Source organism: Sesamum indicum, linkage group LG9 (genome assembly GCF_026168435.1).
Source record: "Sesamum indicum cultivar Baizhima isolate 11 linkage group LG9, ASM2616843v1, whole genome shotgun sequence".
Taxonomy (NCBI): Eukaryota; Viridiplantae; Streptophyta; class Magnoliopsida; order Lamiales; family Pedaliaceae; genus Sesamum; species Sesamum indicum.
In genome coordinates, this window is record NC_142665.1 from 4947363 (window position 1) to 5089546 (window position 142184).

Consider the following 142184-nt stretch of genomic DNA (forward strand, 5'->3'; position numbering starts at 1 on the left):
ATCGTATATGAGTAATTTGCTATTTGTGTGAAACTTTAATACAAAATTCGAGAAATAGTTTAGCCTTTGATATTCGTCGTCCTATCAATAAATTTTGTATTGTGGCAATAAGATTTAAAAATTTGACATGTTACTGTAAATGCAATTGATTGCCGTTTTAAATTTTTTGAAGACAAATAAATTTATCAAGTTTTTTAACTAACTATTATGTAGTTCGGAACTAAAATAATATCTTTTATTTATGTAGTACCTATTATGTTATAAATTTTTGTTTTATTATTACAATGTAATAATCTTATTGAAATAATATAAATTGCGTGCAATGCAAGTGCATCGCACATGATTCTTACTAGTGTTTGATATATTAACATACAGTAAGTTATGATTCAATATTTAATGAATATGTAATCTTATATAAGAAAGTTATATTTGCACGAGAAATTCAGTAAAGAATTCAACAAATAATTTGGTCTTTGATTTTTGTCGAATTGCTAATATCACAATACGATTAAGAAATGATGTTTTACAACCGATGCAATTGATATTATTTTTTTTTTTAAAAAAAAAAAGTTAATTTGTGAAGTTGTGAATGATTCCATCATAATTACATTCAAAAAGCACAAGTAAAGTCAGAAGACAAAATATGATATGTAAAAGCAAAGGTAATTTATAAAGTTAAAGACAAAATACATCTCACATTTATGTTTATTATTTAAAAAATATATAATCGTATACGAAAAATCATTATATATATAATATTTAATGAATACATAATCGTATATGAGTAATTTGCTATATGCACGAAACTTCAATACAAAATCAAGAATCAAATTAGTCTTTGATATTTGTCGTTTTGTTGATAGATTTTGTATATGAAAAATTATTATATATGAGAATCAAATTAATCAAGAATCAAATTAATCGTATACGAAAAATCATTATATATCTAATATTTAATGAATACATAATCGTATATGAGTAATTTGCTATATGCACGAGACTTCAATACAAAATCAAGAATCAAATTAGTCTTTGATATTTGTCGTTTTGTTGATAGATTTTGTGTTATGACACCACAATTTAAAAAATATCGCATGTTACAATAAATGCAAATGATTTGTCCTTTTAATTTTTTCAAAAAGAAAAATAAATTTATTAAGTATTGAATGATTGATGTTGTAATTACATTTAGAAAAACAAAAACAGAGTGTTTCTTTACTTGTTTCCTTAAATCTCATAAAGACTTTATATTCTTCACTATTTTTGCACTTTTGTCTATTTCTTATTTCATTCATTGGTAAGTCAAATTATAAAACCTACAAACTTTTATATTTCATTTATCAAATCTAGTTCTTGGTAATAATACTATATTAATCACCCCCCTCTCCCTCTCTCTGTGTCTCTCTCTGTCTCTCTCTCTCTCACGGTGAAAAATTCAGAACCCATGTAAGTATAGTCTTTCTAGCCTCCACTAATGTCCATGCCCTCTCATTTCTCTTTGCACATTGTTTTAAACAGAACACTAATCCCAAAAAGTACATGTCTTGTTCAGATTTCTCGTAAATTCCCTTTAAAGCATCTGTGCTTCTGCTCCTTTGTCATAGCCTCTTTCGATTTGCATGCTACACAAACACTAAAAACACACACACACACACACACAGAAACTATTGACACTCTCTAGCTAATCACCTGTATATGCAGGCCTGTGTATATTTGTGTTCTTGCATGTTCTGTGTTTTCACAGCTTGTTCATGATCTTTTTATGTCCATGGTCTCCAATCTTGGTTTATCACAAATGGGTGTGAGTTATATTTTAATTCTGACAAGGTTGTGTTGATTTCTGTCTGTTGTTGAAATTAGTGTGATTTTCTAGGTTTTGATTCAATTGGGTGTTTCTTTATTCTGGAGTGATGGGACCTGTGAGTGGGAATAGAAAGAAGAGGAAAGTGGAGAAGAAAGCAGAAGAGAAGTCCTTGGTTTCTGGGTCTTCACAGGAAGTCTCTGCTGAATGGTGGGACGTTTTGTCAAAGAAATTTTCTGGTAATGTTAAAAATTCTATCTTTTTCGAATTCTTCAGCAGTACACTGTGTGTTTGCAATGTTTAAAGTGTAATCTTTATCATACGTTGAATATTCTCTTTTGGTACTGTTGATCACTTTAAGCTTTGCTGGGAGTAATTCATCATCTGCCCTTGATGGATATTGAGAATTTATTTTACCTAATTTAATTTTTCGGCCGGCATTTGGTTGTTGTTATTGTTGACAATTTGGCAATTGTAAATTAATGTGTTGAAGTAGGATCCCTAATTAATTCATATCCCCCCCAACTGTTGAGTTACGACTAATGTCCGCGTATTCTTTTTCATGATGACAGTAGAACATACGGTGAGCAGTTCTAGTTTATTGTTTGATTAACTCATGACTTGAGAAGGGAATTTGCGTGTGTCGATTGTGTTCTGCGTTGAAGCATCTCGAACAAGTAATAGGCGCATTATAGAAAAGCTCTTTCGTTTCTATCTCTAGTTTGCTGATTTTGTGCTGATGATCTGCAATTGTTATGTAGATTCGATTTCCTTTATGTGATATTTTGTTCAACGAATAAGCAAATTCTGTGGGCGGATATGGAACTCAATTGATGGCTGTTTCACGGAAAAGTTTTCACTTATGGTTTTCAGGGAAACAGAGTGTTTCAGGAACCCCTTTTGTTTAGCGATACTTATTCACATATTTATATGAAGATATATATTGCTAAAGGTATATTATGTAAGTGGGTCGTTCTGATTAAAGCTATACTACAGAAACTGCATTGCCACTTATCCAGTTGTTTAAGGCTTTAAGCTATCTGAAAGTGTTGAGAACATTTTGCTACTGCTGAATGTTGAAATCATCAAACAATTCATTTCTCTCACGCTAGGATACAGCTTTGGAGAGTAGTCTATTTACGGAGAATGCAAGCTCATATGCTGGTACTACTGAATCAAGATTGAGTGGTTTCAGAAGGTCATAGAGTAGGCTGTGAATGGTCTTTCTTTATGCTAACATTTGAGCGCTGTTTGTCTTAAAGTTTTCATAGAGGTGTTTGATAATTTTACAAACATCATTTCAGAAAGACTATTACAGTCTTCAAATTGGCACTTCATGTTTGAGTAAATCCACAATTGTCGCTGCAATCAGCATTAAGCAAAGGAAAATTTATTAGTTGCATATACTTTGGCCCTTTGTGATAAAGGAGTTTTAAGTATATGGGAAAGATATAAAATGGATAATCAGAAAAAACAAATTACCAGAATTAATGGATTTCTGCATGATTCATTTCTAGTCATTAACTTTAAATGTGCTGTGAATCTTTATTCTTGGAGAACTTTTGTTCAATACCATTCCTTGATGAAGTAACAATTCATGTGGTCTTAGAATATGATTGATTCTTGGCCTTATCATAAGTGGAGAGTATCCATGTCCTGAAAACTCGCTTGCAAAAGATGAATACATATATTTATCATTCTCCATCTATTGCTAAGACCATAATTGAGAAGTCTATACTCCAGGATTTCCAGGCACGTAAACAGCAGTTAAAATATTCGGTTCGGACAACTGAAGGAAAGGTGAAGCAACTCTTAAGTTAGAACAAATTGTCCCTGAGCCACTGAGCCTCACTAGTGTTGACCCAGACTCAAAGTAGGAAGTGTTGAGATAAATTCATGTACCATGACTGACTCTCATTGACGTCTATCTAAGTGTTGCATGGATAAGGAAGATTCATGAAAGAATTTCATGCTGTGTTTCTGTATCAGGTGAAGGGTTGGCTTCACATACTGTAATCAATACCAGGGGAAATCACTATTTTAGAAAGGACTATTAAGAACTTCTGGTCATAATTATATCCCTTGAAAGTAAGGAAGAATCAAGTAGTCATCACTTGAAAATCAAGGTGTAAAAGTATACCATAATACGTGGAAGAAAATGAGATTAGAACTGCGGAACTTTTCGATTAAGATGGGAAAGCAAAATGGTATTACTAGGTCCATTCTGCAGGATTAAATTTCATTTTTGTTGTTAAAGTTAAAACGTTGACTGTTTGACAGAGGCTTTTCACTATGCTGCACTGCAACTTGTTGAGCATTCTTTTAACTTTGTTATTAGCGCTTTTTTATCTTTAATACTCAAAGACCTTATAAAGCAGGACATCCGTCGTCGTCCCAGGGACTGGATGAGTTCAAATCAACTTTCAGAATGTCCAGGAAGACTTTTGACTACATATGTTCACTAGCAAAGGAGCACATGATGGCTAAAACACATTTTGCCTTCACAAACGGCAAGCCAATGTCGTTACACGACCAGGTGGCCTTAGCACTAAGAAGACTCGGGTCAGGCAATTCATTAATTTCTATCGGAGACTCATTTGGAACACACCATTCGACTGTCTCGCAAGTGACATGGCGCTTTGTGGAGGCCATTGAAGAAAACGGGCTTCACCACCTCCGATGGCCTTCCACTGAGCAGGAAATGACCGAGATAAAGAGCAAGTTTGAGAAAATCAGAGGTCTTCCGAATTGTTGTGGCGCAATCGACACAACCCATATAACAATGCTGTTAACTTCATCTGATCAAGATGCCGACAGTTGGCTCGACCACAAGGAGAACCACAGCATGATCCTCCAGGTGATTGTTGACCCTGATCTGAGGTTCCGGGACGTAGTCGCTGGATATCCAGGAAAGATGAACGATTCTTCCGTTCTCCAGAGTTCAACTTTCTTCAAACTATGTCAGAAAGGGGAGAAGCTGAATGGGAACAAGGCATGCTTATCAGAAGAAACGGAGTTAAGGGAGTACATAGTCGGTGATTCAGGCTTCCCATTATTGCCTTGGCTTGTGACTCCATACCAAGGGAAGGAACTTTCGGAGGCAAAAGTTGAGTTCAATAAGAGGCTGCTTGCAACTCATTATGTGGCTCAGAAGGCGTTGGCGAGGCTGAAGGAGGTGTGGAGGATGATCAGAGGGGATATGTGGAGACCCGACAAGCACAAGTTGCCAAGGTTTATTCTCGTTTGCTGCATTCTCCACAACATTGTCATACACATGGAGGGCGAAGATCTTGAAGAGCTGCCCTCGTCTCTCCAACATGATCCGGGATACAGGCAAGAAGTTTGTGAATCAGTCGACAAGGGGGGCTCGATCTTGAGGGACAAACTTTCGACATACTTTTCTGGGAGATAACATTGCGATTGCCAGAACAAAATCTTGCATGTCATCATGAGAGAATAACTAGAGGAACTGCAAAGAGAAATTTAAGTATTAGAATGAAGACAACAAATTGCTCTATGTTATGGACATTTGTATATTTAGATTTATATTTCATGTCATACAGCAGCAAAGGATACAAACAACTAAGATTACTTAAAGGGCCTGAGGTAATGTCTTGAGCTATATAAGAAATGGATTATTTCATTTTCGCTTGGTGTGATTCCTTCCTTACTTTCTAACCTCAATTCAAATTCACCCTATCTTTTCAATCAGATTTAAAGGGTGTCTGATAACCTCAATTCAAATTCACCCTATCTGTTCAATCAGATTTAAAGGGTGTCTGATTTATAAAATATTTTAAAAGTTTAAAAATATCAAAATTGACTAGAAAAGTCAATAACTTATTGGAATTTTGATCATGTAACAAATATTTTTATATGGGGATAAAAAAAATATCAATTGTATGAAGTGTAAAATTGAATAGTAACAAAATTGTGAGAGTGTTTTTGTCTTTTAAAAGATTAAAATGAAAAATCTAAAAAGAATTATTAAATAAATGGATGGAGCTTGCTTTATTTACTTCTTTTTGTTGAGCATCAAACTGAAAATTGCAAAAGTTGCCCCCATGCAGGATCGAACTACAGACCTTCAGTTTACAAGACTGACGCTCTACCACTGAGCTATAGGGGCTATTTTTGATATTACAATTGTTTATAAATATATTAAAAATGAACAACTTGTTCCCTAAAATTTTAGCAAATAGACAATTCAGCCCCCTATGTTTTTCAATTGTACTGGACACAACTCTTAATTGATATTTTCATGTGTGTAATGTCTGTTTTGACCCCCTTTACGAATATAAAAGAATAATTACTGAAAACCTTCTTCATTTGCAGACAAACGATCAATTTTCAGATATAATTTTGTCCAAATAAAAGAGTTATTAGACTAAAATTAAAAAAAATGTACAGTGAACTTTTTATTTAAAAATTCAAGAACGAAGGGCCCTTTTTTGCTTATTCAAAGAGTTCTTTTTGCCCTTAATAGTTTTCTAGGCAGAGTAGGGATCACAAAAGAATAGATCAAGAGAAGAATTAGGATCTTTTTGTAAAGCATTTTTGCCTACAATCTGTTCAAGCACCTCCCGCAGTTGCTAAGAGAAAAATATAGGAAATACTTCCAAATTAAAATATAGAAGAATATCTATATTTATATACATAAAAAGTGTGAATTTTACTAGTGTTTGTTCTTATATTATAAAAAAAGACATCCTTGTTTACATAATGTTTAATTAATAATAAATAAGACATAATAATTGAAGAACAAAATTGTATCAGAAAAGGAAGCTATTTACTAGTTGGATATGATTGGAACATAAATAAATAAAATGTAATTAACCCATTCTTGGAGACTGATATTTGTAGTGTGAATCCATACATAAGTCAACATAAATTCCCATGACTTCGCCTCCCAACTCAGTTGTTGAATGCACAAAACTCGAATGCAACTTCTTGGAAACAACACAAGAAGCTATGAGGGTGCGTATGCCATTCCATACAAGTGACAAAATTTTTGAACTTCCCACCCCACACTACCTACATTCACACCAAGTCAAAGAAGAAGTGTGGAAGGTTTGTGTCCCACTCCACGAGGAATTTTATTATTTAGTGAAGGAAGGATATATCTCCAAATGAGAGAAAATTCAAGGAACAATTGTGCACATGCATGCAAGTGCAAACTCCAAAATGTGTAAGGACAAGAATTCAACCAGAAAGGGAGCATTCTTGTGAATTTCTAGCTATAGCCCTTCACTTTTTCTACTTTCCAATGTACTCTATGCCGGCCTTGCCCCGACATGTGAGAATTACTATGTGACTTATGTTTCTCATGCATCTACATTTCATTTTTCCTCCCATGTAATTTTAGTGCCTTAATTACTACACCTTTTTCATGTTGTCTATGTATTAAATTTGAGTTAGCAGGAAGTTATTTATAACGTTTTACATAAATTGACTAATTTAAATAGCTCAAAAGTATAAATTACAACTTAATAGTATTGTTTCAACTTATTTTCAATAAAAAAATATTTAAAAATGAACTCTCACAAAAGCCCTTGTGGTATACCTTTTTGACTTGATATTAGAGTCTATATTGAGTTAATTGCTCAAGAAATAGGTAGGTGATATATCTACATTATGGGCTCTAGTTATATAAGTATCATTGGTCTCTACCTTAACATAAATACTACGAAATTCCCTTATAAAAATGAGTAAGATACCCTTATGGAATATAAAGTCAACCATTCTTCTCGCATCAAAATAAATTAAAGACAAACACAATCCACTTTTAGAAAATGGAAAAGTTAGCATGATCAACCAGCTTGGATTTGGTAGAAATTTGATTTTGAATTCTTAACCACCTTAAACAAAGTTAACATGATCTATCATTATCTAATATATTTATTTAGTTTTTCTTGTTTCTACTGGGCTCATTATGAGAATAAATGACTATCAATATGATAGTTAATGATTGAATTACCTATCATTAATTGAATACTATAAGTTCAACTTTGCTTAAATATTTTTCATCCATATATAGTGAAATTGCGTCGAAAACAACTGAATCTAACTCAAATAACTCGATATTATTTTTCGACTGACTGAATTGAATTTGACCTAGACCTTAATTTCATACGGAAAAAAAAATATTGTACAACATTAGTTGAGCTTTAACAATTAAAAGCCGATCAAGTATCAGATTATTTTCCTCCTATTTAATTCAATCAAATGGAGTTCGAAATCAACGTATTTTCATAGCATAATACACGTAGATGAAAGGGTGTGGACAAATAAAGTAGCTAGTACTAAGAATCAAAAGCCATGTGACACACTGTGTGCAAGTCAGGAATGAAGTAAGCACAACTGTTACTATTACTATTACTATCTGCCCAAATGATAAACAGTAGTAGTATCTCACACTCGCGTACAAACCATGTCGGAAACACACACTCACCTATCACCGTTGTACGAAGTGGACCTCTTCAACGTCGGAAATTCCTCTTTCTTTGTCTCCACTAAGCTCCCGCTGAAGTACTCTTTCTCCTCCACTCTCACTCCGCCGCGGGGCACCCTCATCTTGTACTGCGATATCAGTCCCAAGCCCCCCTGTCCGGCGCCGCAGTCCTTGAACGACATCGACCCGCATGAGAGTAACTGCATCAGAACTGACGATTTGCCTGCCCTTTGAATCTGCTGCCTACTCGCCGTTGATTCTTCCTTGGCGTTCTCCGGGTGGAGCATCAGCCGCCCGTCGGCTTTCATTAAAGTTTCAAGAGTCTCCGGGCTCGAGTCGGATGGTGGTGGGGAGATCTCGATCTCGTCGCGCTGCGGTTCCTTTTCACACGGTTCTTTGCTCTTCTCTTCAACTATTTCGGGTGGTGGGCGGCGGCGGCGGCGACGGCTTTCTCCAGTTTGAGTGGAGGCGTCAGCGGCGGCGGATCTGCAGGAGGACTCTGCCTTGTAGACACTGTACTCCTGGAGGTTGAAGTCGATGGAGCTGCAGGACTGGTTCCGCCGCCGTCTGTCGGATGTCTGGGGGTAATCCAGATCCCCGGCGGTGATTTGGGTCTCCGGCGGCGGCAGAGCCCGTGGCTGCTGCCTCTGTAGAGAAGTAACTGTTTCCAAAAACGTGTTCTCCAGAAGCTCTGATCCTTTGAGAACGTACTCATGGCCGTGCGCCGGGTAGATGAAATCATTCTCCGACAAATCATGCCATACAAATCCATTCTTGTAGCTCCTGGACCACCATATCCCCAAATCAGAGTCTCTCAAACCAAAATTTCAAAAAAATCAAAAACCCAAAAAAATCAAGAAATTTCTTTAAAAAAAAAAAAAGTCATACCGTTTGCAAGACCAGGAATACATGGCCGCCATGCCTTTCCCACGAAGAACATTCAACCGGTTAATCACATCTGCACACAAAATCGCAACTCAGATCCCGAAAGAAGACTCTCAATGGATGTGCAGATTTGGGTTCAGTAATTTACCTCCGAGAAAGAGGCCATGAGTAGAAGAGAGAGGAACCTCCATGAAATGGGGATGCTCAAGCTGCCCATTTCTGGAGAGATAATACACAACAGGCACTCTGCGATCAGCCTTCAACTTGCCGTTTGCTGGTTCAATCCAGACTTTCGTTCTCTCAGGGCTAATTTCCCTTTGTTGATCTCTCCAACCCTTTGTCAGCTGAAGCTCCGACATTTTTCCTGACCTGGAGCCAGAAACCGCCATGGCAGAGTGATGGGAGTCAAATGAAGTCCATTTAAACGGAAATGGTGAGGAGTTTTGGAGAGAGAGGAGGAATGGGGTTTATAAACAAGGGGTTTGGCGGTTAGGTGAGGGCACGGTGGGTATGGGTGTGAAAAGGGGAGGCGGGGTGTGGAGGGGAACATTCAAAAATGGATGCGGGAGACAACAGCTAACAAACAAACAAATGTAAATATATCTGCCGCTAACTTTTTTGGTTTTAGAATTCACTACGGTTTTCTTTTTTCTTTTTTTTTTTTTTTGGGGGGGGGGGTCAGAAAATAAAACATTTATTAGTTATTAATGATGTTATATCATTTATGTAATAAAATCTTATCTTATAATGCTCTATGGAACAAGAGCAACTATGAAACCAGATAGTTTGTCGTCAAATATTTTTTTTCTTTTCTTTTTAATTTTCATCACGTATATTTTCGTTTCACTCCAAAGAAAACTAATCTTATTTAGAAAGACTCCACGTTGAAGATGAAACTAATCTTGTCTTAGAAGAACGGGAGCTACAGAATTAAACTCCTCCCACACTGGAGGCAAAATTAATCTTGTCCGCACCGAAAGGAAAAGATTTATTAAACTTTAAAATTTCAAACACTTATTCTAATTGTTTTTATATTTTTCTGCTCCATATTAATTGTTAAGTGCTTCAATGTGATCATCAACAAATATATGATTACGGAAAAATATTAATTTTACTATCAATAAATGAATTAATTATCACCAGAAAAAGAGAATTATCAATAAAAGAAATCAATTGATAATTACTTTTACTAACTATTTGTAGTAAGTGGAAATATTCATATGTTGCTGCAATAACGAGTTTTATAGTTTTTAACAACGGTATTTAATTTTATAGAAATTTTCACCAGTAAGAATTAGAGAAAAAGAAAGTTGTGCATAAAAATATCACTAAAAATAATTACAAACATATATGTTGTACTCATTTAACAATAAATAATTATCATCACTACATTTGTGTTGTCACTGTACATTTATCACTAATTATTTATATTAATAATTTTATTTATAATTCTTATCATTAATAATTATAATACGATAAAAATTAAAATAATCATCAAATGATGCGATGTACCGAAAAGGTGGTAGTACTTATATCAATACGGATCAGTAAATACTCAAATGTCGGATGGAGCTTAACAGAAGTATTACATTCATTGAGTTATAATATTACAAATTTACAACTTTTGCAGCTTCAATAAGATCCCTCAACAAAAAATGTTGATTTAAGTATATTTAGGATGACTGCGACCAAGAGTGCAATCTTATACTGGTGCTGGAATCTCTTCATTCTAATTTGATGTGACATCTGATACGATCAGAAATTCATTGCGTGAAATGTTGTCCGTTGCGATTTTATATAAGTCTTACGATTTTGTCCTAAAAATGCATCTCGTTAGGAAAAGAAGGCTTTAGTATTTATAAGTCTCAAACTTTTCGTCTGTAACCAATGTAGTATGCTTGTCTACATAATCAGCCCCCCAGTTGAAAGACTTGAGATGGGCGTATGGCCTTATTTCTATAGACTATGTCAAATGTCAAGACATGTATGTGATCATTGACCCATTTATATGAGGTATTACTCATTCTGACTTTATATGAGTTTCGCGATTGTCTTGAGAAGACATCTCGCAAGAACAATGAAACATTGGTGTTTATAAGCTGCTTAAATTACTCATTTACAAGTAATATGAATTTCTCACAAATATTTCTTTTAACATTTAAAATTTTTCAAGAGAGTAAATTATATTTAACCCCCCGACTCAAATAAAAATGAAGTAAAGTAAAGTACGTCGATACTTTCTCAAATTGGATTTAGTTACATAAACATTCATTGTCAAATTATAAGAACATTCCTTGAGGAAATGTTGATGTAGTAGTATACTTTAAAAAGTATTTGTGTAAAAAAAATTCATAAGGAAGTGACAATGTAAATTGCAATTATAATTTTAAGGACTGTGCTTGTAATTTTATCGTAGAATTAGAAATGTTCGTGTAATTAAACTTAACTGTAAGGGATGTGGACATAATTTTATTACCTAACTTGATACCGTGACTAAATAAAAATATGAGAGATTTTAACCCAAATCGAATTTAATCAAAACTAATTATATGACAAGTGTAATACATTTATATGATAATTGATATATAATTCAATAAAAATGATCAATACATAAAAATATGATATACTTGTCAGTAATTAATTTGATTTGAACCCATCTAATTTAAGTAAGATTTTTTAATAAAGACAGGTATCCACAAGTATCTTTAGTCAAAGTAGCATACACTAATTTATACACCCTAGGCCTAATCTTTATACCTATATATGTTTGGTAAAATTAAGTCACTCCTTTCTCAAACAATTTTCCAAAAGTTCAAAACCCGTCAAAGAGTTGACTCTCTCACTCTCAGTCTCACCTAACTTTGAAATTCGGGGACGCCGATAATTGCGTTGTCGAAACGTATTATTAAATTCCCATCTATTTCGGGGGGGTGTGGGGCCCTATCATAGCATATAGCACCCCTTGGCGTTGACCACATCTCACCGCCCATACCTCAATCAGAGTGGGCGGTTCAGATCATGAGAATGTGTACGCTGTACTGGAACCCGCATGTTGATGGTATTCTTTGGTGGTATTCACGGCTTTGATCATCTCACCCTCGCCCCTCCCTGGAGATCATCATTATTCGGTGCATTCAATGTCAACACCCCCCCCCCCACCCCCACCCCCACCCCCACCCCCAGCAGATATACTGAATTTCATTTTATGGTGCCTAAATTTAATTTGATTATTAATTTAATGAATTTTAATTAAATCATATATAAATCGGACTTGGATAATTCATTTAAGTATATTTTATTATTTTGTTCTAATAGCATCGAGTTCAAGCCAAACACGAGAGTTTAATCAACAAAATATTTTGTTTAAAATTTTGATTTTGTTAAGATTAACATTTTCATTGGATTGCTAATTAGGTCTAACTCAATTGGTGAAATTGAGGTCCCACGATTTTAAAGGGCATGAATTCGAACTCCACCAGGTGCATGGAATGTTGTCTGCTATATAGCAGGAGTTGGTCTACTCCGTAATAGGATTTATTATCTACTGTAATAGTATTAAACAATATATGATTATTGTAATGGTTTTGACAAAAGAGAAAATAGGTTTGAGTTTGAGTTTGAGTTTGAACAAATATTTTATGAATCGATTTTAATCGATTGTCAATAATTTGACTTCAACTCTACTTAATTTTGAGATAAATAATTTTGATATTATTTGAATAAAGTGGTCTTGCATCACCTAATACATATTAATAAAACAAAGAAATTTAGCAAATAGTCCTAAATTACTCATCCCATGCTGAACAAGATCTTTAGAAAGTTTAATGTCAGAACTATTACAACAGTAAGTCGCACTTTCTTTTGTTTTTCCATCCCATATTTTACTAATTATGGTACCATTAAGAACAGGGATAATTATATTTAAAACCTTTATTTATTATTTATTTATACAAATGAATTATTTATTTAGTTAGGAGTAATTTGTATAATGATGTTGATATTTTTAAGGATATATATGTAATTTTTCAAAAAATATGGATGATTTGTGTTAATAATATCGATATTTTTAATAAGTGTATATATAATTTTTAAGAAATAGAGGTAATTTTATAAATAAATTATAGATCAAAAAATGTAAACGCAATTATACCATAAGAATAAATGTAAAATGAAAGTGGTGCGCATAGGTATTTTTTTCTTGTCCTGGTGGGTATAAGTCATTTTGCTGAAAGGGTTTCGGATATGCAAGATCAAAATAGTTCACTCGACCCAAACTTGATTGGGTTTGGATTGGACCCGCCCATTAAAAACCGAAATTGGGTAGAACCAAGAGAAGATATCCTACCTATGGATATGGGCCTGTTAACTACGCATTGGGCCTCATTGGGTAAGTGACGATCTTCTGGGTCTGAATCGGCTCCAAATCCTTTTCATTGACGGGTTTAAATTATCAAAAGAGAAGCAGAGAATCTGACCCGAATCTCCATTTTCATTCTGGATCCTGAAACTGGGTTGCATTTGACAGAAGCTTCAAAAGTCCGGTGATGGTAATATGGGTTGGAACTCAACCCATTTAATTTTGGATGGGATTGAGTTGGGTTTAAAATGTTGCAGTTTTGGTTCAATATGAGTTGTGTTTAATTGAATTTGAATATATTACGGGTCTAATATGAGTTCTAATGGGTACCTAATGAGTTTTCTTTTAATTATTTTTAATTTTTTATTAGTCGATGAAGTGTTGTTTTTAATAATATTATACAATTGATGGCAAATATTAGCATAGTTATGAGTTCAATAAAAGAGTTGTACAGTTAATTAACTCCATCTAGACCATAGGTCTCGGACGATTTCTAACAGGTCTTAAATGAGTCTCATTATTTATTTTCTATTAATCAATCAAAAATAATAAAATTTTTAATATTAATAAAAAATATTATTTTTAATAATATCATGCAATTGGACTATGCCCATCATCATAGATTCACTTTTTTTAAATTATATAAATATAATATTTTCTAAATAACTATATTTTCATTCGACTTAATATAAAAACATGGCATGCCTCTGATTTCTTTGTAACTGGTAAATTCTTGTTTCTCAAGAGTGTTCATTATGTAAATGTCAATCGAATCGAGATTTCGATAGGTAAAATATCAATACAATATTTTGAGAAAAGCAATTATTAGAAGCTATAATTAATTATATTTGATATCATAACGGCACATAATTTATTAAAAATTAGTAAAAAAAATTTAATTGCAATTCAAATTCTATCACAAAAATAATACCTTATTATTTTGAACTCAACCAAATCAGGATCAACCCATATTGGACCCACACGTTTGAACACCAATTAAATTTAATTCATTGTAAAATCAATCCACCTGAATCTGATCAAAACCTACCTATTTGCCACCTGTATGCAAAACCGTACACCTAAAAGTTCAGGCCCAATATCAACAAGTTTAGAGCCTATTCACTTTATTCAATACATCAATCCTATTGTACACATCAAGTGCCACCTCACCCTAAAAGTATACCGATAGGGATGCACATGTTAGTTGGATTTGGTTGGATAAATATTATAGGTAAATAATTCCTTGATGTTAGACTATTATGTTGCTAATTTTGCAGGATATCTTCCTACTGACGTGGGACCAGATGATATGGTGAACAAGGGGATAACATTATCCCACAAACATATTTAAAGATTTTGGGAATATCTCAACCTCTTCTAATCGATTCCCAAATCTCCCAAATCTCTCAAATCCTGCTCCTATAAATTGGGGGTTTAGGTAAGCCAATAAGGTAATATTTTCACTCATCAAGTTTGCACAAATTCTAACTATTTTCTACTCTCCATACATGAGTTTCAATACTCTTCTTCACATTTTCAGCACTCCACACTTGAATTACACATTTAGTGTGTTTGGTTGGGGTAAAAAGTGAAAGTATAAGAGAAGTGGAAGTAAAATTGAATGTATAAGAGATAATTTCGTGTTTGGTTTGAGGGAAGAGATGGAAGTAAAGTAAAACTCGATGTATATGAAACTTCTCCAGGAGTCCAATTTTGTTTTCGTTCAAAATTGGGAAAATTGGAAGTATAAGGTTAAAAAGACCAATAAGTATAGTTTTATTTTTATTTATCATATTACCTATATATATATAATATTTATCTTCAATTCTTTTATCCTCACCCTTGATAATACTGTACATAATTCTCAAAGAAAAGATAACAAAATTGTTGAAAAGCTACTGCATCCAAGTCAACAATTAGGTAAACAATCTTGTTAGTAATTTTTATTTATTTAAACTAAATAGTTTAGAATAAATGAAAAATACACATTTTGATGAATATTTTTATTAATAAAAAGTGTTCTATTATTATTTGATAAATATTTTTATTAATAAGATTTTTAAATTTTTTATATATTAAAATTATATTAGTATAATATTAATTAATTTATTTTCTGATATAAAATAAATAGAAAGGTTATTCAGTAAAATTATAATAATTAGTCTTTTCTTCTCAATGTATTTTCCTCGTATCAAACAAGGGAAAGTATTTGAGATTTACTCTTCTTACAATCATACCAAATATCTTAAAGAAAAACTATTATTCTTTATCTCCCCCTTCCCCTCCCCCTTTCCACTTATGTTTTCCTGTCATTTGAACCAATAAGTCATATGTTTTGTCTTGCGTTCCTTACTTACTCTGTTTATCTTTATTATTGATTTAGCATCAAAGTGCTAATCCCTATTTTGCAGGATAACCCTCTAACAGTCTTTGTACTTCAAGAAGATGCTTCCATTGGTGTGATGCTACTGAACTCTAGTACGCATCCGTATAATAATAAAAAGTATTTTGTTTTTAAAAAAGATTACTATAAAGGGTAAATTTTTTAAGAAATAATTTCACCTTACTTTATATTTTTTTAAAATTACCAATAATGTGAATACATGAAGGAACATACGAATGACAATCATCCATCGTCTTTTAATTTCTCATACACCAATACGCTATGCAAATATAATCCATTTTCTTTCTTTATTTCATTCCTAAACTCGATATTTCATCAGACGCAAAAACTTATACAAACTCCCCGCAATCTTTACTTATTAATGGTTTTGAATTAGAATTGCTTCTATCAATTTGATTACATATCATGATCACTTCTTCTTTCCATATAAGATAAAATATCACAACTACTTATTATCTCAAACAATTAGTGCTCACTTTGTGATTCAAAAATAAATAAATAAAAGTGAGTCATTTTCCTGCCCCCAATAACAAAATAAAATAGAGAAAGAAGTTATTATAAGAAGGCAAATGAAAAAAAGATGATATATAGGGTACTTAATTGGGAACAATATAATATCTTATCTTGTTGCAAATATCATCACATCATCATCATATATATATTACTAATTATCGCACTTAACTGGATGAAGAATTAAAGGGTTATTAGTGGATGCCATTTGGACTTCACTTCATTTGCTTATTGACCACTAGGACATGACTAACATTTCATATTTATGAATCTTTGACAGGTCATTTTGAAATTTAATACCACGTTGTTAGGACATAATTTCAGGATCATTTGGACGATTTGTTGTAGAGCTTATAACCAAAACTAGCCATTTGAAGTAATTAATTACTGTATTATTTACCATGATAAGAAGAGCGTTGAGAGTGAAGTCAGTATTGTGGTGAAGTGCTTTTCCAAGAAACAATAATTAAAAAATAATGCTATATATGATTGTTGGATTTTATAGAATTTGTCTCAATATTTTATTCGAATTCAATAATTGTGGATCCGAAGTTATTTTTTTAATCAAGAATAAAACTTGTAGCTGATAATATTTTTATAATGTTTTATAGACTTCGACCTGATGTAAGTAGTTGATGGATGATCTTGTAATTCTTGAAAAACTATCTCAATAGGAATAGATCTTGAGTAACTGTAAGTATAAGAGTAAATTTCATTTGTACTTTATAATTGCCTCGAAAAATAAAAATAAAAATAGATTATGATCAGGGTCAATGGGTTTCGGCCAGTGTCGTTTCAATCCACATACTCCGGTACCAGGTCAGGAATTTTCTATACCACAAATGTCAGTATTCTGTGGGTTGTTTAGTATAGTCACTTCAACGATCAAGTCAGTTGATGGTATCAAATATCTAATAAAAGATGAAATAGTTTATAAATAAGGGTTGAATATGTCATACCTAATGACTAGTGTGAATAGAGTATTTATAGTCTTGGACAAGTGTACGGTTGATATCCTGCACATTTAGGATGATGTCACGTGTTCCATAATCCACAGCTCTCAATCCGAGTTATTCGGGTGGTCTATGGGTCGTTTTGAGCCGACCATTTATAAAATGTGCAGATCCTCTACTGATACCGGACCTAAATTTTTAATAAAGGGAGTGCAATCATTAGTTTAAATACACACTTTAATTTGCGGTAAGTGGTAAGTATGAATATATTGATTAAGCATAACAAAAGATTAATCATGATTGTAGGGTCCATTTTCATCCTAAATTTAGTACCGCACTTCATAAACAACGATAAACTTTTGCAGTGCAGATTACATAATTATGTGTTCGGGATTGAAAGTGAGCTATGCATGTTTGCCATTCTTCCCACTGATCCCTCAAACTTTGTCCATATCCAAACTCTTAGGAATGATACGTCTAAATCTTCGATCCCCCCAAACGACCTCAGATAACTCTGAGAACGACAACTTTGTCCTAATCTCCACTCTACCTACAAATTCTGTCCAACAATTTCCACCATGTTTATTCACGAAGCAAATATATGCATACGAGTGATCATACAAAATGCGAGAATAAAGGCCTAGAGGGTATATGAATTACACGCCCTTTACGAATGATTTTTCGTTAATTCGAGGGTTTAGCGTCAGCAATTACAAATCACAATTTGATATTTCCTGTTAAATATTGCTGTCTTAAAATATTCTTGAATTTGACGGACTTTTGTAGAGCAAATCCCTTGAAACCTTCTTTCCTAGCTTTAATTTTCAATCTCTGTTGTGTATCAAATGAACTCCAGTAGGGATTTCTTTACATAAGTGTTTGAAAAGAATCATATAATGGACATTTTCAGTATTATTTCTTACAATTTGATTTAATGAGATATATAATACATCAAATATGTATCTTCATATGATTGGCTCATGTAACACGTTAATGTCTGTAATTTTATAAAGGGATTAGTATAAATATTTGACCGACTACAGATCAACATGGCACAAATTGCTTGCGTCCCTGCAGCATGCTTAGATTAGTCAAAATACCTCAATTTAACACTTGTTGACACTGGATTTGATGATAAAATATATATTAAAATATCAATTAAACTTAACTTTTCATATAATGTAATTCTAATATAAATGTAGAAAAGAATGTAATAATTAATAGGGTTAATTATATATAAGCCACCATTAAAAATACAAAATTATACTTTCCCACCAGAAAAAATTGAAATTATACTTACACTCCTTTCGAAAATTCTCCATTTATACGTAACCTGTTTTCATTAGGATTTGGATGAAAAATATTAACGTTAACAAAAAAAAAAAAATACATAATTTTTTATTTTGCTTTTTGTGCTAACATATTTTCTTTCAAATCCTAACAAAAATAAGTCAGGTGTAAACAATGAATTTTTTGAGGGGAATATAAGTGTAATTTTAAAATCATTTTGAGGAAAATCATAATTTCATATTTTTTAAAGAAGTCTAAGAATACAATATTTCACCATTGTCATCATTGATTTACAAATAAAAATTTATTTATCTACAATGTTTATATTTTATTTATTTTTTTATTTTTTGTAGAGGCATGAACGACAAAATAATGAAACAAGAAGATACAAATGGTACTCAATTATCACCTCGACAAATTTACCTTTTCGCCATACATCTACCACCTCGTCATATAAATATATAGATATACTCGAACTACGTATATATGTATTACTTGTGTAATTTTTATATATATTGTTTGAAAATAAAAATATCAATTATGAATATATAATAAAATCAGGAATAAATACAATTACTCCCTTTATTAATGAAAAGGTGTAAAAAAGTTCTGATGATTTTTTTTATACTTTAATAAAAACTTTTTTGCATTAATCTATTAACATAGAAGTAAATTGCATTTAACCCAATAAAATCAACATGGTATAAAGTCATTATACATTGGTATTTTTATATTAAGAACATACAAAACTTTGGTATGTACCTATCTCATCTTAACATTAATTTGAATTTAAAAATTGATGTATAAGGACAGTGAATGTTTTGAGTGGAGTGGCCATGAAATGGTGGCTAACACGTCATTTTGGTCACTCTCTTTCAAATCCCACTTTCACCACCACAATCCCCAAACCAAGAACCCCCCCCCCCCCTCCCCCCAATATATACATATAGTTTTAATTCTCTAGAATGATCCAATATCTTTAATGTGTTTTAATTAGTAAACCTAATATAAATATGGATTTGTGTAAGAATTTTTTTTAGAAAGAGTTTGTAAGAAAGTGTATATTACTTTTTTCCTAACTAAAAAAAGTACGACACGATCCTTAAATTTGTGAAAAAGAAATTTTACTGTCTCTTGCTTTAGATGGGATCATATTCCATTTTTTTTCCTAAAAATTTAGGGTGATGATCGCATTGCTGAATCTTTTTTCAGAGGTGTTTTTTATCGATTAATATTTTTAGAGTTTGAAAAAATGATGGCTCAAATTAATGCATTCAAACTCCTGAACAAAATTGTAGGTGCATATATACTATGAACTACTTATCACTAGAAAAGTAAGTAAAAGGAGTAGTATAGCAGAAAATAGTATAAACCTTACTCCTTTTTTACTCTTTTCTCAGACATCTAATGTTAATTTTCTCTTATTATGGAAAGCTGAATGTTGATTGGAACTATAACTAATATATATATATATATATATATATATATATATATATATACCTAATGTTGTTAAGTCATAGCAGAACGAATATGATGATGCAACACCCCACTATATTTATTTATATGTATATATATATAGTGGTTTCATTTTCGAATGATTGTATAAGTGCATTCTAGAGGCTGCTACTTAATATGGGTGGTGCACACTGCCCATACCTACTGTGCAGTCTCCGATGATTGATCCATGTGATTAATGAATTTCAACTCCTCATTTGATTAATGTTTGACCATCTCGTAAAGATAATATTTTGATCTGGATCAAAATTGGTTTGAGTCTCTGGGAGATCGGGTCGAGTTGGGAGCTCCCCTATTAAAATTTTCTAATTATGTTTAAACTAGTGAAGGTTTAGAGATGGTCACAAGCGAATTAGTGTAGTTAATCTTATTGAAATTATAGTAAATGTAACGTACCATAAATGTGTGTGAAAATTGTATTTATAGGCCCAAGTATCTGTACATAGTTGGTCTGCGTGGCAACATAACGAGATGTTGTCGAAGGATCCATTGTCCAAATTTGGGGTTTTCAATGTGGGTCGGGTTGCAGGAAAAAGTGAGTGGATGCTCGGGGCTTTATTTATTTTCGTCCTTTTTGACGGGCATTCTTGTCCATTTAATTTATTAGGGTAGTATACCATAATGATTAAAGAGAATATTTAGGAACTTGGCATATTAATATGAAAGAATTAAGGAGTAGATCTCTAAATTTTGTAATTTATTAACATCTTACTTGCATTTCATGTCTCCTAACTTAAGTTATTTGGCGATTTTATTTTTTAATTTTATATGGTAGCATTTTGGTCTTACATCTTTAAAAATTTTACAATTTCACCCTTTTTTTTATTGGAGTTGACCTCCATTGCAGAAAATGGTTAACTCCGATGAAAGAAATAATTGAAATTATAAAATTAAAAAGATGTAACACCAAAATATTATTTTAAAAAGTTAAAGGACGAAAACGTTAAATAACCTAAGTTATTGGGCCAAAAATGCATTTAGCTGTCCATCGCCAAAGTTTGTGATTGGGTTCGTATTTTGTAGCAAAGTGTGTCAAATTTCATTTATAACGAGACTTTTTTCCTCACAAAATGTAAGTTATAAGTGGTTGAGACAAATTTAGCAATGACATAGTTATCACCAAAATGGTTTCACCCGCTTGGGTGGCCGTCGCTAATTAGCGACAGTATACCCTAGACTAGATTTTGGTATTTTTCACCAACAATTTTGCGACCAAATATTTGTGACAACAGTATTCGTCACAAATGTGCAATGAAAGCTAAGATGAATTTTGATGGTTCGAGTTATCTTGTAATAGTTTATTTACTATTATAATAACGTATGGACAAAAGGTTGGAATAACATTTGTGACAAATTACAACGGTATTTTCAATGGAATTTTGAGCAATTACAAGTTATCACCAAAAACTTAAATTAAAATTATGAGTCTTTTCAAAATCAATTACAAATCTCTTGCGTTTTTTTCTTATGCATTACTTAATATTTTATTTTTCAAAAATTAATGAGTAGTGCAAGCTATTTAGTTTGTTAACTAATTAAAATTAATCAAATAACTGTCAACCAACCGTTTTGTGTCCAAGAATTTCCAGTTAATAAGTTAACTTGAGTCTTTTCAAATTTTATAGCACAGACAAAAAAAAAATAATTTTTTGATATAGTTAATTATTATATTTAAAAATATTATGACGATTTCAAATTAATCATGGCTCAGTAATGATCATTAGCTGTTGTTTCTGTAAATGAAGCCAAACATTAGTTATAGCTAAATATTATAGCAAATATTGATTAATTATAGAAAAATATAAGTGTAATCGTTGTTAATAATATTGATTTACGATAATTTTTAAATTATGGTAATTTATATTATAACGAAAAGTCAATTTTTGGTAGTGTAATAAAACTTTATTTTCAAGTTTTATATTATAGCGAAAGATGACCGAACGATTACTATAAATAATATTAAATTTTTTAATATTATTTATAATTTTTTTAAAAAAGTAAATTAATTTTCTTAATTTTTTAAAAAATATTTCTTAACTTTCTTTTAAGAATTTATTTTATTTCTTAATTTTTTTAATTATTTATAATTAAATTTTAAATATATTTTTTTAAGTGACTACCTGCAGTGGTAATGACGCCTTCCTGCAGATGAAAGCGTGTCGCCTCATCCTCATCTCTGGGCAATGGCGATCGCCTATCACAATGGAGAGTGACCGTAACCCATCACAGTTGAGGGTGGCCGTCATCCATTGCAGTGGCAATCGAACCTCTAAACGACACTGTTGTCCAAATCTATTACCGATCTGGATGACAAGACACCATCACCCCCCTCTGCAGGGGGGTAGGTGAAGGAGGGGAGGGGGAGCAAGGATGACGTATATATTTTTTTATAAATTATATATATATATATTAATAAAAGTATAATTATATCCAAAATCTCTTCTAATTTATGTGTAAAGTTATGTAGGATTAAACAACGAAAAAAAAATATTCAGTTGGCATGTCATGTCATTTTTGGGCCAAAAATTAAAACTTCAATCATCGAAGGACTAAATTTTAGCATTTTTTAAATTAAAAGGACTTAATAATAAAAGTCATAGTTACAAAATTAAAATTAATATTAAATATATTTAACTAACTAAGAAAATAAATTTTCCCTAATTTAGCTAGTATTGTTGGACAGCCACCTTTTATGATATGTGGCGTGAGGCTGTTTCATGTGTGTGTATTGCTTATTAATTTCTTTCATGATAAAATATGCTTGTGATTATCACTTTCTTGTTTTGGTTAGCATTCAATTTCAGTTTTGTAAAGTAGACCACAAGAAGTAACAATAAGAAGTTTCATTTTTATGAAGTTTCATTTGGGTGTTAATCAAATGAAATTTTGAGTTGTTGAATCGATATACAATAATAGAATATATATATATATATATATAAAGAAATTTGAATTAACTAATATTATATTGTAATAACTTTAAAAAAAAAATAGTATGAGTATTATAAGTAGTTTGATTGGGACTAAATAGTACAAGCTCAACAAAAATTGAATTAGTCTTTCAAAATTAATAAAATCCCATATCAAGGCAAGAATTTGTATCTTTTTATTTGAATGGCGTATGAGCGTTCAACCCAATAACTCTTACGGACAATCATTGATTCGTAGGGCATCAAAGGCAGCCATGGTGACACATGGCTCTATATGGTCTTTGACAGATTGCCAGCTTAGTGCTAAACATTTATTTCGACCCCAACATTTCTCACAAACGAATTCTAATTTAGGTATTGAAAAAATTAATTTAAAATTATCTCAACAAGCCTTATAATTGTGTTGTGGGTCACCCATCTTTCAGACTGAAAATTTCAGTTATCACTCTTTATTTAACTGGATTATAAATCGCAATTCCAACTCGGATCAGAATCTTATTTACCAACTTTTGAAATCAAATTGGATTCTATTTTGAAATTCTAGCCTCTAACTAGAGATGGGCTCTACGTACACTTGATAATATTGTACGGATGTGAAAAAAAATGGGCAGTTACAAAAAATAGAGTGAATTGTAAAAGTTGTGCTAGTTATGAAAGTTACATCAAAATATCAGCCACTTATTCTAAACCCAACAAAAAGAAAATGAAATAATAAAAATTGCACTCTATAATGGGTTGCATCATTCAGCCATATTCTGCTATCAATCATCAATTGGTCAAGTCGCAGGGTGAGGGTCCTTTTCTCATATACACCACTGATCAAATCCAACTTTAATTTTTATTAATGCAAAGAGATCACTCATAGAAATCCTTAGTATATATATCAGCAGCCCACCCTTGAGATTCTCCGTGTAGCGCAGAGAGAGAGAGAGAGAGAATATATGATGGAGAAGGAAGGAGTAAGAAAAGGGCCATGGACTGAACAAGAAGATGTTCAGCTGGTACTATACGTGAACTTGTTCGGCGACCGGCGATGGGATTTCATAGCAAAAGTTTCAGGTTTGCCGGTTGGCGGGAGACAGAATATATAGGTATGCTTGTTTTGGGCATGGGCATCGCACTCACCACGACCCCAAATGAATTTAACCATCCCAATGAATTGTTGTTGTAGGCTTGAAAAGAACAGGCAAGAGTTGCAGGCTGCGTTGGGTTAACTACCTCCACCCTGGCCTCAAAAGGGGTAAGATGACCCCTCATGAGGAGCGCCTTGTTCTCGAGCTTCACTCCAAATATGGAAACAGGTTCACTTTCATCATCCCTCCCTGCCTATTCTTCTCATTCACACACACACACATCACACGCTAAACCTAAGTTGATTGCAAACAATGAATTTTGCGCTGATTCCTATGCTTGGAAACCTCTTTTTCCATGCGGAGTTGTGTCTTTTAGGAAAATATCATTCGGGAAGCGGCCGACAACCCCTTTCTTGATCTTTGGATGTCATTGATGCATGATTGCTTTAATTATAGCTGTATTTTCTCTTGACTGATGTGTTAATCATATGTTATTGATCATGTTTGTTTGTACTAAAATTTTCTACACGATATATTAACTTGTAGATGGTCAAGAATTGCCCGGAAATTACCCGGTCGAACCGATAACGAGATCAAGAACTACTGGAGGACTCACATGAGGAAAATGGCTCAGGAGAGGAAGAAGGGCGCTGCATCTCCATCGGTATCGGCTTCCTCATTGTCTTCCAACTCTTCATCCTCATCAATCTCAAATAGCCCTACGGCAGAACTGATCAGTACTCCGGCCCTGCAGGCTAAGGAGCACAGTTTTTACGACACAGGTGGGATGGAATTGATGGCTGCAGCGCCTGGAGAAAAGAAGATTACTAGCTCGAAAGCCGAAGAAAGCCCCAAGGTGTATTCCATGGAAGACATATGGGAAGACTTTGAGTTTTCACAAGAAAATTGCAACCAGCTGATGACCTGCCAAGCAGTGGCCTCTCCCATATGGGATTACTGCCCCACAGATCACTCCCTGCAGCTGTGGTCCATGGACGAAGAAGAAAGCAGGTTGCCGATGCAGCCAATTGGTGATGATCACTTTCATTCTTTCCCTTATTACATGACTGGCTAAATTAACATGAAAAAAGTTCAATTTTTATTTCAAAGAGAATTTGGTTATATATATATAGTTGAAAGTTAGTGCTACTTCTAAGTAATTAACTCTGTGTATAGTTTTAATCTTCGGATTCAGCAGTTGTTAATGTTTTGTCAGCACTCTTGTCTTTCAAGTCGTGACTGTAATCAATCATCTAATGTGTGAATGTACTTTAGTAGTTTGTTTCCTGCTCATTTACTCTCCTTTGTCCGGATTACATAATTAATATTATCTTCTCTTTCTTTCAAATAAACAAAGAGTGGGTTTTGATTGTTTTTATTTATGGAGTGGGCAGAAAATTCCAAATCGCATCATGTCAAAATCATCAACCATGAAAATTATGTAATCTTGTGATCAATAGTGGAAATTTGTATTCTGCTGCTCTACATATGCATAAAATAATTATAGGATAAATTACATCTATATTTTTTTATTATGTCTATATATATATATATATATATATGTTAATTACAAATTACAAATGCATCTATTGATACTCTGTAAGGTATATATTACATCGGTATTTTTTTAAAAGATATACTTAAAATTAATTTTATAAAGAATAGAGACTGTTTATATAATCAAACCTAATTTTGGAATCGATAAATGGAATTTACCCTAAATTTTAAAGTGAATTTACCAAGAAAGTATTGAAAATTTTGGTGTGAGGAATCGGACATGGAAATAGGTGCACAAATATAATAGTCCCAGAATCCAGTATATATATGGGACCTTGAAAGAATGATGGGTGGGTATGAAATATGAATATATGTATAGTGTGTGCTGTGACGCAGAAGTCTCTCATCCAATTATTTAGATATGGTCCAAACACATAAAGCTTGATATTTAGGGTTTTGGTGGTATCTTTAGAAAGTGGGGTTTTTTATCATGTTGATTATTAAAGGGTACCACTTGCCTATTTGATGGGTCGTAAATCCTCAATTGCCCGCTCCCATATAATTGTCGAAAATTAATTAGCAGTTGCAGTACTTAATTTTTCATTTTTCTTATAATTAGCATTAATTATTTAGTTCATTTTAAACCTTTTTTGGGTGGCTTTGGTAATTGTTATAGTTCATTTTTACTTTGAGGTATGAGTCGGGATATCCCACTTAATTATTTTTAATTTTTTGTTTACTTTGTTTTGAATTTGAATTGACACGATATTAGTAGCTAAAATAGCTAATTATGATTGAATTATAATTCTATAGTTATTGATCCACTTAAATTCCATCATGTCAAATAAAAGAGGCCACAGTCCTATGACTATAAGTATTTGGCGATTTGATCATTTAAACTTATTACTAGATATTTAATCTATTAATTTTTTAATTTTTACGCAATTGAGGATACTTGTTGTCGAAAATTCAAAAATCAGTTAAAAAGTCCTACATGCATGTGTGATTCTTTGGCTAATTTTAAAATTTTCGACAATAATCTTATCCTCGAAAAGTAAAAATTACTGAACTACAGTATTATCATTTATGGATTAAAATGGTCAAAATTAAAATAAGTATATTTATAGAATCAAAATTACAAGTACTGATACTAGAATGGAAGGATCACTGGCACTCCATTAGAACAATGAACTACACTATTATCATTTTATGCACCTATCTTCCCCATTCCATCCAACAATGAAGCTATCTTTCTTTACCAAAACCATTAGAACAAATAAAAATTTCAGGCAAATGTGGAATTCGTATGCATTAAGTTATTAAAAGCAGTGCACTCAATTTTAAAATAAAGAAGTTGTCCAATTCTTTTTATTGATAATTGGACTGCATTGGCACCACGTGTGTTGAGGGATCATCACAGAATTGATGTATTATATTAAAATCCTATCTTTTGGTAAAGTTAGCTTTCCATCGTGGTAAATTAACCTGATAACTATGGGTCAGTGAAGCATAATAGATATGGCAGCCTAGTTGTCGATATGCATCAGGGCTAGTTTATTCATTGTGATAATGATCATGGCTGAATATACATAATTAAACACGAAATAATGCATTTTTCCATTTATTATAATAACTTTGGGGTTGAAACTTTCCATACAAAGCCAATTGATGACATGGCAGTTCAATATATACATTTTTTAAAAAAATAACTTAATTAAAAAAGAGTATTTCACTTAATGTATCTGAACTGTCGAATTGATTTTACAACCCATTGTACAGTATTTGTGAGAACCACTCCTATTTATCACTGGTTGCTAGATTTGTGAATATTAATATTGGGTACAATTTGTTGTAGAGATGTTATGATGAAGTGTCTTAATTAGTGAGTTATTGCCTCGTGATTACACTATTCCCTCAGTTACTACAACATAAGAATATTGATAAATAATTAGGTATATCATTTGTGAAGATTAATGCATAATGATTGTATGTTGTAATAGAAGGGAATTGTCGTATCCAAGTCGAGCAAGTTTGGTGATGGTTCAAGGTACAAGCCACCAAGTGCAGGAAACCACCGGGGCAAGACTTGGATAAGTCAACTATAAACGATGAAGTGTCTGTACAAATAATGTCATTATGATGGAGTTGGTAAAAAACTCTTCTTCCTGAACCAACTAAATTGAGACGCAGAATGAGGCTCTAATCTCATCCTGAAAATGAAACCCTTTTTGCATCCACCTACTGGTGTTAGCCACAATCCTTCCCGTCTTGGGTGGCGCACTAATTGGTATGCTTATCCACCAGCTTTTGAAAATTTTCCTTAAAGAAAAAAGAAGACATAATTAGAAAGAAATTATAACATTGAAAGAAACATAATAATCTATTTCAAGACAGCCTTCTTTATCCAAGAATAGCCATAGACCTGCACCAAGTTGGATGGCCTGTCCAGCTGATCCTCCTACCCAACTATCTCATTGGAAAGTCATGTTGGCTTCTTCTTTTTCGAGCTGTAGCCTAATCCACCTGGCCGGCAGCAGGGCTCATTTGAGCTGGAGGCATGTCCCATCTGTAAAACTTCTTCAAGAAAGGAAATACACTGTCATTAGTACGATACATAAAAGAAAATAAATATTTACATAACTAATAAACAGTGCATAAAGTAGTAGTACCCAGATTTCAACGAACAGGAAATACCTATGCGCAATCCGAATTGTGCTGTAAAAGAGCTTTGCCTCTATGAAAAGACCCCTAGTAACTCCGCCAAGAGGTGGTGGAAGGGAAATATCAAATCGAAGCTTCCACCACTCTGGAATCTTCAGACTGAAGCGGTGGAACACTGCGTCCCCGACCACGAATTTATCCCCAGCCTGTGGCGGTGTTATCGATCCACGTACTGTATTTACAAGTAATAAATCAATTAAAAAATTAGGTAAAATGCAGACATCCTCCCACTATTTGGGCTATAATACATGAGTATTTTGAAAAATTATCCGACCTGGTGTAGGAAACTAACACTCCTCGAACACGTGATAGATAAGTGGATCGTGTGTCCGAAAATAAAAATAAAAAAGAAATGAAAAAGAACACATAAGTCCAACACGTTTTGGACATATTTTGAATCTTTTTTTATAATTTCAAAAAATTCTAAGCTATTTTTTGTGTTAATCACTCATCTCAACTAAAAATTTTGAGAAGAAATTACTAAAATTTTTGGAGATGGTCCTGATAGTTCAATTAATTTGAATATTAAATATTTTTTATTGCATACTCTTTAAAATAAATTGATTATATATATATATATATTTGAAGCCACATTTTGGTTAAAAATATAGATGTAAGACATGCATATTTTATATTTTATCCTGATATTGTTCATATTGTATATTTTAATTTTATGAGAAATTAAGAATATATAATAAAAATATACATTATATAGACGTATCAGTGCCATATCGTGTTCTAAATTTTTTATGTTGCGATATCCGTTTTGTATCATGTTCATATCACCGTGTACACTGTCCATGCACTATAGGTGTGGGGTCATTTGTCCCCTAACCTTTTTTCTTTATATTTTTCCATCCAACCTTTTGATTTTGCTATACTTTGTATTTTTGGGAAATAATAATGGAATATTCTATCCGCGTGTGTACAGGCATCTAAAAGCAATTTTGAATTCGGTAAAATTGTAAGGGTTATATGCAGATAGTCCCCCAATGTATGGGATCATTTGCATATTGCCCCCAAACCTTTTTACACCAAAAAAAAAAGAAAAAAGAAATTAAAAAATTAGAAAAAGATATGGAGAAAAATTCTGAAAAATAGAAAAAATAGAAGAAATTTTTCAAAAAATTTAATGCTTGATCTGCAGATGAACCATTTCACATTACAAGCCTAATGTTGGCTCACACTAAAATACACACTTATCCTTAATGGTAGTGCCGACAGAAATACACGAATTTTTTTCCCGTTATCTTTTTGGTTTGATTTTTCCCTTTTTGTGCAATAGTAGTGTATTTAGTTTTGTTGTGAAGTTACACTCTTTCATGATTTTTTTCATTTCGGTTGTTGAAGTTCAACTTTTTATTTGTATCCATGAGTTTTTCTTATTTTCGCATTTGTGTTTTTCTCAATCTTTGCAACGTTCTGTTGGTTTTGTATTTGTCTTGAAATTTTTTGTTTGTGAATTGAAATCTAAAATTTTTTTGTTCGGTTTAGGGGTCCATACACATACCTGATATTGTAGAAAGTTCATGGTTCTTTTTTATTTGATTTTATCTTGTAATATAAAGTTGATTATCTGCAAATAATGTATTGAATTTTTCTTCATTTTTTGGATTTTTTTCCATTTTACCTATCTTTTTTATTTATTTTATTTTTATTAAAAAGTTGGGGGACAAAGTGCAAATGATTCCATACGTTAGGGGACTGTCTGTATTTAACCTTTACAATTTTACTGAATTCAAAATCGCCCTCAAGTACGTGTACACACAGGGATGGAGTATATCATCATTATTTCTTGAAAATATAAAGTGCAAAAAAATTTAAAAGGTTAAATATAAAAATATTTAAAGAAAATTAGAAAGCAAAGTACATATATTCCACTGCATTGGGGGTTGTCTACATTTTACCCTATGTTTAGCACAATCTTCATTACTACTTACCATTTCCCACATCGATCACATATCTTCTGAGATCCGATGGCCACAAGAACTAAACATTTTGAGTCAACATTTCTTTTTAGGCCACTTTGAACAAAGTGGAGTGGTCTGAGTAAGGTCTTCCACAACCGGATGGTCATCATCTTTCTTAGGCCACGAGTCTCGGAATCCTAAGGAGACCTAAGAAACCTCATATCATGAGTAATGATTATCATATAAGATATTGTGTTAGAAGCTAAAATCTTTTTTCTTTTTTTAAATGAAAATTATTTTTAAAAACTATTTTATATATCAAATGGAGGTACGATAACTAGTTGACATAATGTATAAAATGTGTTAGATACAAGATTGATATATATAATAATTATATTTTATATCACATGTTTGTTTTAAAAATTGAGTAATTTATAGCTATCGATCTCGAGTTTTGACATAATTTTGAATATCCCATAATTTTATAAAAAACTACAAATATTCTCTTCAAATAAAAAATAAATATGTAGCCGGATCATACATTGTAAAGTGAAAATTATTACTTTATTCTTGTTAATTCTTTAAAAAATACAAAAAGTTTTGAGGTAGGTAACGTAGATAATCCGTACGGCCTATTAGTCCATAAAATTATTTTAAAAAGTTTTAAAAATATACATATAATTATAATTTATAATCCAAAGATGAAAACCTATCGTAGACTAACAGAATTAGCTCGTTGTGAGACGGACTTTAAGATGAAGGAATTATTTGAATTTTTTTAAATAATAAATAAATATTTTTAATTATATTAAATTTCAGGATATATAATTATAGTTTTCCCTTAAAGATAAGGAAAGTGGTGAGGGAAAGAAAATATTTTGAGGGTTTCTTTGTTGAACTCACCAACAAATTAAAATATGTTAGGAGATTAATTCTTGGAAAAAATTTGTGATATGCAATCACTGCCGTGGATTGTGTGATTGTTAAAAGCATTGATTATGACTCCTTGACCCTGACCGCATGATCATTTCCACCCACCACCAGAACTCCTTAATCCCACAGCTAAAATTGGCTGAGAGTATATGTACTTCAATTATTCAAATCCTCATCAACATCCATATTTAAACTAATTAGAGCTGGTTTATGCTTAATTATGAGTACTTAAAAGGGAACAAGCTGACATTTAATACGAAAAGTCAACAACTGTTTTCATAAAACCAAGACAACTGATGACATACATAGATCATAACAGGAGAAAAGCCAGTGGCCTTAACCACTTTCACAAAATGAAAACAAACACCAATCAAACACAAAGAAACACCTTAGTAATCTGTTACAGGGAGCTGCTCATGTCCACTCTGGTTGATGAACAGAATCTCATACACAAGAGCGGCAATTCCGGCGCCCACGAAGGGGCCGAGCCAGTAGACCCAGTGGTTGTCCCATGTCCAGCTGACGACGGCTGGGCCAAAAGAGACGGCCGGGTTCATGGATGCACCGTCGAAGGCTCCACCGGCCAAGATGTTGGCGCCCACTATGAAGCCGATGGCAATGGGGGCAATGATCCCTATGTCGCCTTTCTTGGGGTCAACTGCTGTGGCGTACACTGTGTAGACTAGGCCAAAGGTCATCACTATTTCAAAGACGAGGGCGTTTGTAACTGTAACTCCTGATGAAAGTGCGAATGCTGATGTTTCCTGTAGATATAGTTAAGTACTGTGCTTCATCATACTTGAATCTTGATCGCCATCCCTATTTACATACATATTATGATTGAATAATTACTTACCAATCCACCAGTGGCAAACTTGAGAAGCAAACATGCAACCACAGATCCAAGCAACTGAGCAATCCAATAGAGAATGCTCCTGAACAGTGTGATGTGACCACCCACAAAGGCACCGAATGTGACAGCCGGGTTTACGTGCCCACCGGAGATGTTGGCGCCAACCGAGACGGCCACAAAGAGGGCGAAAGCATGGGCTATTGATGCCGCAATAAGGCCAGCAGGTGTGCTTGCTCCACCGTTTGTTAGCTTAGCTGTTGAGAAAAACGACGATTAAATTCCCAGTAATGAGTTTCATATTACGATTAAGTACCCAAAAAGTTCCCTATAAAAACGGTAACGGGCAAAAAAGTCCTTAAATAAGAAAAGGGTCAATTTCGACCCCTTGATGCATGAAACAGTGACCTTTTGTCTAAAAAGATTACGGGGTCACGTTATTTAGTAATGCAATTAATTAATCCTTCCTATTATACATTGTGCATAGTAATTGATATCCATTAGCTTACCAAAAGCCATGCCGGAGCCTTCACCCGCGAAAACGAAAATGAGCATTGAAATGAACTCAGCCAAGGCGGCTTTGACCGCCTCCGGCTGGCTGGCCTCGGCCGGTGATCCCACAGCTATTCTTGCAATCGGCATCTTCCCTTATCTACCGTTGTATGTGAAATACGAGTTCTAGAACTTTAAGAGCGCAAGAGAAATGTCTTTTGCCCTCTTGAATCTGTGTTTCTATATGTCATACTACCTTACTATAGGGCAGCTCTATTTATACAGAGGGACTAATGCAAGAACACTTATTGATCAAGCCACTTTATGATTGGCCAGGAGGGGTGCCTCCAATTTGATGTCGTGGCGCCACGTGGCATTGTTTTTTCTTTTTTCTGCCTGGCCAACCAATTATCACTCACGATGTGATGATGGAATTCCAACATTAGCCGACCATGAGTTGGTAATGGGGTCCACCAAAAATGATTGTTCGTATAATGTTTGAAATTCGAACCGGCCATTCGGTGTAGTGATAGGGATTAGTTGTGGTTGTATTACGTATTCTAACCGTCTAAATAACAATTAATACCAAAAACATAAATACTATTAATAATAATAAAATAATATCAATAATTACCAAAAAGTTCATATGAAATACCATCTAATTAATTATTATGAGTATGTGATATTCAACAACCAAAACTCTTCGAGGGTGTTTGGGTGGTTTTATAATTTTTTTTTAAAAAATAAAAAGTATTTTAAAACTTATAAAATTTTATAAAAACCAAAAAATTATAAGTTATTTTAAAAGAAAAGTAATAAGTTCTTCACTTATTTTCAAAACTTTAACAAACTAATTAATTTAATATTATTTGAATTAATTATAAATTCATCATTAATACTTCAATAATTGTATTTGTGGAGAGAGGTGGAGATATATATCAATGGCTCCATTTCTTTTTCAATAAAAAGTAAAGAGGTATTGGGGTGGTTGAGTGTATTAATTTATATTTATGATCTCCAAATTAAATTTTTATATAATTAGTTCAATTTTTATGAAAATTCTTTATACTAATTCACATATATGTAATTATGTGCTCAATTGTTCGAGTATAAATGAACTCTTGAAAAAGACTAATCGAATCCACACATTTCATATTTGAGTCGGTATCCACGCAAATCAAATCCAATAATGTATTTGATTTACGCAATTGTTTAATTAAAATTAAAATAACAGTTTACAACAAATCAATAAGTATTTATTATAAATCTTTTATGATCGTTATTATTTTTTCGAGTTTCACATCAACTTAATTTTATTAACTCAAACATCGACGGACTAAAACAAGAAATTTTTTCATGATGTCCTTAATGAACTTATGAACTTAGGTGATTTATGAGTGATTTTGGATTTAAATCCGAACATAGAGGAACCTAATACATAAATTATATCGGAAGTCAGCTCAATATGTAATTCATGTCATTCGTACCTACAGTAATAGTAAGAATAAATTACAAAATTTAATCAAATTTAATTCATTTTAAAATTTAATATATTTATAAATATCTTGTATTATTTAAAAAATTACAAATATTTGACAGAGATTAATCAAATTCAAATTGTTTCAAAAAGTTTCTTCGTCTCTCATTTGGGGCCCACCAACACATATACAGACAGTGCCACCAAAACTTGGTCGGTTTGCTCTGACGCCATAGAGATTTAAAATAAGTTTCCACAAAGTTTTGGGTAAACCACAACCACATCATTTTTTCCTAAACAAAATAAAAGACAGAAAGGAGCAATGTTTTATTAATTAGCCACTAATGATAAATATATACAATTAATTAAACAGCAATCATTCTTCTGCTCCAATCATAATTCACATTTTATTTTTTAAAAAACGAATTAAAGAAATGCTCCTCAATGACCTGTTTGTAGCATTAATATACATTTCACATTAATTTAATTACGCTTAATTAGACTCCTTTTACAAATATTAAATTATACTTTTTTATAAAATTTGCACCCTGTTCCAAAATTTTCCATCTACAATTCTACTCTTTCATTAAAGTTTATAAAAAATGCTGACGTCAATGAAAAAGTTACATGAACTTTCGATTATATCCCTCATTGCATTCAGTATAATTTATTGACAAATTACGATAATTATGATAATATTTTTTATATTTGTAAAGGGTAAATATAATATACTAAAGGCAAAATGATGTAACAGTAATAAAATATTATTTCTCAATTGTTTGTCATTTGGTAAAAAATAGTTGTTAGATGAATAAAATATTTTCAACAATTTATATGGAATGTTGAAAGATGTGTGAAATATAGTTTATGTATTTATTTTATTTTTTTTAGTTGAGATCAATATATTTCGTCAAAATTCTAATAGAAGCGGCATAGATATAAACGGAGAACTCTGGAGAGGATGCAAATGTAATTTAAAAGTTGTTTGGAGAAAGTATAATTTTTCATTTTTAAGGTGGTCTAAGTATAATTAACAATCATTTTAATAATTATCTTTCTGTAAGTCAATTTTTATTATTAAAAAATTCTAAAAGAAATAGTGTGAAAAATAATCATAATGTTTGGTTTCAATTTTGCTTTATTTTTGAGATGGGCCAAAACATGGACATGTTTGCCTTGATTTATTTTGAAAGTTTTGATATGTTTTGAAATAGTGCCTTATTTGTTTTTTGTCAAAATAAGTCTACACTAATTATAGGCCTTACAACTAAAAAAATTATATACATACTCATATATATAAATATATGTAAAAGAGAATTTAACAATAAACAGTAGTTTTTATCTCCTAATAAACAACATCAAACATATCATATTTATTTTATATTATCTCCAAAAATAAATCCAAACATACACGCTATCTCTAATACATACTTATTTTATCTTTATTTTTTTTCTCTTTATCTCCACAAAACACATCAAAATAAGTTAAAAATGAAACCAAACATAGTGAATATTTTCTTCAGTTTTTATGTTGGTAGTATCTAAATTTTTAATTTTGAAACAACTAATTTTCTAACATAATACAAAAATTAGGACAAACCTAACAAGTAGGTACTGACTTATTAGACAACTCTAGCTAGATAAAAGTTTGTTGTAATTATAGAAATTAAATGGATCTCTTCATTTGTTGTCTCTAACATTAGCATATTTAATTATTTATTAAATGATTGTCTTTCAATAATTCTCTTCTTATCTCATAATTATATATAGTTTCTAGTTTAATTATATAGCAGAGGCAATAATGATAGGAACAGATTAAACTATTTCTCGTACTTTCTTTTAAATTGTGTCGTATGATAAAAATAAATCAATTTTACATATTTTTTTTGTTTGTTATGATGAAAATAAAATACATTATCGGACTGCTGGTGGGGGGGGATTTGGGGATTATAATATTATATATATAATTATAAATATTTAATATTATATATATGAATGTTAAAATATTATATATAAAATAATATTTTATTCTTAAAAATTATAAAAAAATCACAAGAATGGCATTGGCATGTGTCACGTGTGCATTACATCACTCCTTTTAGGAGATGTTTTTTTTGTTTTATTTTATAAAATACAGAAATAATTTGATTAGAAAAAAAAAAATTGTACATTTCCTAAATTACAAGAGGGCAAATTTGGGGATAGATCACCCAAAAATGTATTATGGGTTCTGAAAGAATCACAGTCCAACATTAATCAAACGCATTATGGGCTTTAAGCAGAAGAAAGAACATACATAGTTCCATTAAGATAGGCCCATTATATCTTTCATAGTTCCTCTTCAAGATATTCAGTGGATCGAGTTTAATTGAATCAATAAAATTGAACTGGTTTGACCCCCGATCATTTGGGATAGGGCGATCCCAAGTATTAAAACTCGAATCCAGATCAGTCTAGTTCAATGGCCCAAGACCAAGTGTTGAGTCATTTTTGTTTATTAAAATAATGCATGGCATATAAGTTTTATTTTATCCTTCTAAATTGGCTGTTCTAATAGTTCTTTTATACTTTTAAAACTCCAAAAACTATTATCTTTATTATGCTACTTCTGAATTTTCAGTATTTCGATTCTTTACTACTCTTTGTTTATTTTTTTCAAAGTTTTTTTTTTAAGTCCATTTTGAATTTCTTATCATATAAGTTTATTATCGTAAGCTTATTAATTAAATTATTATTTAAATTCATTATATAATCTTAACTATTATTCTTTTAGCTATATATTTTTATGTGATTTATTTATTATCTATTTTATTTTGTAATACAACTATAAATTTAAGTAATTATTAAAAAAAAAACTCATGTTTATAAAAATAAATTAAATACGTAGGCACCAAGCCTGATCCGGGCCTCAACCGAGTGGTCCATGTGCTGGATTTGAATTTAGAAATTAACCTAATTGGGGCTCATTTAAAGACTCAGGGTTAGCCTTAAGCAGTAGTGGGCCGATCTTGGATAAGCTTTTTTAAATTGATCCGTGTCAATCCTTAATTGGCCCAGCCCACCGTGCACCTTGATTTCATCCCCAATTCACATGCCTCTTGTGTCAATAATATCTAGAAGAGTTAAATACACTTTACATCCCTGAATTATGCATACTCTTGAAATATAAAACGTAACAAAATAGTCCTCATAATATCCACTATTTTTTTATAACAAAAATACCCTTAATTATTTATACTCCTAAAATATCTGTATTACAATCATTCTCTTAAATATAATCTGAGTTATTATAAATTTTTTTATTTAAAATAAACACTACTCAAAATTTATAATTTTTATACTGAATATAGAATCTGTATAAACTCCATAAATTTACAATTCTTATATTTTTTTCACAACTAATAAAAAAATTTACATAATTTTTGCCTGTGTTGTTATATATATTGACTTTTTTAAAAAAATAAATTATTAATATAAATTTACAATATTACATCGAACATATATACTATAAAATATGTAAGTCTATAATATAATTCATATATATTATTCTACATCTCTTTAAGCAATACATTTTTATTATGTGGACATGTAATTGAATAAAAATTTATAAGTTATGTAACATATTTTTTCTATAATATTATATGCATTATGTATTGACACATATTTACATGTACTTTTTAACATAATTTATTTACTTTGTAATATATATTTGTATATATTGATCTTATAAATATTTTTTGTGTTCCATAATTTATAAAAAAAATTTACAAATTACAAACATTATTTTTAGAATTAACTTATTTTTCTAACTTATTTCTAGATGATAATTAACCTTTTCTATTTTTGATCATTTCTTCATTTACAAAATGAATATTAGTAACAGATTTCTAATATATAACTCCTGCTATTTTATTTTATCCAAATACTTAGATCCAGCTTATTGAATTATAAACTTTTGATTGAATTATTTGTCTAATTTCTAATATCCACTGCATTGAATAATACAGTTTACAACCACATGAATTTTCTGCATCATCATATATATTTGATTTTGGTCAAAACCTTTGAAGGATTCCCATTTTCCCTATTTTTGTGTTTAAGTTAGTTCATGTATTATCACTATAGCTTTTAGCATCATTAATTGGGCGGTTTAGTTCTTATCACACAAAGAGAGAAGAGAGAGTACTGTTGTTTTCATACAAGAAAAAGGTTGCATATTTGACCACACCATATGCTCTCTTTTCTCGGAAAATTATTAAAATAATGTAAAGAAAAACATATTTACAAAATTGGCTTAAACTTTTAAAAAATTTTAACCTACGCCAATTTTGTTAAAAATAAAATAAAAATTTTATATTATTTTAATAATTTTCCCCTCTTTTCTGCTCTTGTTGCCTACTCCACCACCCTACATCAAATCAAATTACCCCCTGGCAGAACATTGTCACAAACTCGCCATGCAAACATCTGAATTTCCCCTAGAGCCACATTTTTCCACAGAAAAATCCAATTGGACTTGAGGAAGTCGATTGGGATAGATGCATCCACTTCTAAACGAGTAGGAGCCTATTTTGGTGTAGTGCCAACTAAGAGTATCGGGAATAGGGTTGTGGCCGAGAGGAGTACAGAGGATCATGTCTTGATCCTCAAACATGAAGACATGATCAACAATATATTTCAATCCCACCCTTGTGTGCTCCGATCAATAAATATTGTCACAGTACATTAACCTCTTCGATCAAATTCCTATAACACTAGTGTGATCTACTGGAAAGTGGACGATCTCAGCATCCATGTATCTCCCCAAACCCTAACTTTAACGCCATGGCCAATACAAGCCTGATACAGTGACAACTCTGGAACCTCATACCGATCTCCAGGTGAGTGAGTGTTGGTTCATAGTCATATATGCTTCCAACGGGGAGGAGTGAGTGAAATATTTTGCTTTGATTACTATAGATAAAAGGTATCGAATTTAATAAAAAAACTTCAAATACATGTATAATTATAATATTAAAGTATAAAACAAATGTATTATAAACGATCTTTTATTCCCAAATACTCATACGAGAGCATCGTGCAGCATGTGCAGCCTACCAATGTAGTTCTAAATCAGGTCATGAGCGCAAGCTCATGTGCCACTCGACACGGCCAAGACGGCGTATGCACGCAAGGAAGCTGATAAGTGATCCTTGTCAACCTCAAAAATGCATACACGTGTCATCTCACCACCGGTTGCCACATGATTGATAACTACTTACCATGTGCCGCCGCGCAACAGAACAAGATTATGTATGTGCTTTTTTCTCCACTCCCTCTTGTGCCCGATTCATTTATGAATATGACATGCTAAACGACAATTAGGGTGGTAACTAATCGTATTTTTTCTGATTAAGATGGATTAGCGAATTATGGCTTATTTCCACGTGGGAAATATTCATGGCTGCATGTTGATGAGCCCTCAAAATTGACATAATAATTATTATGATGGTGGTTTGTAATATTGCAACATCAAATTTAAAATATTCATTATATAAATTAATTATTTATTTATTTTAAATGATTCAAGTTATTTTTTAATCGTTAATATACTATTATATTTATATTCTACTTTCACTCAAATTAATTATTTGATCTATTTTTAATAATATATATATACTAATTTATTTTTAAAATATACGTCGTATCTATTTAATTATATATGTACAATTATTGCGTGTCAGTATAACTAATAAATTGTAAATAAAAGCAATTGAATTGCAGGGAATACCTCTGTCGTAGCCGTAGATGTATGCTTTATTTACTCGAGATCATAAATTGACGAACAAAAAATATATTAAGAACTTCTTTTTAAAAAAATAAGGAGTTTCTAATGGAAAAAATGCATGCCACCCTCCTGTGATATATGAAATGTGCAAAATACCCTCCTACGAAAAAAATTTATCAAATTACCCCCCTGTGTTTTAAGAAAAAGTAATTTACCCCTCTAGTCTTGAAAGTAGCCTACACGCGCTTTAGGTGCAATTTTAATTAATTTTTAAGAATAAATGTTATTTTATATTTAAATATAATATATAATAATAATATTATATATTTATAATAATATATTTTTATTTTAAAAAATGAAATAAAATGAAAAACACCATACCCCCTCCCCCGCCCTTTCTTTCCTGTCGCCAGCCCCCCACCAATCGCCCGCCCCAGCCTGCCCCACTTCCCCGTCACTAGCCCGGCGCCCCCAACCTTCCCCCACTTCTCCTTGATCACCTCCCCATTGCTGTGTTTGAAATTATTGATATATTTAATCAGCAGTCAATATTTAAATATATTAAAAAAATATAATAATTATTATAAAAGAAAATTATTGCCCTTAACTTTTTTTGGAAAAAAAAAAAGTTATATATGAGGTATGAAATTAAACAATTTGGGGCTGATAAGGATACAATTATTGTGCATCAAATTTGTAAAGGTATTAGAGAGAAAAATGATTACCAAAATAAAGAAGAAAATGAGTAGGTTGACGGGTAAAGTCGTTAGTAGATAGGAACTTTAAGGAGGGGAAAAGGCGAAATGGTCTCTGCTTTTGCAGACAACTGTTTGGGTGCGCCAAAGGGATCTTTATTCAATGTTTAACTCTTTAAAATTAGCCATGCAATATGGCCTATAGCCCTATCCTATTTAATAGGTTGTATTCAAACTTAAGATGTATTTGGTTAGGCATTAGCCACTTGCTTTTCCCTTTTCACCTAGTTGCAATTAAATGCTACCAAATAGGTGGTAAGTATGTTAGTAATTTTTATGAATGGGGCAAAATTTGAGACCATATAATTTCTTTGAATAGGAAAAATAAAATTCTAATCGTAAATTTCTTTTGTAGCGTCTGCAATTTTATGGTGTCATATGAAAAGTAGTTGTCTTGGATCAGACAATTCCAACTGCCCTCACATGCTTCACTTAGTCATTCTTTGCCTTAGCTTGCAGTTAATCATCAAGCCTTGATTATGTTGGTAGTATGCCAGTACCTACCAATAGCAGGCCTATATCATTAGGTCATTCTACATGCATCGTCTAACGTCCTATTGAGAAATCGCATGAATATTGTCCACACACACAACACTAATGCGTCTTACAAAGTGTCTAGCTTCACCAACGTGCGTGCATCATGTGCAGTCATTTGCCATTTTCCCACACTACCTTGCACACATTTCATTATGCTATCGAGGCATAAGCCAACAATGGCCTCATAATGCCAAGACCAACTAACTACACCCTATCTTGCACCAAAGAATGTTAACCTATCATGTATCAAAATCCATGCACTATCATTCAATATTTTTTAAGTGTTCGACGTTCTTGAATCAATATGTTATTTGTTGCTTCGTAGCTCGTGTTATGGTACCAACACCTCTTTCCAACATAGTGTCATACACCATATTGACACTCTTTGTGGTTTTAGCTATGGTCATATATCATATTGACGCCTGTTAATGTCCTGTCAAGAAATCTTGCACATCAAATGTTGCCAAAGCGAACAACACCAACTCTTCTGGTTCACAAGTGTCCATCTTCTTCCATGTGCGTGCATCATATGCAGGCGTTTATTGTTTCCCCTAATACCCAACATACTTTATCTCATGCTGCCTTGCATCAACCAACAATGACCATATGATGCCAAAATTCACTAACACCACCCTTTATTGTGCCAAAAGCCTGCACGTCCACCTACCATGCGACCAAGCTATGAACCGTCACCAGATATTTTTTGACATACCAAAATTTCTGTATCAGTGTGCCATGTGTTGCAACACTATATTGTACTGTATTTGTACTTATTATTGAGTTTAGTGTCAACCTTACTGATGGGGGATTAAGAGAATTATCATTAAAATAACAAAAATACCCTCAAAATAGGCATTTATTTGCAGGAATAACCTGAAGATCCACACCTTCTCATTTCGGGTCGAGTCACGGGTCCCGACCTGGATCCGCGACATACCCAAAGGACCCTTTGTTGGAGACTGTTGATCTATATGACGTCACATGAGCTAGGATCATGACACGTGACATAATGTAAATGGACCTTTCGTACAGGCAAGTGGACCCATTCAAACATTATAAACACCCCATGTTCAGTTTATTTATGGGAAGTCATATTTTACACCAAAAATCCATATTATATCCATTTGGGTTCACTTTGAGTTCGCATTTAGATTATTTTTTCTATCTCGAACACTTTTACTGACTTAGGCATCAGAGAGTGTTAGCTGGAGACCTCCCAGCAAGCCTAACGATCTGCCCTCTTTTCTCAGGTCACGAACCTTTCCGAAAACGTGAGATAGCTGACGAACTGTGATCCGGATCACCTGTCATGGTAGACATACCGAAAGGGGCAAAACCTCAAGGACTGAAAAATTGCCGATTAAACTTTATTTCATGAATAAGATGAATTATTGTCTAATGTTTTTAACAAATCATAAAATATTCAAATTATCTTAAGTATTATCTAAATTATGGACGGATATTTCATCGCAATTTCAACAAATAAAGCCCATGTACATGTGTGTGTACACCCGTCAGATTGTTTCCGAGGCATCGCAGAACCTTGTGGAACATACGATTTCCAATAACTGATTATGCATTATCATGTTCGGTATGGAAATAAATAACTTTTATGATAAAAAGGAAAAAAAATCTATTTAGAATTAACTCATTCCTCTAGGAATTAAGAATACTAAATAAAAGAGAATAATGAAAAAAAATTAAGTGATTATGTTAAAATTATCACCAGTTATCTATTAAATAAAAATATATATTATATATGTTAAAATTTTATGTATAAGTTACCATAACTAATAATTAGTTTACGATAAAATTAAAATATTATATATTATTTTATACGTATATATTATTTCATAAACAACTTTAGTAATATTATTTAATATTTTAGGACTGACATTAACTATTTAAAAAACTTTTATGTTGGGAAACCTAGGAACTGAGGAATAACGCGTACTAGGTGTACATGTGCGTGTGTGTTTGTATATACAAGAATTAAGATGTATATATATACATATATATATATATAGAGAGAGAGAGAGAGGGAGAGAGACGCTAGATACATTGTACATTAGCTTATGTGTTATTTATTGTAAACCTATCGGGTTTGTCCTCATTTGGATATAGTGTATAGGCAGCTTAATTTGTCTTTTTCTTCTAAAGAATTTAATAATTATATTTATATACATTGAAAATTTGAAATAATTATTGCACTACCTAAGTTGTATGGAGCAAATATGCTACACCCACGACCCAACTAATGATTCATACTTCAAGATTATGACATAATTGCAAGAACAAAATAAATATTATTAATGTTGTCCCTCCACCACAATAAATATTTTGAATATAGTTAAAACTAATATGAAAATTGTTGTATAATTGTCCCAATATTTAATTTTTATATTAATATTACTTCGTTATAATAAATAATATAAAATAATTTTTAATTTTAAATTATTTATTTATAATATAAAAAATAATCTATTTATAGTGCCACAATATCCTCACAGTGTTATATTTGGAGAAATGTTGAAATGTACTTAGGTTAATAACTAAGGCATAGAGGCTCATCAGGCTTTATTAATATAATTTGAATTTTATTATTGAAATGGCTTCATCTTCATTATTTGGAGGGATTAAAACGTGAGGGGGTGTTCGGAATAGTAGCCGCTCAAAATAAGCATTTCTTCGTATATTTGTTCAAAATAAGTTGATAAAAATATATTTGATTCATATCTTTTATTTTTTAAGCTGTTTAAATTAAATTAGTTTAAGTAAAAAATTATAAAAGTATCTTTTCTATCAACTTTTGCCGCTTATTGATAAAAATTATTCTCAAACAATTCTACTATCAATGTTATTCCAATTTTTTGCTTTTTTCTTTTTTCCGAACGCTCAGGACTTTGACTACTACTTAATTTATAATTTTTTCAATATATTCTCATAACAAAAAATAAAAATTATTGTAAATATCAATTAAAACAATATATATATATATAGATATCTATGTGTGATATTCACACATATTGACGGTACATTTATCATCGCCTTGATCATAAATATTATATATAATTAGTGGGGACTTTAAAAATCTAAGGAAGCGTCTTGTCGGGGGATAAATTAATTATAAATAAAATAATACAGTTTATCCCTTTGGCATACCTCATCCATGTTATGGTGTTGTATTGTCAGACTGGCCTCCTTTTTCAATTATTTCTTTGCTTTCGGATTCGGAGTTTCTTTTGGCTTCGGGATCAGAACACTAAATTCATAGATCACAACACTACATTTATCTCCAATCATTATATTCATATGCTTCATATCATGTTACTTTTTCTCCAGGTTTCTATCTAAAATATTTCAATACTTAAATGATTTTAAATAAAAAAGAATTTTAAAAATGTAAAATAGTTTTTTCAATAAATAATGCATTTTTACTCCAAAGAGTATTAATAGGGTGTAATGTTCGACGTGTTTGTACGAATCCAAATATCGTAATCTCCACATTTTTAGGTGTTAAATGATCTATAATTGTGATTTTTGGTTATCGAATCGGAACAAATCTTGTGCGACCCAATATGAATAAAAGTGTATAGATTTTAGTCTTATTTTGACATTTGAGATCCCATAAACATACCCTTTAAACACTTTTCTTATCATATTCCCATCACTAATAATATCAAAATTTATAAGGATATAAAAATCAATTTCCAATAATGAAAATTCATCATATATATGTACCCCGCCGTATCACATATAAAAATTTTCTTTCTTATTTTTTTTTTAAAATACAGTGATGTCTCTAAAGTACAACATTTGACACACAATACAATAATATTTTTAAATCAATCAACGATTTCAGATGGAACAAAGAAACAACATACACATACTATTATAAAAACAAACTAACACTTACATGCGTAGAATTGGAACTCAACCCTATGTAAATACTATAAAAATCATTTTAAACATAGATCATTTTTCATTTGAAAAGACGAGACATTCACTCCAAAAATCAAGAAATACTCTCGAAGATCATCGGACTTGTCCAGAACAAAAGAACTAAAACTAGAAAATTAAGTAAAATTCATGCAATAATGAGAAAATCAAGCGTTTGGAAATTAGATTTTAGGTTAACGATTTGATCATTTGAAGTTTACTAGTGCATGCGGCTCAGTTAAATGTGCATGTATAGTTTATTTAAAAGTTAAAAAAAGTTATTACAATAAAATTTAATTGAATAAAGTAAAAAGGATTAAAAAGAATATGACAAATTATTGAGAGAATTATAAAAGTTAGATAAGCAATAGGATTGGTAGAAGTTGAGAAGAGGGTGACAAGAAGTTAAATAAGGGCGAAAATTGGTGAAATAATTTTAAAAACTAAATAAAAAAGAACAACAACAAGAGAAATAAAAAAAATATGAAATAATATTATAAAAAAATAACAGACAAAAAAAAAATAAAACCCACAACAAAAAATATATATTTTTCAATTATAAAATAGTATAGATAATAATTCGAATACGAGGTGCTAGATACAAAACAAGGGGCGGACACGGGATGCCCTTAACTTTAATAATTAATTAGTATCGTCATAATATAAAAAGATGTGATTAGTGCGTTATTAATAGTGATTAGTGAGAAGTAGAAGTTGTCAATGTCTTCATGTAGTTTTCATTAGCTATGTATATAATGCATATCATCATAATAAAAAGCTGTAAAACCTTGTGATTTTGACATTAATTAAACTATAGAAAAACAGTGAAAATGTTGTTGCCATTATATGACAACAATATTAAGTAATAATTATAAAACTATCATTAAATATATATATTAATATTATGAAAATAATTACAAGAATAAACAAAGTTCTTGTGGCGTAATGCATATAACTAATGACAATTAATATAACCTTTTGTCGGTAATAATCCATTTTTTTGTAACGAACGATACGAAAAGATTGACATGAAATGGACCCAAAAAAAAGGAAGCGAAAGTGGTAATAATGAAAAATAGTATGTTTTCACCACTGAAAAAGGAGGGAAAAAAGAACAGTAAAAAGTTTGAAAAAAGAAGAAGATGAAGTGTAATTAAAAGCAGCAATTAATATTTATGAAAAGAATGTGTTATTTGACTTACCTTTTTAAACTAACAAAACCGCGTGATCAACAACTTGCTTTCACATTTTGATTTGAGAGGCGCAAACAAGAAATCATCATTGTCCATGGAAAAATAATTAAGGAAAATCTGTCTTCATTTAGCCATTCACTATGATTGAGAAGCAACTGCAAAAAAGATAGAAGAAGCGATGGATTTTATTTTTTTTTTGGAAAAACATATTTAATTTGTAATTTAACACTTCATTTTTTACCATTGTTTATAATAAATAGTAAAATAAAATTCAGTGTACTTTCCACGACTCTAATTTGAAAAAAATTGAAATTTATTAATATTTTGCATAACATAATTCAAAATAAAAGGTGAAAGATTTGAATTTTTTTCCACTATGAAATTAAACAAATAAATGGAAAATTCTCAAATATATTTGCTTTGGAGTGAGAATGAGGCCATTATTTTGCAGCTCATTTATTTTAAATTAAATATAGTAAGAGAAGACTTTTGTTCATTTGGAAGTTTTGTAGATTCCATAACACTTACTATCTTTTTTTGTGTCTCTCTCTCTCTCTCTCTCTCTCTCCTTAATAAAAAAGAAAATGATTCTCAATGTGAACCCAATTGGCTGTTTTATTCAATAGGCTTGCTTGTCTTTTTTTAACCTTTCCACTCTATATATCCATCAAAGTCTCCTTTCTCTAAACTCCCTTTTCCCCCAAGATTTTTCTTCCTTTGCCAAATCTTATCACTTCATTTTCAGACAAAAGTTCAAGATTTGAGACAGAGATATGGCTTCATTGTGGGGTTATGCAGAGGTGTGGACTTCATACTTTATCATTTCTTGTTATTTCTCTCATTTTTCAAGTTTGTTTTTCTCATTCAAACACCACATTTTTGTTCTACCAATTGCTGATCATTTGCGTGAAATGTCTCACGATCTGATGATCATAAAGCCCATCATGTGGAATCAGGAGAAATTCTAGCACATACAGGTTTTAGTCGAACCTGAATTAATCATACAACAAGTGTAATATATTGCCGTGTAATTGGTGTATAGTTCTAAAGGAGTGACCAATCAGTATAGTTCTAAAGGAGTGACCAATCATACGCTAAGTGTATTCATTTGCTATGTAATTTGGTTTGGATAAAAAATTTCATGGAATCAGTGTTTGTTTCACCTTTTGTTCTTGTGTCTGTAAATTGTAAAGATACTTAGATTGCTTATTATCTCACGAGATTTGTTACTGATGTTGTTTGTGATGTTGATCAGCATCAGGACATGGAGCAACTGGGGCAGAAGCTGCTGTGCACCACGCTTGAGCTTGAGAAGTTAAAAGTCGAAGCCATGGAGGAAATGAGGAAGAACAAGGAGTACGTGAAGCAGCTAATCCATCTCCTCAAATTCGCCATCCAAGAAAGAGATGAAGCAAGAAACCAACTCCAGAAGCTACTCAACACGGCCACGTCGTTAACGAATACGATGGTCCCTCGTTTTCAGGCCGATAGCCCTCTGCCCAGACCAGCAAGAGCAAATTCAAGCATAACTGAGTCCAACAGCCTCTCAGAAACGCACAATTACCACTCGCATGGCTCGCCTCCCGTTGAGTCCCTATTCGATGCCGTCTCTTCTCCACCTGAAATATTCTCAAGCATGGAGTTGGTGCCCAGGATCGATCAGGGTTCGTTGGTTATCGATAGTCTTGTAAAGGGGAGAGCTCTGCCTCAGAAAGGGAAGTTTCTGGAGGCTGTTCTTGAAGCCGGGCCGCTGCTTCAGACGCTTCTTGTGGCTGGGCCACTCCCAAGGTGGCGTAATCCGCCCCGGCTTCAGCCATTTCAGATACCTCCGGTTTCGATCAAAGGTGGCGATGCTGATTTTTTTGCTGATAAGAAACCTGTGGCAGACGGAGGGCAATGGGCTTCAAGACAGTTGAATTTGCAGCCTTATGCTCTTACGTCATGTGGATCTTCCTCAGGGCACTTAACGAATTTTGCTAGTGTTGGTTCTGGAACTTGTCTGAGCAATGCCCCGATAATTAGTAGCAACGATTGTTTTCATTTGGCGAAGAGGCAGAAGTTCTGTTGAAATTAGAACTAAGTTGTTCCGATTTTTTGTACAAATAGAAGATCGATTAAGTGATGTAAATGGCACAGAATGATTTTAGTTTCCGAGTGAACTTCTCAGCTCTTTTAAGTAAATACTTATCAAATTCATCTCAGTTCTGTTTTCGCTCTTGTTTAATGTTTCTTGATGCTCTGCTTCTCTTGAAGCAAAAACAACATTTGGGTTATCCCTGTGAAAATACTAAGACAGAAAATGCTAAAAAGAAATAGCAACATCCTAAACTTAATAAAGAAACTCATTGCCACTTTGCATTGAGTCTCTTGTTTTATTTAACTTTAAGAGGGGTTTTTGGTTATTACTGTTTTGACAGCGGACAAAGAGGCGTCTAAACAAGCACATTGAAAATTCTGGTGGACTAGATTCTTGCATTACGCACACACTTCACATACTCAGCCGAAGAAGGTTTGCCAAACTGCTGTCATGTGTTTCCTGTACTCAGATACTTGTTGGTTTCCTTTAATATAACTAAAAATTATGAAATAACAAATTATAATAAACAAACATAAAAGTGAGAAAAATACCTACAAATCTTATAAAGTGCAAATCCATGACCTTGATTTAAGTCATGAGACCTGATCCTTAACAATTAAACTAAGAGACCGTTGGTATACTTTTATAATACTAATTAAGGGGTTCCGTATCAGTTGCAGTTAAATTTTTCATTATTGAAAGATTTTCGTACCATAAAATGTTGCTATTAGGAGGTGTTACTTTAATTATTCAGATAGTAGGAAATATTTTTTATATTCTATTAATGTATATATTTGAAAGGGGTATTTTTGATCAAATTGAAGTACTTTTACTCATTTTTAATTTTTTATTATAATAAATATTGCTTTAAAATTGAAAAGTTAATAATTGATTATTTCAATACATAATTTTAGTTAATTTATATCATCAATATTAATTATTCAGCTCATCAAATTTAGTAGTGATTAATATAAATGTTAATCGGCCTCTCCAAAAAAATAAAAATATAATTGTTAATGGTGTTTGAAAAAATATGCTGCCCAATACTTCTTATGTCACTTTAGTTGCCCAAAAGAACAGCCGACGGTGCTGATCAAATCAATTGAGAGAGAGAGAGAGAGAGAGAGAATCTGTTTCTTCTTAGAAATTCCGTGGCTAAGGCGAAGTGTTTTAAATCAAGAAAAGGAAGGGATTGAAAACTGTTAGCACTCTTGAGGAAAAAGGCGCTGCTTCACCGGCTATTGCTCGCGTGTTTACTTCTGCTCTTCTTGGTGCTTTTGGCCTCCCCTACTCCTGCTCCTGTACGTAGATATTCATACTTTTTTACGTAATGTTGAGTGTGTGTGTGTGTGCGTTTCTCATCATTATCATTGTTTTTTTGGTTGTTGAAATGAATGTTTTGTTGGTTAATTTCTGTAATTGTTGTGCAATTGGTGATTTATGATTTATCTTTTTGGTTTTTGGTGAAGATTTGAGTGAATTATCTACGAAGAGAAAATTCAAGGATATTCGTTGAAACTAACCCATTGTAGTATCTTTTTTATAGGTTAATGGTATAATTTTATGTTTAGCCAATGCTCATACAATTCAAGCTTGAAACTAAATACTATGAATGGGATAAAAGTATCTACTACTATCAAGTAGCTTATCTAACATCATTCCATTGTAACCATTAGCAAAGAGACAAACAAGAGATGTTTCAGTTATTGCTACTATTGTTTGGAGGAACTTTTGGAGTTTTTCTTTAACTCAATGGATTTTTGCTGTTTGCAGTTTCAAAATATAGAATTCATTTATACTTAATTTAATTGTTGGATTTGGAAAACAATATTAAAGTTTTTTTCTCCCTTTAAATGACAGTAACCTGTGCTTCTTCACTAGATACTTTCTCTATTTCTTTTCCCATTTCCCCACCTAAAGATCCAAATATAATATTGATTTTATAAGGTTGCAGAATTGGTTCTTACTCCATCATTAGGTGGATTTGATCTCCACAATCATGGAGAAACTAGCTGAAAGTGCGTTCTAAAGACTTTGAAACGACTTGCAACTTGAAACTATTCAGAAAAGCTCAATTGGATTTTTTTATTATAGATCTAATATTCTTATCTTCCAGTCCTTTGATACAAATACACCTACAATTAGGCTATTAGTAACATTTCAAGCATTTCATGCGCCCAAGTTTGATTATATTGATGCCTTTTCATTAAAAAATAATCTTGGCTTTTTTCGCTTTTTCCATCTGAAGATTTTCGCGTGCATGATCTTTATGCATTAGAGGCTGTTGGAGACACGGGTACACGGTAGGACAGTTGAAACAGGTAGCTATTTTAGAAGTTGTGTGAATGTATTTAATTTGGAAGTTATACAGTTAATAGAACTGAGTGTTATCTTTTCTTTGTGGAAAGGTACGGAATTACACTGGTGTCCTCTATGATAGAGAGTCAATGTCGACCGCAGTTCAATGGACTGGAGTTATTAGAAGATGCTCAACTGAACAAGCGTATTCTATCGACAGGATGCGAAAGGTACCTCTCAGCACAATTACATTTTAATGTCATACAACATGCATATAACTAGAGAGATCTAACTTTCTTTCTTCTAGAATTGATCTTCTTCTACAAGGAGGTTTACGTGTGGGACATGTAACAGAGCTAGCCGGGCCATCATCTTCTGGTAAAACTCAAGTAGGAGGTCCTTGCATGATTAAATTATGACCAACCAGTGGAGACTGATTACATTTCTTGGTTTCTCCCCCCTTTTTATGAATTTTGAATGAGCAATATATTAAACTAAAAGCTGATGCTTTGACTCCATATTTCGTTCTTATGACGACAAATTAGGTTTGCCTGAAAGTTGCGTCACATGTGGCAAGAAAATATTCAGGCACAGTGATGTACTTTGACTCGGGCAACTCATTTTCACCAAAACGTATTGTCCAGTTTCTCACTCAGGAGTCAGATCCTGCTAATACTGAGGTAAATTGCTTTTCGCCCTGTCTGCTGTTCCATTCATCTTAAAGACAGTTGGAGTAATTTCGTTTTGAACCATTCTCAAAAGCCTGTTGCATTTGTATAACTTTTGCCAAAATCTTGTCCAGCTATTCTTCCATTAAGTTTGGGATGTGAGTGAGTTAATGGCAAATCTTTATATTCATTATATATGCAACTACAGTCTTCTCCATATATTTTCTTAAATAAATGTTCCATGTTGTCTCTAACCGAAATTGGGCTACCTATAAGTTTCTTACACAAGCATTAGAATATCACCTACTGACATTTCGATATGCATCTATTTTTTGTGTTTCTGCAGGTAGATGAAATAGTTCAACGAGTAATGAGCAGCATAGTATGCTATTCTATATTCGACATCTTTACCCTATTGGATATGCTGCACCAATTAATGAATAATTTGAAATCTGAGGTTTTCATGATTGCCTTCGTACTTGTTTATTATCTTCTTCTCGTTTGCTTTGTGTTTCCTGTTAGTCGAGCATGAAGAATTTGCTCTGTTGTCACCAAGAAAAACTATTACGCAGATTGGTTGCAACGTCAGGATGCTTATCATTGACTCCCTCTCATCACTTATAGCCCCAGTTCTCGGCGGAGGTGGAGCACATGGTCTGTGTTCTGCAATCTCAGACCGACATGTCCATCGTTAACTTGGAAAGTTCTTAAATTTTTTTTAATAGAAGCCAATAGATCTAAATTATGAGCATATACTAAGATCATCAGTACCATAATCATATATCTTTTTTTTAGGCCAAAACGTGTCAGTATTATCAGCTTTCTTGGGTTTGTAGGCATGCACGTGGACATTGTTTTCAACACTTTTCCAACTCGTACAAAACTATATTCAATTGCTAGCTGCTATAAATGGTTAACTGTTCAAATATTTTATTAAACTACTTTTTCAATATTTGGATTTGTGTGATAAACTATTTAGATAAAGTGATCAAGTCCTTTAGTATATTGCAGTCTTTTAGACATCTTGAGCTTAGACTGTACCAGTTAATAAAATGGTGGGCTAGCAACTTAGGCGCATGCATTTCATTTACCAATCATAATTAAAATGTGCAACAAAAGAAAGCACATTAACTTCTTATTAGTACCTAAAAGCGTTTTTCTTGGTGGGCTATATATATAGGACATGCCTTAATGGTTACTGCTGGATTCCTGTTGAAGGAGCTTGCACATGAGCATAACCTTTCCATTGTGGTAACTATTGCTTTGACTCTTAGATATTTTCTTTTTCTTGGTGCTATCATGGCCTCTTCTTTGCTGGCAGTCTTTTATTTTCAAATGGTACTCTAGACTTGATCAGTTGAAGTCTTCGAGGAGCTGAAGTTGAAGAGTGAAGATTTAATTTACCATAGCATCATAATAGAACCCAACCCAGAAAATCAGACCTATGGATTGGGTGTAAAACTTCTGTTGGAATCTGGAACTGTCAAATTGTTGGGAAATACTTATCCGAAAGAAAAGCTATTTCCAAAGTAGTGGATTGCATTTATATTTTCATCCTTCAATAGAGATCTGCGAGAATCTAAAAATTATGTCTCAAATAAGAGTTGCAAGATCCGATCTACAAATGACAGGGTCTACCTATGTTAGTCTAGAAAGTGCCCCTTGTTTGCAAAACCTGTTCTCAATTTTTTATGGTTGAATTTAGTTCGGATCCCAAAAAAGGCTTGAAGTTTATCTCATTAGCTTTTTCTGAAAGAAGTATCTTCAGTTGATACTCAAGTGAGTGGAGAAAATCCATTATTTTGCTTGAGGAGTATTGAGTAGTAACTTACATTTGGCGGAATTTCCTGGACGGATTTCTACTTTATTTGTTCAAATAATACAAGTCCCTTTGCTTCAGGTGACCAACCATATGGTTGCTGGGGAGGCTGGTAGTTCAAAACCAGCACTGGGAGACAGTTGGAAGAGTATTCCACATGTTAGGCTTCTTCTACACAGATACCGTGCAACCAATGATAGCTGCATTTCCATACTTAAACACCCATATCTGGTATGCATGTCTGCTCTCATGTATTATATGTCTGCATATATAAGCTATTCATACATACATGCTCAACAGCAATATTAACCATTTGCAAACTTTCCTGCCTCCTTATCCGTGTGTTACGCCCCACAACAGCCCTATTTATACGAATAGGAGATGGAGCCTGCGAACAATATTTTTCTGAAACAGAGAAAAAACCTGTGGCAATGAATGACAACCAATAGTATGAGGCCAACCAAAAATTTCTTATGATACGTGGTTAAGTGTAGGGTTTTAGCTGAAGAAGACAAGTAGACTCTTCAAAACACTCAGATACTATTTCTGAAATTTATTTTGCTGACGTTTTTGGCATCAGTGAGCAAAACACCAAGATAATCAGTAGAGAGAGCTTGCTAGTACCTAAGGTAATTAAGGAGAAGGCAATATATTTTGTGCTGAATATATGAGCAGCAGAGTGTTTATAACTCATGAGTTAGATTTGGTGGAAGACTATTGTATATCAACAGCTAGTTGTCCTTAAAGAGATAAAGACAACACTCATGGCTAAGTTATATTTTGATAATATCTGTTACCCAACTCCAGCCTAGTTTATTCAAGTTCGTGGCAGGGTCAACCTCGGTTATATGGATATAATATTCCATTAACAGGTATCATTGGAATCACAAAAGGCTGGAGGTAAAAGTATGTAGGATCAATATATGGTCTATCGTACCCCGATCACACCTGACCAAGGGTACCCTCATTGCCATTAATATCCAATTCGCATTTTGGTGACCTCAAGAATTCCAACACATGGCCAGAGTGGTTCCCTTGTCTATGTCATTCATCGTGCCGGTTGCCTATTAACAATCTCACTCAGGTGGAACAACATTGCCTTATCTGTTTATGGTCTAACATGAGAATTGATTGATGTCTGGGCAGCATGAAGGAAAGATGGACAATGAATTTTCCTGTTCTTTACTTTTTGTCAATTAAAGGTTCAGGCAAAGAATCATGCTGTATAAGCTAAACAGAATGGGTATTGTACTGATATAAACTGAAATCACGATAAAACCCAAAAAAAAGCAACTTGAGGCTTTCCTGGGTTGCTGTCCATAAGATGAAAATAGAGAAGAAACTCCAGAATACTTGCTTGGTTCCCATGGTTCCACTGTAGAGAATTTGTGATTGCATCAAATTGATTAAAGCTTGATAGCCCTCAATTTCATATAACCACAATGGTGGGATTCTTATGCTCCACATAGATTCACAGGACTTAACAAATGTCAAAAACTAAAATGGCGCCACCTATCAGATCTTTTTGTGCTTTTGCTCTAATCTCCCCATCTCATCCAGTTTTTTTTTCTATACCTGGAAGCCACATCTGGAGCTTGTCCGCTTTGTTTAAGATGTTTCACTCATTTATTCCAGTTCTTGCCGTCAGGTCAGTTGTTTGTCATCGTCGTCATGTTCCACCGCTTTGGGTGGTTTGTAGATAGGATAATTTGTCTATGAGCACTACTTTGCTTTGCTTTCAGTAGGGTTGAAAATATAAGAATACATGAAATTTTGACTGTCCCACCATATTGTTTATTCATTCATCACTTTGATTATTCCCAGCAGAATTGCATAACTGTTCCGAGGGCATTAAATCTGTGATTTAATTTTCAAAGTCACAATCAAGTCAATGAAATGGAATTCGAGTTCTTGCTTTTCATCCTCAGGCTACTGGAAAGACGATGGAGTTCATGATTACATGATTTATGAGATAAAATTTGGCAGTTGTCTTGAGAAGTCAGGCCTTTGGTGCAGATGAAGCAGTAATAACCAGAGTTCCACAGCAACGAGGTCGTATTTACTCTATGAACTCAAATTAATGTGAGAAAAATGTATACATTTTTCAGCATAGTTGAGATTTGCTCCCTGTTTTATGTCAGTATCCTATTTTTCCATGAAATACCTAATGTTTTGTAGTGTGAAATACATACACAAAAAGCTGTAAGGTAATTCCTTTGTGATTTTGAGGGGGAAGAAATTTAAGGTGATGAAAAGACAGATGTGAAAGTGTAGAAGATGAAGGTACCTACTCATTGCTTTTCTCCATGACCTTCATTCTTGATCATGCAGTATACTCATGCATCCAAACTGGAAATCACTTAATGTAGTTTTGAATATGTATCGGATATGATACTGGCATGATGTGATTTGATACATGTAAGAATGACTGTGTATATAAGGCCATATGAAATCAATACCTAGATTACTTTGTAGTGCGGTGGAATAAAATTTATTACTCACCTCCTTTTTCTGTTTTAATTGCTTATATAGTATTAAGTTAGCTTTGATGTAATTAATAACTATTCTTTTTTTTTTTTAAAAAAAAAGAATTAATAACTACTCTTGTGGGGACAATATTCTGCTCGCTCTTTATTACTTTTACTAGTAAGTCTCACATATTTTATTTACGTGTATAATTTTTTTAAAATTTTTTACATTATATTATTTATTTTTTATAGAATTAAAAATTATCTAAAATATATATGAGATAATATATATATATATATAAGATAAAAATAAATAAGAAAAAAATTTACTGAAAGATAGTTATGAAAAATCATGATGAATGGAAAAGTTAAAAATAATTATTTAATTTAAAAAAAAATAAAAGATTGACATTCCAATAAATTGAAGACACATGACATTAGTCATACTATTCAGACAACAATGCCAAGAACTTTATGACTAATGTCATGTGATATGATTAAAGAAAATATTTATTGTTCTATAATTTGAAAATAAAAATATTGAACTATTGACTGCGTCGGCCGAGGTGATGCAGGACAACTGTCGGAGCAGGAGCGATTATGGGTTCTAAGTGGGATGGATTGGGTAAGTTTTTATAGGGAGCAAGTTTCGATCTTAACTTTGTGAAAGTAAAGTGGGACGGATCTTGAATTTCCTCCAATTTGCCCTGAACTCATCCAGTTGGCGACTCTATATAAAATGTGTCTTATGCCTTGTCTTTTTCTAAAACTACTCGTTCCACTTCTCTGTCAAATCAATAATCATTAGACAAAACTAATAAATTTCATCATTAACACGCATACAAAGAACACAAATTGATGTAATAGTTTGTTATTTTCGACCACGAAGGGATGAACTTAGAATGAGAAAGAGAATATCCATAACAAAAGAGAAATAAACATGAAGAATAGTGAATTAGGGACAATTCAAGCATCTCTTTTTCCCCAAACTTTTGAGGTTATAATAACTAATAATCCCGAGCTAGGCCTTATCAAATCGGGCCACCACAATTATATATCTAAAACCGATGAATTAGACCCAATAATATATGCGGCCGCCTAACTAAATGAGGCCCCAGCAAATGGATGCATAATTTAAGACTCCCAAACAAATGAATTAATAAATGGATAACATTCCGATCTTTGTACGCAATCACGTTGACCCCATTAACACTATTGAATATTTTCTTGAGAATTATTTATTTATTTTTGTTTTATATAAATGAAAAGCAAGTTTCTTGACCTTTGCTTTTCTGACGTGGCTTCCAAAGCACTGTCCACATACTTTTAATAATAATAATAATCATATAAAAGAAGCAGAGAGGGAAAGGAAAACCAAAACCCCTCCCAAATACTTTTAGCTGCCGATCAAATCCGTTTCAGATCACTGTATACTGTTTCCACTTCCTGGAAACCCGCTTCGTGTTTCTGCTTTCGGTACTTTTGGCTTCCTTTACTTCTCCGCTCTTGTACATTTGTATTGATGTTTTCGCACCTAGTGTTGAGGGTGTGTGTGTTGTTGTTGTTTGTTTTGGCTGTTGAAATGAATGTTGCGTTGGTTTATTTCGTGAACATTCATGAAGGTGTGATTTGGTGAAGATTGGTGGTGGAGGCGGCGGCGGATGATTGGATTTAAATATGGCGGAGCAACCGTCGCAGTTGATGCAGAGATTGAAAGAGAACAAACTGTTCAAGATGGTCTTCGCCGTAGCTGGAATCATGTCAACACTTCTTGTTTACGGAGTCTTACAGGTGAAGTTCCTTCTCGTTGTGGATTTTTTCTATAATTGTTGTGAATGGACCGATTTATCTACAAAGTGAAATGTAGAGATGTTCTTTGAAACTAATATTCTACTTTTTTTTTTAAATATATTTTAAGGTATAAATTATGTTGAATAATGCTCACACAATTCAAGCTTGAAATTAAGTAGCATAAATGCGATAAAGGCATCTGATAAATAACTTGTCTAGCTTCATTCAACTGTAACCATTAGCATAAAGCCAAAATACTATTTCCAGAAAGGAAGTTCCAATTTATCAAAGGACAAAATTAAGTATATATATGGGTGACAGTTCTAATATGCATAGTTAAATAGATAGTAACATGCATAAATCAGTACGAATTTTCAACAGCTCTAAGTTTTGAAATATTATCACTGAATAAAACTTTGAAGAATAAATTATGTGTTTTTGATGATAGCAGATTTGAACATCAAATTTCTTGTCATGTATCACTGGATAGGAGCAATGGAGTTAAACAGTAGGCAGTAGTATCAATACAAATAGGATAGGTGTGCTTCCAGAAAGTTAAAATAGTTCAATAATATGGCTTGGTATTACCGATGGGTTTCTTCTAGCGGAAAACCAAGTTAAAACACATGGAATCATGTACAGTGGTTGGTGAATTTCAATTGTAGCTCCAGTCCCCTGGTTTGGCTGTTGCTTGGTATACAGAATACTGCTTAAGATGCATATTAATTTGGGCTTGCTGAGGTCTAATTCACCAGTTGAGAGGCATGCTGGTACTGGAGGAAAATGCATACAGAAATAAATGATTTTCTACCTAAAATTTGTCTCTTCTGAACTTTTAGTTGCTAATGGTCCCCCTTTCCATACAATGCTGTTGATCTGCTACCTTTAGAATACATCCTTTTAGATAAACATTATCCTTTTGATTCATATGTTTGTCTTTGTACATAGTGGTGTTCCTTATGCTAGTTGAATGTCAATGATGATAGGTGAAGTTTGGAACGTGAGAATAGTGTCTGTTACATGACACAGATTGACTCCTTTATTGGTGTGATGGTCATTTTACATCTTTTGTGTAGTCGAGGTTTTTGTTGCTGTGCCGGTGCCAGCACTGGTGCAGTCTTGAAGGGATGGTTATTTAGCTATATTAGTTGTTTGGACCTTGCTTTATTGGAGAAATGTCAATGTGAAATAGACTGGAACGCATATAGGGTCAGTTGGTGGCAGTTGTGGAGTTATCTTCCACAAAATATGGTTGCAGGTTGAGTATGTATGAGAGTGTTGCAGGTTTTTACAGTTGTGACTGAGTTGACCGAGATGTATATGATTGTCATGAAGGTTGTTGAGATGGTCTGAGATTGAGAGCGTTCATTAAGGAATGGCATTATGGTTTTGAGACCACGGAGGAAAAGCATGAACTTAGAAAAAGGATATGTCACCCGTGCATCTTGAAGTGCTCTCATATTTCCGTTGGCTGTATTTATGCATCTTTAGCAAGGATTATGATATCATTATGTATTCATGTTGTTTTAAAATGAATGAACCACTCTAAATTTCTCTGTGCAGTATATTTTCTTTGATCTTTTCTTTTTCTTTTCCGTCATTTGCATCTAAGTAGAGGCACCAAGGCTGTATGATACTGTTTGTTTGAAATCTTCGAAACAAAGTTTAAATAAGTTGGGTACAGCTGAGATAAGACGTTGGAGCTTACTTCTGTCAAAGCAGAAAGGACAAGATGAAAATGAGGATGCATTAGTCGGTCGAGGTAATGCCTGATATAGATAAACTCATGGAACGTGACTAGGACATGGATGAGCTTTTGTATTTTTCCTGAAAAAATGGTTCTAATGAAAGTATTGGTGTAGGTGGAGATCACTTTACTCAAGGAGACTGAATTGTTTAGTTGCGTATTCCAGTTGAGGGACTGGGAATGAGAAAGAGAGTATACTGAAATATTTCCTTTACTTTGTCCTTAATTGTTTTGGAGCAGGCAACCAATTAAGATCCGACCAGGATAGAAGAAGATCTCACTAATGCTTGCACAGGATGCAGATGAAATGTGTGTATCCATGTTGTCAGTGAAAATAGCATGTTAACATATCTTGTTTGTATATGACAAAACGTATTCTGTATACCAAGCAACAGCCAAACCTACCATTACCAAGCACCTACCAGAATAGAATCATGCCTTTGCTTGAGGAGTGAGAGTGAGATTTTTAGACGTTACTCTATGCTCATGCATTAACCTGTGATGTTTTATGCTCCAGATGACCTGACCTTAATCAAAACAGGGTTTGGAGTTCTTCATTTACTTTAAATTTTGTTTAAAGATGAAAACTAACAAACTACTGTGAGGAGCTTGTACTGGCATAGAAAGCTTGTAATCCTATATAGCTAACTTGTTAAAATCTACATATTGCGTCACATTCAATTAAATAGTCTTAGTCTTACTTGATTTAAAACTTTTGTCCGTCTGATTTGAGTAATCTCTTAGTTCAGATCAAAATTATTTCTGAAGAACTGACTGAAAAATGGTTTCTTTCAGGAAAAGATTATGAGAGTTCCATATGGTCCAAACAAAGAATATTTTAAGTACTCATTGTTTCTTGTCTTCTGCAACCGCATCACCACTTCTGCTGTATCTGGAGGATTCTTACTGGTAATTGTGATCCAAAGCATGACGAAACATTTTCTTATCACGTACCTGGAATTAAAGTGTTCAGTTCAAGTTTGAAGCACACGGGTCCAGATGGTTTGTGATTGGAAGTATCTAGCATAAAGTAATCTGATTCGGTATTCTGTTTGTCCTATTAGGTCAGATGCTATCCAGAATATTGTGTAGCCTATGAAGTGCAAGTAGTTTATTGCCCAAGCACACACACATGCTGCACATTTAAATGATTCATCCTTTTATGTAATAGGAAGCTTGTCAGGTGTTTACCAAATCATCAATGGATGTATGGAAATTATCAGCCTTTATTTTGATTTCATTCTCTCTATCTCTTTTCCAGGCAAGTAAAACTGTCCTGGACCCTGTTGCTCCAATTTACAAGTATTGTGTTGTATCGGTGTCTAATATACTCACTACAACGTGCCAGTATGAGGTAAGTTTGTATTTCCTTGCAGAGCTGGATCTAAGTTAATGTGCTTTCATTTCTACCCTGGAGAAACACTATATTCTATTGTTTACTTTCACAAAGGGATTGGCCTTTTATATTCCGTATTGTATGTTATGATATCAAGTGAAGAGCTTAACATGAAATATTTCTGGTTATACTTTCTCCAGGCCCTTAAATACGTCAGTTTCCCAGTGCAGACGCTGGCAAAATGTGCTAAGATGATACCTGTAATGGTAAGTCTGATCTGTAACCTCTTATTGCTCATTAGTAAGGAAACAGAATCAAGAAAGAAACATCAGCCAGCCGGTTACTTATCGACTGTGGTGTAAATGCCTAAAATCCCTGAAATAAATTTGCTATATGAAAAAGTCAGAAGAATTGGCATCTTTTATACATATCCATTTACACAATTATCACTCTGCTCAGGTTTAGTTGGTTCACAACTATCTCAATACCCTCAGGACAGATATATTAACGAAGCTTAAATAATTCTTTATTCTATTAAAATTTCCATTTAGCAAAAACGGTGTAATAAAACAAGGCAAAATAAGAAAGAATAAATGGTTTTTAATTCAAAACCATGGAGATCATCAGTAAAAGCAACTCTTGCCATTTAGAAATGGCACCAAGCAGCAAAATCTGCTCTGGACTGCCCGTTAAAAGTTAAATCGACCGTATGGACATTGCTTTTATTGCTTTGATTTATTTCTTTTTCTTTGGGTTTGGTAGTGAACGTTACCTTTCAAATATTGTGATTTTGACTCACAGTGAAATTTCTGTTAACATTATCATCTAACATGATAAGACTTTTGACTGCCAATGAAATTTTCCTTCTCAACTTGTTTAAGAAAGTTCACTTGTAAAAGATATGATAAAACATCACTTTAAGAGTTTTACTCAAATTAAGGGAATGCTAATTTGCAAATTTACTCTTGGTGAAAATTGTTTCTGAACAGCTTCAAATTGTTTTCAGTTCATGATCTGCTTTGAAATTTCAATGAGTAATAATCTCACTCTCGCTCTCCCATTAATATGTTGAATCAAAACTTTGATGTTTACCTTTACTTTTTGTACCATTTAATTCTTTGCTGAAAAATGATTGTTCCTAATTAACTTATAAAACTCTCGGAGGAACAAGCCTAAAAAAGTCCTAAAGTTGGAAGTCAGAATTGAATATGGAATATTAAGTGGAAAATTGTGACTTTGACCAAGAAAAGTTAACTGCAACAGTCCCACCATGTGCCAATGAGCAGGGTGTTCAAAACTCAGTTAACCGGCCGGAAGTAGGCCAAACCGAATTTTTGTTTCATACGGAATACTGAGTCGAAAATTTGGTTTGGTATTCTTTTCATTTTTTAAAAAAAAATCGGTACTATTCAGTTGGTTACAATTCTCTTGTTTGGTTAACCGAGCCGACGGAATAACCGAAATTTAAAAAAAAAAAATTATACATTATAATTCTATAAAATATATTAATATATAAAAATTATATTTATAATTTATAAATATATATATTTTATTATAATTTAATTTCTATTAACTTTTAAATTTGAATTTGAATTGTTGTTATTTTGATAAATATTGTGTCGTTAAGTTTGAATTTGAATTGTTGTTATTTTAATTTTGAATTGTATTCGTATTGTGTTGTTTTGATTTAATATGTATTCGTATAGTTGACTTTGGTTGAACATTTTGTTTTTTAAAATTTTATATTTTTGGACACGTAATTTTGGATAAAAATCATAAAATATTAAAATCACAGATCTTTTTTAAATAAAATTCGGTTTTCGGTTTTCAACTGAACCAAACCGAATTTTTTTTTGTTATAACCAAACCAAACTGGCTATTCCAGTTCGGTATTAATATGGCGTACCGAAATTTAGTTAACCGACCGAATTGAACAGGCCTACCCATGAGCTGGGCCCCAGGCCCCAAAAACAGTACTTTGGTACAATGAACTCCCTTACCAATTGTTGCGTTCTTTGCAAAATAGAGTGCCGGTTACCATACAATTTCTCCTGGGCTCTTGTATTATGAGGACCAAAACGCCAAAATGCATGTTTGACGACGAGAGGAAACAAGGCCTGCAAAAACCTTACAGTTTCTTCCGGCAACGATAAGGAATGGGGATATTACATTTATATCCAGGTTGAACAAGAAGGCCAGCTGTCGTTTGGTTTCTCCTTAATTTGTAACTCTAGAATGAGCAGCAAATCTTATATTTCCTAAACTGAGTTGAAAGTTGACTTTGAGAATCTAAAGTTAGATCTTAATCAAAATATATTCAAAACTTTAGGATGTTTGAAGTTGCGCTCTTTTTGACGACCTTACTTTTCTGTGTCTCATTTGGGTGCAGATTTGGGGCACTTTTATCATGCAAAAGAAGTATACTGGACGTGATTATCTATTTGCCTTCTTGGTGACCCTTGGATGCTCAATTTTTATATTATTTCCGGTAAAGATTTTGGAAACTCTGGACATGGATCTTTTGTTAGTACTGTGTGTCAAGTAACTCCTTGGCAGATTGTGAACCATTTACATCTAAAAGTCGACTGTATGATAATAGATCTTTGTAGTGGATCTGCTGCCATCTGGTCTGACGAGTTTATATTTTGTTTGCTTTTCTTCAAGATGTAGATTTCTGGTGCATGCGGTCAAGACTTGGTTAGGCATAGATAGGAAAATGACAGAAGATAATAAAAGTTCCTCTTGTATCTTCGATACTTTTGAGATCAGTGACCATAAATCACTCCTGAAGTGCTTAAGAAACGGTCCACTACTTAATGCCAGTATGATGGATTTTATTTTATTATACTTCATTTCTCTCTCTCTGTTTTTTCTCCTTGAAATAAAGAATGAACTCTAAATGAAGAGACAGGTTCAATGCAAATAGACTGCTTTAAATAGGCATCACAGATGAAGGAAAAATAGAAAAACCTACATGAACTAAATTTCCTGTAATGCATCTCCAGTCTCCAAACAGAACAGGCTAAAGTGTCTTTCTGGAAGTCGGATGAAGCAAAGTCTTGGGATAGTTTTATATTATACAAAAGGGCTACTGAAGAAATTCTCATGCCCTCTCCCTGTAGATATGTCCTTTATAAGAAATTGTATCTGTACAAGATAAATCTGGCAAGCTGTTCTTTTCCTTTTTCCTTTTTTCCATTTTCTCTTTTTAGAGAACTAAGTTGATGCTCAACTTGAAAATATCCTTGTGATATCCTATGTCAGGTTATAAATGATTGCAAGAATCATTTGTGGTTTATCTTGCTTATTAATTGTATAGTTTGTGAAGTTGTTTACTTGATCATTGACTATATTTCTACTCTTCCAAATGTAGGCAGAAGGTGACATTAGTCCATACAGTAGAGGAAGGGAAAGCACGGTTTGGGGTGTTTCCTTGATGCTTGGTTATCTTGGGTATGAGAATAAACTTTGGTTTTTAGCTTTCTAAATATTTGGTTAAAGTCATTCTTATGTTGAAAAAGAGCGCATGTTATCCAAAATAGGCTTCTTTTTGTAGTTTCAACACCACGTGTGCCTGACACACACGTGATTTGAGTCTGAGCTTCTCAGAATCCAGTGCTGTTTGGTAGCAGTGATAATCCCTAGGAACCAATATAGGACAGATAACTAGTATAGTACCCAGATGTCTTAATGCATACTATAAATTTCTCCTATTGTCAAATCTACCTCTAATGCACAGTATGCGAGGTACCTTTTAGTCAAGGGCTCTCCATGACCAAGTTTTGGAAAATTAGTCTACACTTTCACTTTATTGGGCATGAAATAGTTAATCTTCAAGCCCAGCAAGCATAAGATGGATGCAGTCTAATTTCGAAAGCTTGATAACTCTTTATGATAGTATAGTTATTTTAATTACCTACCATTGACATTGCATAAAATGTTGTTTTCGTCTAATTGGCATTAATTCAAAGAAGCTTTTGAAAGCAATTCAGTTCTTTTATTTCCTAAATTTGGGTTGTTTAGAATTTTGTTTGGTTACGCGCTGCTATATACTATATCTCTTGGATTATTTTCGCAAGTGGACTACCTGTTTTGATAATGCTGAGAAGAGTAGGGATGGTAGGGCACTTGCTGAGAGCTGACATTCACGAAACCCAGAGGAAAGTAGATGATTTTGAGCTGCCTGATTTAGGTGCAAAAGTAATTTACATTTTATGAATAAATCCCAAGAAAATTTGCTTTCCACTCTGGAGGTGCTGACCAGCCTTTGTAGTGAGAAGTAGAATGTTAAAGAATGGATTGCTTTGCAGTTTTAGGTTCCAATAATGTTTCTTGTCCTCTTAGAATAGTAAAGTGTCCCTGCTTCTCTTTGATTCTGTTGGTCTCTCCGCTCTGCTCTACTACTCTCTTTTGATGTTTTTTTCTTTTCATGTTGGCTAAATTATAACGAGCTCCCTGAAGTTTGACATAGTTATAAATATTGTTTCATTGTTTGGGAAATTACTGATATCTTCCTAAATTTGAGGGTTGTTTAACAACTAGCCCAGACCCCAAATTACCAGCTCTTGACGTATGAATTTGTTAGTCTCTGCTAGGTTTTGATCCATTTTTGTGGTGAGTTGACAAAAACGCCCTTGTATAGACTAAGTAAATCTTTTTAATTATTCTTAAATATTTTTAATTATTCTTGAAAATTTCCTGAAATCTTTTTATAGACTAAGTAAATAAACTTTTTACAATTTTTCAAATTTTTCCATCCACCTCGTCCACTTTTTCACAAAATTTCAATTTTTTTTAAAAGAAAAAAAATACCGTAAGGGCAAACTTGATAATTTAAAAGCTCCATCCAAGATAGTATATTAATTTTTCAAACAAGGAGGGGGTATCCATACTTGTTGTATCAAATCTCCCCTGGGGAGCTTGTAGTAATTTACCCTTTCTTTTTTTAAGGATGGGGTAGGGTGGGTGGGTGGGTGGGTGGAGGAGGAGAGGGGACCTGGAGGGTGGGGTGTGAGATTTACAAGGATTGCCTTAAGTGGCATCATGTTCTTTCAGAACAAAATGTTCATTGCCTCGTGTGAAGTTAGAAGTTGACTACACTGGATATTCTGGTTCTTTCTAAAAATTTGAGCTAAAATCAGTTCAAGAACTTCTCTATAGAAAAGGAAATTCTGGGGTTGTCTTCTCTTCTCTATAACTAATCAAGAGTCTAGAAAATGAAACTAGTGAATTGTTACATTACTATAGTGAGAGATTGTCATAAAAAGTTTTGGATTAGAAAATATTACAAGTTTTATGATATGAGGAACAAAACCAGACACGTAACTAGATCTCTGCATTGGATTTTAAAATGCTTTAGAAGTCATAATTTGTTGCAATAAAGTTGTAAAATACGTTTTTGATCTTTATGTGCATATATAAGTCTGAGAAATTCGGTCTCAAGATGAGATCAATTCTTTTCTTGTTCTTGGTAAAAAGAAAGTGGATCTGCTCTTGATTGCCTTTGTTGTTGTAGAACTACCCAATAAGGAGTAATTATATCTACTTTATGTTGAACAAAGGCTTTATTTGGTGGCCATTTTGATTTGAGTGAATGATTTGGAGAAAGGATTTCAAAAATTAAATAGATTTGGAATCAGTTACAATGCTATTAAATATAGTTCTAAATAAGAATTAAATTATTTGAAATCCTTTATAGCATAGAATTATCCGAGTATAGTGGATATTATTACTAATTTAAAATTCTTAGCTCCACATCCTTCAAGCCAAACACAACAATGGAGAACTTCTTCCTACTTTCTAACTTCTTAGGAATAAAAACCAGTTGTATATGCAGTGCCAAACCTTCATGTCGAACTAGAAACACTAAAGATTTTGGAAACAAACCAATACATTCCAGAACAAGAGATTACCAAAAACCACCTATATTTGTAATCCTTGCCCACAATTGTTCACTAGTGATAGCAACTTTGACCCCCAAAGCTTCAATCTTCAATCCGTCCCCAATTGGCCATTGAGTCAGCTACTTGGTTCACTCCCTTGTGAATGAACTGGTCTATCTTTTTCTCTCTGTGCCAAAATACTATTATGCTCTCCCCCTTTCACCTCTCTATATATCCTCCACATCTCTTTCTCTGTTAGTTTTCTCTCATGTGAACCACAGCTAAAGGAGCCTTATTTGGTTCTCCTTATGAGCTTTGTTGATATCTAAACTCACGCAATATACCAAGATAAATTTTCTCCTTAACTTCGATCTGGTATTGAAATGAAGTACAGGCTTTCATGTATTTTATTGATTTAATGAGCAATCTGTTTAGCTTTTAAGTTAATCGTCCACAAATAAAGTGGCAAGTAATTTAGTGTTTCTGTCCTGAGCAGTTTCTCTTAATTATTGTTGCATTGGTTTTACAGGTTTGATGGGTTCACAAGCACATTTCAGGATAAACTTTTCAAAGGCTATGATATGGGGATACACAATCAGATATTTTACACAACACTGTGTTCTTGCATGATCAGCTTCACTGGTAAGATAAGCAGTCAAGAATCTCTTGTTCCTGTCGTTATCTAGCTTTGTTCCTTTGATTTGAGTCTTGATCCCTTTATAGGTTGGTTATAAGATTAAAACTGTATACGAAATGGAAGAGCGACCCACATCTTTGAAACTGAAGTGTTAAAGCTGAGATCATGTTTCAGTCGTCCAGTATTTCTGTGGACGTATTATTTCACAAAATTCGAAACTCAAAATTGTCTTTCATAAGCTCAAGTAAAATTTTCTGATTTTGTCATTCATTGGCTCCAAAGATGTAGAAAGCAACGCCTATGGGGGGATATTTTTAAGGTTCTTTCAGATCATAGACTGTTTAATTCTAGTTTATATTGCTCTCAAGAGGAAGCACTATAGGAGCCTGCCTTATTAATGATGAAGTACTAGCTTAAATTTTGATCTGAAATGTGGTGCAATTATAAGTTTATCTATGCAAAAAGAGTCTTTATCACTTTTGTTCTAATTCTATTGCTGCATTTTATGAATACATTTTGGCGTGTAAAAGAGATCATTCACGAAATGCAGCAACTTCTCCGATAAAACAAATGAAATAAAATAATCATGCTCACTAGGTTAGGAGACCTCTATTTGCACATAGAATTCACTATTTAACTTCTGGAGATTGCATGGACTGAGATTTTGACATTTGCTTGGTGCAATTTCTTACGTATAAACACCACTTATGCATGTACTTCAGAAACAAAAACATGAACTTCTTGTAGAAGTTCTTAAGTCACTAAATCATGAAGTACCATTAAATTCTGAAGATGTACTTCTTCGATCAAGAATTTCCTTTGACTGATTAGAGAAGAAACTTCTGTTTCTAACATGATAGGTGGTCTTGGCAGGTATTGACAGATTTTACATTCTCCTGTAAAATTGTTTTAATGTCATAGTATGAATTACTTAGGACACTTTTGACATGTTCTCATGAGTTACTTCCCTATCTGCATGATTATACATAAGATGGACTGCTGTGTATGAAATGTCAGTTTTCATATTAGCTGCCAACATTGATTTGATGGTTCTGTTTGATTTCTATGTAGGTCTACTCTTACAAGGCAATCTTCCCATGGCTATAGATTTTGTTACCCGGCACAATGATTGCTTTATTGACATCATAATTTTGTCAACTGTAAGTTGCAGAACTCTACTCTTTTACTTTCCATGCAATCTAAACTTCAATAATGAACAAATTTTTTAGTTTTCAATTTACTTCTATATCCCTTCTGTATTTTTATCATTGAATGTCCTGTGAACACATGAAAACAATTTGTCTCTCGTAACTGGACAAACATTATGCTTGATGTGATCTTGGGTTGCAGGTGGCGACAGTTAGTCAATTCTTCATTTCTTACACAATCCGTAATTTTGGTGCTCTTGCCTTTGCCACCATAATGACCACAAGACAGGTATAGCAACCTTTTGATTTTATTATCGCCACACGCTTATCGTTTTCCAGCTGTTCTTTCTGGCACAATTAATTCATATGATTTACATGTTAGTGCAGTTGGTAAGCATTCTATTGTCCTGCGTGTGGTTTGCTCACCCACTCAGTGCAGAACAATTGATCGGAGCAGTAAGCCTCTCTCTTAACCCCTTTATTTATATGTTTCGGATTTTGAGAGTCTTGATTCCTCTTTTCGTTATGGATTTCAGGTTATTGTCTTTGGTACCTTGTACTCGAAAAGCTTCTTAAAAAGTAAGCCGGTGCCTTTGTCCTCAGAACAAACAGAGAATGAGGCTTCTGCTCCAGCGAGGGCTAACACATAACACATCGGCATCGTAACTAGGGACGTGCTATATCCCTCTCTGTTCAGGGGCTTAAGATCGCTAATCTCTTTAACTAGTTGTTGAATGATGGCTGTCCTTGTGACTTCTAAAGCTGGGGCTCTATCTACATATTTGAGAAGAACGGCTTTGCTTGGAGTAATTTTACCTGAAACTCCTGCAAGCATAAAATGATTCCAGACTTGTCTCAAGTAACAAGCAGCTGATGTACCCTCTGAAGCTTCACTACCATGGCCCATCTTTTTACAGGTAGAAAGTTTACTATCCGTACAACAAGAATGATCCCCTTAGTGAAAACTTTTTGTGGCTGCTCTTTGTTCTCTCAACCTCTATCTTCATAGAAATTTTGCGAAGTATGCTGATGACTAGTGGAAAAGGAGAAACGTTATTGCGTAACAGTTACTGCAAAGGTTTAGAATTCTTCTTTTTTGACCCAAATGATAGGGATTTTATCATTACCTGTAGATCTTCTCAAAGTCACTCAAAAACTCTTATTTTAAACAAATCTGATATATCATAGACAAATGAGATGCTATACACCCCTTAAATCATCATATTCGTTAGACTGTTATAGTTTCTATATATTCTTTTAAGTTGAAGGATAAAGGATTATGTACACCATTACGGCTTGAGTATCAATTATCAACAGTTATACAAATCAGCATCTAATAGTAATCTTTGTAGATGTCGAGACACACTGGCATTGCTTATATGCTTGGTTTATTGGTAGTAATGATTTGCTTCATATCGTGTTCCGTTTTCGTTTCAGTTTGAACTGGCCTCCTGTCGCTGCTTAATGTCGTCACACGTTGAGGTTGTGAAAATTGGACTTTGGGACCTGAAGCTGTGCTCATATCAGATTTTAACGTATTTTCATTCAATTTTAGAACACAATACTACTATCAGTATCAACAGCATTCATACTCAATCATCTTACTCATCATCCCAACCACCAATGATTAACAACAAACTGGAATTTAAAGAAAGGCACCCATACACCGAAGCATTTTCACAAAATAATTCACAATTAATGTGGCACCTCACAAGATACTACTTCACAATGACTATATTAAAATTCTGAATAAAAGATAAGAAGGAAAGGATGCTTTCTTGTGGACCTTACCTGTGTATGGAAAACCAAAAGAGTAGGCGTAGAAGTACCGTTCAGGAGAAGTGTATTTACTCTCTTATAAGTTTCTTTTTTTATTTTTAGTAAAAACGACTTAAATCTGAATCGTGGTTTTGTCTTTCACCCTCCCTATAGGTTCATAGTCATTGAAACTAGTTTCTTCATTTTCGTTGTTGTCGGACGCCACCTTTCGTGCTTAGGATGTTTCAGTCTCATGTATCGCTGAAGAAAGATTAACACAAAGTAAGATACCACGTGGATTATGCAGATTGTATGCTTGATTGTTTGTAGTAATTGAAGGAGTATCTACAAATTCCTGGGTTAATATGCAATATTTGCCCGTGCATCAGTCGTCTAGGCCGGAAAACTTATAGCACATGTGGTACTCCACTCGGACGATAGGCGGGGATGTTATTCACGGTTCACATGAATGGCGCATGCATCATAAACGATTCATTCGTTGATGGGTTGTGCATTTGGATATGCGCATGCCACACTCCTTGATCAACGGCCGCATATACCCATCAATGGAACGTTTCGGATTAGACGTGTGAATTACTAATGCTAGGAACATATACTCAAACTCATAATAGGAATGACAATGGGTATGGGATAGACTAGACCACGAACCCGTCCCAAACTTTGAAGCCATAATTGCATCACGGGACAGGTCTCGACCCTTAGGGTTTTCGACCCGGTCGGACCTGACTTGACCCGTATTCTGTCAGTTTAAATTTATATATATATTATATTTTTATACACCCTTATATAGAATATATTTTATACATATCTGTACATTTTATGTATACTTACATACAAATACACAAAATTAATATTTTATAAATTGGAAGAATGATATAAATAGCTTATAAATATTTTTTAATATACTGGAGAAGATTGTACTGCGTCACGATCACTGATCAACATGAGTAAGTCGGGACGATTGAAAAAATTTAATTGGCCACGAAGCTGATTGATCAAAATTTAGCTCCAGTGCCATATAGGACAAGTACTAGTTAGAACTAACAGTGTTAAATTAAAGATATTTCCTAGAGAATATATTCATTCAATGACCACAGGTTAACAATAATAAGTTTAACCCATGTATTTATAAACTTACAACAACGAATTCTAATAGAACTAGATTAGTGAATAAAATTCTACTCAATATAAACTTAGTAAATAAACACTTAATAAATAAAATTCTATCTCCGAGATCCTCAAGCTGATTCTGGGTGAAGGTCATCGGAGAGAGGTATCACTAAAATGAGTTTACAATGGTTTTTGAGTAGAATGAATACCAGTGGGCTGCAGCCAGAATTTCCAAATCTAGCTAGTAACTTTGATAAATAAAACTCTATTTATTAGGATAAAAAGATTGATAATTGCAGACTAGTCAACTATGATTCTCATCAATAAATAAAATTTAGTCATAACTAAAAGGTAAATTCACTTGTAATATATACGTGATTGTAAGATAAGACGTGTGATAGAAGATCTTCATCGTTAATAGATATATAGTTAATAGAATAAATTAACACGTAATTCAATTAAACATGTCAACTAAAATTTAAAAAAATGAAAGAACTGTTTGATAATATAATCATAACATGATTAACTTTTTCAATTAATAAATCATTGGTTTAGTTGTGAATAGTGCAGCATTACATTTACACCCAAACCACTGGAAATGCATGCACCTAATCCATCTATCAACTCCACAGATGCTCCACTCTTCCTTGATTGCTGTCTATATAATTCCCCCTCAACACTTTCCTGATATCTCAGTTCATCAGATCAAATACCATAAACAAACAATAACAATTTCTTCTTACAGACAATTAATCATGGCGTCTCATCTCAAGGCCATAGCATCCCTCCTCATTCTTGCCCTCATAATCTCATCTGCCACTTCCGCTCGAATTCTCGATGAGGAGGCAGACGCCGCCGCCCCTGCCGTGGTTCCTGGTGCCACCACCACCACCACCACACCTGGCGGTGCACCCATCACTCCCGCCAATCCTGGTGGTGCTGCCACCGTCGTAACAAACCCGGATGATCACTCTCTCACCTTCTTCATGCACGACATACTCGGTGGCAGCCGCCCCTCGGCCATTGCGGTGACAGGCATTGTGGCAAATCCGGCTATCGGCGGGCAAGTGCCCTTCGCCAAGCCCAACGGCGCCGTCCTGCCCGTGAACAACGGAATCCCCACGAACAACGCCAACGGCGGAATCGTGAACAACAACAACATCCCCTTCTTGACGGGCCTCAGCGGATTTACATCGAGCTTCGCGCAGAACAACAACGGGAACAACATTATTGGAGGGATGCCCGGATTCCCCGTCCTCGATAGCTCGCAGTTCCCGTCAGGCACCACCCTCCAGAAGCTCATGTTCGGCACGATGACTGTTTTCGACGACGAGTTGACGGAAGGACACGAACTGGGATCGGGGCTGGTGGGGAAGGCGCAGGGTTTCTACATATCGAGTTCAGAAGACGGGACGAGCCAGACTATGGCATTCACTGTGATGTTTACGAGTGGGAGTTACGCTGATAGTTTGAGCTTCTTTGGGGTTCACCGGACGGCGGTTTCGGAGTCGCACTTGGCCATAATGGGGGGGACGGGGAAGTATGTGAACGCTAAGGGGTTTGCCACTGTTAAGACCTTCCGAGGGACGAACCAGCACGAGACCGATGGAGTGGAGACACTGCTGCAGATTACTGTATACCTTGCTTATTAGTTTGTCTGGTGGAATTTCCTCAACACTATATGTATATGGTTAATGTTTACTGTGTGCTTCTTGTGAATTGGAAGTTTGTATGAGAATCTTGGGAAGTTGGAAATTGGATGTTTACGGTTCACAGTTGGAAATTGGATGTTTGCTTAAGCAAATTAGATTCAGTTCAACTAATTTTCAATCATATAATAAGTGCGGTACATTTATTATGTGATTTTTTATTTTTTTTCGACGGTATGCTGTTACAAATATGGCAGGTCAAGTATGGAAGTTCAGGTTCTTTCTCTGCTCTACCTGAAGGAACCCAGGAGCATTAAGTGAATACACAAGCGAACGGGCACTTCAACATACATTTTTATGTCTTGCACTTTTATTAGTTAGCACGATTTGAGTGAAGTTAGAATTTTTCCCATCACGAAACATGAACTCTCGTTTCTTTTCTTTCATGGTTACTTTCCTCTACTTGCAACACGACAAGTGTACTATATTTTTCATATAATTGGTTAAGATCTTACCGAACTCGATCCGAATTAGAATTTCACCTGTTCAGTAGCTATTCGATTTCTGGTACGGAGGAAATTATAATCCAAATTGGGTTAAATTGAATTTGAATCAATTATATGACTAATACAATACACTTATCATATAATTTAAGTATACTTTAGAAAAAAATAATCAATTATATTAAAAGTATATTACATTTACTTTGTAATTAATTTTGATTCGATCAAATCTGATTTGACTAAAATTTCTCGTATCATATGGCAAGATTTTCACGTCATTAAACATATATATAATTATAACGCGTATATAACAAGGGCGATAATAATTAAGAGGATGATGATAATTAAGGCGAAATTACTCAAACGGCCCTAAGAAACTGCCAGATTTCTCCTTCAAATCATTTTTATTGAATATTTTATGAACATTTTGAGCCAAGAACCAAATTTCATTATCCAAAAATTTACAATAGATTTAAATTTAATTAAAAAATCCAACATTAATAGAGTATCATTAGCTATTTCCAGAAAAAACCAATTAGAGCTTTTCAAAAGTATTATGACACTTTTGTACATAAGTAACGATTTATATGATATGCATACAGTATTCAGTAACGATTAATATTCAGTAATTAGATGCATAATTTAACAATAATCTTTATTTATTAATTTTCAGTCTTAATAGTAATAATTATTACGTAAAAATAGTGTCCGATAATAATTAGTGATAAATTATTGTACATATAAACTTGTTATTATAAACAATTACGTATCATAGTGACAAAGCACTAACATTACGTATATTTTGTTACTAATATTTGGTTATATTTATATCTTTTGAAATATTGAAAAATAATGCTAAAAGGAAAAATTATTTACTAAGACTTCAAACATTATATCAATTAACTTATGATTTAAATTTTGAAATATTAAACAATATAATTCACAAATTATTATTATTATTATTTTCTAGTACGGATGGGCTCCATTTGAAATTTGGAATTGGGCTTTGCTGATTCATCTGTAGCCCAAACAGAGGATCAATAAGTACATTAGGGTTTTCTCATTCCAGCAGCTCTTCACTTTGCTCATCCGCCAATTCGACTACCTACCTGCCCACAGAAAGCAAAGAGGGAGAAGAAACTCGAAATGGGTACGAAGAATTATTCATCGTGAATTAATAAGAAGATGTTATTGTTTTGTTTAAATTTTGCATGTACTGAGAAGAGTTGTGTTTTGTTTGGTTTCTGTTTTTCTAGCGAGGATTAAGGTTCATGAGTTGAGGCAGAAGAACAAGACGGAGCTGCTGGCACAGCTGAAGGATCTGAAGGCGGAGCTAGCGCTGCTGCGGGTGGCGAAGGTGACCGGTGGCGCTCCGAACAAACTTTCCAAGATCAAGGTGGTTAGGCTGTCCATTGCCCAGGTGCTGACCGTGATTTCTCAGAAGCAAAAAGCCGCTCTCAGGGAAGCGTACAAGAACAAGAAGTACTTGCCTCTTGATCTCCGCCCTAAGAAGACTCGTGCTATCCGCCGCCGCCTTACGAAGCACCAGGTATGATATTTTTTAATTTTTTTTCCTGTTTTTCTTTAGATAAGTGTATAAAAGCCTTTTCAATTTCGGAGATTTTGTTTTTTGAGTTAGTTTGGTATGACGGGTTAGTTTGGACGTGGGTTCGGGCTCATTTGGATGGTGGAACAGAATGCTGATTTCGGCAATGTCATGCCATTGTTTCATTTTCTTCCTTTATTTTTGCTGTGTTTTGGAAATTTTGATTTGCCGAGTACTACTGAAAACTTGCATTTGATATGTTGAGCATGCTATTTTATATTGATTTTCATGTCGGAGTTATAATGAGAGCGGAAATGACTCATAATCAATTGCTTGATAGTGATTGAGTTGATTTTGCTTTTTGTCTGTCATATCGGCCTCAATGGTATTTTGTAAACCTTGTGATATGATTTTTAATAGTTTAATTTGAATGTTGAGATGCAAATGTAATACTGACTTAATGGGATGCTCTTGTGATTGAAATTATGTTTCATGGCCGGTTTCGATCTGTTTTGAGTATACTTTTTTTTGCCTATAGTGTTTTGTTGAAATAGGTATATAATACTATAAGAAACCTATCCTGCCACCCTGCACCCACATGCACACCCTAAAACAAAAAAGTGGGAAAGAAAGAAAAAAGTAGAAAGGGTTCTTTCATATGGCAGTTTCACGGAATTATGTTAGTAGAATATATACGTCCACCTTGTTTCTCGCATTGTGAAAGTTAAGAGGATACCTATGATCTTATAATGACCCTGAGTTTGCAATCTTCTAATTCTAGATTATTTCTGTGTCTCAAATTGCATGTATAGTAAAAGCAGCATATCACTATTGAACATACGAAGCCTTCTGTTTTCCTTATTTGGGGTAGTGGGCTTGTGCCTCTTAACTGCCAGTATTTATAGACTTAACCATCTTTCTAGGAAATGTCATCTTATGTTTGCACTTTGAATACTTTTTCTCATTCTTCTGGGATGCATCAGCCTTCCTCTTGCTCTAAAAGCACTTGAGACCACATTCTTATTAATTAAAATTAGCATTTTGAGTTAGCCCCTTTTGATCATGATGACTGGCAATTGTTATAAAGTGTTGTATATGTTCTTGGAAAATGGATATGGCTCATCGGATTTGTTAACTCATTTCTTTTAGATTATTTGGTTGACATGTTAACCTCGAATTAATTGTTGTACTATTGCTGTTGCAATAGGAATGTTGCTTGGTTCTACCTTCTTTCCCCAGTCTTCTGAACTTTTGGTTTTTCTCGTTCTTTCAGGCATCTCTAAAGACAGAGAAGCAGAAAAAGAAGGAGATGTATTTTCCTATGAGGAAGTATGCCATTAAGGTTTAAATTTACTTGTGCTTGAAGCAATTTTGGTACTTCATATTTTCTGATCTTGAAGGGCACTGATACTGTGTCATGATGATTGTAGACTTGCAATTAGTTAAGCTGTGCCGACTAGACTTGAAATTCAAGTGCCATTATTCCGTTTTACAGACTATATCTATTTTATATCATATCTCATGCCAGAAGGATCATGGTTGATCATGTTAGTTTGCATCATTTTTGGTCTGTTTCAAGCCCGGCTGAGCTTCTTGATGGTAAGTCCTTTATCTGCCTCAACGTGTGCACACAGACATTGAGGTGAGTTTGGGTGGTTGTGGGAAGGAATTCCCTATGATTGTGAGTGCACGCTGGCTTAGTTTATACATTCATACTACAGCACTATAGATGATAGATCATCTCGAGCTATGGCCCTGAAACTCCTAGTGCTGTTTCTCACAACCCTATCTCACATGCACCTCCTGAAGGTAAGCTGCAACTGCTTAATAGTGTTTATTCACTATCACACCCCATTGATTTAAGTAAATCAGTTCTGTTGGAGATATCAAATTGTATTGTGTATCAAATGTAATCTAAATTACCCCTAATAATATAACTTTTGCCATTGAAAAAACAACATTAAATATACAATACTCGTATATATATATATAATATATATATAAAAGAGACATGATTTGACAATGAGCAGTAATTTTTTTTTTCAAACCGGATCAGACTTACAACATTTATTTTAAATTATCTTCAATAATAAATTTGAACAGACACAATCTATTTTCAACACATATTTAATATTTCTATTTTTCTCTCTATTTTTACAAAACATTCCAAAAATCAACCCCAAACATAGTTGGGCTAATGTTAATTTGATGTCAATTTTCATGGTAATAACAAATAGATAATTTGTAGTGTTTGGTACTTGAAGCATCAAACAATATTAACAAAAGCTCTTCAATTACTATATCCAGAATTACTTTATTGATAAGCATTTTGCTTCTCCCTTGGCTAGTTGTTGGGCAATGAAGCAAATACGCAGTACAGCCAATAAAGTGCGACGGGAAGGCCCTATGAGAGTTTCACAATGAATACAAAAATGACAGGAAAAAAGGAAAAGATTGAAGATAGCTTAACAATAAAAAATACTGTCCATTAGAGTTTGCTTGATTTATAAGATTGACACCTCACTATTAAAAGTTTGTAAGTTCAAATTCCATAAATATGAGTGTATGTCTGTTTCTATAATAATTTATTGTTTATTTGTATCATTTGAACATATTTGCTAAGTTGGGGTAATTGAAGTAGTTTTTTAATTTGAATGATATGATAAATTGTATACTATTAAAAAAAAAAATACAAGGATTAGAAGTAATCTTGTTCATGATTCTACTTAAAATATGTCGTATATTTTTAATGACGACAGAGGAAGATTTAATTTAACCATGGTTTGATTGGGTGAGAATTTCTGATTATTATTATTATTATTGTTTTCTAAAAAATTAAACCTTGTACATGGCATAAAAATTATTAGGTAGTTGATGGTTGAAAGTTACTTGAGCCGTGCCCGCTTTTGTAGCCTTTGTATTTGGTGAGTCAAACCCGCTTTCCCTCAATTTCTTACATCTCCCACTCTCAACCATAAACGATCACTGCATTTTCATCCGACCAAGAGCCACTTATCTGTACCTTCTCAACAAACTGAATTCTCAGACCAGCCAAATCTTTCTGCTGCTACTGCAAAGGAAAATGAAGGATTCGACATTACCATGCAACCCTTCTTCTCCTTTACCCTCTATCTCCTCCTCCACGCCGCCCTGCGCGGCCGACCAGGAAGCTCTCTCGGAAACCATGATAGAGGAAAGCATCTCTCGTGCCGAACCCATTATCAGGAAATGGGACTTAGGTATGGGTGGCCTCCAGAAATTCTCGAGCCTCTTTGTTGACGACAGAAGAGAAGCCAAGAGTTTCTTCGAAGCTGCGACAAGTCTGCAACAAGCCATCAACTACTATTTGAAGCAGAGTGCAGCCTCTGAGGAACTCATAAGGGTTCGGAAGCTAATGAAGGTCGCGATGAAGAGATTGGAGAAGGAATTTCACATGATTTTGTCTGCAAATCGAAAGAATCTTGATTCTGGATCGGTCTCAAGCCGGTCCTCAAGGACCAGGTCCAGCTTTTCTGAGTTCTTCGAATTTTCAGAGGAAGAAGTGAACTCGACGAGTCCACCCCGTACGTCCCCGCCTCCGCCTCCAACTCCGGGTGGGAATGCCAAGTTGGACGCTGAGAGAGCTACAGAAATGGCTATGGCTGACTTGATGGGAATTGCGGATTGCATGATCGCCTGTGGTTATGGGAGGGAATGCATACGTGTTTACAAGTCGATCAGGAAATCAATGGTTATTGAGAGCCTTTATCATCTGGGAGTTGAAAGATTAAGCCATCCTCAAATGAAGAAAATGGAATGGTTGGTCTTAGAACCCAAAATCAAGAGATGGTTGCGGGTGGTTAAGTTTGCGGTGAAAACTCTTTTACAGGGAGAGAAAATTCTTTGCGAAATCGTCTTCTCGGAGAAGGTGGCCGAGTCGTGTTTTCTTGATATCTCTTGCGATGCTGCCTGGAACCTGTTCAGTTTCCCTGAAAATGTAGCCAAATGCAAGAAGTTACTCTCGCCAGAGAAGATGTTCATCGCCCTGGATATTTATGAGGCAGTCTCTGACCTTTCGCCGGAGATTGAATCCCTATTTGCTAGCAAGTTTTTCACGTCAGTCAGGGCGCAGGCAACGGCGGCGCAGGCAAAGATGGGTGAAGCTGTGAGAACTATACTGGGCCAATTCGAGGCGGCGATTCAGAAGGACTCCTCAAAATCGCCGGTGGCAGGCGGCGTCCACCCCCTGACTCGCTACGTCATGAATTACCTTGTTTTCCTCAGTGATTACAGCGTCCACATTTCCAACATTGTAAAGGATGGGCCGGTGAACCCGCAAACTCCTCTACCAGAACCTCAATTCTCCAGCCTGACCGCCGTCAGCGAAGAGGACCCGTCTGCAACACCGATTAGCCGCCGCCTAGCATGGTTGATTCTAGTCCTGTTCAGCAACTTAGACAGCAAGGCGGCGCAATACAACAACGCCGCATTGCCGTACTTGTTCTTGGCCAACAACCTGAACTACGTTGTCTACAAGGTCCAAAACTCCAATCTTGGGCTCCTGATAGGATCCAACTGGATCCGAAAGCACGAGTCAAAGGTTAAACGATACTTAGCCAAATACGAGAAGTTAGGATGGAGTAAGATCCTCTCCTCATTGCCTGAGAATCCAACGGGGGAGATTTCACCAAAGGAAGTGAAAGAATGCTTTAAGAAATTTAACTCAAGTTTCCAGGAGGCCTACAAGAAGCAGTGTTCTTGGGTCATACCCGACCCGAAAATCCGAGAATCCGTTAAGGCGTCAGTATCCAAAAGGATCCTCTCCAGTTATCTGGTCTTTCACCAGAAACACAGAGGTAAACATGCCAAGGATTGTACGGTCGAGTCATTCATCAGATATACCCCCGAAGATTTGGAAAAATACTTCTCGCACATGTTTTCTGAGGCTGCGGGTGTTGTTGATAATAATTTCAAATTTCCAAAAAAAGTGGTCAATATTCATTGTTAAAATGTTTTGATATCATCGTACTAGACCAAATTAAATATCGACGCAAAACTATGAGACCAACATAATATTAGGGTAGTTTGAAAGTTGTTTTATGCATCTATACATACTTGTAGTCAACATTTTGTAAAATAAGAAATTTCATAGAAATTTATCTTAGAAGTTGTCTTCTATTATTATCTTCTCTTCTTTTCTAACAAAGTACTATTATTGCCACTTCAAAAAATGACAATAATGGGTCACGTCCTTTTCAATTTCTTCAACTCATAAAAGAAAATTATAAAACATGGTGCATATAAATGAAAGCAGTACTTGGCTCTCAAGATGTGTGGAAAATTATAGAGAATGACTATGAAAAATCTCAAAATGGAGCTATTTCAAACGAAAAAGAATAATTTTTTTCATCAATTTCTTCTGCTTTTTGCACAAAGATGAAACGACTTGCAGTTGGTGGTTGCCCCAACGATTCAGTGACAATCTATATGACTTTTCGTTGTGAACATCTTAGATTATACACGGTTCGAATTTCACGTCTAAGAAGTATTACATTCGACCTTTAATATGGCATGAACCACGTGCATGGATCAACAGTTAGACCTATGAATCTCACTCAAAATACAAAGAAAATATAAAAAACACACAGTAAAACAATTTCTTGAGCAGAAAATGAAGCAGCAAATTGGCCCGTCGGTCCCAAAAGTTAGTTAATTTGGGATTTCATATTCATCTGGGATTCTGTCTTCTTTGTGAAGCCATCCATACTCCTCCATGAAAGGATTTGCTGAGTTCTTGGGCGGATAGCTATCAATGAAGTTTTTCCAGACATTGTTGCCTTCTAAATCCCTCACCACCTCCCACAAGCAGCTGTTGCACTTAAATCCTGCCCCGAAGCTGATCATGAAAACCCTGTCCCCTTTCTTAAGCCTTTTCTTGGACTCCATATACGCTAACACGTACCACATGCTACTAGCCGACGTGTTCCCGAAACGATGCAATGTCATGCGTGCCGGCTCCACATCATACTCACTCAAGCTCAGGTTCTGTGCTACTGCATCGATCACTGCCTTGCCGCCCGTGTGAAGGCAGAAATGATCCACTCCTGTCCTGAAGTCGACTAGGGGACTGGCAGAGGTGCCAGCCGCCGTTTTGCTCCATTTGTGATGTAGTTCTGGAGCAAATTTTAGCAAGGTGAAGCGGAGGAGCTCATGGACGGGCAGGATCTTTGGGGCTATTTCCTTCAAGTTATCGACAAACGCACTAGTGGCGGCCTTGGGAAGGTTCTTGCCGAGGTGGAACCCGACTAGCCCTTTTTCATCCTCTTTTTGTAGGCAACAACCATAAGACTCGTCCTTCCAACCATGGTGAGTTCTCACTAGGCATTTTAGCTTGAACATGGCTTTGTTTTTCAAGGAATCTTTATTCGTCAGGATCATGGTGCAGCCTCCTGTTCTAAACAGGCAATTGGAGAGAATCATCGACCTTTCGTTGCCCGTGTACCAGTTTTGACTCAAAGACTCCGATGTTACCACAAGGGCTTGCACGTTTCCTCGAGTCTTGCATATGTTCTGGACGATGTGGATCGATATTAAGCTCGCGCTGCACCCCATCCCGGAAAGGTTGTAGACCTTGACGTCTTCCCTCATCTTGTAGATATTGATAACCCTGGCGGACAAAGAAGGGATAGTGGAAAGCATCGATATATTTACCACTAGGACGTCGATCTCTGAAGGAGGGATGCCTGTTCTCTTGAACAGCTTGTCAATGCTTGCAAGGAAGAATTCGTCCATTTCCAAGCGCCCATCGTCGAGCGTGGCGGATTCCTCACGGCCGTCGAACACCATCTTTGGGGCGTACGTTTCCTCGCCGATGCCTGAGTTGACAATGGCTTTCAAGAGGAACTTGTACTCGTGGAGCCCGAGAAGCTTGTTTCTCATAATGACTTCGCCGGAAAATTTCGTGGTGAGCTTTCTGTCGTCAGTCGGCATGTAGCACTCGTAGTCCAATATGTAACATCTGTTCCTCCTCCAACCCAAGCTTCTCCATAGGATGTAAAAGAGAAGAAGAAGAAGAAGAGGAAGACAACAGAAGAACATACCAACACGTTCCACCATCTCCTTTTCTACGGGGTTGGATGGAGATGAGGATTGTAACATATGTTGTCAGCAATGCTACATGTAATATTTAAACTAAACACTTTAGTGACAGTATCAGTATTTCAAAGGGGTTGGGCAAGATGCACATCCACTCTTCACACTGCGTCTACTTGTATTTTTGGTATCATAATTTTAGTCCAAGTATATTTTTAGTTATGCAATTTTTAAAAAATAATCCCACAACTTATAAAAAATTTCATTTTAGTCTTTCTATGAATTTTTATTAGAAACTTGATGGGAAAAATAAATGTGTGAATCTACAATTTCTAATTTAAATTGGGTTTATTCGAATTTGAATTAATTATATAATAATTGTATATACTTATTATGTGACTAATGTGCAATTTAAAAAAAAACAAATATTAATACACTTGCTCTGATTAATTTAATTCGTGGAAATCTAATTTGTATAAATATTTTCTGTAATATAGTTCGTCGACAACTTGTAGTCAATTATCCCAACTACCTTTCAACGCAAAAATGAGATTGCCCATCATGAGAGCTTGTCGTAATCGAACCAAAATCCATAATTAATTTCCTTATTCGAATAATCATATCCGATCAAGTTTCCATCAATTATTTACCGAAGCAAGAGATACAGGCCCACCTAACATTAATCGCGTGCTATAAATGGGCCGACTCATAAAAGTTGTTTTTTCGTACATTTAGTCTTTATACAAAAATAATATTTTTTGTAATTAAAATTATTATTTAATATGATATATATAAACTCTATGTTATATTTTAATATATATATTTGTATTGTATTATACTTTTTTTTTAAAAAAATTGAAAACTAATTTACTTATAATTTTTTTATCTATTTCTAAATTTTATATTTATATCAAGATACATACTATGCATTATGCAATGTGTTTTGTTACTTATAAATTTATGTCGAAATTTAGTGATTCCTATTAATTAATCTAAAAAAAATGATAATAATAACAATAGTGATGATTGAACAATTTTAATTATTTTTATTATTATTTAATTATATATAATGAGATCAAAAAATTTAATCAACAATTACGATATCTTAAAATTTGGGCACCCAATTCATACCAAATTTAAATATATATAAAATTATGTCCATTAGATCATATCGGACGGTATGATTTAAAATCATATTGCCTAATTCAACAATACACCGACTTGAATGATTATTCTTATGTTTCGAGTATGATATCTCGACATCCGTATCTCCAATAACTCTAAAACTTTATCAAATATATTTTTTTGTAAGTTTGATCATATCTAACGGTTTGATCTGAATTTTGATGGCCCGATTAAGCCATGTAATTCAAAAATGTATGATGATAGTTACATCAATGTAATACTAATATTTATAAATATATAAATTTATCGTAGATTGTGAACATATATTGATCTCAACTATAAAATATTTTTATGTATTACGATTGCATTATTCTAGATAATAGATATTTTTCTAAAATTTTAAATTGTTCAGTATGATTATTTTTTTTGGTATATTTCACTAATTATATTTACTACTAAACTAATCAATAGTTTATATTTATAACAATAAATTAAAATTTCATACTATATTTTGGTATATTTATAATATACTATACATTATGCAATCTATTTTATTACTTATAAATTTATATAAAAATTTGATTATTCCCATGATTTAATCTAATAATAATAATAAGAAGAAAAAAAAATCAGCTTGAGCTCGACTCGTTTACACTCTTATGTGTATGCGGTGAAATTTAATATCTTTAAGCTAGCCGTCAGTAAATAATGCCACAATCAATATTAATGGTGAAATTTAATTATATATATATATATATATATATATATATATGGTTGAGTTTAATTTATGTAAGAGATACACTATTTTCTCTTGAGGTTTGGTGTAATTAAACATAAACACCATGTAATTTGAAAAATTACATCTAATACCTCTGATTTACAAATAGATCCCTCTGTTTATAAAAAAATGCAGATTCACTAACATTATCAAAACAATTTGATAAAATTTTATTTTTATTTTATATTGACTCATTGTACTAATGCATGTGAGGAGGTATATTTACCCATAGTTTGGCTAGAAAGATTTGCTTAGCCTGCAGAAAGTTAATAAATCAATGGAGAGTAAATACAGATTTTCATTCATTTTTTTTATTAATATTAGCAAATTGATTGAATTTTAACTAACAAAAGTATCTATTTATTAAATAAAAATAAATGTTATGGGTATTATATATAATATTTTAAATTATAGAAAATTGAGGTAATATAAGTATCCCTTTATTTAATGAAAAGACAGCCAAAATCATTCATTTATTGATTGATTCATTCTCACCCTCGCCAAAAATCAGAAACCAGCCTAAATCAGATTTGGAAGGAAAACTCAGAATTAGAGGAAATCTGGCACTTGTTTGGAATTTGGGGTATTTTCAGAGTTTGACGACAAAGTGTTTTGCAACTTGGTAGATGAAATACAAATTTATTCCATCACACTACTAAAATATAATATTAATTTAAGTGGACATTAAAAATATATATTAAGTGATAGTAATTTTAATTTTATTATCGTATAATTTTTATTAATAAGAAAGTTTTTGCAGGAAGAAATTTAAGGCAAACAAAGAAGACACTAACAAAGCCAAACATGGCCGTGTTTATGGCAGCAACAAGAAATATGGGCAAGCCGATGCCTTACGGATCTTTTACACAAAAAATTTTAATGCTTGGTATGTTCTTTGTAAGGTGAGAGCTTACGTTGACATCCAAATTTTTGTACTAAATCCCAAACAAAAATTGACTAATAATTGGATCCCTGATTAAAATTTATATTTTTTCATTTTATGTGTCATGTTTTAATTTATATTTATTTATAAAAAAATAATTTTTTTTAATGTTAATAATGAAATAACATGTCAGTGAACATGTAGAAAGTCGATTCACTTACATATTCTTATCCACACGCAGACAACCTTGGTGAGCCAATCGAGACATTCTTGGCGCATCCCACGTGCGAGATGCTTTCTTTAATCATTTCCGTCTAAACGGGGAAAATCAATTAATGAAATCACAGAAGTGGAAAAGGTTGAAGGGACTACAAATTAACATGTTTTTTATTTTTAGGGAAGGCTTGTCCATGTTAGTGACATAAAATTTATTCTGAAAGAAATACTTCACATGTAGAGTCATACGAGAAGGCCATGTTAATTATTATTAATATTAAATAATTTTTCTTTTTAATTACTTAAATTTTTAAATAACGTGATCGTTTAACATATAACACAATTTAAATTAACCAAAACTCCCCAATTGCAATACATTCGGATCATAACATAAAATTCTAAAAATTCAATCTAATTATTCAAACAAAATCTTACAAGAATCTAAGCATCATCGTCATGGATAATTGTCAAAACTGGACACGACTCAGTTTTAAATATGGAAGTAATTAATCAACAATTAGCCCAAACATTTATTGTTGGTGATTCAATGACTCATGCGTGATTAGCGGATAAGATGGAATCAGTTGATTCCAAATCGAAGATTAACATGCAATCAAGAATATATTTATATATATAATTAATAATTTTGGCAATTAAGACATTCGACATGTAGAATAATTGAGGTCAAGAGAAGTATGCTTTGCCTGAAATATATAGTACTCACACACACACACACACACACACATATATATATATATATGTATACCATTTTATTATTATAGAATTGAATTTAATTGAATTGGGCTACATGCTTGCACATGCATCATGTACTTTGTTAATTTAGAAGTTTGTTTAGATTGCGAGATTTGGGATGCCAGTTTCTGCTTTTGAAACGGCTACAAAATGCATTTTTAAGTAAAAATTAGAAGCAGTTTAATTTAATTTGGCTTTTTTGTAAATAAATTTAACTTAATTTTTTATTAGTTTACCCTTATTATAATAATTTTAATTCAACTTTATCGTTCATAATTTATTTTTAAAATTATATAGTTAAAGTTTATATCAAAATTTTTTAAATAATTTAAATTTTAACAATAATTAAATTTACACTTTTACATATTTATATTTTAAATTTTTTATATTTTATGTGCTTTATCTAATTATATTATTTTCTCACATATTATTATTTGATTAATTACTAAAATAATGTTTTTTGACAATCATACAACTTTAGTTATTGTGTATGAATCAACAATTATATTACTTAGTGGGAGCATTATTAAATTAAATATAAATTTTTTTAATATTTTTAAAAATATAAATATGAAATACTAATCGAAATAAAATTACTATTTTTTATGAAAAAATAATTATCAGTGATAAAAGAGTGAACTAATAATTAAAAAAAATAGTATATTTTTAACACACAAGGATAAAACAATATTTCATCATTTTAACTTATTTCAGAAATAATTTTTCTCCAAACACTATGGAATTTAATTTTTATCTGCTTTTAAATTTTTTTACAAATATTATCCACTTTTCATTCTTCTACAATTTCTAATTTACTTCACTAAAAGCAAACATATTTGCAAACACTCCTTTAAGAAAATTGAGCCCTCCAGATCATGCTTCCACTTCAACTACTCCATCGTCAAATTAAATGCCAATGAAATCTCCTCCTTTTCCTATAAAAATAACACTAAGCAAAATAAAATAAAAAATTACATTATTAAGTGATCGAATGCACCTTATTCTTTTCATGAAAAGCATAAGAAAAAGCAATAAAATCCTTAATTGTGTACGAGAAGTTATAATAATTATATAATCGTCTTCATTTCTAAATGACAAATGATGTTTTTGGTTGGAGTGTGCAGCTTGTCCAATATTATATCCAGGGTGGTAAATTTTATAACATTTTACTGTAAATATTGCAAGTTTAACTTCGTAATTCATAGGATGGTAATTTCAACTCCATCGTACTTTATAGACGCCTTTGCCTGAGACGTTTATAATTCACACAAAATTGTTCTAATAAACACTAATCTTAAACGACTATAAACATATATTGGAGAATTTTTCTGAATCATATACTCTTTCTTTCTTAAAATATTTTTTTTTTATCTACTTTACACACATTCACAATGTAACTAAAATGGGTAAAATAGATCCGTAACATTTTTCTTGTAGGAAAAACTTGGCTGACAAATGAGTTTTTCTTTCCTAAGAATGTCGAATTAAAAGTTAGGAAACGAAATAAAAATATAAGTGCACATTCCATTGGCCCTATGTTGTTCTCCACCACTACGTACTCATATATATATACTTTTATTTTACTGGACATTCGGCAGAAATAGTGTCTCATCACATGCTTTCAAATGTCGGAAACCAAATTTAGGCTTGGGGGGGGGGGGGGGGTATATTAAACTAGATGTACTAAATGACACGATAGTAAAATTTGTTTTTTACATATTTAGACTAAAGTTATGCATGACTATTATGTTATGATTGTTTTCGTGTCGATTTATATTTTATAATTGATGTGGGTTACGGGGTAGCATTACTGCTTTTTCTGTAGACAATTGAAGAGTTTGAGATAGATAGATAGTTTCATTCGCACAGACGATACTAAATGATGTGTTTTGAGATATGATTGGTGTTTCGTTGCACGAAATAATATCCCCTATAACTTCATGAGCCTCCTATATTTGTCCTTGAAAAAGCATCTAATAGAAAGAAAAAAAAAAAAGGATAAATTATAAATATCCTCCTTTGATGTTTGTCATAATTACGAATACTCTCTCATTGTTTAAAAAATTATAAATACCACCTGATGTTTGAAGAAATTATGTAAACTTTGAATGGAGGTATGAAATTGCAACTTTGTCCTTACTGTATTTTTTTATATTTTTTTTAAAAAATTAAAAACTTATAAAAATAGGGTGGATGAAAAAATTTTAAAAGTTATAAAAAAAATATTCACTTATTCTAGAAGAATTAAAAAATTTAAAAAGTAAATAAAATTATAGTTTTTAATCCACAAGGCATTTTGATTAGTTCACCATAGAAAATAATTGATAACCTAACGAATTGTTTTAATTATTAGATAACTGTTAAAATCAGAAGGTATTAGTAATATTTCAAACAACAAAAGAGTATTCATAATTATAAAAAAATTACGAGAAATTATTATAATTTACTCTAAAATTTATAAATTATTTAAACTCCTCGTTTGCAATGAGTAGGAAACGCACGTCAATATCGCATGAAATGGTTAATAGATCTACATATTCCCTTGTGAAAAATGTATTAGTTGGTAATTAAAAAGCAAGAGTCGTGGACAGGGAAAAGGACGCTTTTCAAGAGGTCAAAGAAATCCATCATGCATTTGGCGATTACTGAGAGTCCACATGCAATCAAAGAGAAAATATCTTTTGGACTATGATTCTGTGGGGTCTATTTATTTTTTTTTTCTTTTCTTTTTTTCTCTCCTTTAAATTATTTAATTATAAAAAATAAATTATTTACATTCAATGAGGTTTCTAATAACTATAAAGATGCCGTCATATTTAAAAAATTATGAATACTTTTAACAAATAGAAAGTAATGTAATCTCTCAGATCTCGATAATGGATGGAATTATTATTTTATTCTTACTAAAATTTAAACAAGAATATATGCACAAATATAAAAAAAAAATTAAGAGTGGATAAAATTAGTAATCCATAAGCCACATTAGACCATAAAAATATTTTAGAAAATTAAAAAAGAATATATAAAATTATAGTCTATAATACAAAAGGCCATTTTAGTACATTTACCAATAGAACTGATTGAAAACATAAATATATATAAGCTTAGCTTCCTACTCGTTTACAAAAATAGAAAAAATTAACAATTAATTCGTGTTTGTAAATTTTTAAGCTCGTTTTGCACTTGATCTGATTAGTAAAAAAAAAAAAAAATATATTCAAAATATTAAATTATTTGAGCTTAATTCATTTTTATGAAATTAAATATTGTTCAAACATAAATTTTTAAGTTCAATCATAATTAAAATAAATTTGAATTATAGTAGATTCAACTCAACTCGATCTATTTACATCCCCAAATATTATTTTCTACATGTTGGGGGAAATTTTTTGGTTACGAAAAGAAAATATTTATTATCCAGATATTCAAATATATATATATATTATATTATCAAATTTGCCCTCCTCATTCATTTAACTTTTTAAATAAGATTTCAGTTTTAAATCGAACTTTTATTTTTAAAAATCATTAATTATAATTATTAATTTTTGACAACAAAGTATGAAAGTACGACAAATGTCGTACCCATATCAAAATTGAAATATAATTGAATATTATACTGGATCAAAAATAAAAATATAATTTTAGAAGTAATTAGAGTGTATATAGGGGCAGTGGAAGCCCACACTGAGAAGTGGCGCGTGTGCTTAACTGCAAAAAGAAAGGATAATTACAATTTCCTCCTATAAGATTTGGTGTACTATATGTATGGTTTAGAAAATTATATCTAATATTTCTGATATTTATATTTATTTAGCAAATAAGTCCCTCTATTGATCAAAATTCACTAAATTTATTGATATTAACAAAAAAATTGAATAAAATTTACCATTAATTGACTTATTACTGATTTATAGTAAGTCAAATAAATTTTTTCTGACTAAACTACTTTTACAAAGGTGAAAATATACCTGCTCACGTGCATAACGTATGAAGATATATAAAAGTAATTTGATCAAAAAAAGTTATTTTACATGGAATAAATTCGTAACAAATCACTCGTCGGTAAATATGAATTTTTATTCTTCTTGTATATTAATATTAATAATTGATAATTTTTGACTAATTGGGTAATTATTTATTATACGAAAGCAACTAGAGATATTAGATATAATTTTTTAAATTATAAAAAGTGATATATAATTACATTAAATTTTAGGGGAAGAGAATGTTATTATCTGGAAAAAGAAAAAGACACCAAATAGCTAGGAGGGACATGCAACGCGCGCTGTTCCGTTATTACCGTTGGTATGCTCTTCATCTGCCGTTCCCAGACTTCCTTTTTACCCTTTTTTTTTTTAAGAAATCTTTTATAAAGATACTAAAAAAGAAATTATATTTATTTTTGTTATTAAATTCCTTTTCTAAATCCTATACGAAAATTTTTTAAAAAAAAAAAAGAAGAAAAGAATATTTATTTTGATTATCAAAATCCCGGCAGCAGCCACCCCATCATCGTCACCTTTACAAAAGGTCCATCCTTTATTATTAACTCCTGTTCATCTTTTGATTCAAGAGCTCTGTGATTCAGACCACTACATATATATATATATATATATATATATTCAAATATATATACAGAATTCATGTGTATGCAAAGGTTTTGTTGCATACATGTGCCTTTGATGGCCCCATTCCCTTAACCTCTAGCATTTGTTCCCTTTCCCCTCAGCTTTCTGTTTTGATATGTGAAAAAACAAGAGAGAGAGAGAGAGAGAGAGAAGCTAAATCTTGTTTTTCTTTCATCTTTTTTCCTAAAACCAACTACAGATTGCTATTTTTTTGATGATATAGAATTCTTGCAATTTATGGCCCTTTTGGTTTTTAAATGAGGAGAGGGCAAAAGTTGGCTCTTTCTTCACAACCAAGGTAAATGTTTGGGCTTTCCCTCATTCTTGATCCGCCAGTTGTAATCCATTGAGGATTTAAAAGACATATAAATTTATTAGAGAAAAAGAAACAAGCCCTTGTTGGTTGCAGGAGAGATTATTATTTTTTTCTTAATCTCAAGAATCTTGTGTATTATTTGATTGAGTTTATCAAATAAAAGGGAAGAAATTGATTCATGTCGTTGCTATGAGCAGGGCCTTGGATTGGATACATTGATAAGAATGGAGAGTTCTAAGCATGAAATTCAAGTCATAAGCGTCGATGAATCCGAACATGTCCCTCTTGTTAATTGTTCTTCAATAAATAGTGTTCTTGATTTCTCTGGTCGGCGTAGTTGGGAATAAAGATGCGATTGTTGATTTGGGTATTTGAAGGGAGGAAGAAAAGGCATTCTTGTTTTTGTTGTAGATTGTTAGCATAAGGTGTGGGGAGAGACTTCATTTTCTTTTCAATAAGATGGAGGATGCAGCACCAGCAGGGCAACCGCCCACCGCCGCCCGGAAAAAGATGACGAAACAGCTGACCGGGAAACGGGAAGATACGCCGCTGCATTCTGCTGCTAGAGCTGGGAATGTCGTTGCGGTGAGGGATATCATCAATGGTGCTGCTGGAGAGGAAGAATTGAGGGAGTTATTGTCTAAGCAAAACTCAGCTGGGGAAACAGCTTTGTATGTAGCTGCTGAGTATGGCTACTTCGAGTTGGTAATGGAGATGATCAAGCATTACGATTTAGTGGATGCTGGAATCAAGGCTAGGAATGGATTTGACGCGCTTCATATTGCTGCAAAACAAGGGGATTTGGGTACATTTTCTTGGCATAGAACCCTGTCTTTCTGATACTTTTTCTTATACTTAATCGATCCGTGTTTGTGCTGCAGAAGTGGTGAAGGTGCTAATGGAGGCCCATCCGGAGCTGTCTATGACTGTGGATACAACAAACGCCACAGCTCTGCATACGGCTGCCACTCAAGGGCATATAGAGATTGTGAACTTTTTCTTGGAGTCAGAGAGCAGCCTGGCCACCATAGCAAGAAGTAATGGGAAAACGGCCCTGCATTCATCAGCAAGAAACGGACATGTACAAGTTGTGAAGGCCCTTGTGGATAAGGATCCAGGGATCACGACACGGACCGATAAAAAGGGGCAGACTGCTCTTCACATGGCTGTTAAGGGTCAAAATCTTGAGGTGGTTGAGGAACTGATCAGGGCGGATCCTTCTACCATTAATATGGTCGACACTAGGGGAAACACTGTGTTGCACATAGCTACCCGGAAAGGCAGGGCTCAGGTAATTGGCATTATTATCTTGCATTCTTGATGTTATTCTATTTATCAAATTAAATTACTGCTCCTCCAATAGATTACTCCGGTGAAGTTTCAGCTGTTTCTTTCTGTTCTCTGTTGTATTTATGAACTATCAGTTCCTGGTAGGGTGATCAGATTTACTAGTTCCATTGATTTATTCTGTCTACTGATTAGAAATTTGTGCTACTGAAGTTGCTGTTCAGCTAAGATGGTCACCAGTCCATGAATAATCTCTAACTTAACGACGTATGACTAAACACAGTGCCTTTCCTCTTCATTTTGGCCAGAAATTTGCTGAAAACACACAGTAGAAATTCCTAATTTGACAAACTACGCTACAGAATTTCATGAAAACTGCTACTCTGCTTTTCGTTTGTAGTATTTTGCAGCAATATATGTTAAGTACGTGTCTTATTTTAGCATATGGTTATTGCACAACAACTCTTGTAATGTGCTGGATCAATCATGTTATGAATCAGAACCATCGGTCCTCAGAATTCACCTCAGACAATCTTGGTATCTTGTCTTAGAATGAAATTACTTATATTAGCAACCATGGGCAGAAATTAGTCATCAGCGATTCTTGGAAGTTCATGTAGGTAGAGGACTAATTATTTGACTCTTGTTTATCTTTGCAGATTGTTAAGATGCTGTTGAGTCACAATGAAACAGACACAAAAGTCGTGAACAGGTCAAACGAAACTGCCTTTGACACAGCAGAGAAAATGGGACATTTAGATATCACAGCTATTCTGCAGGAGAAAGGCGTTTTGAGTGCCAGGGTAATTAAGCCTCAGTCGACAAATCCAGCAAGGGAGCTAAAACAAACCGTGAGCGACATAAAGCACGAAGTCCACAATCAGTTAGAACACACTCGCCAAACAAGAAAACATGTGCAAGGTATTGCCAAACGCCTCAACAAAATGCACACCGAGGGGCTAAACAATGCCATCAATTCCACCACAGTCGTGGCTGTGCTCATAGCCACCGTTGCATTTGCAGCCATTTTTACGGTTCCTGGTGACTACGTAAACCGTAGACATATTCCACCCGGGCTTTCCCTGGGGGAGGCAAATATATCTCCGCAACTCCCGTTTCTGATCTTCTTCGTCTTTGACTCGGTCGCGCTATTCATTTCCCTGGCTGTTGTTGTGGTGCAAACCTCGGTCGTCGTTATAGAAAGCAAGGCAAAGAAGCAGATGATGGCGATAATAAACAAGCTAATGTGGCTGGCATGCGTGCTCGTTTCAGTGGCATACTTGGCATTGTCATTCATTGTGGTAGGCAAGCACGAACGGTGGCTAGCGATTGGAGTGACGGTTATAGGAACTTCCATACTGGTAACTACACTAGGCACGATGTGTTATTGGGTAATAATGCATCGGATTGAGACCAAGAACAAACGGAGCATACGCAAGAACTCTCCGGGTAGTAGATCAAGATCCTGGTCAGTATCAGTACTGTCAGATTCAGAGGTTTTGAATAATGACTTCAAGAAAATGTATGCCATTTGAGTTGAGAGCTCGCTCTTCTTTCATAGGTCACATTTCGGAGTTTTGTGATCAGTCCTTTTAGTCACTTGATATTAGGATGATGTAAGTACTTCAGTACTTGAATTTCTTCGTCTCCTAAAAGGGAAGAGATCCGGAAGAAGGACAAAATGAGAAGTAAAATTGTAGAAATCATGACTATAACATTATATATTGTGAACAAAAATTTTATCATCTCTTAAAATCAAAACACACGAAAAATTGTGAAAAATGAAATATTGTCTCAAATAAATTGAAAAGTGTACAATCTTATTTTATCCCCTCATTTTTCTCTTCAAAAGCAATATCTATAAGCTCGACAAAATTAAAGGTGAAATCTTCACGTAAATCTCTTTGGGACTTGATTTGAATTTTTTATGATGTTAATACGAGGGTTCATGCCTATAATTTTAAATTAAACTTATAATCTTGATTATCTATTTGAGGATTCACATGTGAATTTTCTCCTTGAATATCTTTGAAATTTGAATCTAGATATTTATAATGTTAATTCAAGGTTAACGCCTGTAATCACGAATCAAACATTTTAATTCGTTGTGCACTTTCGAAAAATGACTCAATTTTTGCTTTGAGCACCTTGAGTATTCTTGAACTCGACAAATTTCGTGGAGAGAATTCTCCTGGACCTTAGCTTCACCTTTCTTTCTGTATATGTGTCAAATGAGCTCTAAGGACCTTTTCATATAGCTTGAAGGTATATCAAAGGTTTTCAATAAGCATAATGCCGAAAGATTTAAAATGCACCTATTTTATAATAGACACTCGGTGGAAAATCCACAAAAAGTAAGCACTGCGGTTGGACAAGCACTGTGCCCCAAACCGCCTACTCTGTCAAACTGACAAAGCATCTTCACTTCTCGAGCTTGACTTTGGAGAAGTTTGAAAATAGGGAGACTTATGATGTGGAAGCAACCACCTGAAGATAGTAAATGCAACAAATGCCCAAACTTTTCTATTAATTACAAATCAAGTTAAGTTTCATGCCTTTTTATTCATATTGTTCCAATTAGGCTCGACTTGGTTCAAATCCAAGTATGTATAAACTCATTCTGACTATATAATCAATTCTGATTTCATAGTTCAAGTAAAATTGGACAACTTGAGAAATCAATAAATGCTAGCCCTCCATGTTCGGGTATAATTTTTGTCAGCAACTCTATTCTTTCGATCTTTATGACCTATATGACCTTAATGAGTTAGGCCCCTATACGATCTCACTAAGTTAGGTATTGGAGGGCTATAGCCGGGCCTTTCCAGTGTGGTTTAAACAGTTTCTTACTTGCAGGTCACGTATTTGAGAATCAGAGCTAACCTGAACTTATTTGGATCATTTGTGTACGCATCTAAGCCAAACAGGCCTACCAATTTCAGATACACATAAAATTATATAATAAATAATTCTCTTTTCTTATCAACAAAATAAAAAAATTTAAAATACTAATCAAAATTAAAAATTACAATAATTTACAAATTTACAAAAAGTTATTTTCAAGAATAAGATATCGTCTAACATGTAGCAAAAGATGACAAATAATTTTCATATACACGGAGTATAAGTCAGTCCAAATGCATCAATCAGTACATAATGCAAAGAAGAATATATATTTCACCTAGATAAGCAAAAATCATAAAATCCTTTCCCTCATCCTCCGAGACACATAATAACATCCCAGAAATAAGTCTGCAAGTTTTGCTGCTGCTAGAGCAAGTTTTCCCAGAAATACTGTAGCATGATGAAGGATGGTATTATGGCCCCAGACATTATTGCCAAGATGCTGTTGTCCTTCTTGCTGCAGCCAGAAGAGCCCTGTGTTGAATTCTTGGGCGAAGCCGGACAAGATGTGCACAGGTTAGGATTCCCAGTCACCCTGTAATATCAACAGCAACAACAACATTGTACTAATCCATGCATTCTAATATATATGTTAACGGAAATTCATTGTAATTAGCTGTTGTTAGGTAACTTACACTAGATCTAGGCCATTTTTGTTTGACAGTGAAGCTGGTATCGAACCGTTGAACTGGTTGTTTGCAAGATTCCTGGCAGAGAATTTTTATTCACCTTAATGGTTCTTATAATTTTATTAGTGGCATATATTCCCGTAAATGTACATATATTTTGGATACCTCTCCACTTACAATGTTTTGAGCTGTGGTAATGTGCCGAGGAAATCTGGAATTGGCCCTTGCAAGCTGTTATTGTGCAGATCTCTACAAAATTCAACAAGATAATGAGAAAGTAGAGTTTAGAATAGAGTAAATTATATTGATATTTCTCGAGTTTAGGTCTAATTTATAAATACCTGTTATTTTTTGTAAAATTATAAATGCACCTTCTAAAGCTGTACTTGTAATGTACAAACATATGTCGAAATAAATTACACTAACACCTTTTAGGGGTATACTTGTAAACGGGTATTTATGTTAGACCTAGTTTCAGAAACTTTTTATATAATTTACTGTTAAAATAAATCAAAGATTCATTTAAAGTAGCAAATATGTATGTCCTCAGCTAAAACTCACATTATTTGCAGAGCATCCATGGAACTAAAATCTGGAAGAATCCCAGAGAGGCCGAAGCTTCCAAGAAACCTGCCAAATGTTTAACAAATTAATTGATGAAAAGGGTAAAAACAAGAAAGAAGAAAAGAAATGAAAAATTGAAGTAAATTAATTAGTTTGCCAGTGGAAGAACGGCAATGTATACAGCCAGTATGATCTTTTATTGCAAATTAGTGTTGGTTTTTGTATTACACTTCACATGTATGTGGGATTGGATTTCCTGTTTCAAATTATATTACATCTTTTGTTCATTTAACATATATACGCCATGTATAAAAATGTTCCTGTCATCTATTTTATTTACATAAAAAAATAAAATCTTATGCTAATAGTATCAGACCATTAGCAAAAAAAGTCTTCTTCAGACGTCAGAAAGAAAAAGAAAAAAAAAACTGGAGCAATTGAATTTGAGATAAAGGGATTATTACAAAGCTGTAACACGAGGTACAGGATCAGTGCTGCAATTGATCCAATCCCATGTATAAGGTGCTGGAAGACAAGGATCACCACTCCAACCTTGTAATACACCAAAAGCTTTTTGCAGAGAAGCTAAGCCTTTCACTAATTCATCAAAACAAATACCCAATATTAAGAAACAAAACACTAAATGCATTCTTTAATTAAATCGGCAATCTGATACTCGTCGACGCACATGGCGCAGGCGCAGTACTCCATGATGAGTTTGTGTGCAATAAGGCCTTAGAGATTTTTACATAACGCTCTGTTGCGTTTGGTCCGAAAATATTTTGTAGACTCGGTATCTATTACGTTGTACGAGAAAATTTCGAAAATATTTGTGAAATTAGACCATTCGCAAGAGTCTTGATATAATTTACCCTAAATAAATAATTTGAATTACTAACCATCTTTGTTGTTGGTTCCATTGGCTAGCGCATCTCCAATGACAAAGATCTCCATTGCATTGATGAGAGGGGGAAGCGTCGTGAAATTCGTTGGCACAAGCGAAAGCGTAGTATTCACTGAAGCCGTGAGGTTACTAGTATAGAGTTCAGTGCAGTTCTCGTAAGGTGGCGAAAACGGCTGCGAGAAGGGCTGATTGTCCTTGAAAAAACTGAAGGACCGGTTTTGGGTTGGTCCCAACTCAGTGACCTCGGAGAAGTACCAATTCACGTAGACTGGAGCTGGGACAAGTGGGAATCCCATGGGCAATTGTAGGGTTGAGTTAGGGGTGACTGCAGTAACTGCATTCTTTAGCACTGCAGGTGGTGGCCGGTCTGCTAATATTAAACCTATGCTGAAGAGGGCACTGCTCCGGACTGGGATCATTCCGGGGCTGATCACTTCAGGAGTCCATAATCTGTCGTAAGGGTCGTCTGGGAACCTACACTTCCAGCAATTGCTAATTAATAATCACCATTTACACTTCTAGTCATTTAACATATAACTCGATCTTTTATTGGTCTGATCATCTTCATCAATTAACAATTATATTAAATGGAAAGATCATGTGCCACACACCTGAGTCCGTGAAGGAGGTACAGGAAGAAACAAAAAAGAAAAAAAAAAAAATATATATATATATATATATATATATATTCTTGTCTAATTTAACAATTAATTAACGAAAATGATCAAAATGGTAAAAAGATGTCAGTTTAGAGGCAAAAACTATAAGTGGTAATTATTTATGAAAGAGAGAGTGTAAATCTCCGGAACTTGGAACAAAGAAAAGTATTAGTACCTGATAGTCGCATTTGATCCGAAAGCAACCCTTCTTCTCAAGAACAATGGATAATTGCCATCGACATTCACATACATGTACGACTCCAGCCCGCGCACTTCCAGGGCGGATATGAAGGGAAACTGCCCTGGATTCGTCTGAGCAACGCATACGCTAATCGTATCCTTCTTCATAACATAAGTCACCTCATAATAAACATACTCCGTACTCGATGTCTGAACCGTGGCCCAGTGGTTCCCGTCAAACTGGAGATCAAACGTTGGAGGCGAAGACTTACCGTCGTAGTTCCCGTAGTAAAACGTAGCACGCACGAGGACGCGCCCTTGTCTCACCGAGTCGATGTGATAACAGTTCTTCTTCCGAGTGGTGAACAGACGCAGGGTGTCCATCACACGGGAGATTGAATTACTGGATTGCACGGAACGGGATTCCCCGCCCTGCACGTATTCGTCGTCTCCCGTCCAGACGATCAAGTTGTCATCCTTGTACGAGTCTGATGATCCGCAATCAATGCTCACAGAAACTGCAAGAAACATATGAAAATGTTGTAGAGTTGGGAACATTGGAAATGGATCATTTGGCAATCAAGTCGAAAGTATAGGAGTAAGGATAAAAATAGTTACCATCAGCCGAAACCGATAGAATGCAGAGAGCTAAAAGAAGACAGGAGAGCAGAGGAGCAGCCATTTCAAGCGGAATCTTGAAGAGAAGAGATTTTCTTTTCATCAGCTATTATTGGTATATATCAAGTCTTGATACAATTATGGTCCTCAATACATGTTCGAATATCGATTGAGCTCCAGTACTATATTCCCTGGACATGCTCAAGAAGTGGAGCTTGTTTATTGAAAGAAAAACAAGGGGGGACGACGAAGTCTTTTATGGTATTAAATGTCTTGCAAGAAGATTTGTTTTTGTAAGTGATGATGAGTTTGGTGGCTGTTGTCATATGGAGAAGGCTCATCACATTCTTCTGCAGTTGACAATTTGTTTTTCTTGGCAATTTACACACACAAGTATGCATAAAACAACAATGACAAACCAATATTACAAAGCTTGTAAATGCAATATTGAAAGGGAGAGGTGGAATTAACTTATTATACCACTCTTTCTGCAGGTTGGTGTTCAATGTCAACTATTATGTGCAGAGGTACATAAGAAATTAGAGCTCAGTTCCTATGAACAAATTGCTCAGAAAATGACCAAGTCAAAGTCAATGCCCAAAATTGAAATTTCGTTGGAGGCATGATGAGTTCACCAACTAGGCTAGACGAAAATTGAGTTTCTACGGATGCCGTTAAAGTTGACTTAAATAACAAGTGAGTTGACTTGAGATCTCGAGTCGAAGGAAAACATTATAGTCTTTGGCGGAGCTGTGAGATAACAACGTAAAATCGGCTGTGAAGGTTCTTGTTTGATTTTGTTCAAGCTTAGTGAGATTGGACAAGTGCAGAGTTGTGATAGACAAGAAACTCAGCGAGCTGAAGGAAATAAAAGACCATCAAGAATTGCATTATATATATGCTTGAACTCGAGCGGGTTGATTGGACTAATCACTGCATTCTGTAGCATTACTGGTGGCAGGAAATCCAAAATCTGCCAATTCCCGATCCGTGATCATCGTTAATTGGGATAAATAATTAATAGAGCCCAATTGAATCAAAATGTGGATTGTTATCATTATTTTGTGGAGGATCGTTTGAATTGATCGTCGTTGTTGTGGGTCGAAAGCATTTTTGTTAGATTAGGAGCCTCAATACTGAGAGTTGTCTGCTCATCTATTGGGCCAATCCTCCTATAACAGCCCCTACGTACCTGGTAAGAAGGAAACTTAAAGGGCACCTTATATTTAGTATAATACGAGTATGTATGGTACACTCAACTATGTATATAATTAATTTAAAATTTTAAGAATAGTTATTATTTTAAGAATAGTTAAACTTGTTAATTTTTCAACTACACTGTCATCACTTGTTTTTTTTTTTTTTTAATTTTCTTCTCTCTAGTTTTGATGTTATTAAACTTTTAAATAGTAATTTATCAGTCTTAATATATCCTAAATCACTATTTTAAAAGTTAATAACATCAAAATTACAAGGGAAAAAAACAAATAGGACAAGTGGTTTAGAAATTAACAAGTTTAATTAGTTCTTAAAAAATTGACTGTGTTATTATTCATTAAAAGGGTTAAAATTGATGCAACTAATTCCGGATGCACCTTATAATTAATAACCATCATTAGCTAGTAATTTTGATACATTCAATACATGTGCTTGAATTTTTAAAAATCAAATTTATAAAAATTTATTGAATTGTTTATGTGAAATTAAAATTTTTCTATATGAATTTGTGATGAAAATATAAAAATAATCTATACTAACATAAGTAATAAAATAAAAATAAATACGAGAGAGAGAAAAGATAAAAACCTTAAATAAGTTGCAAAAAATAGAAAGATATAGGCGTAACAATAATGTCAAGTATTCCTTTTATAAACTTAAAGGAATAAAAATTGCATTTAAATTGGCTTTATCTTAAATTATGTCATATATGTATAGTTAATAACAGTAACAAATAGTTCATTATCATAGTTATTGACAATTGTTGTCGCTTATTATTATTATTTTTTTTTTCACGATTTATATACTCGTAATTATGGTTGGTACAAATATTTCGTTGAAGAAAAGCAAGAAAATAATTGAAAATTGAATATAATAAACCAATAATAGATTAAGGATAACAAATCAGAGTGGCGCAGCGGAAGCGTGGTGGGCCCATAACCCACAGGTCCCAGGATCGAAACCTGGCTCTGATAGATTTCATAACCCACAGGTCCCAGGATCGAAACCTGGCTCTGATAGATTTCAGGAGCAAGCTTCCCATTCCACAATCTTTTTCGGGAAAATTGCAATTTTTGTTTCAGAGAGTGGCAATTTAGTTTTAATAGAAATCAATTTTACAATTTTTGGTTTTTCAATATACAATTTTTTTTAATCAAATAAATAATGCTATTATTCAATAAGCGACATTCTAAACTAACCGTGCTTTAGGTCATATACTGGTTCGAGCTTAGTTATTGAGATCTCAATTATAATTCTATGATACTTATATTAATAACATGTTTTGAAAAATTACTTATCAGACATATGAGGCTGAAGGAGTATTTATAGACTATGACCACTTGACACTGTCACATCAAAGTTACGTAATTCAAAAACTAGTTCTCAATCACTATGAGATCAGACTACTAAATTCAACAATAACACTATCAGGTTGGATCGATCGAATTAGACCATGAACAACAAATCTCATGGATCTTGAAGTGTTTCGTTTTTTCTCAAAATCCTGAAGGGTATTTTATAATTTTCTAGCTTTTATGTGGGACCCCACTTCACGATTCTAATTTTAAAGTGCGAAACCTTAATCGCGACATTAATATTATCAATTATGTGGAAATAATATAAGATTTATATGATATTGAACTCTACTACTTCAATAAGTAACTATTGAGATAAAGGTATACCAAATCATCACTTAACTCCAAAATCCAGCTTTCATCTACTTTACCATCTGATCTTGTACTCCAATTGCGTATACCCAGAATGAAATATTATGAATAAAATGAAAAGGGAACAAAAAAATAAAATAAAATAAAATTAAGAGTTAGGTGCATTAATGAATGTTCCTAGCATATTGGAACAGTTTATTATTTGCTCTATCCTTGAGGAAGACTCCACTTATTATATATACTTTATGGTATGAAGTCATTTTTTTTAATTCATTAGTAACTTATGATTTTGCTGGTTGTTTTATAATTGGGACACTACACAACTTTTCAATTTTAATATCTATCATTGACCAATATTAAATTTATTTTTTTAAAAAGAAGAAGAAAAAAAATACCTTTTAATCGATTTTGTAATGGTAACTATATAGATCTAAAGCGGATTGTATTTTTTTTATTTCTAATCGTGTTGCGTCTTGTATTCTAATTAATACATATATACACGTCATATGTACGCACATTATGCCATTTATTTTAAGGTGTATTTTGTTGACACCTCCTGATATTAGCTGTTATTACACAAACAACTCATGTTTTTTTCAAAATTTCAGATATACTCCTATTTAATAACCAAAGTTTGCACAAACATCCAATGAGATTTATTATACTGCCACTCTCTCGTAAAGTTTACTTATAGTTTTATAAAAAAAAATAAAAAATATATATATAATTAAGCATAATAATTTACCTATTATTTTATTGAATAGAGATTTCAATGCAAAGGTGTAGGGGGTAGTTGAATGAAGAAATTTGAGGAAAAGTTAATGTGGTAGCTTTGTCTTCTTCATATCAGATAATATATTAATTAGTGTAAGAATCACTTTCTCTCAACTTTGGCAAAATTACAACTACCTCCTTATTGTTTGAAAAAATTACAAATATTCTTATAATTTTAATATTCGTGTCACAACGAACTCATTCTTTTAAATTTTCAACCAATTTTTGCTATGAGTTAAGCAAAATGCCCTTTTGAATTATAATTTATAATTACATATATATATATATTATAATTTTTTAAATTATTTTTATAAACTATTATCCCCTCTAGATTATTTATTTTACCCACCCTTAATTTTTTATTTTTAGAAAAAAATTCAATAACAGTAAAATAATAAAGTTCACTTCACCGTTTGGGGACATTTCTAATTTTTTTTAAATAATAATTGATATTTATAATCATATCAAATCTCAAGTGAGATAATTATAATTTATCGTATTAATTTACATTAATAAGCACAACATTAGATGTGGAAAAAGAGGTAATAATGGGGATGGTATGGATTGCAGTGTGAGCACATAGATAATGAAAAGGGTAAAGGCAAAATGAAGGCTACAGAACCCAATCTTGATTTGTAAGTTTCATAATGAGATGCGTGTTTGAGATTATGATTATATTTTTGTGGTGGGCGTCGCCCCCTTCTCTCTTTTGCCCTACTCCTCCTCCTCCCCCTAATCATATTAATTTCCCTCTCCATCATCACTATTCTCTGCTATTATTCTGGATTTAATACAATTTACTCTACCTCATGTTGTAAATAAGGTGATTATTTTCTATAAAAAAAATAATAATTTATCTTCTGTGTAATTTTAAATAAAGTAATTTATCTTTCCGTTTAAGGAGGTAAATTCCTTCATTTTAAAAAACACAGAGGGACAAATTGCTGGATTTTAAAAAATACATGAAGATAAATTGGTATTTTTTTTTACATATGAGAGTTATTTGCTCATTTATAATATCACATAGGGTTGCTTGCATTTTTTTTCTATTATTATTGTAATTAATTAGAGTCATGCTCCATTCATGATTCGTTAATCAATAGTTTATAAGAATTCAAACACGTAACAAAATTTCTCCTAAAAATATTAATAAATAAAATTTTCACTGAAAAAAAAAAAGAATAATACGAACTCTTAAAATTTTTCAAAAAGGTAACGTAGACCCTAGCCATAATTTTTTTTTTTTTAAAGTTTAGAAATCAGAGTGGATGAAACGTGTCACCCCATCATAATTACATGACAAAAAATATATTTTTTCTCGTTTTTTGGTATTTTGACTTCCTTAAACAATATCTATACTATATTATTAAGGGAGAGCAGATCTTTGGTGTCTCTCCCTTTTTTGATCTGTTATTTTTTATTTTATTTAATTATTTCAGCAAATTTTTTTTCTTTTTTCTCTCTCTCAACTTCTATGTTTTTCCTACTCCTATTTTTCTCCAGATAATTACTCACAACCTCTATCCTTTTAATATTTTTTTATTTATTTAACTAAATTATATAATTAAAAAATATAATAATTATATTTTAATATTTTAAATTAATTGCAAATAAATTTTGGTGTGGGACACACACTAATTTTAATTATTAAGATAAACCATGAAAGCATGCTTCAGAAATTCCAACTATTTATTTATTAAAAAGAAAAAATCCATCTGATCTGCAAGCCAAAATGGCCGCCTCACAAATAATTGTTTGATATTGGAGCACTACCTCTTCAAGTGCGGAAAAGAAAACAAGTATTGATCCTCTACACGAGTCTGTATATATTTAATTAAACAAATACATAATTAATTAACATTGAAGGTCAAATTAAAACCCAATAATTCAATATTTAATTTCTATAAATAATTTTAGAAGCAATCCCACGCTTATTGCTTTTTTTTTAAAAAATATAATTTCTTACGAAAATAAATTAAAAATACTTAAACAACTATTCTTAATTAGTGTAGTTTAATCATGATTTATATGTATTTAATTGAGCACTAACCATATGTTTAAGAAATAAAATGATGAAGCTCAACTGTAGGTCAAATTAAAAACCACTAATTAATTTATAAAATAAATAGTCTTCACTACTCAAGTAAACCCACAGCTCTGGCATTAATTTTTATAATATTTTTTTTAAAAAAAAATTAGAAATATCAAATGAGTTATCTGTTTTTTGTGTTTAAACCGTTGACCATATATGATTAAGAATCAAATCATAATCATAATGTTAATTTCTATTAATTAATACCCTTCATTCGTTAAAAGAAATATGAGATTTATTCATGGCTGATTGCTACAAATACACTACAAAAAAAAAAATAAGATTAGTGATAAAATATTATGTCACAATTTTAATAATGTCACTAATTATATATATTTAGTGACAAAAATATTTATTTTATAATAATAATGAATCTTATAATTTTGATAATTAATATTATTTTTCAAAAAGTGTTGGTAGCAAGAATTATTGACAAAAAAATATACTGAAATATAACTTAAAAATTATCACTTGATATTTTGTCACTAATATTATATTTTCTTGTAGTGTTAAATGACCATGGCCACGTAATATTTATTAGCCGTGGTTTTTACGACTGTTGCTAAAACACTTGTCATATTCAAAAGTCATGATGAATGTTTTTTTTCATGGCTAAGAGCCACAGCAAATACTTTTGCAATGGAGAATAAAGTATGCTTTTGCATCGATTTTATTTAATTATGATTAATAATAATTATTTACTGCGAATTTTAGTCCATAGCAATTAAAATATAGGTCATGGTAATTTCTTTTTGGTAATTAGAGAAGTAAGCCACACTTTTATTCTCATTTTTATTTGTTTCCAGAATAAAAATAACAATAATAATAAAATACTTAATTCGTGTAGTTAATTTATTTCTATTTCATGTCAAAATGATTCTTTTTCTTTAACAAAGAAAAGGCTTTGATGACTTTATGAGGCACAAGTATAATTTTGGATGAAAAGAAGGGCTAAAAGCTAATTATATATATAATCAAATTGCAAAGCCCCCAATACCTCTATCGTTCATCAATTGTGAAGTTGGAATTGGTCAAAGCAAAATCCTTTTGGGCACCCTCCAAGTTGGAAAAAATTTCAACCAAAGCGGCCTTCCAAGCAATCTAACAACACTCTTTTTAAACGGACAATGCCGTCGAAATTATTGGAAAAAAGATTTAGAGCCTTGATTTGCATAACAGATTTAAACTCTTTATCTGGATAACATTATTTGATACTTTGTCCACTCAAGATAAGTTTGGACAATTTTTCAATATGAAGAATGTTGAGTATCCCTTTTGCGATATTCAGGTGGAAGATGTTCATCACTTATTCCTCTATTCCCCATTTCTCCGAAAGAATTTGGTTGCTCTCTAAGTGGCAAGTGAGACTCCACTCCTTGTCACACTTGCCGCTTAGAGAGTGGTTCCTTATTGTTTCAGACCAGAAATCAGGTTTCCTCCCAACTAACTGTAATCAACAAGAGTTCCTTATCACGTTGGCAATCACCATGGAACTAGCTGGTTTGAAAAGCGAGAAATGATCATATTCATGGCCAGAAACCACAATCTTCGGAGGCATTGCAAGACTAGTCCTCAACAAAACAACCAAGCATCTCAATGCTCGAGCAACAAGGAAAATATCTGGTCTAGAAAATTGTGAATGGTTACCTCTATTCCTGACTGGATTAAAGTTAACTCAAACATTACACCTACTTTACTCTTGATTTATTGAATTTATTATATAATTAAAAAATGGAATTCTTTTGTTAAAAAGTGAGAAGTGAAAGCTACATCGGCCAACCCTTTTTTGAGCACTCAAAATTTCTTACTAACTTTGGGAGAAACTGAAAACTTGTACGGCAAAATAGCATCCATTCATAATTACCATTTAATTTTCTATTTCAAATCTTATTACATATTTTATTTAGAATGTTATTTATTCATTTAATATACATTTTGTATATATAAATTTTTCATTTAAATAAGATAGGAGTAAATTATAGTGATGTCTCTTAAAATTTGGCATAATTATAAATATTTTTTTATTTTTTAAAAAATTATAAATATCCCTTGATTTTAATGTCCGTTTAACAATGAGTCCATTCCGTTAGCCTTTGTTAGATTTTCATCCTATTTTTATTATGAATTAACCAAAATACCATTCATGAATTATAAATTATAATTTTATATATATTATTAGAACTTTCTAAAATACTTTTTTGGACTAATATTCCTTATGGATTATTCATTTTAACCACACTCAGTTTTTAAATATTTTTTCAAATATCTTTTCTTATCTCTTAAAATTTTTAAGCAAGGGTAAAGCGGAAACATCCATTTTATTATTTAGGAGCTACATAATTATTTTTTATTTGATGGGAGCTAGTATTTGTAATTTTTCAAACAATCAGAAAATTTCTGTGGTTATACTACATCCCAAGAGAAGTAGCTGTAATTTACGATAAAATAAATGCTATAGTTTTTGTGCAAATAATATGTATAAATTAATTAAAATAAAAAAATCAATAGGATTTGAAATTGAAAATTGAAACCGTGGATGACCATCTTTGTTGCCGTCCTTCTTAAAAAATGTAGTAATCGATCAAACTTTCTTGTAATTCTAACCCTCATTTCGTTGGATCAGTTTGAATTTTTTATTACAATTAAAATAAGATTATATATATATAGTATTTTATATCTGATTTAATATGCATGTTCTGTATTTATTTTTTTTAATTATGTAATTAAATCATAATGCAATACCATTTGACGATAAAAATCTAATTAAATATTGAGTAGTAGAGGAAATTGACACTTTTTTGTTGTATTGACGAAACAATGGTAAAATATTTCTTTAATTCGATAAAACAAGGGTAAAATTTATTTTGGTACCATAATTATAATAGGTGTCGTTCTTAGTTTCATAGACTCATAAACACCTAGTTTTAGTCCTAAAAAGTCATGTGTGTTGTGGTTTTGGAACTAAAAATGTGTTATCCGGGACTAAAAAGACGTTGTAATTTTAAGAATAAAAAGGCCCTAAATCACATTTGCTGGAACAAAAAAGACGTGATTTTGAGTTTTATGAGACTAAAAGCGTCACCTGCCATAATTGTGTTAAAAAAAAATTGCTAGAAAAATACTTTACCCTAGTATGTCAATTGTACATTATTTATTAACCATTTATATTCTGTGTGAATAAAAATATATTATCTTCATATTGCACTAGAACTACACAATTTATGATTTGTTGCCAAGTAATTTTATAAACTTTTGCAGAATTATTGATATATATTGTTAATCTTTTAAATAATTTTCTAAATAGTGTACAAATTAAGTATGCAATCTAGTATAATTTATTCCTTAATTTAATTATTTAGCAGAAGACACAATAAATTTTACTTAAGCAACATTCATTTTCTCATGCATCATAAAATAACTCAATTATGTGCAAGTGTTGGCATACATACCCATTAGAAAAATATAGTTTTTTTTTTTATTAATTATCATTGTTAAAAACTAAAATTAGTATAATATTATATATTAATTAATTACAGTCGCATAATAATCATTAATAATTATTTTTACAAACGAAATCAAAATATTATGTACAACTAAAAACTATGACAATGTTTTTTTTTTTCTAGTAAAATGGAATTTGCATTAAGTGTCAAATCTGCATCATGGTAAATGTTCTTACCATAAGTAAAATCATGATAAATGTTGATTAATTATGGTAAAAAAAAAAATTTTTACATCAATAAATTTGACCATGATTGATAATATTAATTTATTATAATTTTTAAGTCGTAATAATTTATAATATAGGAAATAATCACTGTTGGCAAGATCAAAGTTTTTCACGAGCAAGAACATAATGTTATAAGAACAATACTAGCATATATTAACATATATAAAATGCAAATCCTTTGAAACAGCCTCATCTATATATATATACTTTAGCAAGAAATTAAAAAAAAAAAAACAAACAAAGGCCTGTATATAAATTAAAAAGAAAAGACGGAAAATTAAAGGTAAAAATAAAACATAAAATCAGAAAACAAGAATATCATCACCATATACATATACCATCAATTGACAACATCGATCTTGGTGGTACACGACAGCAGCCGCCGGAAAATGGAGGCCAAGGCGGAGCAAGGCACCGACTTACCCTTCCTCCGCCCCGGGCAGTTCCTCGCGCCACCATCTCCGGCGGACTTTCTCTTTCTAGAACCAGCGTCCGCCGGCTTCTCTCTCCCCCTGCCGAGGCACTTTATGGTCTTCTCATCCCTATGATCTTCCTCCCTGGAAAAAGTGTAGCTTCTCAAATACAACTGCCTGCAGGAGAAGCTGTCCACCACCCTGGGGTGGCCGTACATGGGATTCTGCCCGTCTTTCCGCGCTTTAGAGCTCATGGAGCGGACGAACTCGAAGTCGGATTCCGGCCACTTGTAGAGGTTGACATACGTTGCTCTGACGGGCACACGGGCGTCTTCGACGCAGCTGGATATGCAAGTGGAGGCCATGTATGTTGTTGTGTGTGGGGAGGGAGGTTGAGATAGAAGAAAAGTTGGTTTATGAGTGTGTGTTTTGGGGGATAAAGAGGAGGAGGGAGGACCTCTCAGAGTGTGGTAGTAGTGCGATTTTATGCGTTACATATTGGACTAAGCGAAATGCCAATGATTTGGCATCATGTAGGGGGAAATTCTCTACCCACCACACTACCAATTGGATCAATACTATATCACTATAAATTCTGCACTCTTTCTTCCATCAATTATAATAATTTTAAATATCAAAACATCATATTTATATAATTTTGATTTTAACTACTAAATCAAAATATCAGTAATTGCATTTTCTATTTTTATTAATATGTACATGTTTATATATATAAAATTACATAATAAAATTATCTAAGGAAATCCTTATATATATATATGTTAAATATAATAGAATTTTGAATATAAAATCCAAGATACCTCACCCTTGGTTTAATTTATTTGGAGATTTCTTGCGTGGGATTCGATCCGTTTCCTTTGACCCCTTTTTTCCACTAAATTTGAACGTGTGTATAAATGTCCATTTCCATGTATTACCCTACAATTAATGAATTTGTCGATTTAATTTTCTGGGGTAGGGACAATAGATACAGCAATTTCATTTAATACTTTTTACCTTGAAGTCACCCAAAACAAACTTTTGCTAAAAGGCCAGAATTTTCGGGTTAAATTTTTTAGAAAAATTATAATTTCAGCCTTATTAGATATCCATTTCGCATAACTAAAAAAAAATAATACATTTAGAACAAAAGGTGTTGGCAACTGCAATCTGGTTGAAACTTGGGCTCACGTTAGAAGCAAATACAAAATTCACTTCGACCAGCTTTGATAATATTTACATGCTTTTTAATTGCCAAATTGATGAATTCCAGAGGACCAAAGAAAACATTTGTCAACTCACTAATGACGCATTTATGTTTTTGACATTCTTGAATATTTTTGGAAAGATATTTCTACCAAGAGAGAGAAAATATATGGTACATATTACTTTGTTGTGAAGTATTATCCTTCAAGTTATGTACTTTGCTAACATTACTCCAAAAACAAATTAGATAAGAGGAATTTTTTTAAATAAATAGCTTATACTTACATTGTAAAATTTATTTATTAATATTAACATATACCAATACTTATTAATATCACAATAGGCTCTATTGCAATTTTAGTCCTACGATTATAGATGTTTGGTATTTTGGTCGTTTAATTTAGTCAATTTTATCCATTTTTTCTTTAAATTTTGCGATTTGATGATGGGTAAATTACATTTTTGGTCCCATAAGTGGATCTGTTTTCAATTTTAGTCCCACACTCAGGTCAATCCGCACATTTGGTCCCATATATGGATTTTTTTTTTCAATTTCGAGACCATAGGAGGGATTCCGTTAAAAATTTAATGGCAGCCTTAATTTTTTAACGGAATCTCCCATTTGGTCCTAAAATTGAAAAAAAATTTTCACATATAGGACTAAATGTACAATTGGCCTGAGTGTGGGACTAAAATTGAAAACAGATCCACTTATGAGACAAAAAACATATTATTTTAATATATAAAAAATTATATATTGTTTGAAATATATATATATATATTTGTATCCATATGTATATTTCTAAATTTAGTTTCCTTGTCCTCCCATATCTCCATCGTTCGATCACCTCTCGACGCCAACATACCACCATTGGAAAGCCCATCTAACAACGAGTATTTTAATACCCCACCTACCACCAATCTCCTAGACATCGGTGAGTCATCTCTATTTGTTTTGTTCAAAAAATCCTAATCAGCGCCTCGATCTTCTGTCACATTTTTTTCCACCGTTCGATCACCTCTTGACGTTGGTGTACGACTATTGGAAAATCCATCCAATGACGAGTATTTTAACAGCTCACCCACCACCATTTAGCCTTCAGCGAGTTATCTTCATTTTTTCTTTCACCAATCTCCTAACCTGCGCTCCGGTCTTCTGCTACTTTTTTGTCTTCTTCGCGGCCACCGCACTTTAGTTCCCAGTTGACAACTTCTGAAAGCCAACTTCAGTTCTGCACCATCACCCACCTTCAATCTCCCCTCATCTGGTGACTTCTCCTCCTTTTTTCGGTCCATCATTCCTCCGTCTTTCAACATCCTCCTTTTTTATTTTTATTTTGTGGTTTATTTTTATATATAAATTGAATTATATATTTTATATTATATTTTTAAAATATGTATAGTTGAGAAAGTATATAAAACATTTATAGTTCAAATATAAAAATATATTATAATTGGAGTCACTACAAAAAAAATATCTTTTGTTGTGACTAATTTTATATGAGGAAACTACATTTTGTCATATATAAGGTAAATTACATTTTTGGTCCCATAAATGGATCTGTTTTCAATTTTAGTCTCACACTCAGACCAATTACACATTTAGTCCCATATGTGGATTTTTTTTTCAATTTCAGGACCAAATGGGGGATTTCGTTAAAAAATTAAAGATGTTGTTAAGTTTTTAACGGATCCCCCCTTTGGTCCCAAAATTGTAAAAAAAATCCACATATAGGACTAAATATGCGAATTGACCTGAGTGTGGGATTAAAATTGGAAACAGGTCCACTTATGGGACCAAAAATATAATTTACCATTTGATGACACAATAGACCAAAAAATACTAAATTTGTGAGAAATCGACATGTGCAAGTTACGTGCATGTTAAAGTTGAGGACACACTTGACAATTGCACATCAAGTTTTTTAGCCAATTTTTAAATTATTGGTGAAAAAAAATCCTGAAATCACAATAATTATAAATATAATGGACCAAACAAAAGTTTCAATTTTTTAAAGCACCAAAATGCCAAACACTCTCCTCGTTAAATGAGTGAGTCCTGAGTTCAAACCAAATTGATCACAATTTCACCAATAAAACTAAAACTAATTGCAACTCCATAGGAGACTTGAATTTTTTCAAAGACCATCCCAAACTAATAACGGAGAGCTCAGTTGGTGAGGATGTCCGATCAATGACTTTTGGCCTTTGCAAATTCACCCCTTAAATATATATATATATATATATATATGTATTAGAGTGAATATGAGGTGGAGGCGAAGCATATTTTACACATTAAATAATGAAAGCCATTCGATTATAAAGAGGAGTGAATCATAACCACCAACCAACTTCCAGATGCAAAATGCAGATTTCATCATTGCATCACACACATTCATTATTTACTTACTATGATTATTGTTAATTTAATATATATTCAGCCTTTGTAATTAAGTAAGAAAATAGTAATATATAATTCATAATACAAATTAAGTAGATTTGAGAAACATAAACAATAGCCATCTTATAAAGAGTCTTTTTATATAAGTTAACAAAATACTAACGGAAGCATTCGCTTTCTTATCTTTTATATGTATATTAATATTTTAATTGAATATAAATTATTGTTATCTTTTAGTAAATTATTTCAAATTAATAGAAACCTCCGCTTTGTTTGGAGTCGAACACTCCAAAACAGTCCATATGTTTGATTTGCAATAACATTTACAAGTTTTAAAAAATTTCACTTTTGATCCTTTAACAGTATTCTAATTAGTTATTTCAGAAAAGAAGTACATAGGCGTCACACTCCAACCCAAAAAGTTGATGGACATGTGTGTAGCGTATGTGACTTTTTCCATTAAATAACTGAGGAAAAATTGCTACCAACTAAACAATTTTATCCTAAAACCATGAAAAATCGTTCATAGTATACACATAAGAGTCATAAATTTAAGGACACCCCCAGGTGGCTGGATTACTCTCCATTGATTAATTACTACAAATTTTCTAACTTTGTGACAAGTTTTCCTTTCTATTATTTATATAATCACATTATACATTATGATATTTTATTTGATATATAGACTTTTTCACAATTTAAAAAAGTATTCTAAAAAAACTATTAAGTACAAATCAAACATTAATATTCACAAAAAAACATTTGATAATACCGGAGTGGTTTGATGCTCCTGAGGACACTGTCCGCATTTCGCTGTGATAAGGAGCCAATACTTAGTACTTCTCAATCAGTAAGGAAAGTGGGCTTGGAGTGGACAAGTATTGGACACTTGGTGGGGTTTTGCTTTGCCACCATAATAGGGTCCAATTCATGCATGTCTGTCTCATCTATATCAAAACTCTCCTAATTCTCCAACAACTTAATTCCTCAATGTACCAATATTGAAAAGCTTATGCGTGGCATCAAAAATTTTACTCATCTATATATAATAAAATAGAAGCATATACGGGTGTTGGTTCGATAAAATTGAATTGAATCATACCAAATTTTGGTACATCAAAATGGCCTACCAATTCAATTTTATCTAATCGATCGAATATTTGGACAAAAAGATCATACATGTTTATATACAAAAGTATCATATTTATAAATAAAATTTTTATTTGTTGCATTCACGTATATAAATATTATATATTTACATAAATAATTAACTAGTTATTACATATAAATATATCATTATAATATAATTATCTAACATTAGTGTAACTTTTTGGCGTACCTCGGAAAGGTAGAAAAAGCATTACCATAATACAATCAGCGAAGTGGGAATAAGCTATTTCGCCCTTTATAATTCTCACAATGCTATATAAGTAATCCGAAGCTTTCGTGTAGATTGAATTGCAGCTCCTTAGGTAAAAAATTTATGGAACTCTTAAGGTATTAATGCATCAAGAATACTGATCCAGTTATCTTCGTCCTCGTCGTCTTCCTCCGCGCCTGTTTGGCGTGCCTTCCCTATTTCATTATTTCTTGCAAATCTGCCCTTGACGCGTGGTCGGCTGTCTGCTAAAGTCTTCCTACATTCATACTAATCGCCAAAAAGTACAATGTAAGGTGTATAGGATTAATTAAAATAGAGGTGACTACGATATCTCTTAAAATTATATTGAATTACATAAATAGTATTTTTTTTTTAAAAAAAAAAATTTATATGTATATCCACTGAAATTATAATTGTAAATTACACGGAGTCCCCTTAAGGGGTGTAAAGGACTGGGATACTTAGATAATTAGACTTAACCTCAAAATATATTAATTTATTTGCCCTTAAATTAATAACAAAATTTGAAAGAGAAAATTAAGTCATTAGTTATACAAAAAAAGTGCTAAGAATGTGACAGACACGCAATAGATATTATTATAAAGTCCAAAACAATGTATAGTATGAACCTTTATTTATTTTTTGAAAGGATATAGTATGAATGTTTTAGGCATGTAACTTTTATAGAAATCCAACGTAAAAAGGGAAAGTCTAGTGCCTAATATGATGATTTTCCGATTATATATCTGCCTCCCCAGTCCATTATTTTAGTGGGATTAGTTGGTGTTAATTGCTACTCGAAAAGCTGCCCTTGTTTTCGCAATTTTCGTTTTTCATGAGTAGTAGTCAGAAATGAAAAACTGCAATATAGTTAAACCTTGATCTTCTTGTTGAAATTCCTGAGATTTCTTTTGCTTCTGTATCTCTCTATTCGTTCCTTTCTCTCCTCTGGACTGTATCGACTCGCTCTGCTCGTGCTCTCTGTCGCGCTGCTCTCGCTCGCTAACGGACTATTTGACCGCCGGTCCTTCTGTGCCGAGTTTACAACCTGTTGCATTTGTGTTGGGAAATTAATTTATCCCTGAAAAAGTACTAATATCATGATTCGAAAAGAAAACAGGGTTTCAAATATTTCTTGAAACTAATTATATTTTGACGTGAAATTGCATTCTCGACTTGGAATGAATGTTGCATGGAATGGACGAAAAGTTTTATAAATATGAAAAAACAAATGCAACAGGCCTACCTACTGTGAGAACACTAATAAACAATGAATAACACACCCTGGCCCTGACCCTGACGGGTTTTGTGGCTGTCAGAAAGGTAAAATGCGGTCAGTCAACACCATAAAAATGAGTTACCTGCAAATCATCAGTGCCCAACACCTTCTTGACAGCGCTGATTTCTGATTCAAAATCCCATGGTGACAATGGATGTACTGGGTAGTAGCTATCCAAATTATTCTCAACAGAGCGGGTGCTGGCGTTGTTGCTACTGTACCCGAGCTGGGTAGATGGGAATTGGGGATATTGGAGTTCCAAGAAAAACCCGTTCCCCTCGTGTCCAAACATGTCAGTTTGCTAGTGATAAAGAGGAAGATGAAACGTAAAGGGAAAATGATTTGGAGAGGGGGTTTGATTCGATAGGCAGATGCACTCTACTTAAAGGAGGTGGGCGATTCTGTGGAAGGTGACGTCCTTGTTCTCAAGGGGCGTTGACTTGTAACCCTAGCTAGAATACCTACATCTTCATTTAACTTTTTATATATACAAAATGTTGACTGATTCCAAAATCAAGGCATCGAGGATTTATAGGAAGGAAGGACTCAATTTTTCATGCTTGGGTTGTGGTAAGCTCTTTTGATTTAAACTTTTAGATTAATTATAGATCGAGTTAAATGCAATATGTTCTTCTATAAAAATTATTAATTAATAAATAAATAATTTACTATATAGCAAAAGAGCAACGTGATCGTCTAAAATAAAAGAAAATAGGGCAATGAGATCCTCGACACGTGAGACAATGAGCATTTTTTAAAAAAAAATTATGTTTGTTTGTTTAGGAAGTATTTTTTGTTTATTAGTATTTTACCGAAGAAAAATGCACGTATTCCTAAAAATCATATAGATAGGTTTAGTAGATGTTTTCTTGGAAACAACAGTATTCAACCTGTTTACAATAGGTAAATTGGTAGGGTAAATAACATCTTAATTACGAAAGTTAGGTTTATTTCATTTTTGGTTTATTTATTATGGAATTAGAGCATTTTTAGTAGTGTCATAATCACTATTTGTGAAAGAAAAAAGCCTTCTCTTATGTATTAGTAGATTAACACTTTTGATCCTTGTCTACTTTTTCATCTATAATTTAATAGCGTAAATCACGTGCGTAGCACGTGTCTGTTAAGTGTTTTTTATTTGAGGAAAAATTGATCTTTTTTTCCACAGTAGCATATAAATGCTCCACTTAGTCTGCTTGATTCACTTATGGAATATATGATACTTTATATTACTTCTATTAGACTTCAACTTATAGAAATATGGAATGGATGAAATTTAATTTTTATGAGGGAAGAGAGAAATTCTCCTTTTCTTGCCCTAATTTTCTTAAAGATTTATTTTTTTTCCTCAAATGTACGTAGTTATATTTTCCTTCAAAAGTAGTCTCAAGCTGTAGACAGATCAATTTTCCCTCCAGCCAGAAATACTTAATGGGAATGTGTTATAAGCACATGAACTATGTTGTTAAATTATAAATAAAAGACTAAATTAAGATGAAAAATACTAATTTTTAATAATTAAAAAATTAAAAATACTAATTCTATAATAAATAAAATCAAAAGTGAAACAAGTATAACGTACAAAACCAAAACTGCAATTTCCCCTAAATCGGTACTGTAACTCTAGTGGATTTCGAACCATTTGTTGACGATGTCATATGAGCTAGTATTACCATATACATCGACAATCATGTCAAATAAACATACATAATGATTACTTATATATATACGTATATACCCGACAATTACCTAGCTAGCCCATAAAACTTTAATTCGGTATTACCTATGTTATGTTCAAAACAATCAAGTTGGGTCAAATTTTGTGTCACATTTTTTTTTTATAATAAGTTTCAGAAATCAAATTTGTAAAAAATTTTAAATTTACAACAATTTCTGACAATATTTTAAAAAATAATAATAAAACAATTCTACATATTTTCTGTAACAATATTACCATAATATGTAATTAAATTAACTTATTGGAAATATTTCATTAGCTTGTGATGGATAAAATAAAATTCCCCCGATATTTCATTAGTATCCCTCTAAAAAGAGTTCAAAACTACAAACTACAGTAAAACCTCTATAAATTAATAACCTTGGGACCATGAAATTTTATTAATTTAGAGAGATATTAAATTATCGATAAATTAATATTTTATTAATTAAAAGAGAGACTTTTTAAATTCAGCAAATTTAGTACATATGTATTGAAAATAAATAAATTCATATATGTTTCATTGATTATATTCATGCAACAATGAACTATTATATTCATAGACACATGTATCAATTCATTGGAATTACTTAAATATACATGTTTATATTAATTCATTGCACTTAAATAACTAATATAACCAATTAAATATATTCATGCATGATGAATGAAACATATACTACATAAATCTCAATATGATAATAAAATAGTTCATAACACCCAACCATGTCTTCTCATCTAAAAGGCATCGCAAAATCATCCATGAATGATCAAATGCGTAAAGCATTACAGATTTCATATTTTAGTAAATTATCATAATATTTATAATTGTAATATTTATGAATTATTAATTTAGAGTTTTAATGGGACCTAATATTTATAAAGGAATTTTCTGAAAAATTATTATTTTATTATCTTATCGAATTTGATGATTTTTTACAAAGGCCCAAGTCGGGACCGGAGGATTTTATTATTTTAGAGAGTTTATTAATTTATAGAGTATTAATTTATAGAGGTTTTACTGTATCTATCCTAGTGCAATAAATTCCCACATGAAATTCTCTCAAGTAGTTACGTATTCGCATGCATTAATTTCTATTCAATGTGATGAATTGTTAGAAAATGGGGTATTTACCTAACTTTGACCAAAAATTTGAGCGGGTTCTAATTAATGAACTTAAAAGACAATTTAATCTGCATAAAACGTAGGTGATTTCGGATTGAATTTTCAAAATCAATTTTGGGTGAATGAACAATTAATGCCCAATAGATACCACTTGAATTTGAGTTTGTAAAGATAATGAAATTGTGAATGATCACATTTCCATATTGTAACTGATCAGGAGTGTGTATGAAAAAGCATAAATCTGCCATCTCACGTTAGAAGCAGAGAAGATTACATGCCACCTTGTTGAATAGAAAATTCTTGTCCGACCTGGTACAGCTGAATCAATCCAATCACAGAGCATTTATTCCATAATTAATTATTTTTCCTAAACTGTATACCAATCATATGGTAAGTGCATCAAATTTTTCCGAACCGGGTCCGAACGAAAATTTCCTTTGTTGAATATGTTTTACCTTGAAATGCTTTAGAAATGCACTAATATGGTAGGTTTAAGAGCAAGCCACATGCGTTCATCTAGCAACCGCCTGGTGGACCTGCTTAGCTCCGCCTGCTTGAGCATGCCCCTCGTCTGTTGCCGCCATACCTTGGCTCGATCGGTGTAAACATTATAGAGGAAATTTAATTGTATTTTGTCCGAATGACGTGGAAGGTGATTATTGCACCCAGTCATCGTCTACGTAACATAAGCAAGCAACAATGCAGATGGCTTATCAGTTTTAACTGAAGAAGTGCCCTGGTTGACTATATGACTGCACTTACTCAACAGCCTTCGTGAACCAGTGCAATCAGCACCTCTCTAGGCCAGCCGTCGTCGTGTCTTTTGGTAGCAACCCTACAATCCTCCTCGGTTGTATTTGATATCACCAAATTTCTTATGCCATTTTAGCGTCCCAGCAACCAAAGCATTTATCCAATTCTTATCATTTTTTGAGAGAGTTTCAAAATATGTTTTGGTAAGCAGTATTTCAAGATTTGTAATGTTGTTATTGAAATAAGAGGTCTTTGTATCTCTGGAAAGAATTTTCATTAAATCATAAGTAGCGGTTGCAATATAATCCTTAAAGTTTTAAAAGAGAAAATCACTATCTTCCATATCAAAAGTTCGTGTAGCCTTTTCTTTTCAATTTTTTTTTCCTCAAGTTTAGGAAATGCATTAATTTGTTCTTTTTTAGAAAAATGACATTTTTCGTCCTATAACTTAGAGCCTTTACACTTTTGGTTCCATTGGTTATAGAATTCTCACTTTTGGTCCGTGACACTTTTTTGTTAGATATTTAATGGAAAAGGTCATATGGTCGTTAAGTACATGGGATCAAAAATGCTATTTTTTTTAAAGTTGTGATATCAAAAGTGAGAATCTCGTAATATATGAGACCAAAGGTGTAAAATTCTAATAGCCCCGTGCTAAGCACGTACACATTTAGTCAAAATATATAACGAACATGTATTATGGGACTAAAAGTGCTACTTTTTAAAAGTTATTGGATCAAAAGTGAACTAATAGAATAAAAAATAAAAAGACCCTAAATTACGAGAAGAAATATGACATTTTCCCTTCTTTTTCCGTAGGAACTTTTTACTTTAGTATTCTTATATAGAAGACATGTTGCATTTAAGTCTTGAGGCATATATACCTGAAATTACGTTGAAGTGTATCATTAGAATGAGACCACTTAAAGAAGATATCAATTAGGACATAAATTCAGTTATTAATTAAGTGATATATGAAATATATAATAAGATATATGGCTCTCTGGCTGGTTGAGTTTGTTATATGTCTGATTGAAAAGATGTCAATATCATGTTAAGCTTTTTTCATGACTTCTTACCACTATGGTCTGATTATTTCAATCACTTTTTTATCTGTAGTTCCTACCTTTTCTTCCTCCAATTGCAATAAACATGTACATTCCCATTTTTATGGAAAATTCTTGTTAAAACTAGGTTTCTTCCAATCAAATCAATTGTAGAGTAAGTTTATTATATTTACTATGTGATTGGTCACTTTCCCTGAACTATACATCAATCACACAATAAGTATATTGCACTTGTCATTTAATTAGTTCAGATTCGACGAACCAGATCCGAACTAGAATTTCCCCATTTTTATAATTCCCCGGCTTCTCCCCCTCTTTGAACAAATTGCAACTTCAATATAAGGAGAAATAGTATTTTTCGTCTTATAAATAGATAAATTATAATGAGTTTTCAGAGGTTTGTCATAAATTTAAATACTTCCTCATTATTTGAAAAATTACAAATACACTCTAAAATTAATGTCTTTTTAACAAATACCCCTCGTGACAGCCCATTAAAAGGGGAATTTGTTAAAATATCATTAATTTTATGAAGATATTTATATTTTTTTAAATTACAATGCGATATTTTTAAAATTTTTCAAAAATCCAAGGGAATAGTCCGACGTAATTTACCCTTTGTCAATAGTGTATTATAGATTATTTTGGATATATAGTATGAAACTAGTGGTATTTTTTTATTTTGCACTTCTTTCTCTTTCCGTATATGCAACTATTACCAATGCCTTGTTTTAGGGATACTGTATATGCCTGAAAATTACATACATACATCATTTATTTTTCTGTTTCCATTTTAGAATTTTCAATCTGTGAAAGTAAATCCATAATCTAACTTATCAATAGTGGGAAATCAGTGAAGAATGATCCGACGTTTTAATGGGCCCGAAAGGGAAAGCCTACAAGTTTAAGCCGATTGCTTTCATGGCCGAAAGGAAAAAGTGAAGAAGTGACAAATTAGTGATCATCTATCTACCTTTGTGCCTTTCAGTTGTGGAACAAAATTATGTGTGGTGTAACGTCAATCTATCTATCTATCTATCTATTGCAAACCACATGTTGCAGTACATGCATGAAGTTCATTCGGGTTGCAATTTGATTAAGTCCTCTAAATTTAAATAATCTCCATTTAGGTTCAAGTACATAGATGTTCCCTCAAAAATCTACGAATAACCCCACAAAAATAGTTACCTGAAAACAACATTCACAAGACGTCGTATTCCGATACTTAATTGAGTAAAATTATTTAGAGGTAAAGTTAGGGTAGCCAAATTTATATTTGAGCATGGATGACATATTCATAGATTTGATTTAGTTGCACTACGCACTATTAAGAAATTGAGTTTTCGCTACATTACAAATGACCACAGCTTAAAAACCTTGGTAAAATCAATATTATTAGCCACGGTTTAATAAATACGAAGCAAAATCTTAAATTTTTACCACGATTAATCAATATTCATCATGGTTTTTAACCATAGACAAAACATTTGCTATGATTTTGGTCTTGGTTAATGTTTTGGCCACACCTGCAGAAACAACGGCTAGTGACCTTTGCAAACCCGTGACTAATTTTCATTTGCTATTATTTTCTTTCTTTAACTATAGTAATTAACAGTAGTACAAAATCATATTTTTTTCCTAGTGACAAGAGACGGTTTTTTAGTCTTTAAAACTAATAAATCGTCTCTAAGACTGAATAGCGCCAGAGATATTCATCTCCCAAACTCATAGCTGAAGCCCCAACAGCTAAATTTTAGATTTTCAAAAGTCTCTAAACTATCTTAAATAACAAATAACTTTTAGAATAACTGTCTCCATTTCAAGATAATCTATCTGTATTCCGATGATAAATGCAGAGCAATTTTCCTCTCTAAATTTATTTGTAGTTCCGTCTCTTATAATGTACATTATTTACGTCAATGTTGCTCATTTGTTATTTCCATCTCTAATTCTGTCTCTAGTGGAAAAAATCTGCCATGTTCTTTGAGTTTATATATCCAAATTTAATATCCTACTCATTGTAGTATCCAAATATGACCTAACAATATAAAAACAAACAACAGCAGAAATTAAGTTATAAGGCTTATTTGTATTTACTCTCCTCGTATATTGGGGGTGACAAAATAATTAAAGACCCTAAATTAAATATAGAGGTGGCAAAAAATATTCAAAATTAAATCTTTTTTTACAATTGTGGGGCTCTGACTATCGAACTTTTAAAAGTGACCGGAATTTGCTTACGTACACAAAAATTAGGATTTTGTTTTGCTTTTGCTGACTAGATTTCTTTTAAAAAAATCAACTGCCGCCTAAATATTTAAGTGGAAAAAATCCCTGCCATATAAGCAATGGTGGAAAAAAATAAAATATTTTTTTATTTGAATTTTTTGATTGGATATATTTTTTTAGTTCTCCTCTACCACATAACTGATTACATGAAAAAAAAAATACCAAATTGCATAAAAATAAAATTTTACTTATATTATATACTAATTGTCCTGACACGACATCTCTGAAGAGTGTATACATAATTTACACATTTCAAAATATATCATAAATTTAAAAATATATATAATATAATACTTAAAATTATAAAAAAATAAATTATAATATTAAGGTCCCAAGGGTTCGGTTGTTCGCCGATTTAAGTGGTACGTGAGTTGGGTTTAGAACGTCGTGAGACAGTTCGGTTCCTATCTACCGTTGGTGTTAAAGGGAGAACTGCGAGGAGCCAACCCTAGTACGAGAGGACTGGGTTGGGCCAACCTATGGTCTACCGGTTGTTATGCCAATAGCAGCGCCGGGCAGCTAAGTTGGTATGGAAGAACTGCTGCGCAGCCTTGCTTGTTGGCTTTCTAGCTGCTCACTCAGTCCCTTGCTTCTTTGCTATTTTAGCTCTCCTTTCAGTCTCACTTACTGTACCGATAGGTAATATTTTTCTTTCTTTCCATCTCCGATAAAGGAAAAATAGTGAGTTCGAGTTCATTATAGATAATTTTAAATCATTAAAATTAAAATTATTATTTTCTATAATACAAATTTAATTAAAAAAAATTGACCCACCCACCCCCTCTCGATCACCCCTACCCCACCACCACGTTGTAGCCCCGAAGGGGGGTAACGCGCCGGGGCGACGTTGCAATCGTCCAGGGCATATCTAGCGATGGTGGTTGCCAAATTGTACGTTGGGCGATGACGATGTCACCCAAATTGGGGGCAACGTTGTGTCGCCTCCCCTCTTGGGGTCGAGGGGGCCGATGGGATGACTGCGCGTCGTCAAGGACGGAGCGGGGGAGGAATTGCTTAGGTGGGGGGGGGGGGTTTAAGTTTTTATTTTAATTTATTATATAAAATAATAATTTTTTTTATAATTATACACATAATACAAAATTTTAAATTAATTTTATATAATTTCACTTGTTTCCATGTAAGTGTTTACGTAGCACATTAAAAAAAAAATTCAGTCAGCAAAATTCTTCAAAAAAAAGTCTAATTTTTTCCACGTAAGCAAATTCTGGTCGCTTTAAAATCCGGTGGCCGAGTCTACAATTGAAAAAAGAAAAATTAGAGTATTTTTTATTACCCCTATATTTAGAGTCGTTATATTGCCACTCTTTAAAATACGGGGCAATAATTACAATTAAACTTAAGTTATAATATTTGCATTACAGTTTTTATATTATATAACAATACAAACCAAATCTTTTTCATTATGAAAAAGCCAAATCCCTTGATGTCTTTTTACCATTCTGATAACCTCATCCCAGATGAATTACGTGAAGAATATCTCAAATTGCTCAACACGAATTAAGCCTAGAGTGCTGAAAGAGCACACCTCAAGTGGAATTAGTTGGAAGGTGATGATCATAACACTTTATCCTTTCCATGCTTAGGATAGGAATCAATGTGACGACGGACGTCGGCCTTATAAACCGGAGAAAATTGGTTGCACTTCATTTCTGGGAATTGTACTCCAATATATTTGCAACTAATAATTATATATATCTCCCCAATACAGAATTTTTTCGCCACATTAATCGATTGCAAATGAATTCGGATGACCATAACAAAAGATTCATACAAAGCTCGGAAAGTTCTTACCCAAATTAAGTTTGGAAAGACCAAATCAATCACAGAGCAAGTGTGTACACTTGTTATATGATTGGTTACTTTCATGAACTGTACATCAATTACATTACAAGTGTATTGCACTTATCATATGATTGATTCACATTAGAACTAGAATTTCTCCTAAGGCTCCAGGTCCGGATGGGCTTAATGCACATTTCTTCCATCATTACCGGAAAACTATAAGGTTTTCAGGAATTTCATTAGTACAGGCTCTTTAAATCTATACTCAATCGAATAAGAATTAATTATGTTCATCAAAGAGGCCCAACAAATAATTGGTCACCCATTTTCGGGCCATAAACCTCTGCAATGTTGTATATAAGATAATAACAAACATGATTGTAAATCATATTAGACTACATATGTTAAGATTATTCCCCGTATATATCAAAATGCCTTGGTATCTAAGTGGCTATGAAACTTGATCTTACAATAGCATGTGAATTTCTAGGATTATGACCTGTATTAATACAAACATCACCTACTAGAGATATTCATCAAGGTAATCTAGCTAGCTACTGTCCTCGTACCTTGCTAATTTATGTATGGAATTACTTACATGTACAAACTGCTAAAAGTGCTAGTAATAAAAAATATTTCAGTACTATCGCCTAGTTCTAATTATTATAATTTAAATTATAACAAATATTAATTAATTATAATTAAAAAAAATTATAATTAATTTAATTTAACTGTGGTAGATAATATTAAAATTTTCATAATTTTTTTAATTCATAAATATCCATAATGTGGGAGAGAATTATATTTTTGCAGTGAAGTGATATTATTTTGTAAGGTGGTCGGAAGTTTCTTTGTGGAAAAACGACAAGAAGTCTTGACCCGGCTTATACATCATTATTTTCCACCGGCCATGAAACCAGCTTTTGGGTCATCAACTCCAACTTGGTCCACACGATTTTTGACATTATGCGACAACATATATCAATTTGATAGACTTAATTACAAAGTTCAACACAAAATGTTGAAGAACATGTACTCGTGACACACCATTTACAAGAAAAATTCACAACCATTATTTAATTGAGGACAAATTACAACCTTAGTCATGTAAGTATGAAGGGTGTCTTCAGTTGTATGTATGAATTTATTTTAGTAAATTTATAAATTTTAAGAATTTCGTACATTAAAAATAAAAATGGTTGGAAAAATATACATAACGTAATAAACTTAATTTGGTGTCCTTTTCCGATTATTTTTGTCTTAAATATATGAAATTTTTAAAATTACACGACAACATTGACAAAATGGATTCAACAGGACTAAAAATTATTCCCTTATACTTACAAGGCTAAAATTATTAATAAACATGCTTTTCTTCAACATTAACAACACAAATTATTCCATTAAATTAATTGATAAAAAGTAGAGGAGATAAGAGTACATATATATATATATACATGCAACACTAGTGGGAAATTGCAAGCAGTGACTGTGATTGCTTCTCATATTTAAACCCTAATCCCTTTGAATCATCTGCACACCACACAAATATCCCGTGAAGATTCCCCTCGCTCTTGAGCCTACTGCAGGCCGTAAAGAATCCACTATCAGGCGCCAATCCCCCACTCCCATCACTGATAAAGCTCGCCAGCACCTTCCCTCCGTTGTAATTCGAGCTTTGTGTACCAAAATAATCTAGGAACTCCGACACAGTAGTCCCCTTATCATAGGCGTAAAACTGGAAGTTTACGTAGTCTATTATGTGCCCATAACTTCTCCACAGAGCCATGTAATGGCTTTGAACTTCATCGTCGTCGTACGGGGCAATGGATGCAAAAGAAATCACCCCGTTTTTCTTTAGGGTTGATATGAGCTTTCCTATGCACTCCGAGAAGGTCTCTGGATCGGTTTTGAAGTGCTCGTAGTCTATGTCGATTCCGTCCAGGTTATACTCTTGAATTATGCTTGTTAAGGAGGAAACAGCGTTGGAAAGCCAAGAATTTACGGAGGTGGGGTTGAAATAAGCGTAGCCATCTCCCACAGAGTCTCCTCCTAAGCTCAAAGCCACTTTGACGTTGGAGTTTTGGTTTTTTATGGCTGAGACTTGAGCTGGGGTGAGATTGTCTGCGTCCCAGAACACGTTGAAGTTGCCGTCGGTTGGGGTGGCGGAGGAGGAAGTGGTGTAATCGATGGCAAAGGAGAGGATGAAATGGAATTCGACTTGAGAGTTGATGGGGAGATCAGAGAACTTGACGTTCTTGAACTCGGCGCCGATGTATTCCCTGAAGAGATTGGAGTTGTTGGAGGCGGATTGTGCCGATGATTGGAAAAAGACCAACACTTGGAAGATGAAAAGCGCTAGGGAGAGCTGCTTAGAGAAGTCCATAGTCTTGGTTGTGGTTTTCTTGAGAGTGTAGTAGGGTTTGAGTTAGTTAAGGTTGTCTTTAATTATATAGTACTGCTTGTTCAACGAATTAAGGGTGGTGTCCCGGTCCCATATTGGAATATGAAATTTGGGAAAAGTGTCGTGTGCCGTTGAAGGAATTTTTGCATGAATTAAGGGAGGAATGGTGGATTGTTGTTTCCATACATGATAAGAAGCTTGTTTTGGATTTAAATGGAATTTATAGGGTTAAATACCTGAGATTTTATTCAATTTCAAGGGCTGATTTGAATATGGGCCAGGGGATATGTCTAATAAAAAATTTTAATTCAAATCGAATTTAATCGAATCTAAATTTATTGTATGACAAGTATAATATATTTATCATCTACTTAGTGTACAATTTATAAAAAATGAATAATTATAAATATATTATATTTACTTTGTGATTAGTTAGATTCGATTAAATCTAATTTGAATAAAAAAATTTCATTGATACGGATTTTGATATGGACTTGAAATTTAGCAATCGGCTGCTGATTAATAGTAGATTGGAAGGCCAATGATTGATGCATTTGCAATTCTCAAATCAGTTATTTCTTTGTGTTTTACGTTCTTAATTAATTAGTACGGTTCCAAAATCGTACAGAGTTCAAAAGGTCACGAAATTAAAAATCTAATTTTGTTTTCACTTTGTAAACAAAATTTGCTGCTACGAAAGTGGGTCTGTTTATTATTTATTTGATATATAATAATAATTAGGAGTGTGAATAGAGGTTTAGACTGATGGGACAAAAACTTGGTAAGCATTGTGCCACTCTTTTGTCTATTTATTCCTATCTACACAAAAGATTGACCGCAACAAATAACAATTTATGTTTTTATATCAATCAAATAACAATAATTAATAACTTCGACTTAAATACATTTAATGTGTGTGTATAATTTAATTTTTTTATTATATTTATTAAATTAAATAAAATGAAATAATTGGTCAAAATAAAAAAAATACTAATTGGTTTTTACATAAATAGAATATAATTGATATCACAACTTAAGTACAGAAATGGATAGTTTTGGAATAAATATGTCTAAATAAGGATATTTAATGAATCCATATCTTATTTATCCAAAGTAATTTTTTTAAGATTTTGAACCTTAATATACAATATACGGATAATTATACTTCCTCCCATGAGGTTTGGTGTAATTACATGTAGATACCCTATAGTTTGAAAAATTACATTTAGTACTACTGATGTTTGCTTCCGTCTAATAAATAAGTCCCTTCATTAGTCAAAACTCACTGAATTTGCTGATATTTATAGAAAAACTTAATAAAAATTTATATTTATCCCGATTGATTTATTACTAATTTATTGTAGCTCAAACTATTTTTTTCGGACTAAACTACCCTTACAATGTGAAGATATACCTCCCTACATGTATTTGGTGCGTTCAAAAACTGCACGGGTCTAATTGATATGAACTATGTTCAAAACCTGGGCCGAAACAAATGCAAATTCTGAAGGGGGACCTGCAGAAAAGGCGTTAGCACTCCGCCCCCAAGTTAGTCTTGAATTTAGCAATAAATAATCAAAAATATAAATCGTAATGAGAAATCGAGAAGAAATTCATACGAGAAATTGTGATCAAAGTGCAATTCGAATGTTTAAGCAAAAACGAAGAGCAACTTCCAAATTCTGGAGGGTGTCTCCATTGGTGGACTAAAGGTGTCCCTATTGGGGGACTGCACCTGTATATATAGAGGGGGCGTCCTCTTAGGCTGGAAATCTACACACCTCCTTTATTCTTGAAAAAAGGAGCGAAATATGTGGAGATAAGGCAGGATTCGATCTTATCTTCAACTGATCAGTTCACAACAACACGTTTTTGCCTAGGAAATGACTCCTTTGATCATGCGAGGACTCCTTCTAGGTTTAGGAATCCTGGGATTAAGGGCGCCTCCCTTCTCCTGGGTTGTCCTAATTGCCAAGGGTCCTCCTAGAGCTAATGTGGTCAAATGTGGATGCTGGCCTCGGGGTTGATGAGATGCCACGTGGGAGAGTGAGATGCCAAGTGTGTGGTGGGCCGAATGTTTATCGGGCTTTGATCATAATCCAAGTAGGGAGATGCCTTTAACCTCCTTCCTTTGCCAATCTGTTTTTTGGGGGGCACTCGCCAAAGCCGCTTGCCAGGCTCTCTTGGGCCTCTTAAGATGTTACGAGCCTCTCTTTTTTTTTTTCTTTTTGGATCGCTTGGGCCTCTTTGGTCAGCCTATTTTTTATGCACATCAGTATTAATGTATGAAAACATATGAGGGTAATTTAATCATGAAAAGATTTATTTTATCTGCAACAAATCCGTAATAAACTAATTGTGGGTAAATATAGAAATTTTTATATTTTTTTTGTTAATATCAACAAATTCGGTGAGTTTGACTTATGGAGGAACTTATTTGTTAAACAGAAGTAAATCTCAAAAATGCTAAATGTAATTTCCCAAATCACAAAAGATTTACGTATAATTACACAAAATCTCATGAAAAAAGAATAATTGTCCCAATAATATAGATAGATATATTCTTGTCAGTGTTTACGCCAATCAATTAAACTATATCCACAAAAGAGCGAAGATTAAACCAAAAAAGTAATATATATGGGAGTATAAAATGAATTAGCTCCCCTAAACTTTAACTAAATAACTCAAGACTTAAAACTCCAAACTTTAAAAAAATAAATTAATTATTAAAAATTATATAGTATGTTCGAGTTCGAGTTTGGGGCAAGTCCGTAATAAAACCCAATATCCACCTCAGACCCACACGAGGACCCCGCACAAATTATATCAATACCCATCTGGAGACCCATTTAATTGAACCCAAAGGGGTTCTAGGGCAGGGCCCTAGTTTACCCAAACCCATTACCATCCAAAATCTTTACTCCTATTCTAACATATCTCTTAACAAATTTAAGGATTGTGCCCATCCCGCTCCTCCTTTTTGGGTTAGTTTGCTACAACTTTCGATCCACGTGGCTTTCTAGCTAGGGAACAACCTTCGTCTTCATCGAAGTTCGGGCTTTTAGCTGTGCCAGGACATCGATGGGCTTTTCACGAGAAGATTAGACTGAGGCTCTTTCTGCCGTTTGGGTTGTTTGGGTCGTTATGGGCATTAATTCTCAAAATATATGTCTTGTTATTTCAATGTTAACAAAAAAAAATGCATTTATAATGTCAATGTAGGAAAAGTATGTGCAATGTTGAGACAATTAAGAAACTAATTGTATAAAAAACCACCCTAAGCATATAGAATTCGACCAAAATTTGATGCAGGTGTTATAATTTCATAAATTTGGATAATGATCAACATACATATACGGAAGTCACAAAAATTAAATGCTTATGCAGCAAGTGAAAATATTATAATTACACTCATCTTTTCCGAAATTTGATTTATTTATATATAGGCCTCATATGATTTGAAAATTATATTTAGTACCCTGAGACTTGCTTCAATCTAACAAATTACGTCAGTCAAAATTCACTAAATCTATTGATATTAACAAAAACACTGAATAAAATCGATATTTACCCTCGATTGAATTGATATTGACATATTGCCAGTCAAAGAAATATTTTAGGACTAAACTACCCTTATAACGGTGAAATTATACCTCATCACATGTATTAACGCATGAAGATGTATATGGGTAATTTGGTTATACAAAAATTTATTTAACCTACAATAAATCTGTAATAAGTCAATCGAGGGTAAATATAAATTTTTATCCGATTTTTTTTGTTAATATTATTAAGTTTTGTGAATTTTGACTAAAGAAAGTATAATTATCCCTAATTTATAACATGTTTGAAATAATTCATAAATTCACCATTGTAGTTTTGTGCTGGGAGAGCTATTATGCAATGAGCGTTGGGTAAGATGCAGATAAGGTGAGAATATTGGGGCAGCCATAGCCAGAGACAAATACAGACTTTACAGCAAACTCATCACGTGGTTGCTACATAAATTCTATTGCTTTGGTAAAGAAATATTTGCAGAAAGCAACATTCAACCCATGTTTATGTAACAGACAAGAAGCCCAACCTTCTTTAGTTTCCAGTGTCAGTGAAAAGCCCCAGTTGAGGCAAAAAAGCAGCTGCAACGAGAAGTAAAGTACACGCGGAATACACAAAGTGTAGTGTCTAAGCAACAATTTCACATGAGCTCGCACTAAAATGTACTGTGTTAACATGTTCTTGTATAGCACAACGCCAATAATTTTAGGGTTAAATATCCGTGAAGTTAGGTTTAATTACATAAATATTCGTCGGTTTTATAAAACTGTAAGTACACACCTCTAAAGGGTTGTTAGTGTAATGTACTTTAGGGTTAGTGTACTTTTCGTCCAATTGGTTACAAGATTCTTATATAATAATGGTGTCATAAGCTACCGAAAATCTCGCTTTTAGTCTTTTCATTATTTTTGTTAGTATTTTGACAAGAAAGGCACGTGCTCACATACTTAGCATTTTTAGCCCCATTAGCTACGAAATTTTCATTAATGGTCCCATAAATTAACAAAAAAAATATCACTTTTAATCCATTCATCAAATTACTTTTGTATTTCAAATAAAAGCTATGTCTAAATACGTGTCTTTTTCATCAAAATAACAACGAAATCTGATGAAATGACTAAAAGTAAATTTTTTTATAATTTATAGGACCATTTATGAAAATTTCATAATCAATAGAACAAAAAGTGTACTAACTCTAAGATACAGGACTGAAAATGCAATTTCCCCAATATAATAATTTATTTATTAATTTAATATTAACGATATCGGGATGGTGACAGTGAATAGCAAAATTAAGGGTAAATTACAATTTACAAAAGAGAGTAATGATTCTCCTAAAGTTTATCATAATTACAAACACTCCCTCATTATTTGAGAATTATAAATATGTCCTAAAAATAAATGGCATTCTAACAAATAGCCCAGTATAATAGGCTATCACAATGAAACATTTATTAGACGATCATTAATTTTAACGGGTGTTTATAATATTTTAAATAATAAAAAAATATTTATAATTGGAACAAATTTTAGAAAACTTCATCATAATCTACTCTAAAATTAATATACTCAAGAAGTTATTGCAGGCGGCTATATGTTTATGCATTCGAAGGAGGGTCATGTGAGGGTTGCAGTCACTCTCCATCACATGGAGGCTCCTTCCAAACCACACTTACATAGGCCCTCTTTGTCTCCTAACTTAGCCATTATTATCAGATTTTCTTGCGATGTTTCACCTTACTTTTCCATCCCCCCCCCAACAAACATTCATCAATCTCTCTCAGACCAAAAATTCTCTCAGTAAAAGAATAATAATAATAAAGGAAAGATGTAACATAACTTAAAAAACCAAGAAATTTATGCTTCCTATGTTTTTCGTACAGAATGTAATTTACAATTGATTTTGACATATATATGACGTTTGTTTATTCCATGATTTATTTACTAAAATAAATGCTGTCAAGTAGTCAATTTTCAAATATACATAATTATCATAACAAAATAATTATCATGCTAAAAATGAATAGTAAGGCAACGAGCTTCTTATTTAAAAGCTTAGGGGGACAAGCAGCTATTTTTTTTTTTAAAAAAAAAGTCGAAATTTCCTTACCTATTTATCATTTCATAAATAGGTAAAAAGTAATTGACAACAAGATGAGCGTATTTTCTTTGCCATGTCTCGACTCATTATTTCTCTTTCAACTTTTTTTACTGACATTAGGGTTGATTCCAATAGTTAATATATCCCATACTTTCAATCCAAATGTAGCTTCTAAAGGAAACCGTAGGAAGCGGCGCCGTTGTTTTTTGTTTTACTATAAATTACTACAGCTTAAAAATCGTAGTAAATCAATAATATCTACCGCAGTCGGACAAATTAAAATAGATGTAAAAGCTTAAATTTTGACCACAACTAATCAACATTCCATGGCCTTATATATTTATGGCCAAAAAATACATGTCACAGTAATTAATTAGTTGTAGTAAATATATTGCCTTTACTCGCAAAAACAACGACTAATAACCACTACGCAACAATGATTAATTAATATCAATGATGATTCTTAACTTCAAACTGTGGTAATTAATCAGACTAAAAATCCATAAATTTTCCAGTAAATATACAGTGAGTAAATCATTTCAAAAATTTGAACAAATTCTTAGTCAGCTATTTCAAAATTGTGTGTGTGTGTGTGTGTGTGTGTGTGTGACTAAGGATATCTGACTGTTTGTCCCCATTTGGGTGGAATTTTTGAAGCCTGATAAACAATTCTTGAAGACAAAGGTAAACTATATTGAATTCAAAATCATTCCAATACTTGATAATTTTTGTTTGCAAAAATGTCGTGAGGGGACACATGATCACGAGCCCACCATTTCTCTATTCCCACCTCAGCTCAGTTCATCCAACAAACTTCACCTAATTATTTGCTCCAACTTTCAAGCAATATTACTTATTTGATCATTCAAATTGTGCAAATGTCAATAAAACATAATCTAGGTTAAGTGCAACAGTTCCGTACCTGTTTGCATTTGACCTGAAATTTTAGGATGAGGTATTTGCTAGCTACACTTTTATTTAAATTGGTTTACGCCTCAGTATTTTTTTTCAATATTTTCTAAATTTTAATTTAGAATAATGCTTCTGAATTGATTAACATTCATTTTATTGGTTCATTTGTAAATCTAAATAAATATATATATCAAGTCAAAATTATAGCATTATTCATGGACTCATTTCATTGCAAAAAATTGATTATTTTCGATACTATACATTATTATATCAAACTTCATGGCAAATTAATATTATTTACTATGGTCAAATAAAATTGATGCGAAAATTTAAATTTTGGCTATGATTGATCATATTTGTCAAGGTTTTACATAATGCAGAAACTTTAGTTATAGGCAATGTTTTAGTCTAGCTTGAAAAAGTATACAACTAATGATTATAGTCGTAGTTAATATAAATTTGCCTTGATGTTTTTATTTAATTTTTATCATGATAATTAATCATAACAAAAAGTTATATTTCTTACAGTGTTTTTAGAAGTAACGCGCTCAAAATCTCTATTTCTCATCAAAATTCTACTTCTCAGAGTTATCATGTACGATTGTGGCAAACATGGATCTCAGTTAGTGAAAATTGGAACACTAATTAATATATTTAAATTATGTATGTTGGCCGACTTTAATACATAGCATCAAATGAAATGAAATAAAATTAAAAAAAAAAAGATCAAGTATATGTATATATCATCCAAATAAATATGTGGTTTGAGATATATAAATCTAAATATTTACAAAAATACAAATACAAACATTGTTAACAAAATTATACAACCTATTCCACTGGCCTGCATTGAAAGAAAAATTAAATATGCTAAGCATTAGAATAATTATAAATTTGTACACTATAATCTAAGTTAAAAAAAAAATACATTTCCAAAAGAACAATGTATTTTTTTTAAGTTAATTTTATACCACTTAAATATCAGAATCATCGTATCCTCTCATGCGTTTAGTAATAATAGGACCAAATATATTAGTAAAGTATAATCTACGGCACTTATCAGTTTTTATAATGTTATTTTGGTACTAATCATTTCAAATGTAAAACTTTTATGTTCCAATTAATTTGAAACATTAATAATTAAGTATATATGTAGAGATCCTTTATCAAAATTATTATAAGTAGTTTAAGTTATCACCACCATATAATATATTGAAGCGATATCTAACCTTGGACTATGTTTACCTCAGTGGATGGGATAAATGAGTAACATGTAAATGAATTTTTAAACTTAGAGATGTGATAATAATATAATCATAGGAAATAATCTATTTTGTATTTTTATTTGGGCCACGTTTAATTTGATTTATTAAGTTGAATAAGAGTATTTATATAAGTTAGTGCGTTGTTTACATTGTAGGATGGGGCCCCAAAAAACCTGCTACTAATTACTGTAGCGGTTGATAATATTACTCTTAAGGTAGGTTGAGTTATTCAATCCAAATAGTAAAATTTGATAACTAGTAAAATTACCAAAGTGACCCTCCGATTCCATCAACTTCACTGTCGTCTCCCCCCGATCTTCCTCCTTCACCTGGCGGCATCCCCTTCAACTTCTTCCTCCCTTCATCTTTCCCTACCACATCCTTCTTCCTCTAGTTGGCCTAGTGATAGACACATCGATTTGGGCATAGAGAAAACTTTTTTATAAAACAGTAATTTGGGCATTTGATAATAAATTAATATTATAGTTTGAAGATATATATATATATATATATCTATATAATTTTTCTTCAAAAATAGGTTATAGAACAAAGTAAATATTGGATTGCTTTTTACCCAAATGAAATAATATAAGTAAATCAAATTAGTTACTTTATGGGACTAAGGCATAATATAATAGTATATATAGTATAATAATATATAGATAATAGATACAAAATATTATTTTTAAATTTTTGAGAATGTTTTTTTACAGTCGTGCACCTAATGTGCGCACACACCCAAATTCAAACACAGGTGCCTGAACTATTTGGATGACTAACTTTTGGGAGAGATGTTATCAAATCATATTTCTGGTCCCAAAAATTTGAAAAAGATTAATTGGTAGAGTGAAAGGTTAAAAATAACGGTCATTAAATCAGCATGTATGCAGCCAAACGGGAAAACTCTTTAACGCCGTCAAGCCTTATCGCCTCTCTCCAAATTTCAAACGCCACACCTCCGTAACGGCCATATTCTTCTTTTGAGCTTCTTTTCTACTCTCCCCACTCTCCTTTTAATTAATTTTTTAACGCAACTTCTACACATCATATTGTCTCTACAGGATAGCCATTTGTACTCACATTCTCCGACTGCACTTCCAGATTGCCGGCCGCTGTAGGTATTGTTCCCTCTATATACGTACAAATACATTTTTATGTACGGAAGCAGACCGCCTGTCGGTGTTCTTCTCGATTTTTTTTTTTTTTTGTTTTTTGTTTTGGTCTATTTTTCGTGTTTGGACATGAATTTGGATCTTTAAGCTGCCTTGTCGTTTTATGAACATCGACCAGTCGTCCCTTTTGATTTCTCTCTCGATTATTTCCTTTTTCTTTGTTTTTTAGAGTTCTTGGATTCATCAGATATTGGAAAAGGTTGCGCATTGGATGTGGTTTTACACTGCCTCTGCTGATTTATGGAGATTTGAATTTAAACGTGCTTGAGTTGATTTACTTGAGATGATTTGATTTGCAGTACAGTACACAAGGAGAAAAGGTTTTGACTAAATTAATTAATTAGTTAAAGTTGTGAGATCCGGAGTGGGTGAAGAAGAGTATAAAAGATGGAGGCTTCACAGAGAAGAGGTGGAGGTGGTGGTGGTTCAATGGTGCCGATATCGCCATTGCAAACACCACGTTCCAGTGATAAGGCCGGGAAAGATCTACGATCGGGGGAGGGGAGTATCAGCGGAAAGCACGATAAGGATAAAGGTGTTAACGTACAGGTTATTGTACGCTGCAGGTAGAGTAATTCTACGAGTTTTCTGCTTTTTAGTTTGTTTTTGCTTTGGTGGATTCAATTTTGCTGATATCCGGGGTTCTGTTTACGTTTTTGTCTTTCTTAATAGGCCATTGAGTGAGGATGAGGTGAGATTGCATACACCGGTGGTGATTTCTTGCAATGAGAATAGGAAAGAAGTCTGTGCTGTTCAGAATATTGCTAATAAGCAGATTGATAGGACTTTCCTCTTTGACAAGGTTTGCTTTATCTTTGACAATGTAAAATTTATTCAATAGCTACTGAAATTCATACTGGTTATCGAACTCCAAGATCCTGCCTTCTGTTGGAAATTTCTTTGCAGGAGTAAAATTTGGTGAAACAAATTGTTCTTTTTTTATTTCTATTGAAGTTCCGAATTTCCTTTTTCTCACATTAAATATGTTATGTTCACAATAGATCATACTTGTGCGGCGTTGTGTTTAGGTCTTTGGTCCATCATCTCAACAAAAGGATTTATATGATCAAGCTGTCTGGCCCATAGTATTTGAAGTTCTAGAAGGCTATAATTGCACCATATTTGCGTATGGGCAAACGGGAACAGGAAAGACTTACACAATGGAGGGTGGAGCAAGAAAAAAGGTCTGTCTACTACTATTGATGGAAAATCTTATCTATATGCTTTTTGTGCTATTACATTTGTCAATTAATTTTAGTGATTTTTCTCTACCTGTTTAGAATGGGGAATTTCCAAGTGATGCCGGTGTTATTCCAAGAGCTGTTAGACAAATTTTTGATATCTTGGAGGCTCAGAGTGCTGAGTATAGCATGAAGGTTACATTCTTAGAGCTATATAATGAGGAAATAACAGATCTTTTGGCACCAGAAGAATGTTCAAAGTTCACTGATGACAAGTCAAAGAAACCAATAGCGCTAATGGAGGATGGAAAAGGTGGAGTTCTTGTTAGGGGATTGGAAGAAGAAATTGTGACCACTGCAAACGAAATATATAAGATCTTAGAGAAAGGTTCTGCTAAAAGGAGAACAGCAGAGACTCTTCTCAACAAGCAGAGCAGCCGTTCTCACTCCATTTTTTCTATCACTATTCACATCAAGGAGTGTACTCCAGAAGGAGAGGAAATGATCAAATGTGGGAAGCTGAATCTGGTTGACCTTGCCGGCTCAGAGAATATTTCACGCTCTGGTGCCAGAGAGGTGAGGAATCATGAACTTATATATCAGTTCTTAACATCTCGACCACAGGCTGGTCCACGGGAGTTAGGGGTGTTAAGATTCTCATGGAAAGATGTGATAGAATTTGCACCCCGTTGTAATTGTTTTGGGTATCATACGGTTTGTGACCAATGAAGGCTTCATACAACTGAAAAAATCCTCTTCATAATGTGGTATAGAAACTCCATTGTGTTTTAAAAGCTTTTTTTTTTTAATTTTTGCAGGGCAGAGCGAGGGAGGCTGGTGAGATTAACAAGAGCTTGCTAACACTTGGTCGAGTGATAAATGCTTTGGTTGAGCATTCTGGTCATGTGCCTTACAGGTATGGATCTTATCAATTTTCTTGTTTTTGTGGCCAGGTATATTTCAGAAAGATTATATAAACGTGACCTAAATTTCAGGGATAGCAAGTTAACAAGGTTGTTGAGAGATTCTCTTGGAGGGAAGACGAAGACATGCATAATTGCGACAATATCCCCTTCCATCCATTGTTTGGAAGAGACACTTAGCACCTTAGATTATGCTCATCGAGCCAAAAACATAAAGAACAAGCCAGAGGTTTTTACTCTTGATATATGCATATCCCGTTCTTCCATTTGCTGCTTTGCTCTCTACCGACGAGTACATAAATCATTTACTCGTTAATATCGTTACAGGTCAATCAGAAGATGATGAAATCTGCACTAATTAAGGACTTGTATTTTGAAATTGATCGACTAAAGCAAGGTTGTTAACTGCTCCCTCTCTATCTTATGTGTGTGAAATTCATTTATGGTCATTGAGAAATGAAATCAGAATTTCTCGCATTTGCATTTTATGATGTTTGGTTCTTGCCTCACAACAAATTATGGTGTTCAGAGGTGTATGCTGCAAGAGAGAAGAATGGAATCTACATACCAAGAGACCGTTATCTCCAAGATGAGGCAGAGAAAAAGGTGTCATGCTATGAATTGCACTGGTGTGCTGCAATTATTAGAGAAGCTAATGAGCATTTCCAACTGACTTAGATATGTCTTGTTTCCTCACTTGTCAGGCAATGTCAGAGAAGATAGAGCGTATGGAACTTGATTTAGATTCCAGGGATAAGGTATTTTAAATAAAATTCTCACTGGATCTTTTGGTTGTTGCTATAACAAAATAGTGATCCATTATAAACTTGCATCTTGTGAGCAGCGACTAGCGGAGGTCCAGGAATTGTACAATTCCCAGCAGCAGTTGACTGTTGAACTAAGTGATAAACTTGAAAAGACTGAGGTAATATTAGTAGAATGGTCAAATAAAAGCTCTAGTTCCTTACTTTACTATCATGGATTAACTAGGCTTCTATCATAATGCAGAAAAAGCTTCAGGAAACTGAGCATGCATTGTTGGATCTTGAAGAAAGGCATAGGCAGGCAAATGCAACAATAAAAGAAAAGGAGTACCTGATATCTAATCTTCTTAAGTCTGGTAGGCATCTTTATCGTACTTCCATAAAGATAATTTTGAATAAATTATTCTCCTATTTTGGTCGCATTTGCTTGTTTTGTTTCTGGCTTTTGCAATAGAATTTGAAAATACCATTCTGCTTTTGTAACTGTGACGAAACTCCAGTTCTGGACTTTATGCTGGCAATTTGCATTTGTGAAATAGACAGGCCATGTAATTTTTCGACTTTATATAGGTGATCAGCTTAGTGCCAAATAACATTGCATTTTCTCCCGATCTCATTCCTTTTTCTAGGATTGGAATGTTATATTTTCCTAGTTATGAAATTCTTGGTGGGCTCGAATGCTCATCATTAGAGACGAAACTAGAGTGCCCATTCTCTTTGCTGATCTTCCCGTGAACTCAGTGTTTCTCACAGTCAGTAGATTCAGTACGGCTGTTTGATTCATCTATCTACCATCCACCACATAAAATTATTTTCTCCTACTTGCCAAATTGAACCAGAAAACAGTTGGTGTTAGTTTAGGAATACAAATCCACAGCTTTTAGATAATTTTGGCTGGCTGTTTTCAACCAGAGAAAGCACTCATTGAGCGGGCGCTTGAGCTACGACAAGAACTGGAGAATGCTGCATCAGATGTCACTAATCTGTTCACCAAGATTGGTCAGTGTCCTTACTCTGAAAATTCATTGGTACTTTACTCTGTACCAATAAATGATCCTTTCTTAATCTCTTGTACTGCTAATAATCCAGAACGCAAGGACAAAATAGAAGATGGGAACAGAATTCTTATACAAAAGTTCCAATCCGAATTGACTCAGCAGCTTGAAATCTTACATAGAGCTGTAGCATCCTCAACCAAACAGCAAGAGCAACAACTGAAAGTGATGGAGGAAGACATGCATTCATTTGTATCCACAAAGACAGAGGTAAAATTATTCTACATATTAAACACCTGCAGTAATTTTAAGTGCCTTGTGAATGAATTTCTCATCCACTCGTAGGCTACTGAAGAGCTTCGAGGTCATCTGGAAAAATTGAAAACCATGTATGGCTCTGGTATCAAGAATTTAGATGACTTAGCTGGAGAACTTGATTCTAACACTCATTCAACTTTTGGTCGGCTGAACTGTGAAGTTTCCAAACACTCCTCAGCGTTAGAAGAGGTCTGTTATCACTGATATTGTATTCGACAATTATTAATAGTACCTCACTTTTGGATGATCTGATTGTTAGTTCTTGTTTTGCAGCTGTTTGGAGGAATTACTTCTGAGGCTGAAACTTTACTTCATGATCTTCAAGAGAGTTTGCATAGCCAGGAGGAAAAATTATCTGCATATGCACAACAGCAGCGCGAGGTTGGTATTCATTAAGTAGAAAAATTGAAATTGTTTTAATGCCCATAACTTCCCTTTTTTATGGTTTCTTTTTACACAGAAGGGATATTATTGACAATTTGACATATATTATCCAGGCTCATAGTAGAGCTGTTGAATCGACAAGATCAATTTCTCAAATTACAGTGAACTTCTTCAAGACTTTAGATGGGCATGCTTCAAAATTGGGCGAAATTGTGGAGGAGGCACAGGCAATTAATGATCAGAAACTATCTGAGCTGGAAAAGAAGTTTGAGGTAACTAAGTTCTTTATATGGAATACCATTTAGCTTGAATGAGTTTACATGTAAACTTTTCCTGACTCAAGGTCTGAACTTACTGTAGGAGTGTGCTGCCAATGAAGAAAAGCAACTGCTAGCAAAAGTAGCAGAGCTGCTTGCTGGTTCAAATGCTAGGAAGAAGAAACTGGTATATACTTCTAAAACAACTATTTCACTCTTCTGTTTATTTATGCTCAATGCAAACAACTAGATCTTTGAAATGGTCATTAGAATAATTAAAGAGGAACTAAACTTGATTTCAGGTATATATGCATAGACAGATTCAACTAATGAATCTCGTATTCCTGTCGAACTGTTCACCAGTATTTTGATGCTCTAGGAGGTGCTGTGTGTTTGCCAGTTGACGTTGTTGGATACATTGTCTTCTATTTGTGTCTAGGAAAAGCAGCCAACATGACACATTTGTTTGCTCAGGCTCTTTTAACAGCTTGTTTTGTTTTATGTTATTTGTATTTACAAATCATTCTTATGACCTGTAGTCTTTTCAGTCAATCCATGAAGCCATAGCTGGATAATGATGTTAAGTTTACATGATAAAATCTAGTTGTTGCTTGAATAACACTGACATTTGAACTATAAGGATGGAAAATGATGTAATCTTGAGTCGGCATTGGGTTTCACAGAAGAGTTCAAAATTTCATATCACTAAGGGTAAATTGTCTTTATTGGATGCTGAAATTCCTTTCCTTGCAGGCTTCTATTCAAGATTTTCTCACCAGCATTATCTTCCATTCAGGAATCCTGATATCAAAAGAGACTTCAGATTTTTTCACCACAATTTTCGAAGTTTCTAATTAATAGTCTCTGAATATGAATGTAATCTTGAACCAACATGGTGGTTCTCAAAAAACCAAAATTGTTAGTTATTACTTCACGAAAACTCACGCTAGAGTGATCAATACTTATTTAATTTCTTTTCCTTTTTTTTGGCGTTCTTTCACTAGGTTAAATGTGCAATTGATGGACTTCGCGATAGTGCAGCCACTAGAACCAACAAATTACAGCAAGAGATGTCAGTTATGCAAGATGCTACTTATTCTGTTAAAGCTGAATGGACAGGTTATACCCAGAATGCTGAATCTCATTATCTCGAAGATACAGCTGCAGTGGAAAACGGGAAATTAGATATGGAAGACATTCTTTCTAAATGGTTAGTATCATTAGCCACTACTGTATGTGCTTTTTATATAACAATGATGGAATATTCCAATAGTCAACTTGCCATATCAAAACATGCAGTTTGGAACAAGCAAAATTGGGTGCACAACAATGGAAAAATGCTCAAGCTTCCTTGCTTCATCTGGAGAGAAGCAATGTTGCTTCAGTAGATGAAATAGTTAGGTTAGTAACAATAACTTGCAGGAATCTACTTAAAGTCCAGCTTGTACGATTGCTTCTTTGATGTTAACATTCTCTTCTTTTACTCTAGGGGAGGGATGAACACTATCGAAGTCTTACGCGAAAGATTCTCTTCTGCTGTGAGTTCTGCATTGGAAGATGCAGATACTGGAAGCAAGAATCTCCTCACGTCCATTGACCGTAAGATTACCAATTTAAATGTTTTCTAGAGTCGGTCAGAATTGATAGAAAATCCCATTGTTCAAACATGTACAAAAACTAAAACAAATCCTGCAGGTTCCTTACAACTTGACCATGAGGCATGCAGTAATCTTGATTCCATGATCGTTCCTTGTTGCGGAGATTTGAGGGAATTGAATAGTGGACATTACCACAAGATTGTTGAAATCACAGAAAATGCTGGAAAGTGCCTCCAAGAAGAGTACATGGTAAGACAATTTGAGCAAATAGAGCTTGAATCCATAAACGATCCTTCAGCTGGATTAAGTTTCTTATTTCTCTTCGACATATATTCATTGACAGGTCGATGAACCATCATGCTCAACGCCAAGAAGACGACCAATTAATCCACCTAGCATTGCTTCCATCGAGGAACTCAAAACCCCATCCTTTGAAGAACTGCTAAAGTCATTTTGGGATGCAAGGTCGTCGAAGCAGGCAAATGGAGACGTAAAGCATATTTTAGAAGCAGTCGTCTCTTTGAGGGACTCCCGTCTTCCCCTCACCGCCATCAACTAAATGGAGTGAGTGAATTGCTTAACTAGTATGCATACATGTAGCAGTAAGATTACTATTGCAGTTTGTACATAAAAGTATGGCTTGGGTATACGAACGACTTATATTTGTCTATTACTGCATCTATCAATGAGCTTAATTAATTTTTTCGGGAGATGAAGCACTTCTATAGGAAACAGTAGACTATAGAATTTCAGTTGTATGAAATTCTCTAGTACATGATTGTTACTTTGGATTTTGGTGCTTGTTCTAGGATGGCATTCGACCTACTCATTCAGTATTTTGTAATCGGTAAGAAGTGTTTGGAGTACAAATTTAGTTTTCACCTGTTTGCTTTAATTTCATTTTGGGATACAATTTCAATGTCTTTTCCCGAGGTTTAGCCTAATTTACACGTACTTCCATAAATTTAATAAATTACATTTAGTATCCTTATCATTTGATATTAATGGAGTTTATTGATTTCAGTATAAAAGTTGAATGGAAATTCAATTTTGCCCTGAAGTTGATTAATTCAACTAATTTTATGATTTCCAAGAAAATAGCAATAAATCTCATAGATATGTGGTAATACACCACAAATTGTCATAAATTAGAAATTGAGGCTATCCACGTATGTGCCGATTTAAGTAGAAAAACATCAATGAGCTCTATTTTGCCAAATTGACTA

General features: G+C 33.0%; 17 protein-coding genes, 1 long non-coding RNA gene and 1 other non-coding gene across 35 annotated transcripts; 10 read left to right on the top strand and 9 right to left on the bottom strand.

Annotated features, from left to right (window-relative positions):
* Positions 1–1342: 1342 nt before the first annotated feature.
* Positions 1343–5448, top strand: LOC105170660 (protein ALP1-like). Of its 5 annotated transcripts, none has more exons than XM_011091517.3 (3): positions 1343–1446; positions 1861–2040; positions 4177–5448. In XM_011091517.3, the coding sequence occupies exons 2-3, from the start codon at positions 1911–1913 to the stop codon at positions 5211–5213; spliced, it is 1167 nt and encodes a 388-aa protein (XP_011089819.1). In that variant the 5' UTR covers positions 1343–1446; positions 1861–1910; the 3' UTR covers positions 5214–5448. The 5 variants fall into 5 exon arrangements, with proteins under 5 accessions (XP_011089819.1, XP_020552309.1, XP_088741270.1 ...); XM_020696650.2 differs by having other exon boundaries at positions 1356–1446; positions 1874–2040; XM_088885144.1 differs by having other exon boundaries at positions 1366–1446; positions 1909–2040.
* Positions 5449–5858: 410 nt separating this feature from the next.
* Positions 5859–5930, bottom strand: TRNAT-UGU (transfer RNA threonine (anticodon UGU)). Its single transcript has one exon. It is a non-coding gene; the product is annotated as a tRNA-Thr (tRNA).
* Positions 5931–8027: 2097 nt separating this feature from the next.
* On the bottom strand, positions 8028–9684 carry LOC105170661 (protein SOSEKI 5). The gene is made up of 3 exons (XM_011091519.3): positions 9286–9684; positions 9141–9210; positions 8028–9035 (listed from the first exon to the last, which is right to left on the bottom strand). Exons 1-3 carry the CDS (start codon positions 9524–9526, stop codon positions 8249–8251), a joined length of 1098 nt encoding a protein of 365 aa, XP_011089821.2. The 5' UTR covers positions 9527–9684; the 3' UTR covers positions 8028–8248.
* Positions 9685–23984: 14300 nt separating this feature from the next.
* Positions 23985–25459, top strand: LOC105170662 (transcription factor MYB48). Of its 3 annotated transcripts, XM_020696568.2 has the most exons (4): positions 23985–24152; positions 24265–24394; positions 24713–24830; positions 24921–25459. In XM_020696568.2, the coding sequence occupies exons 1-4, from the start codon at positions 24035–24037 to the stop codon at positions 25239–25241; spliced, it is 687 nt and encodes a 228-aa protein (XP_020552227.1). In that variant the 5' UTR covers positions 23985–24034; the 3' UTR covers positions 25242–25459. The 3 variants fall into 3 exon arrangements, with proteins under 3 accessions (XP_020552227.1, XP_011089822.1, XP_011089823.1); XM_011091520.3 differs by having other exon boundaries at positions 23992–24184; positions 24713–25459; XM_011091521.3 differs by having other exon boundaries at positions 23994–24152; positions 24713–25459.
* A 2174-nt stretch (positions 25460–27633) lies between these two features.
* LOC105170664 (uncharacterized) lies at positions 27634–28602 on the bottom strand. The gene is made up of 3 exons (XR_848514.3): positions 28358–28602; positions 28086–28240; positions 27634–27982 (listed from the first exon to the last, which is right to left on the bottom strand). It is a non-coding gene; the product is annotated as an uncharacterized LOC105170664 (long non-coding RNA).
* A 2874-nt stretch (positions 28603–31476) lies between these two features.
* LOC105170665 (aquaporin TIP1-2) lies at positions 31477–32828 on the bottom strand. Its single transcript, XM_011091522.2, has 3 exons — positions 32587–32828; positions 32084–32334; positions 31477–31991 (listed from the first exon to the last, which is right to left on the bottom strand). The coding sequence occupies exons 1-3, from the start codon at positions 32717–32719 to the stop codon at positions 31617–31619; spliced, it is 759 nt and encodes a 252-aa protein (XP_011089824.1). The 5' UTR covers positions 32720–32828; the 3' UTR covers positions 31477–31616.
* Positions 32829–46878: 14050 nt separating this feature from the next.
* Positions 46879–48438, top strand: LOC105170666 (uncharacterized). Of its 2 annotated transcripts, none has more exons than XM_011091523.3 (2): positions 46879–47037; positions 47493–48438. In XM_011091523.3, exons 1-2 carry the CDS (start codon positions 47011–47013, stop codon positions 48303–48305), a joined length of 840 nt encoding a protein of 279 aa, XP_011089825.1. In that variant the 5' UTR covers positions 46879–47010; the 3' UTR covers positions 48306–48438. The 2 variants fall into 2 exon arrangements, with proteins under 2 accessions (XP_011089825.1, XP_011089826.1); XM_011091524.3 differs by lacking the exon at positions 46879–47037 and adding an exon at positions 47045–47214.
* A 934-nt stretch (positions 48439–49372) lies between these two features.
* Positions 49373–55573, top strand: RAD51D (DNA repair RAD51-like protein). 4 transcript variants are annotated; one of them, XM_011091528.3, is made up of 10 exons: positions 49374–49615; positions 50563–50635; positions 50723–50842; positions 50920–51001; positions 51158–51292; positions 51627–51737; positions 51853–51934; positions 52461–52531; positions 53181–53330; positions 54924–55573. In XM_011091528.3, exons 3-10 carry the CDS (start codon positions 50748–50750, stop codon positions 54960–54962), a joined length of 765 nt encoding a protein of 254 aa, XP_011089830.1. In that variant the 5' UTR covers positions 49374–49615; positions 50563–50635; positions 50723–50747; the 3' UTR covers positions 54963–55573. The 4 variants fall into 4 exon arrangements, with proteins under 4 accessions (XP_020552632.1, XP_011089830.1, XP_011089832.1 ...); XM_011091530.3 differs by having other exon boundaries at positions 54927–55573; XM_011091529.3 differs by having other exon boundaries at positions 49376–49615; positions 55028–55573.
* Positions 55574–56896: 1323 nt separating this feature from the next.
* LOC105170668 (UDP-galactose/UDP-glucose transporter 5B) lies at positions 56897–69704 on the top strand. Of its 3 annotated transcripts, XR_848515.3 has the most exons (13): positions 56897–57043; positions 57190–57358; positions 59901–60014; positions 60367–60459; positions 60642–60707; positions 62831–62929; positions 63815–63894; positions 66853–66965; positions 68032–68120; positions 68311–68397; positions 68496–68564; positions 68645–69025; positions 69546–69704. XR_848515.3 is itself a non-coding variant. In XM_011091533.3 (12 exons), exons 2-12 carry the CDS (start codon positions 57245–57247, stop codon positions 68756–68758), a joined length of 1038 nt encoding a protein of 345 aa, XP_011089835.1. In that variant the 5' UTR covers positions 56897–57043; positions 57190–57244; the 3' UTR covers positions 68759–69327. The 3 variants fall into 3 exon arrangements, 2 of the variants coding, with proteins under 2 accessions (XP_011089835.1, XP_011089836.1); XM_011091533.3 differs by lacking the exon at positions 69546–69704 and having other exon boundaries at positions 68645–69327; XM_011091534.3 differs by lacking the exon at positions 69546–69704 and having other exon boundaries at positions 56900–57043; positions 57206–57358; positions 68645–69327.
* Positions 69705–71692: 1988 nt separating this feature from the next.
* LOC105170669 (dirigent protein 10) lies at positions 71693–72816 on the top strand. The gene has a single exon (XM_011091536.3). It carries the CDS (start codon positions 71753–71755, stop codon positions 72647–72649), a length of 897 nt encoding a protein of 298 aa, XP_011089838.2. The 5' UTR covers positions 71693–71752; the 3' UTR covers positions 72650–72816.
* A 1357-nt stretch (positions 72817–74173) lies between these two features.
* LOC105170670 (large ribosomal subunit protein uL29) lies at positions 74174–76194 on the top strand. Its single transcript, XM_011091537.3, has 3 exons — positions 74174–74299; positions 74406–74698; positions 75969–76194. Exons 1-3 carry the CDS (start codon positions 74296–74298, stop codon positions 76041–76043), a joined length of 372 nt encoding a protein of 123 aa, XP_011089839.1. The 5' UTR covers positions 74174–74295; the 3' UTR covers positions 76044–76194.
* A 1435-nt stretch (positions 76195–77629) lies between these two features.
* LOC105170860 (exocyst complex component EXO70H1) lies at positions 77630–79794 on the top strand. The gene has a single exon (XM_011091781.2). The coding sequence runs from the start codon at positions 77778–77780 to the stop codon at positions 79680–79682; it is 1905 nt and encodes a 634-aa protein (XP_011090083.1). The 5' UTR covers positions 77630–77777; the 3' UTR covers positions 79683–79794.
* Positions 79795–80054: 260 nt separating this feature from the next.
* On the bottom strand, positions 80055–81918 carry LOC105170671 (3-ketoacyl-CoA synthase 12). Its single transcript, XM_011091538.3, has one exon. It carries the CDS (start codon positions 81830–81832, stop codon positions 80384–80386), a length of 1449 nt encoding a protein of 482 aa, XP_011089840.1. The 5' UTR covers positions 81833–81918; the 3' UTR covers positions 80055–80383.
* An 8243-nt stretch (positions 81919–90161) lies between these two features.
* On the top strand, positions 90162–93500 carry LOC105170672 (Ankyrin repeat family protein). Of its 2 annotated transcripts, XM_011091539.3 has the most exons (4): positions 90162–90450; positions 90666–91273; positions 91350–91759; positions 92415–93500. In XM_011091539.3, exons 2-4 carry the CDS (start codon positions 90928–90930, stop codon positions 93288–93290), a joined length of 1632 nt encoding a protein of 543 aa, XP_011089841.1. In that variant the 5' UTR covers positions 90162–90450; positions 90666–90927; the 3' UTR covers positions 93291–93500. The 2 variants fall into 2 exon arrangements, with proteins under 2 accessions (XP_011089841.1, XP_020552207.1); XM_020696548.2 differs by having other exon boundaries at positions 90162–91273.
* A 1289-nt stretch (positions 93501–94789) lies between these two features.
* On the bottom strand, positions 94790–98623 carry LOC105170861 (uncharacterized protein At1g24485). The gene is made up of 8 exons (XM_011091782.3): positions 98214–98623; positions 97591–98113; positions 96752–97230; positions 96317–96449; positions 95850–95918; positions 95466–95537; positions 95295–95366; positions 94790–95194 (listed from the first exon to the last, which is right to left on the bottom strand). Exons 1-8 carry the CDS (start codon positions 98314–98316, stop codon positions 95026–95028), a joined length of 1620 nt encoding a protein of 539 aa, XP_011090084.2. The 5' UTR covers positions 98317–98623; the 3' UTR covers positions 94790–95025.
* Positions 98624–107871: 9248 nt separating this feature from the next.
* On the bottom strand, positions 107872–108642 carry LOC105170673 (uncharacterized). Its single transcript, XM_011091540.3, has one exon. It carries the CDS (start codon positions 108470–108472, stop codon positions 108035–108037), a length of 438 nt encoding a protein of 145 aa, XP_011089842.1. The 5' UTR covers positions 108473–108642; the 3' UTR covers positions 107872–108034.
* A 4336-nt stretch (positions 108643–112978) lies between these two features.
* LOC105170862 (uncharacterized) lies at positions 112979–114811 on the bottom strand. Its single transcript, XM_088885404.1, has 3 exons — positions 114457–114811; positions 113973–114143; positions 112979–113362 (listed from the first exon to the last, which is right to left on the bottom strand). Exons 1-3 carry the CDS (start codon positions 114664–114666, stop codon positions 113207–113209), a joined length of 537 nt encoding a protein of 178 aa, XP_088741530.1. The 5' UTR covers positions 114667–114811; the 3' UTR covers positions 112979–113206.
* Positions 114812–124499: 9688 nt separating this feature from the next.
* LOC105170674 (chitinase 2) lies at positions 124500–125767 on the bottom strand. The gene has a single exon (XM_011091541.3). It carries the CDS (start codon positions 125513–125515, stop codon positions 124595–124597), a length of 921 nt encoding a protein of 306 aa, XP_011089843.1. The 5' UTR covers positions 125516–125767; the 3' UTR covers positions 124500–124594.
* Positions 125768–134325: 8558 nt separating this feature from the next.
* LOC105170675 (kinesin-like protein KIN-5D) lies at positions 134326–141853 on the top strand. 4 transcript variants are annotated; one of them, XM_011091542.3, is made up of 23 exons: positions 134326–134484; positions 134838–135104; positions 135211–135340; positions 135567–135722; positions 135819–136295; positions 136538–136635; positions 136715–136871; positions 136970–137039; positions 137172–137248; positions 137347–137400; positions 137487–137567; positions 137651–137762; positions 138319–138405; positions 138496–138671; positions 138747–138908; positions 138993–139100; positions 139217–139375; positions 139464–139547; positions 140365–140570; positions 140660–140761; positions 140850–140959; positions 141056–141207; positions 141302–141853. In XM_011091542.3, exons 2-23 carry the CDS (start codon positions 134926–134928, stop codon positions 141515–141517), a joined length of 3153 nt encoding a protein of 1050 aa, XP_011089844.1. In that variant the 5' UTR covers positions 134326–134484; positions 134838–134925; the 3' UTR covers positions 141518–141853. The 4 variants fall into 4 exon arrangements, with proteins under 4 accessions (XP_011089844.1, XP_020552627.1, XP_088741271.1 ...); XM_020696968.2 differs by having other exon boundaries at positions 134333–134484; positions 134843–135104; XM_088885145.1 differs by having other exon boundaries at positions 134341–134480.
* Positions 141854–142184: the final 331 nt, after the last annotated feature.

Excerpts from the sequence above, each read along its gene's own strand:
- LOC105170662 (XM_011091521.3), top strand. The coding sequence starts at position 24,035 with ATGATGGAGAAGGAAGGAGTAAGAAAAGGGCCATGGACTGAACAAGAA. Across the intron at positions 24,153-24,264 it reads TTTCATAGCAAAAGTTTCAG|GCTTGAAAAGAACAGGCAAG; the intron begins GTTTGCCGGTTG and ends TTGTTGTTGTAG. Across the intron at positions 24,395-24,712 it reads CACTCCAAATATGGAAACAG|ATGGTCAAGAATTGCCCGGA; the intron begins GTTCACTTTCAT and ends ATTAACTTGTAG.
- LOC105170671 (XM_011091538.3), bottom strand. The coding sequence starts at position 81,832 with ATGTTACAATCCTCATCTCCATCCAACCCCGTAGAAAAGGAGATGGTG.
- LOC105170660 (XM_011091517.3), top strand. The coding sequence starts at position 1,911 with ATGGGACCTGTGAGTGGGAATAGAAAGAAGAGGAAAGTGGAGAAGAAA. Across the intron at positions 2,041-4,176 it reads TTTGTCAAAGAAATTTTCTG|CAGGACATCCGTCGTCGTCC; the intron begins GTAATGTTAAAA and ends GACCTTATAAAG.
- LOC105170665 (XM_011091522.2), bottom strand. The coding sequence starts at position 32,719 with ATGCCGATTGCAAGAATAGCTGTGGGATCACCGGCCGAGGCCAGCCAG. Across the intron at positions 32,335-32,586 it reads AGGCTCCGGCATGGCTTTTG|CTAAGCTAACAAACGGTGGA; the intron begins GTAAGCTAATGG and ends TTTTCTCAACAG. Across the intron at positions 31,992-32,083 it reads AGTTTGCCACTGGTGGATTG|GAAACATCAGCATTCGCACT; the intron begins GTAAGTAATTAT and ends CTATATCTACAG.
- LOC105170661 (XM_011091519.3), bottom strand. The coding sequence starts at position 9,526 with ATGGCGGTTTCTGGCTCCAGGTCAGGAAAAATGTCGGAGCTTCAGCTG. Across the intron at positions 9,211-9,285 it reads TCATGGCCTCTTTCTCGGAG|ATGTGATTAACCGGTTGAAT; the intron begins GTAAATTACTGA and ends TTTTGTGTGCAG. Across the intron at positions 9,036-9,140 it reads TATTCCTGGTCTTGCAAACG|GAGCTACAAGAATGGATTTG; the intron begins GTATGACTTTTT and ends ATGGTGGTCCAG.
- LOC105170860 (XM_011091781.2), top strand. The coding sequence starts at position 77,778 with ATGAAGGATTCGACATTACCATGCAACCCTTCTTCTCCTTTACCCTCT.
- LOC105170666 (XM_011091523.3), top strand. The coding sequence starts at position 47,011 with ATGGCTTCATTGTGGGGTTATGCAGAG. Across the intron at positions 47,038-47,492 it reads CATTGTGGGGTTATGCAGAG|CATCAGGACATGGAGCAACT; the intron begins GTGTGGACTTCA and ends GATGTTGATCAG.
- RAD51D (XM_011091528.3), top strand. The coding sequence starts at position 50,748 with ATGATAGAGAGTCAATGTCGACCGCAGTTCAATGGACTGGAGTTATTA. Across the intron at positions 51,293-51,626 it reads CAGATCCTGCTAATACTGAG|GTAGATGAAATAGTTCAACG; the intron begins GTAAATTGCTTT and ends GTGTTTCTGCAG. Across the intron at positions 52,532-53,180 it reads AGCATAACCTTTCCATTGTG|GTGACCAACCATATGGTTGC; the intron begins GTAACTATTGCT and ends CCTTTGCTTCAG.
- LOC105170673 (XM_011091540.3), bottom strand. The coding sequence starts at position 108,472 with ATGGCCTCCACTTGCATATCCAGCTGCGTCGAAGACGCCCGTGTGCCC.
- LOC105170861 (XM_011091782.3), bottom strand. The coding sequence starts at position 98,316 with ATGAAAAGAAAATCTCTTCTCTTCAAGATTCCGCTTGAAATGGCTGCT. Across the intron at positions 97,231-97,590 it reads GGATCAAATGCGACTATCAG|GTTCCCAGACGACCCTTACG; the intron begins GTACTAATACTT and ends CTGGAAGTGTAG. Across the intron at positions 95,919-96,316 it reads GTACCTCGTGTTACAGCTTT|GTTTCTTGGAAGCTTCGGCC; the intron begins GTAATAATCCCT and ends AACATTTGGCAG.
- LOC105170670 (XM_011091537.3), top strand. Across the intron at positions 74,699-75,968 it reads GCCGCCTTACGAAGCACCAG|GCATCTCTAAAGACAGAGAA; the intron begins GTATGATATTTT and ends TCGTTCTTTCAG.
- LOC105170862 (XM_088885404.1), bottom strand. The coding sequence starts at position 114,666 with ATGTTTGGACACGAGGGGAACGGGTTTTTCTTGGAACTCCAATATCCC. Across the intron at positions 114,144-114,456 it reads TGGGCACTGATGATTTGCAG|GTTGTAAACTCGGCACAGAA; the intron begins GTAACTCATTTT and ends CAAATGCAACAG. Across the intron at positions 113,363-113,972 it reads ATTTCAACAAGAAGATCAAG|TATGAATGTAGGAAGACTTT; the intron begins GTTTAACTATAT and ends TTTGGCGATTAG.
- LOC105170668 (XM_011091533.3), top strand. The coding sequence starts at position 57,245 with ATGGCGGAGCAACCGTCGCAGTTGATGCAGAGATTGAAAGAGAACAAA. Across the intron at positions 60,460-60,641 it reads CTACAACGTGCCAGTATGAG|GCCCTTAAATACGTCAGTTT; the intron begins GTAAGTTTGTAT and ends TACTTTCTCCAG. Across the intron at positions 60,708-62,830 it reads CTAAGATGATACCTGTAATG|ATTTGGGGCACTTTTATCAT; the intron begins GTAAGTCTGATC and ends ATTTGGGTGCAG.
- LOC105170675 (XM_011091542.3), top strand. The coding sequence starts at position 134,926 with ATGGAGGCTTCACAGAGAAGAGGTGGAGGTGGTGGTGGTTCAATGGTG. Across the intron at positions 135,341-135,566 it reads GGACTTTCCTCTTTGACAAG|GTCTTTGGTCCATCATCTCA; the intron begins GTTTGCTTTATC and ends CGTTGTGTTTAG. Across the intron at positions 139,548-140,364 it reads ATGCTAGGAAGAAGAAACTG|GTTAAATGTGCAATTGATGG; the intron begins GTATATACTTCT and ends TTCTTTCACTAG.
- LOC105170674 (XM_011091541.3), bottom strand. The coding sequence starts at position 125,515 with ATGGACTTCTCTAAGCAGCTCTCCCTAGCGCTTTTCATCTTCCAAGTG.
- LOC105170669 (XM_011091536.3), top strand. The coding sequence starts at position 71,753 with ATGGCGTCTCATCTCAAGGCCATAGCATCCCTCCTCATTCTTGCCCTC.
- LOC105170672 (XM_020696548.2), top strand. The coding sequence starts at position 90,928 with ATGGAGGATGCAGCACCAGCAGGGCAACCGCCCACCGCCGCCCGGAAA. Across the intron at positions 91,274-91,349 it reads TGCAAAACAAGGGGATTTGG|AAGTGGTGAAGGTGCTAATG; the intron begins GTACATTTTCTT and ends TTTGTGCTGCAG. Across the intron at positions 91,760-92,414 it reads CCCGGAAAGGCAGGGCTCAG|ATTGTTAAGATGCTGTTGAG; the intron begins GTAATTGGCATT and ends TTATCTTTGCAG.